This window comes from Pezoporus occidentalis, unplaced genomic scaffold (assembly GCF_034315485.1).
Source record: "Pezoporus occidentalis ecotype Australia unplaced genomic scaffold, CSIRO_AGI_Poc_V1 ctg28, whole genome shotgun sequence".
In the NCBI taxonomy this organism is placed as follows: Eukaryota; Metazoa; Chordata; class Aves; order Psittaciformes; family Psittacidae; genus Pezoporus; species Pezoporus occidentalis.
Genome location: NW_026914718.1, coordinates 1739962 through 1884140, shown reverse-complemented (window position 1 = coordinate 1884140; position 144179 = coordinate 1739962). Strand labels below are relative to the sequence as shown.

At 40.4% G+C, this 144179-nt stretch overlaps 2 protein-coding genes and 1 long non-coding RNA gene across 12 annotated transcripts; 2 read left to right on the top strand and 1 right to left on the bottom strand.

Moving 5' to 3' along the window:
* Positions 1-28889: 28889 nt before the first annotated feature.
* Positions 28890-80293, top strand: CUL1 (cullin 1). Of its 3 annotated transcripts, none has more exons than XM_062625337.1 (22): positions 28890-29011; positions 44468-44756; positions 55188-55362; positions 56552-56719; positions 57778-57828; positions 58780-58870; positions 59584-59747; positions 63507-63669; positions 66493-66623; positions 69927-70034; positions 70122-70228; positions 71392-71440; positions 71719-71850; positions 72385-72502; positions 73471-73547; positions 74274-74405; positions 75680-75772; positions 76951-76998; positions 77092-77174; positions 78121-78226; positions 79102-79215; positions 79728-80293. In XM_062625337.1, exons 2-22 carry the CDS (start codon positions 44617-44619, stop codon positions 79806-79808), a joined length of 2331 nt encoding a protein of 776 aa, XP_062481321.1. In that variant the 5' UTR covers positions 28890-29011; positions 44468-44616; the 3' UTR covers positions 79809-80293. The 3 variants fall into 3 exon arrangements, with proteins under 3 accessions (XP_062481321.1, XP_062481323.1, XP_062481322.1); XM_062625339.1 differs by lacking the exon at positions 28890-29011 and adding an exon at positions 33230-33252; XM_062625338.1 differs by lacking the exon at positions 28890-29011 and adding an exon at positions 38077-38207.
* Positions 31223-32254, top strand: LOC134167083 (uncharacterized). The gene is made up of 2 exons (XR_009966065.1): positions 31223-31867; positions 31902-32254. It is a non-coding gene; the product is annotated as an uncharacterized LOC134167083 (long non-coding RNA).
* A 1414-nt stretch (positions 80294-81707) lies between the features above and the next one.
* EZH2 (enhancer of zeste 2 polycomb repressive complex 2 subunit) lies at positions 81708-134086 on the bottom strand. Of its 8 annotated transcripts, none has more exons than XM_062625341.1 (20): positions 133739-134086; positions 110931-111054; positions 110303-110431; positions 107241-107357; positions 105788-105926; positions 103336-103467; positions 102665-102767; positions 101878-102041; positions 95533-95624; positions 93962-94202; positions 93382-93551; positions 92918-93012; positions 87265-87305; positions 86057-86182; positions 85377-85555; positions 84465-84560; positions 83796-83877; positions 82940-83020; positions 82745-82829; positions 81708-82043 (listed from the first exon to the last, which is right to left on the bottom strand). In XM_062625341.1, the coding sequence occupies exons 1-20, from the start codon at positions 133771-133773 to the stop codon at positions 81983-81985; spliced, it is 2292 nt and encodes a 763-aa protein (XP_062481325.1). In that variant the 5' UTR covers positions 133774-134086; the 3' UTR covers positions 81708-81982. The 8 variants fall into 8 exon arrangements, with proteins under 8 accessions (XP_062481325.1, XP_062481327.1, XP_062481324.1 ...); XM_062625343.1 differs by having other exon boundaries at positions 103324-103467; positions 110330-110431; positions 133739-134085; XM_062625340.1 differs by having other exon boundaries at positions 103324-103467; positions 133739-134084.
* Between the last annotated feature and the right edge of the window lie 10093 nt (positions 134087-144179).

Sequence of the window (144179 nt, the reverse complement as noted above, 5' to 3'; positions counted from 1 at the left end):
CTTTTCCCCTCAGATAAAATCTTCTGAGGGCATCATTTGGCATTTTGTAAGCACCGTTCACAGCAGCACAGAGCAGGCCAGAGGCCACCAGCATTTATGGATGAAGTTGCCACCATGTTATCTCCCAGTCCCAAAGACATTGAATATCTGAGTCACAGATCTGGAAGCCTGCAGCAGTGGGGAAGAAGAGGAGGGGCCTCACAAGGAAGCAAACCACCCTCTGAACCATCTACAAATGACAAAGGAACCCTCCACCACTACCCTGCGCACACACTGATTGAGCTGCTGGCTGCTTATCACAACATGCACCTTTTGATTGCTTTTAGCTCTCCTGAGGGTGTAAAAGCTTTACGTGCTTGTTTTGGCTCTGAAAGACATCCTTCCTGTCTCATTGCAGGGGCTGTTGTCTCTAACTTTGTCAGACCAATGACCCAGGGTAAATCAATGGTATGGCTGCCTCAGCTTGCCCTAATGGGGGCCACAGAGGTGATATACAGATTAAGTGTCTTTAGAAATGGCCTAATGGTCCACTGAAAATAACATCAATGATCTAACACTATCGTGTGCTGTCTTACAAATACACAGAAATCACCACTATCACTGCTTGACCTGAATGCATCAGACTGGTATTTCCTGAGCCATCCGAGAGCAAGCTATTACTGCAAGGTGACCAGGGCATGCTGGCCAGCTGCAGGAGAGTCCTCATTTTTACCTCTGTCAATGCTTTTGTGCCACAAAAAAAAACATGTAGCACTCAAAACTAGCAAGCTGGTGAGGCATTAGGTTGGAAGAGAAGGTCTGGATGGGAGACTGACAGAAGGTATGAGGAACAGTAACTTTCAGGGGAGCAATACAGACTGATAAGCAAACAGCAGGTGTATCACTAAAGAAGGAGATCCCAAGACAAGTCAGAAAAGAAGAGAGGTATTCAGAGATGGAAATTACAAGGTGCTTACAATATGCACATGACTTTTAGGAAAGGCTGTCAGACTTTATGGCATTATTAATGTTTAACATCATTTAATTTCTTGTAAGACTAGGTTATTTGTATTTCTAAACAATGTATAACCACCTTAACTGTTTTCATCAAGCCCAAAGTCCCTTTTCAGTCGTAAAATACCTCTGTTAAATAGTATACCCATCAGGTTGAACTCCTTCAACTGGATAAAACATAACCAGGACCATAATCCAATCTTAGTTGCTTTTATACAATGCTTTCCTGCCAATTGCCATTTTAGATTTTTCTGTGAGACCAGGGAGTTACGTTATGTTAAGCTTCAAGAGGATGAGTTCTGTTGCTCTAGAAACCTAAATGAGAAGTGAAGTACAAGCAAAGCAAAAACATCCAAGACAGCTGATATAAATGAGTGCAAGTGGAATATGAAGACTTAAGCTTTTGGGGATCCTATGGGAAATAAAAATGCTCCCAGCAAGTGAGCAAGAGCAAACAGTAACAACTTGATGGGAAACATTCTCCCCCTCATATCACCAATGAAAGTTTCTGAAATCATAAATCCACAAAAAAATGTGGCTTCACAGTTGATTTTCTGCTACTTCCAGCTCTCCTCTTCCTCTCCTTATCCTTTCTATTCTCCTTTTTACCCGCAGGGCAGTATGTGCAGACATACCAAAGGCAGCTATTTGCATAGATACACTGGTTAACAGCAGCAGTCAAGTCAGGGCACATCCACATGATGTTTTGCAGGGATTTGGGAAATTGCCCATCCATCCTAAACTCCAGAACTGACCCAGAGGAGCCATCACCAGCCTAGGTGATGACCCCAGCATGACATGGAATATTCAGTCTTGAATGTGCCTGTACAAACCACCCAAGCCTGTGTTGCCAAGTGTTTGTGTTCAAAGCATCAGCCACAGTCAGGTCCAGCATAGGCCCAAGCTCCTTTCCTTTGCTTTCTTCTTTTCTTGTGTTCAGCCCTACACCTTTTAATACACTGTTATATTACGAAGTTCTAAAGGAATATCAAGTTCATCTTATCCTCCCCCTTGCAGAAAGAAACGCTACCAAGCATTTGTAGTGCTGCCTTATCCCCCATCCCACCCTGCTCCTGCATCCAGCACAGGGAAGTCTGAGTTTTGAATCCATCTCACTAAGCAGGTCACCAAACACAAAATCAGAGACTCATAGAATGGTTTGGTTTGGAAGGGACCTTAAAGCTCATTCAGTTCCAACCCCTGGCATGGGCAGGGACACCTTCCACTAGACCAGGTTGCTCCAAGCCCCATCCAACCTGGCCTTGAACACTGTCAGGGATGCAGCAGCCACAGCTTCTCTGTACAACCTGTGCCAGCGCTTCACCATCCTCATAGTGAAGACCTTCTTCCTGATGTCGAACCTAAATCTTCCTCTGTCAGTTTAAAGCCATTGACCCTTGCCCTGTCAATACCTGCCCTTGTAAAAGCCCCTCTCCAGACTTCTCATAGGCCCCTTTAGGCACCAGAAGCTTCTTTAGGGTCTACCCGGAGACTTCCCTTCTCCAGGCTGAACAGCCCCAACTCTCAGCCTGTCTCCATAGGAGAGGTGCTTCAGCTCTCGCAGCATCTATTATTTTTTCTCTCCAGTAATCAGAGAAAGATAAGTAAAATTAAACAGCAAGCAAATCCCCAAATACTCTGGTGGCTATGGAAAGGAGATGATATATTTTATGTTCTTGGCATGCATAATACTACAAAGTAGTCTTCATTCACCTTTAAATGAACCTCGTTTTACCCTAGCAATGTTAGAGAGTGAAGCAACCATGGCAGGTGAAAGCCAGAGCAGGCAACTTGTGAGAGCCAGAGCATTATTTAACTAAATGGTGTGGAAATGCACTAACAGCTCCTCACTTCCGTATGTAATGGGATTTCTCAAAGGACTGGTTGAACTGGTTGCAAGGGCAACTTTACATAAGAAGAGCAGGGAGAACCGATTATGTCAATGCCAAAAATTTGTCCAAAAGTGTGGATTTATCCTGTGTTTGACCATGTAAAATGAGCGCCTTTCCAGCAACTGTTCTGCTCCTAGAGCACATCTATTGCTTTTAATGGCAAAGTTAAGCTAGGCAGAAACTTTCTCCTGTGGCTCCTCAGAAAATTTGCAAGCAATTGCCCAAGTGCAGGTTCAGCCAGGGTGTGTGCAATCTTAACACAGACAGCAAAGGTGTTTGGGCATAGCTGACGGCTTATTTTGGTCTAGAGCATGGCCATTAACAACAAAAAGCATGATAAGAATGTAGACAGAGTTCAGCGTCCCTAGCTAAGTATACAGGACTGAGAGTTAATGAAAGCACATCTTCACACATGGTGAAAGGTAAATACATAGCAGCCTCTATAAAGGCATTGTAATAATTAAATAACTATGATAATGTAATAATTTTAGAGTGTATCAAAGCTTTACAGCCATCCTGAACTTGCATTACAAGTAGCATCACCTGAGTCCAGGGTTAGCTCACCTGGGACTCAGGGAAACATACATAGAAGTGGGAAGGATTCAAGATTAAACTCAAAGCCTGCATCTGTACAGATACTTTCATTGTTTTTCCTTTTAATCTGTAATGTAGCTATTCTGCGATATCAAATTTCCCTGAAAGTCTGTAAATGATTTCAAATTATGCAAGTTTAGACTGCATTTGTGGGAAGCTCATAAGATATTGTTCCCATCTCATGAACTAAATATTTTGCTGTGCTTTGTGGCTGTAGTCAAAGAATGACTTATTGAGCAGTTATCAGGGGTGAATGACCTTTTTGTGATTTACCACACTATAACTTAGAAACTGCAGCTCCTGTTAAATTCCATTATTTCCCCTGCAGCTTTTATCTAAAAATGGCTTTAAAGGTCTTGTGCTTACATTCAAATGACTTTCCCTCTGCCCTGGAAGAATTTAGAGAATTTAAAGGATGGAGGTTAAATGCTCATTGGGGATTAAAAAAAAAGCTTTAAAAACATTAAAAGCAAGCAGCATAAACTACAGATGAACAGCTAATAAGATTAAGAAAAAGATACCTGGTTTAGCTTTTACATAGGCACCTGGTCATCCCTGAGTACCTTTAACTGCATTTGAGGCGGGCTTTCTTTTTCCAGTTATATTGCTAATACAGACAAGTGAGATTAGCACTGAAGTTTAGTTAGAAGTAGTTTTTTATTATTACTGAAAGTATTAGCGAAAGAAATTTTCCTGCTGTTGTTCATTACAAATTCACTGCTTAATTACTGCTTATTTGCACCAAAAGCTTTAAGCAGTCTGTGGAAACTTAGAAACATTGCTAGGAATATACAGACTTGGACAGAAGTGATATGTCCACTGGGTAAATAACAACCATTTCTATGATTAAAAATCTTTATATGTACTTATACACATATATATATGTACACACACCCACATACATATACATATATAATGACACATCATGAAATTATGTAACATTATCACATTGTATATAGCGTATTGTCTATTATAGATTATAGATCATTCTGTATTATTTCTAGATATATTCTCTTTCAGTATTTCCTTAACAGTTGACCATATTAGAAATGTCCCAAAATCTATAGAATCTACTTTTTTTCATTGTGCTTCCTTCAAAACGCCCCTTCTTTTACTGGGCCAGTCTTTATGAGAATTGAAGTGCTTTTCTGTCCAGGCTGAATCGACATCAGAAAAGGCACAGGGAACACAAGCACTGTCATGACATATGCAGTGGGAGCCTTCACACAAAACTCATTCCCTCAATACTTTATAGTGGGAATGGGCTGTGGGCAAAAGGGAAATAAAAGATTCTGAAGACAAGTTCTAAAGCATAAAAGTAACCTGGTTTCTGCCTTTCAAGAACTGCAGGGATGTCGTGTCCTGATTGTATCAACGGGCTGTGAGTGCTTCTTCTCTAAGCTGTTCTGTTTCATGTAAACTATTCCTTTGGGGCTGAAAAGATGGGCAGGTGTAGAAGGAATTTGGTTGTTACTGTTCGAACCATTCAAAGAAATTTCAGCAAAGTTTGTGAACAATGTGCATCTTCTCTTTGACATTCACTTAAATTTCATACACAATGCATGTGAGAACCCCCTGGGCAAATACCAGCCACAATGCGATGGCTGTTTGTCTAACGTGTAGTAGGCTTAATAAATCACATTAGCCCACAGTTGATGATAAAATGCTACTGAAAGCAAGCAAGCAGTTGGACAGTGTTTTTACAAAAGCTGTGCTAGTTTAGACAGGAGCACTCCTGGCAATTAGATGAGTTAAACTAATCTACAGCATGACTAATCTCTACCTATGCCCAAGATGTGACCCGTGAGGTTGTCTCATCAGCTTCCACTACTAAATTGTACAGCCTCTTATACTGCAACATCACGGAGCTGCTTGGCAGCATATCTGGGTTGAAATCCCATCGGAAGTCAAAAAAAGGCCTGTGTATGTGGTCTGGAGGACTAGATATGCTAGACATGCCTAGACGCACTGAATCCTCCCAGCAGAGTACAACTGAGAGAGGCATTGCAAAATCCATGTATTCTCTAGTTAATCTGTTAAACTTGGAAGCTAGGTAAAATACTCTCTTGCTAGGTCGTGTCCTAACTACAGAGAGCTGAAGAAGGCAGGGTGCATAGGGAGTGGATATTACAATAGAGATCTCAAAGGAAAGCCATCATAATTGTGACATATGACCAAAGCAGAGGATTCATGTCCATTTCCATTCTGTAAAATGGCTTAAGTATTTCAGCTAAACCTAAAATGATCTCTCCCTGTAAATGATTATGTATGTGTGTATTCTATGATTCTATGTTGTTGTGTACTTGTGTGTGTGTGTATATGCATGTGAACACATGTGCACGTGTGCACATACATATATAAAAACACATGTGTACAAAATTTGGTCAAAGAAAGAAAGGACAATTTTAATCAATAAGCAGCTGATCTCCTAGCCAAAAGCTATCCACCACCCTCACCAGCAATGCAAAAAAAACTTTTTGGGACACTGATCTATAGACTGTAATATTCCCATTACAGACCATCAAAACCAGCTTTTGCCCTGACAGAAGTGAGAAAGAGGGCAAGTCTTGCCCGGTTTCAAAAGATTACCCATGGACTTTTGGTTTTCTTAGCACAGTGATGTTTTATTTTTGAAGTTGTTAGGAATATCTTAAGCAAGTACTTTGCATCAGTCCCATTGACTCATTCAACCAGACTATACTTAAGCTGCTGCTGATCCAATCTTTTTCCCATTATATAGCCAGCTACATACATGCACAGTGTGACCAGAAAGAGCTTTCATTGTACTCAAACTGGAGCATACTCGTTCCTTTAAGCATCTTCTCTTGCACTCAGCGTATCAAGGAGTGGACTTACCTGACTTGTGTAATAGACTGGATGAATAAGCTCTAGTATTTGCTAGGCAAATGTATTTCAAAGTCTTTGTATGAGAAAGATTAAAAAAAATCTTATCTTATTAGAGAGCTTGGGAATTGGGTAGGGTGTTTTCTTCCCTTTTTGGACTAAATCTTGCCCAATTTGGTTGCAAAAAAATAATCAAATCACCTGTCCCTGAGCTGGTCCTGCTGTCATGTACTTTGCTGGAGCTGAGGACTGGCTGGAGGAGTTCAGGTTTGATTTATCCCTTGCCAGCACAGTATTTGTTGCTGTGATGTGAGACCAGCAATCACAACCCACCCCACATTGCCAGGCATGATAGCATCCCCGGCATCTGCCCTGCCTGGGACACTTGGGTCATTACAAAATACTCCTGCCAGAAAAAACAAGCACCCTAAGACAGGTATCAAATTTATCCTCATAGCTGATGGATCACATATAGCTTATTCTAATAATTTTCTGTTACTAAATCACTGCAAGTACAGCAATCACTGTAAAAGTTAAAACCAGGCCAATATCTTGCAGGTGAATAATTCAGTTTCTTTAAGCATCTTTTGTAATATCTTCTAAGCACTGATTTTCTAAGAATTGATTTAAAGTAATCCCAAGCAGTAAATTTGCTCTTCACTGCTGAGTGAGTCTGATTAGAAGGCTGGTTCAAATTAAGAGGGCGTTATTCTGACATGTTAAGTCTTTTATTCACTCTTACCATCCCAGTCCTCCAGAACAGCTTAATCAGCTCAGACTGTACCTGCTTCTACTGTCCACTCTACTTCTGCTATGGCCTAACAAGCATGCAATCAGTGAGCAGCAAGATTAAGACCTTGCAGGTGAACTCCCTTGTCTCTCACCATCCTCCTCCTCAGGTATGCTTCACACAGCTCCCTGCTGAACCCTGGAAAGGACACTTCTCCAGAAGCTGCAACATCAAAGGAAGGTGAATCCTTCCTGCTTCTATACTGGTTTCTTTTCTCTCTTTTCTGCTCTTTCCAGCCACCCTTATCCAGGCAGCCATTCTGCTGATGTCAGGGACCACTGCCCAAAGAGCTGCCGAGCAGCAGGGAAGTGAGAAGATTCAGCATCTGCTTTTGGCTACAGCCAATGCCAACCACCCCACAACTCTACGCCTCGCTTCTGCCATTCAGAAATAGGCATAGTCTTCTCACTGTATTTTTGAGAACTGGGAAGGAATTTGTAGGAGTTATTGGTGCCAGTGACAGGCAATGCCGAAAGAGGTCATTCATTGTGTATGCATAGATCTAATCTAGCTCTCAGATGATACGGAGCTGAACTGAAAACAGGCCCAGCCACATCCTTACTGGCCTCTGCCATGCCTCTTTAGCTTCTATAATGATACCTCTGCAGGAATGCAAGCTGAAACAGAGCTTACAATGGAGACAGACAATGAAAATTTGGGCATGCTGCTTTCAAATTTATTTGCCTGTTTGTATTTTGTAAAGCTATCCATCGTGCCACTGCACTAGATGGAATTAAAAAACCCAAAACAGACCTACGATTAATGAAGAGAGGTGAAGGCTGGAATTCCCAGATTTGAATGACTGCTCTCCCAAGTTTCCTATGCGACTTTTAGCAAGATCTTGCAGAACATTTCAAAACTGATTGCCTCAATTTAGCTACTCTAACAAAGTTGGTCTGTTTGCCAGAGCCACTGAGTTTGGTTGCTGCATTTAAGCTCTGCAAAGACTGTGAGTTCTCAGCATCACTGAAAATCAGGCAGCTGTTTTTCTTTCAGGTTCCTAAATTCAGGTAGAGGTAAGTACAATTAGAAATTCAGCTTTATAAACGTTGCTCTCTGTTTCAATGAAATTTGCCATGAGAGATCTCATATAGGCATACAGGGCCTAAATGAATATCAAAAATAAGTCAGGAATAGGATTTTTGTGTGTTTGTATATCCATAAAATGCAGCTATTGGTATTAACCTGACTTGCCAAAGGCATCAATAAGCACATCCATTACATTTTGTATAATGTTTATCTTCCAGTTAAGGTTCTCCAAGATCAGAGAATTTCTGATCAACTGAAACTATCCTCTGGGCCTAGCCTTCACACCAATGATACTTTCTCTTTTTCATGTTCCAAGGATTGTTTTTCAGACTTCAAAGTTACCCTGAACATCTTCTGCCATGTTCTGAGTGGTATTATTCATGATTCTCAAAGGGAAAACTCATGGGATAAAACAGACAGAAGGCAGAGGTAAAGGAAATTAAGGAGGGTATGAAGCAGAAAAAAGCAAGACACTGGTAACTGGAAAAGAAAAATATGAGTGAGCAAAAGTGCAAAAGACTAATGCCAAATGCCATAAAAGAAAGAAAATATCAGAGAGGAAATGTTCAGAATTAAAAGCATCCAGAAAATCAATGAGAAATGTTCAGCAACAGTTTTGGTGGGTTTGTGTTGTTTATTTCTAATAGGAGATGTTACCTGACTTTTAAAAAGCTTAGGATTAAAAACTGTGAAAAAACCTCCAACATTGGAGACCATGAAAAAGAAAAAAAGATTATTAATGAAAGCTGAAAGAAAATGGAGGAGGAAAAAGAAAACATACGGCAACTTTCCTTGCTTTTTTAGTGATAGAAATAAAAGGGTTGAGGAAGTTACAAATAAAGACATTAGCCTTTATTTAAAAAGGGCATGATTACTACATAACTTATGTGTAATGGCTTTTGGACTCCTCAGGTTTTTATAACTAAAATCCTCACTAATCAGTATCTGTGAAGTTTATGATATTATAAAGTAACTGCAGCAGAATTTGTGATTATTGTGTAACAATAATTGAGCACCTTTTTAACATGTTTTTTAAAAAGTGCAGAAACATAATAGTAATATTTATTAAATTTTAAGCAATTATATTAGTGTCTAGCTATAATATTAATATTTAATATAATATTAATGCAGAAACTATAGGGATGCTGGAGAGGGACTCTTCATTACAGACTGTAGTGATAGGACAAGGAGTAACGGGTTAGAACTTAAACAGGGAAAGTTTAGATTAGATATAAGAAGGAAATTCTTTCCTGTTAGGGTGGTGAGGCACTGGAATGGGTTGCCCAGGGAGGTTGTGAATGCTCCATCCCTGGCAGCGTTCAAGACCAGGTTGGACGAGGCCTTGGGTGATATGATTTAGCGTAAGGTGTCCCTGCCCATGGCAGGGGGGCTGGAACTAAATGATCTTAAGGTCCTTTCCAACCCTAACTATTCTATGATTCTATGATTTTTCTGAGGTAAGATTTTTTCAGTTTCTTCTGTTTCAAAAAGAATTCCTTCCCTGGACAGATTTCCTATCTGTGTAGATGTCACTGTTTTCTTGTCTGACTGTGCTAGACCCACCAATATAGACAGAGCTCATAACCAAGTGCAGAAGACTTCAAGCTGCTCATGAGAAGTAGTCATAGCTTCACAGCCCAACAGTATCTATCCTGTTCAGTAGAGGAACTGCCTCCCCATTTCTGGTGTTGATCCTGTTTCCTAGAAATGCGGTAGGAGTGCTGCAGGGCTTGTGCAGGTTCATTACTGGACAGGACATTTCATTTCAGCAGCATGAAGGCAAGGTGCCTCATCCAAGCTATTTCTCAATACTCCATCTGCATTCAACTTCCACTGGCAGTTGTTCCTCTTAAACTCCCAGTAATGCTGGCTAAAATAGGGGCCAGAAAACTCAGCTCACTGGCAGCTGCAGAATGGAGGACGACTTCAATAGACAAAGTTGCCGAGTCCCCCCCAAACACACTTCTGCACCTAGTGCTCTCTGTGCAGCCTGCAGTGTTTGAATTCATAAATATTTGCTTTGCATCAACATTTAAACACAGAAGTAACAAGCAGACGCTGCTGCAATATTTGGTATTATAAAAGCCTTTGATTTTAAATACCAGCTCCCTAGCCATCCGTCCGGCTGGGAGTGTGCTATGGCCCAGGAGAGGAGACAATTGTGTGTTACTTCAACATGTACTGTTCTATGCACTGCTTCCATCTACCAGTACATCACTTGTTAATGAACACAATGCATTTCTCCTCTGACTCACTGTATTTTTCCAAATCTTTTCAGTACTGAAGGTTTGCCTTCATTTTTTTCCCATGAGCAAATCCTGTAGAGCTAGTAAAGAAATGAGTGAGAGGGAGGGAATCAGCCCATGCAGGCTTTTGAAAGCAGATTTATTAATTTCAACTTGCAAATCAAAATTCCAGTAGTATTTTCAACAACATGTCCATACGTAACTTCTGTGTAAAGCAAGAGGGCCTAGGAACCTGTGAGCTTTGGGAAATCTCCCTGTGTACTCGCCTTCATCTTTAGATATAAAATTTAGGATACTTCAGACTTCCAGGGCCTCTTGCAGTTTCACGTACACAAATAGTACCTCCCTACAACACGGATGAACTGTGAGGAGAACTGCATGAAATTACCACTGAGAGGTCCTTAGATTCTCTCTTGTGAGGGTCTTATAAACACAAGTGTTGACATGCCTTGTTAGTTGCAATTGGTGTAGTATTCCTGCTGCTGATCTAGTTTGGTACGTTGGTGGCTTCAATCTGACCATCTGACTGCTTTCTGTTAGACAACATTTTTGTAAAGACTTTTGGTATATTATACTACATAGAAATTCAGACAGCACCTGCTACAGGCACTACGCATTTGACTCCTTCCTTGATCAATTTTTCTCTGGCACACATCCCTAAGAGAAGCCAAGTCTTTTCAATCCATCATCAGCTGCTTTAAAATTGCTTCATAGGAGTTTCCACCTTCCACTAATGACACTGAGAACTGAAGAGAAAAGGCAACTGCTGTAAGAAGCACACTGCAGCAAAAGACTATGGTTGTCATAAAGTCATGGAAAAATAGTCTTACAAAGCTTCTTTGCTTTTTTTCAAAGGATCAAATTTTCAAACCTGGAGCCATAAATATGAGGCACTTCAGTGAAGTGCATTCAGTGTAAATACCTACAGCACACATGGAAACTTGTGTTTCTCAGCACCTCTAAAATTGAATCTACCTGTAATGTGGCTGAACAAATACAGAGCGATACACCTAACCCAGCTCTGAAAAGTTATGCGGTACTGTACAGTACATTCCCATGTTAAAAGCAGGCCATTTCAAAACCCTCTAGCTGTACTGAAATAGAAGCTACGCTTGTTAAGACCCCATTATTGAAAGATTCCTTTCCACTTCTCCTCATCCCTCAACTAATCCTCTATCTTTGGAAGCACAGACATAATCCACTGTGGACACCATTGACTACCACTGGAGAAACACTGAAACGACTTGGAGCAACAGGTAATGAACACTTTGATGAAAATATCCTGACAACCATCTCATGGAAGTGAAAGAGAGGGCAGGAGCTCTGGTTCTTCCCCATGTCCTCCCCAACACATGCACATCGCTTGCCGCCTTACGGCACGTGTGGGCTACGCTACCTGCTGCAGCCTGAGCTCAGCATCTAACCATCATTTCCTTCCATCCCAGCACCATCACATTATAGCATAGTTTTTATTCAGCAAGAATTAGAGATGCATGCCTGGTGCCTGCAATGTTGGAAGGTAGCAACATCAAGAATGGCAAACAAAAACAACAGCCACCACACGTCCTCGAAGAATATCACACAAGCCTTCTGACCAGGCTCCACAGTGTGAAGCATCTAGCATCTCTAATTCAATTCACTTATAATGCTTTGTAAAAATAGCTATCCAAACTTAATAGGGGAAAATAGGTAGGGGTCTTTAACTCCTACTTTCAATTGAAGTTGCACAGTCTTAACAAGAAGGAATGAGACTAAGGTGGCACAGGGCTCCTTAAATCCATAAAAATTGAGAGGTCATTACAAAATGGGAATGACTTGACTACATGACCTTTAAAAGGGAGGTGAGAACTGCTTTGAGAAAAAAAACCCTGATCTAGGAATCACTCTGTTGGAAGTTAGTGTTTTTACTGTTTATTTAATGATGAGTAAACTGAGAACAGATCACAGTTCTGAACTAAGGGAGGTTTTAATGGTAGTGACTGAGTCACTTAAAGAGCAGATGAAAATTTCTGGCTTGTTAGAGATCAGTTCAACAAACATTAATTTCCAGTTACTGCTCACAGTGTTAGTTTTTAACTAAAAATGGTTGAATTTTGAAACTCAGAGCAATACCTAACTATACATCAGAAAAATAAAGTGTGGGAACATAGGTTCACAACCAAGAAATGTCTCTATGAATACTTTCTTCAGCTGGACTATCAATGGCCTTTCTGGAAACTTCTGGAGTAGGGTTTACTCTATCAGTAAGCAAAGAGCAGTAGTTTTCTGCTGCTGAAAAGAAATCTCAGTTGCATTTCCAGTATTAAATAATGATACTCAGGATGTTTTATATCAAACAGGAAGTTTTTCATGTTTATGTCAAGAAGGAGCAGCATTTAGCATCTCAAGCAAGCATGTTCACACCAGCTGACCAGTTTGTGTGTGCAGAACCTCTTTTGTGGTGAAGCCTGGCTACAGTGATGCATCAGTTATTGTCAGACACCAACGAGGCTGATGTTAAGTATAAGGCAAAACCAAGACTGTCCATGTGGAAAATTAAGTTGCACTTAGCATTTTATTCACTTACATGTTCTAAAGTGTGCCGAACCTTCCATTTTGGACTACCCATTGGACACGGGCTTTCATCTGCTTTATTTCAAGTGCTTTCCTGAACATGACAAGGTCAAAAAATAGCCTGAGCAGTAAGTCCAGCACGCATTGTCCAGACCATGCTGACAATCATTAGTCTGTTTTACCATGTCATCTTGCATGGTGTAGAAACAAAAGGAACAATCAACATCATATTCATTAGTAGGAATGTATGAAAAATAAGATGTGTTCAGTCCAGCACCTGGTCTAGACACAACCTGTAAGGTTGTGAATTAACCATTCACAGTGTGTACTATGAGGGTGTGCAACGCATCTGTGTGATTTACTGACCTTAGTCTCATCACAATTACTTTCAAACATTTATGTATGTTTTTCCTTAGGGATTAGTTGCCTTGGGAATAGCTTGTATTATTTAATATTATTTTCCCTACTGGCATAGCATGATCTTGACAGATAGCCTTAAATGGTGCAGAGATGGAGGTAATGTACTTTTTCACTACCACTCTGATTTAACTAAATTGCCACAATATCAAGCATAAGTAATCCTTCCCAAGCATACAGCCAAGCCCACATCAAATGCTCAAAGTTTATGCTATTTTGTGTCTTCAGCAGACAAAAATAAAGAACTAAAAACTTACCTGCATGGTGCCAAGGGGTACATAACGTGGCATAGCACTTAACCACGCTACGGCATCTGGGCCCAAACACTACATGTAGCTCTTGACAAATCATTTAGTTTTGTTGTCTTGCTGTATTGTATAACTAGAGTCCATTTAGTTCATATAGATAGGGGCACTAATAACAACAGTTAAGTGGGAATACCTTGTTTCCAGAAATCAGTGTATGAAACCAGAGGAAAATGAACACATTTTCAGCTTTTGGGGGTATTTTTATGGGTTTATTTTTGAAAGGGGCACACATGGTTTGGTAATGTCTTTCAGCAGATGGCATTCTAAGCTGTCCCAGACTGTAATAAAGCTTAGTGCCATCACAATGTCTATAACAAACTTCAAAGAGTGGAGGCACTGTTCCCTGTAATTATTGTTCAAGTGGCTTTTTGGAGTACTAGGTTTTTCACATCCTAATATCATTATTATTAATTTTATGCAGTCTTTTGTTTAGGGGAAAGATAAAAGTATTTGTTATCCAGCAAAGTAGGCTAGTGTGCAATAATATGTGGGAGACCCACTCTAAATTGTTGAACAAAAAAAGCCAGCATAATAACAAATAACTAAAAGCAGCAGTCACAATGTACTTGGATTATTTTAACAACAGCAATTTTAATTCCTTCATAATTGACTTGTAAATTAGACTCCTTTTTAAGAAAAAAATGTACATCATCTGTACATCACAGATGATGTACATCACATACATACACATATGTACATCACAGAGAACTAGTGTAACTAGTGCAAAGCTGATTACTTACTCTGCTGAGTGTAAGTCTACCACTTTTTCCTCACAATGGTGTGAAGGCAGTTGTTACTAGCCAACAAAATAGGTCTCCTAGCTATAAAAATTCATGATGTTTTCTTAGACATCTGGGATAGGAACATTAAGGTGTTCTGGCAACCTTCTCATTATGCAAATAACTAAAACCTATCTGATCCAGACAGAAATCACATAAACTCTATTTTTGGACATATACTGACTATTTTTTACACTACCTCAAAATAGCAAATTAACTCAAGCCTTTGGCTGTAGTAGACCTTAAGAATCTAGAGACCAAGTATCATAGTGTAAAGTACTGGGTCCCAGCTATACCACTTTATAACACCTAGTCTAGCAACATCCTGGTTTCTGCTGATACCAAAGAAGCACTTTTGCTACCATATTCTTCACAAACAGTTCATACCATCATCGAAGTAGAGTTTTTCCAGTCTCCACAACAGTCAAGAAACCAAACAGTGGCACAGAGAAGCTGTGAGCCACTACCCCCTAGAAGCCACTCACCCCATCCCTGTCAGTATTTAAGAGGTTTTTGGACAATGCCCTCAATAATATGCCTCAACTTTTGGTCAGCTGTGGTCAACCATTTTCAAGGACAGAAATCAAAAAGGTTAGAAGTGGGGAAAGCATTTCATTTTTATGCAATCTTATGTCATTTTATATTAGATTATAATTTTTCTGAATCTGTTTCATAGCAAATGCTCACAAGCATTCACTCAATGCACATGCATGGTGTGCCTTGAAAATACTTGTCTGGAAAAATGGAATGTGTCCCTGCAGCATGGCACACAAGAAAGGTGCCATCACAGGTGAAAACTAACTTTCTTCTATCCCCTCCTAACCACCACTGACACTTGCTCCAAGATCCCTTCAGCACTATAATGAGGTCTTCTTGATGCAAACCAGAATGGATATGACCTTTAATGTGGGGAGGAACTGTGTGTGAAGCTGGACAGTAAGGTGTTTCTGCAGCTGCTGTAGCTATAGACATGGAGCGGGTTTACGCAGTGGAAAAGCCTAGAGAACAAGTGTGGGGCTGAACTGTGCAGACTGGGACCCGCAGTTAGCCTGCTTTTGTGTAGGAGCTGCTGTTCCTCAAGTGTGACACCGCTCTTGTTGGTCATCCAAGGGAGGAACCAAGCAGTGAGTGGAGGCAGGAAGCAGGGAAGGCACAGGCTCTTAGGAGACATCACAATCTCCTGACTCCAATGGGAATCAAGAGAAATGGAAGGTAGAATTTGGCAGAGGGAAGGGATGTAAAAATGGTTCCTGCCTGTGTCACCCAGGCCAAACAACAGCAGTAAGCATGGGGACCATCTGTCTTGTTTTGGAAATTGGTATTCCATTTCTATTCTATTCCATTCCATTCTATGCCCCTCTATTCAATCCATTCCACTCCACAATTCTACATTCTAATCCGTTCTAACCCATTCCATTACCTACACTCACCCTGAGCTGGATAAGGAGAATGTTATTTCCCTGCAATGATGGGGACGTTTCAGCTCCAAAAACACTTTTAAGGTCACAAATCACAAAGCTTAAAAGTGTATTCTACGATTTTATTTTTGTTTGGATTCTTATTTTTTTTGCTACTTTATGTAATTTTATTTTATTTTATCAAGTTTTGCTCTCATTTCCAGTACATTCATTTCCATTATGTTACTTTCTCTTACTGTCCTTTCTTCCGTTACTTTTATTTCCTTTCCCTCACTTTCATTTCTGTTTCACTACTCTCCGTTCTTCCATTTTATTTTCCTTTCCATTACATTCCTTTCTGTTGTGTTACGTTACTTTCAGTAATGTTCCTTCCTTTTCCATTACTTTCTGTTCCTTTCTGTTACATTATTTCCTGCTACGTTCATTTCCTTTCTGTTCTGTTCCATTATGTTCTTCTTCTTGCTGTTGTGTTACCCTCCTTTCATTTCTGTTCCATTGCAAAACATCTTTCCTTCCTGTTATGTTACTTTCCTTTCTGGTACTCACTTTCCTTTCTGTTACTTAACTTTCTTCCATTACCTTTCTTTCGTTTATGTTCCTTTCTTTTCTGTTTTGGTCCTCTCCCTTCTGTTGCATTATTTTCCTTCCTGATACATTCCTTTACATTCCATTCCATTACTTTCAGTTATGTTAGTTTGCTTTCCTTTACATTCTTTTCCTTTCCTTCCTATTCCATTACTTTCCATTCCATTGCTTTGTGTTACTCGCCTTTCCGTTATCTTGCTTTCCTTTCCATTCCATTTCTTTCCGTTACATTCCTTTGTGTTACTCGCCTTTCCGTTATCTTGCTTTCCTTTCCATTCTATTTCTTTCCATTACATTCCTTTCCTTCCTATTCCATTCCATTCCTTCCTGTTAGGTGGCTTTCCTTTCAGTTACATTACTTTCTGTTATGTTCCTTTCCTTTTGCATTGTCATTCTGCCATTCCATTCCATTCCGTTCCGTTCCGTTCCGTTCCATTCCATTCCATTCCATTCCATCCTATTCCATTCCATCCCATTCCATTTCAATACATTCCGTTCCATTCCATTGCTCTCCTTTCCGGTACATTCCTTTCCATTAATTTACTTTCTGTTGTTGTCCTTTCTTCCATTACCTTAATTTTACTTTTCGTCACTCTCATTTCTGTTTCATTACTCTACTTTTTTCCATGTTATTTTCCTGTCTGCTATGTTCCTTTTTGCTGCATTACTTTACTTTCAGTAATGCTTCTTTCCTTTCCTTCCCATTCCATTACTTTCTGTTCCTGTTACATGGAACATCCTGTTCCATTATGTTCCTTTCCTTTTGTGTTGTCATTCTTCCATTCTGTTCTGTTCCATTCCATTCCATTCCGTTCCGTTCCGTTCCGTTCCATGGAACATCCTGTTCCATTATGTTCCTTTCCTTTTGTGTTGTCATTCTTCCATTCTGTTATTTTCCTGTTCCATTCCATTCCATTCCGTTCCTGTTACATGGAACATCCCGTTCCATTATGTTCCTTTCCTTTTGTGTTGTCATTCTTCATTCCATTCCATTCCATTCCATTCCATCCTGTTCCATTCCATCCCATTCCATTTCAATACATTCCGTTCCATTCCATTGCTCTCCTTTCCGGTACATTCCTTTCCATTAATTTACTTTCTGTTGTTGTCCTTTCTTCCATTACCTTAATTTTACTTTTCGTCACTCTCATTTCTGTTTCATTACTCTACTTTTTTCCATGTTATTTTCCTGTCTGCTATGTTCCTTTTTGCTGCATTACTTTACTTTCAGTAATGCTTCTTTCCTTTCCTTCCCATTCCATTACTTTCTGTTCCTGTTACATGGAACATCCTGTTCCATTATGTTCCTTTCCTTTTGTGTTGTCATTCTTCCATTCTGTTCTGTTCCGTTCCATTCCATTCCATTCCATTCCGTTCCGTTCCGTTCTCTTCCGTTCCATTCCATTCCATTCCATTCCATCCTGTTCCATTCCATCCCATTCCATTTCAATACATTCCGTTCCATTCCATTGCTCTCCTTTCCGGTACATTCCTTTCCATTAATTTACTTTCTGTTGCTGTCCTTTCTTCCATTACCTTAATTTTACTTTCCGTCACTCTCATTTCTGTTTCATTACTCTACTTTTTTCCATGTTATTTTCCTGTCTGCTATGTTCCTTTTTGCTGCATTACTTTACTTTCAGTAATGCTTCTTTCCTTTCCTTCCCATTCCATTACTTTCTGTTCCTGTTACATGGAACATCCTGTTCCATTATGTTCCTTTCCTTTTGTGTTGTCATTCTTCCATTCTGTTCTGTTCCGTTCCATTCCATTCCATTCCGTTCCGTTCCGTTCTGTTCCATTCCGTTCCATTCCATTCTCCTCCTTTCTGGTACATTCCTTTCCATTATGTTACTTTCTTTTATTATCCTTTCTTCTGTTACTTTAATTTCCTTTCCCTTACTCTCATTTCCATTACATTACCCTCCTTTCTGCTACTTTGTTTTCCTTTCCACTATGTTCCTTTCCATCGTTCACAATATCATGAAGAAAGAAGAAGAGATGTGGACCATGCAGTATTTCTCAAAGCATGACACCTATCAATGACAAGCACACTTTTGACTTCCAACACTGCTCCGCTACTGCGCTTCCTGGCCAGAGATGAACAAAAAGTGCTCTCGTGCATGCCTGGCGCGTTGTTGCACACAGGGAGAGCTGGAAAGTGGCAGCTGCTGATGGGCAGCAAGGCTGGAGCCCTTCCAAGCACAGGCTGCTGTGCACAAGCAAGAACCCCCAGGGAATGGAACCAAGGGAAGAGCAGAGCTCACTCCCGTTCCAAGCTTGCACTGAGCAATGGAGCCAGAGAGAGCCAGGGCACAAGCTGTGCCCTGGAGGTGTGAGAGCAGTGAGTGAGAGCCAAGCCCAAAGGACCCTGACAAGGAGCTGTGCTCAATGCAACAGAGGACAAGCAGCAACCCCCAAGGGCTAACCTGGGAGTCACAAAAGCTTCCTCTCCCCAGATGTGGGGCACCAGGGGCACCCACGTGGAGCAGGAGCAGCAGCCTTTGGGCCACCATAGCCCAGAGGAGCCCTGTCAAGGGGCTGGCTCACTGCTGCAGAGGAAGGCAAAAAACCCCCAAGGACACCTGCAGGCCCCCATGGGGGAAAAAAAGCCTTTCCCCCCCAGCTGCAGGACACAAGGCGCCACCTTCGTGGTGCATGAGCAGCCAGAATGGACCAGAGGAGCCCTAACAAGTGGTCTTGCTCGATGCTCAGAGGAAGGCAAAAAACCCCCGGGCCCAGTGCCAATCTGCCCGGGGGAAAATTCCTTCCTGACCCCAACACTGGCGATCGGCTATCCCTGAGCATGTGAGCAAGACCTGCTCCTGGCCCCAGAGGCTGATCACACCTCCCAGAAGACCCCCAAGCCTTATTCTTCCTCAACCCAGAACCACCTCAGCAGTTCCTGAGAGTGGTCAAAAGCCCCTGGCCTGATAGACCCTGTGGGCAAGAAACCCCCCTCCCTATGCCTGGCAGGGCACCAGTGGTTGCTCCGAAGCGCTGGGATCCCTGGATCTCTGCATCTCATTGCTTATGGCTGCTGTTCCTGGCTCTGCAGGGGATGAGGATGATGAGCTCTGCAGTGCTCCTCAAGGTGGCATTCCTATGGTCTGGCCACAGCTATCCAGCTGAAAAGAACTGCTATCCCTCCTGTGAGCTAAGAAGCTGGTCCTGCCAGGAGCTGGCCTCCAGCAGCCTAGACCAGGCATTGGTCTTCCTTCCTCAAGGCCCCTCCAAGTAACTCCACCAGCTCCTCAAGGACTTCCTCTCGGATGTCCTTGGGCTGCCCTGGGCCATCTCTGCCAGGGGACACAGGAGGCTGCTCCCTTTTATTCTGTTCCGGGGCATTGTGACTGCTGTGTTGCTAGGTGATGTCACAATGACATGGGGCTGATGGGGGCCCCCCCATGCCCAGCCACACCTGCTGCCCCTCAGCCCAGCAGCCTTCAGAGGAAGCCCTTGGGGAGCTGGCCCCATGGCAGCGCCTGTGCCCAGGAGGCCCAGAGGCTGTCCCAGCCCTTGGTAGCCATGCTCTGGGCACAGCTGCTGGGCCTCAATGTAAAACAACCTGTATATTCAGACTACAGAAAGGACATTTGTACCACAGACATTCCTTTGAAAATGGGGATGCTGAAGTGAAAGAAAGGCTTCTGGTTCCCTCTGCATTAACTGTGCAGAGACGTAGAGAGCATTAGAGAAGAGAGTCAGCAGCCCTGCAGAGAAGGACTTGGGGGTGTTGGTCGATGAGAAAATGAACATGAGCCGGCTTCAGTGTGCACTCGCAGCCCAGAAAGCCAACCGTATCCTGGGCTGCATCAAAAGGAGCGTGACCAGCAGGTCAAAGGAGGTGATCCTGCCCCTCTACTCTGCTCTTGTGAGACCTCACCTGGAGTATTGTGTGCAGTTCTGGTGTCCTCAGCATAAAAAGGACATGGAACTGTTGGAAGAAGTCCAGAGGAGGCCACAAGGATGATCAGGGGACTGGAGCACCTCCTGTATGAGGAAGTTAGAGAAGTCTGCATGAAGACCTCATAGCAGCCTTCCAGTATCTGAAGGGGGGACCTATGAGGATGCTGGGTATGGGCTCTTCATTAGGAACTGTAGTGACAGGACAAGGGGTAACGGGTTAAAACTTAAACAGGGGAAGTTTAGATTGGATATAAGGAAGAAATTCTTTACTGTTAGGGTGGTGAGGCACTGGAATGGGTTGCCCAGGGAAGTTGTGAATGCTCCATCCCTAGCTGTGTTCAAGACCAGGTTGGACAAGGCCTTGGGTGAGATGGTTTAGTGTGAGGTGTCCCTGCCCCCCCTGGCAGGGGAGTTGGAACCAGATGATCTTAAGGTCCTTTCCAACCCTAACTACTCTATGATTCTATGTAGGATTTCCTCACTATTCCTTACCAATGCACAACAGCACATTTGCCACTACCCCGCTATGGTGAGGTCATCTTGGAAAGAAGTCCTGAATTCTTTTATGTTCTTAACTGTTTCCCGTTCTCAGCCATCTTTTTCCTTGCACTTTGTAGCTCTTTTCCGCCTTTGGCCTTCATCCTTCCTATGATGAACGTGATGGCAGCCCTCTCAGCCTTTGTCTTGCTTGTGCTCGTAATCTTATTCTGCAGTCCCTCCATGGCCCTAATCAGCTGCTTACTCTCTGTTTGCCTTCACCCCAGACAGAATTTATCTTTCTTGAACCTGGGAATGAGAATGTCCTTAGTGGTACAGGTGAGTTCTCACCAGGGCTTTGCACAAGGCTTGCCTTACCTATGGAAAGGCTTGTGGGACTTCAGAAATCTCTTTTGCATTCCTTACAGAGGGTATTTAGGAGTCTGCTGGTGTTTATTAACGTTAGTGTCTAGTTTGGGGGTTCACATGTTGTACTACTACTATTGATCTTGAATGCAACACTTCACTGATTGCTGCTTAGTTTCATGTTATTGACAGACCAATAAAGTACTTGGGTCCCAATTTGGTTTGAGCCACATGGACTGAACAGGCTTTCCCCGCAACACTCAGGAAAAGCAAGCAACTGATTCAGTTGTGTTAGACCGGTTTAAAAAACCTCAAATACCACTGAAGGAAAGGGTACTGTATAGAGGGTAGAAATAGAGAGACTGATGACAAATAACCCCAGCAAGTTTGTCCACATCCTTGTAATGCAGGACTCTTGGTCTCTCTCCCACAGGGCTTATTTCTTGAGTAGTTGATCAGGGAAAAAAGGGAAAGTCACTGAGTTTGTTACTGGGGATGTTGATGTAGGTTGCAGAAGACAGCCCCAGCTGGGTTCTTATCTGAAATGAGGAAATGTTTGAGTCTGTCTGAACAAACTGTTCTTTTAGGCAAAACACCATAATTCACATCAACAGTACAAGATGCTACTGCCTCTGCCCACTCCTGATACAAAATGAGCGTAATCACCTCTTAGAAACAACCAGCAAAAAATAATACATACACATGTGCACATACATATCTGTATCTATACATATGTCTGTATCTATACCTGTTTCCTGTGCAAATAAACCCTCACATCACAGCAGTACTGGGAAGTCCAATGGAGGGCATGTGTTGGGGACACCAGTTAGAAATGGCAGAGCTGCAGGCAGGGCAATGGGACACAAGCTGGAGAGAATTGCAGCACCAACATTCCTGAAAGAGCTGTTCATAGCAAAGGCAGGAAACAGGAGAAGCCATGAATGGACAGCTTGTGCTGAGCTAGTACCAAAAAGGGAAGGGTGGGCTTAAGAAGTAAAGGATCAAGAAATAGTGACCTTCCTAGCTGGGAGAAGAGCTGGGCTGTGGGGAAAAGGAGATGGATTGAAACCTCTTCTCTCTGTTAGAGAAACACATTGTGTTCTTGGTAAAGGGCAAGGCTGGCAAGTTTTGCCTTCCCGGGCAAAGGATCAGTGTCCTTCGGCACTGCCTGTCATGTCCATTCACGGTGCCAATGTCAGCCCCGTTACCAATGCTCTCCTTACAGAAAGAGCACTCTTTAAGCCTGTAACATCACAGGAGCTGCTGGAGCTCCTGCCCCTGTCAGTTACCCACAGACACAAATATCAAATTTCTGCAGCATGGACCACACTCCAGAGAGCTTTTCAGGTATCATCTGTTTTCCTGTCTACATAAACCACCTCTCTCCTCACCATGCCTGCAATATCTGTGCTACACTGACGCCATGCACTGATATATGCAGATAATGCATCAAATTACTACAAATCATCCCTTTGTGATTGTTATAATTCATTGGGTTTACCTGTTAAACTGGCGAGAAGTTGGGATACAAATATTTCCCCTGCCTATCATTCTTCTGCCAAAAACACTCTACAGCAAGACCTAAACCCTACGCTTTAAGCATATAAACTCTGAAGTATCATGGTACTCAAGGAAAATCACAAGCTTATCAGCATTAAAATATATTACGAACAATCTTATAGGATGTTCCTTATTAGACTTTCCTGCTTGTAGGAATTCTGTGTACAGTGGCTAAACCCACTATTAATTAGAGAGAAACTACTTCCCCTACAAGAGAAGGTGATCTGTGAAGCATTTAAGAGGGATCAAAGCAAGAAAAGTGAGATTTGGAAGGTCTGAAGTTTTAGCCTGAGGAAGCATGCAGGAAGGATAAACTCTTGTTTTGAATTTGCTGAGCCTGAAAAGCTGAGCTGTGATTTGCAGGAGTGTGCTCCCGTGAGACCTCTCTTCCTTGCTCTCCTTCCTTCATGTAGCAGTAATGTAGAAGTAATTTCACAAGTTAAGCCTGAAAAGCAGAGTTCCCATACGAACAATGCTCATGCAGAACAGCTATTTGCTTCACTAAACATGTTGTGTCTGTGAACAGCTGCCTCTATAAACATCACCACAAAATATCAAACCACTGCAGAAAACCAACAAACAAAAGGAATCCATCTTTTACTAGGTATCAGTGAAGCTCATAGTTCTGCTTTACAAAAATGAGAAGCATAACCAAAGTTGGTTTTCAGTCTGTAAAAACTCCTACAAAGAAAGAGCTCTAACAAGTTAAACCAATTCTGAGTCTTGGGTTCTCAGGCGTGAGAGAAACCTTCAGTGCAGTGAAGAGAATGGAAAAAGGAATAGCAGTGGCTCAGTGCATGATTTTCCACAGTACCCAGTAGAGGCATTAGCAGAAAGAGACCACTTCAGATTGAAAGCATTTAATCTAGAAATTATTGAGAAATAGAAAAAAAAATAATTGCCACCATCTTCTTCTCATTACTAATTTCCAGAGCAGACATGTGGATGTGCAAATATGCTCTGTTCTGAAATTTAAAATACCTTAAAGTTGGGAACAAAGTGATTTGCTCATCTTCCATCCAAAGATATATAATTCATCTTTGCTCTGGATGGACAATGGTGCTTCATTTACAATTCTGTGATACTACATATCACATAAAGTCTCCACATCCTACCTTGGGATTTGATTAGCAGCGGTCAGGCAGTTGGACTAGATGATCATTGTAGGCCCCTTGTAACTCTCTTCTCATGCTGGAATTTGCTCAGCTGCAAACCTGAAGCAATCAATCATTCAGGTGATAGATACCTGGAAGAGAAGAGCAAAATCAGAAGTCTTGAGGAGAGCTACTGTCCTGTGCCATTCTCGATGATACAGCCATCAAGAGCGCTTGACACATTTAACACTGGCCTGTGGCTATAAAAGGAGCAGGAGATTAACTAAAGGTTACCACATTTGTGCATATTTGTGTGTTTTTATTCAATATATAGCACTGCCTGTCTTCTACAGGCAGAGGCTGGTCTTCTTTATGAAGAACAACGTGATCTCTGCAAAAAACTGTTTACCTTCTGGCAAACATTCATGGCACAAGTAGAGCACTGAAATATCATCTGCCACTGACAGATTTCCTCAGGCACCTTTGAATTTGGAAGCACATGTCATCTCTCTTCTCAGTTTATACAAACATTCATGGTAGACTATGAGCCCAAGACCGGCAATGGTGGCCAAGCCTGAAACTCAAATTTTCCACTCCACAGAAAAGCTGTAGAAACTGGTAGCCTCTTTGCAATATGTTCAAATACTGTACACAACCATAAATCCCTTTCCCAAAGACTTTTGCTTGTATTTCCTATATGTTGGCCTGGAAGCCCCAAGAAGGAACAGGAAGGGTAAAACCATGCCTCACTAGTTCAAGCAACAGAGGTTTCTCAGAGCTAGGGAGCAAACTATGCTCAGCATAAAAGCAGGAATAAGGCCTTAAAATGGGGAACCATCACTTCCGAGTTTAGCCAAATACTCTTGACAGAAACACTGAGGAAAATGGATCTAACAGAAAAAGCAAGAGATGTTCAAAACACCCATGCAACCTTTACTAAATACAGATATTAGGTCTGCAGCACAGTATCTACAGGAACAGCTAGGCATTACTGGCAGTAACTGTATTGCTTCCTTAAGTCTGTGCTGTCAAAGTGATCAGTAATTGGCAGACTTGATGCTACTCATTAAGACCAATACACCAGCACAGAAGTAGCTGATACCATTTAAGCACTTCATCTCAGTTTTGCTTTGTTTCGAGAGTCTCCACCTGACGTTAGTCATGGATATTGAAAGACACAAGAGGAGGATATTTTGTGGTTCTAGAGAGGTAATTCATATGAATAATAAATCTTAGGAATACACAGTCAGTGTGTATTCCTTATATCAGCCTTTATAACACTGCTCTCTCTTAGCAGGACAATCCTAGCTGGTTTTGGCAAATGTATTAGCTGAAAAACAAAAGACAGCTGTAGTTTAGTAATCTCAAAATATTAGTAAATTTGAGCTTATGGGCAGGAGTTCCTGTGTCCTAGCTGAACAGCATAATAGCTCCACTCTCTTTTTCACTTCTGCAATGCACAGTAAGGCTCATACTAGCACAACCAAAGTGCTACATGGGAAGAGTATTCTCCTGATAAGTTAGCAACAGTCTTTACACTAATTTTTAGGACAGGTACAAGTATAGCAGTGACCTCTCTGCTGTTATCTGTCCTCTCATTATATATTCTCTGTGAACAGTAGTAACAATCTCAGTCTCAGAGAACTTTGCATCCAGGCTAGCTACAGGAATTTTCTTTACCTAGTTCTTCAAAACTATTATCTACAAGGTGAAGTCTAATACAGTGGTGTGAGCTTTTGTGGTTTGGATTTTTTTTCTTTTATTTTCTTTGGGGTCAGTATCATAATCAAAGAATAATGTATTTATATTCAAGCTGGCTATAGTTCACATAAGACATCATCATGTGGTGTGTTTGACTGCATTCACTACTTCTGTGTATCCTACAGAGCCAGTAAATTCCAAAAAGCAGGTTTATCATGTTGCTTGGTTAAACCCTTTTGCAGTACTGCTTCTTTCTCTATTGGTTTTTTGTTTTGTTTTGTTTTGCCAGCCTGAGTCACTGGTGCTTTGGCAGTACAACAGAACTCATATTTAATAAGAATGTGGCAAAAAGCTCATTATCTACCCTTACTAGCCTGTCTTCCAGTATTAAGGGTGTGATAAAATTACTGTTTTCAGATGATCACTGTAGACATAACTAGCAGGGAAAGTATCCCTCCCCATCCAGCCAGCCTCCTTATAGTAGTAATATACTAGCAGCTACTGCACCTCTGTGTCTTTGAATGACTCAGGCTTTTCCTTTTTGCAAATGAGCTTCCTACTTGCATTGACAGCAAACATTGTCATGATAATTTTCTTGCTTGATGTCTGCTGATTCATTGCTGATGCAACAAGTGTGAAACCTGCAAGTTTCTTCCAACCCAGGCCCCTCTCAGCAGCACTACAAACTCACTTCAGCAAAAACAGAGTGGATTTCTCTCATGAAGTCTGTCCTTGAAATTTTGGCTGCCCCAATCTCTAGGAGAAGCTTCTCTCCTTTCATACAAAGTACATCGATTCCATTGGATACTTTAAAATGCATTAGTCATCCTGCTATGGGTAATTTGGTAATATTTATTTTGGAATTCAATTCTCATAACTCTCCGTGCTTATCCTGATAGTGGAATCCTTTCAATGGGTGTACGAATGAGCCATGTTAAGCACCATGTCTCAATTGTCTAGTGAGGCCTACCTTTTCAGAGTGCTAATGAAGCTATCACCAAATAAAATCAGAGAACTGTGCCTCACCTCTCTAAAGTCTGTGTAAATCATCGTGTAATTCCAGGGGGGGAAAAAACCTCAAACCTTTAACACTCCAAACTGTCAGTCTCAAGCTTGTACTGCAATTAATCATTAACGCAAAAAAAAACCAGTCTAGTGCAAGATGATGCTAATGCAGACCTTCCTTACCCCCATATTTTTTTCCCTTCCTGTCATTTCTCTTCTAGTTTACTTGCTTACCCACGGCTCTATTGTTTGAGGATTTTAGAACAACGATAGCTTTACCTCTGTGTAAATATAACTGCTGTAAAATGTAGCATATTATTTCCAATACCGAAAAATGAGTCCTTACTTTTTACAATCAGTCCACCCTCCTTAGCATTTGGTTGCTGTCTCTCACAGACTATTTTGTTTGCCCTCACTCTCCCAAGTCTTTAACAGACCACGCAGAACTGGCCATGCTGATGCAGCACCCAGCATGACTAACACAAACCCTCCTCTAGGACAACTCATGAACCTTAGCAAGCCAGAAATTTAGTCATGCCTTGGAATGGTATTTGCAAAGTATGTCTACATGTGCAAAATTAATATAAGCATTGCAACACCACCCAGCAGGATGACACAGTGTCCCTGCTGCACAATAAACTAGTTCCTCAGACAGTGCTTCTTGGGTGCTTAGTCAGCACTGTTTCATTAGAACAGCTGTGTCAATGACTTCGCTTGTGTCCACTTCAGTAGGCTGTGCAGTAGTACTAAGGCGCTACTATACAGGGAAATAATTTTTCAAGCACTTACATGACTAAGGCCCATTAGCTTTGAGAAGGCCAATTTTCAAAACTGGTGTACAGCTGGTGGAAACAGGATGCAAGGGAAGCATTTTGCAGAGGGCAGAAATCTGTTTCTTCCTATTGCTTCCCCTGTTTCTCTTGCCTTTCCTCTGAAGCTACTGCATTTTCTGCGTTGAACTGTTTATACTGATGTAAAGGGTTAAGAACCTCTTATGACCTCATTTGAGTTGCTTTAAACGTCTCCTGGTATAATCTGGATCAGAACCTGAATTTTCGGCAGGGAAAACCGGCATGGTTTGTGCGAGCACAGTGCAAAGAACCTCTCAGCACAACATAGTACCAAGGACACACAAACCTCGTTCTTTTCCTTGGCAGCACAGCTCTAGCAATGTTAATTCCACAGTCCTCAGGAATACATATTACAGGATTGACTCCAAAACATTAATTTCCTGAAACCTGTCTTCTTAATTTTGGTATGATTTTGTATCATCGATTTCATACTGTTACAAGGAAAAATTAACTGTCCCACTTGCAGCCTACATAAAGTGATGCAAATATGCTTGGAAGTTCGTATTTTATTACTCTAAATTTACCTACACTAGGTATTTTTGCTTAAAATTGTTCATAGATGGCAAACAGGGTCATGTAAAATTGCTAATCCCTGCATCAGTCAGACCTTCACACGACTTCCCACTAGCTCACAGCTGAACAATAAAGCTTCCTTTCTTTCAATTTCTACTGTGTTCTCTCCACGTGTTGATTTCCAAGTTTTCTTCTTAAGCTGAAATTCACAATTACAGCAAGATTTCCAAGGAGGTCCTTATGACAGTCACACTTTAATCGCCATCAGAGTTTTAAATGTTCACCTCGAGGTAATGGCTCTTGATGTGAGTTATTCAAAGAGCAGCTTGGTTTTAACACTTACTCCACACGGACAAGCTGTTAACATGTAGCTGCGCCATCCACTCAGTCTCCAAGACTGGGTATGGTGTAGCTCAGTCTGCCCAGGACACACCAGAAACTCACATTTTTCATAAGCAGCTGCTTAGTTATGGATGGACGGAAGTCTTAGCACGTCTATTAAGGTGTCCTCCTGACAGAAACCCCAACAGCTCCTGTGGCACTGGTCTAACTTCGGGAGAGGTCACAGCAACGGCCCCGAGGGCAGGGGCCGGACGGGAGAGGAGATGGCCGCTTGACGGTCCCCGGCTGTGAACGGGCCGACCCCCTTGCTCCTCCACTCCCTCCCGGGAGACTGCGCCCAGCAGGCCCTAGGGTAGCCGCAGCCAGGCCCCGCAGCTCTCCTCCTGGGAGGCCGCGGGACGGAGCAGCAGAGAACGCGGCCGGGCCCAGGTCACCCCAATTCACCCTGCCCTGCCGGCGGGGAAAGGCCCCGCGGCGCTGCCGCTCCAGCGCCCTCCCTCCACAGCGTCCATCACTCCTCTCCGGGGGAGCGGGCGGCCCATCCCGCCGCTGCGGCCCCAGAACCCCGAGAGCCCCCAAGACCTTCCCCCCGGAGCCGTGAGCCTGGGCGGAGCGAGGGGTGGCGCCTCGGCGCTCTCCGCGCCGCGCAAGGGGAGGAAGCAGCGGCGGCGGCGGCAGATCCGGGCCTGGCGGAGGCGGAAGGGGCGGGCGGATGCGGCCTGACTCTGCGGGACGCGCGATGCTGGTGAGTGCGGGGAGGCCGCGGCGTTGTGTCGCAGCGAGGCCGTGCTGGGCGCGGGAGGAGGCGGCGGCTCTGCCGGGCCGAGGCCGCGCGGGCCTGGCGGAGGGGGACCGGCACTGAGTCACGCTGTGGGGAGCGGGAGCTGGGCAAGGGGAGGCCGGGCCCGGGCCGCCCGCCCGCCTTTCTTCTCCCGGGCGCGCACCTGGCTCCGGAGGCAGGGAGGCGGCGGGAGCTCTTGTCCGCCCCGCTCGCGGATCCGGCTCCGGGAGCCGCGGGCAGGGCCGGAGCGAGGAGGCCGCTAACTGCGCACTCGGAATGCATCGCCCCCGTTGGGGCGCGGGAGTCCGCCCCGCCGGCTGCCCCGGCCTGCCCGCTCCCTCCGGCCCGGCCCCAGCCCTCCCTTCCGCCTCCCTGCCCTCCCCGTGACCGCGGACCCGCATGGTCGGGCCGCCTCGATGGCTGCTCCTGCCTTTCTCTCTCGGGCCCGGCTTCCCGCAGCCCCCAGCCCTTTCTCAGCGCCCCGGGACTGCCCACCCCAGCTATCCCAGGCCCTGCTCTATGCTGCACATGAGCGTTTGTCCGTGACCTCACCGGGCACTGTTTTAGGGTGTTCACCTGCCTGCTGTCCTCCCTGTCCTTCTCTGTGCTGCCTCCTTTCATCTTCTTCTATCCCAGCTATGCCCAGAGCTCTAGTGACGCTTGGGACTGTTCAGGAGCTGTTTGGCTGTACCTAGAGAAACTCACTGTGTCCCCAGCACCGTTGTGGCTGCTGGAGGATATTCCCCCCAGCTCCTCCTTGTCACTTTCTCCAGGTTTCTCTCACTGTCAGGGACCAGCACCAGGCTTCCTCCTCTTGTTGCCACCTACTGTTGTGGCCTTACCATGGAAGGTGCCTCCTGTAACCTTTTATCTGTCTGTCTTTGTGCATTTACTGCCTCCATCCACATTACTAGACCTGCTTTTGTTGTTGTTTCTTTTTCATTGCAAATAATCACCTCATTTGTTTCCCAGTGAGTTTGCCACTAGGAGCGAACTTTACTTACTGGGATGCTTTCCCATGCTTTCTTATTTTCAAGTTATATTCCATCACTATCATTATTCCCCTATTACCTTCTCCCTTTCAGTTTTCTTCCAGTAACTCTTCCCTTCACCATGTTTTCTTGCCTTCCTGATCTTATTTTCCTGTCATTAAAACTTTCCTTGTGATCTAACCTAATATTCTTTCATTTCCACATACTCCTTTCCTTTGTAAACTCACGTGCTGTCTCCCCCACTTTGTATTTAAATCCTCCAGCTATGCCTTTGAGGAGAAAGGAATCTAACCCTAGTATATCTGTATACTTGTCAGTCCGCACTGAGAGGACACAGATTACTTGCTTGATTTACCTTATTTTGTTTTCATTTGTTTTGTTGCCTTCTTCCTCAGTGACCTTTTCCCACTATATGTGTTCATATGTAATCATATACCTCCCCTTTAATATATGCATACCCTGATGCTAGTCTGGGAAAAAGAAAGGATTTCTGTCTTGGAAATCCTTTGGGCTGGACTAGGAGGAATGGTCCATGGCAATGTAACTGAAATTAGGCCAAATATTGTTTGTAATACCATATTGTGAATTGTTACTTAGTTGATACAGGATGTGTTTGGCATGCATTCTCTTTGGGGGAGTAGTAAGGTACTTCATAGGTACCCAAGTGCATAGCTCTTTACTCCAGAGATGCTCATGAATAACTGCTGTAATGTTGTCTATCAATGGTTAGGTGTGTGTTGGATTGACTTTGTGTCTCTGCTGGTGACCACTAGAAAGAAAACTTTCCCCCTCCTGCTTTGTGACTTCTCCTGCTTCTCAGCATTTGCTGCCCATCTTCTTATTTTATGTCTTAGTTGCTTTGGTTCTTAAGATTGGTTGTATTTCAGGGTCATATCATCACCATATGTTTGAGATGCACTTGAAAACTGGACTTGGTTGTCCCATGAAGGCATGGGGAACACATATGATCTTGGGAGTAATTTATACACTGAACTCTAGAATCCAGGTTCAGTACCTAGCATTGACAGCTGCTTCTTCTCTCGGCTGAGTACACACGAGTCCTTGTAACTTGACAACACTTAAAGCAACTGAACAAGGCTTCTGACATGAATGATCCTTCTGGAAGAGACTTTGCATTGCCTACTCAGGGGTCATGTAGAGAAGTTTCTTAGTTTTGGCACCTTTCTCCTTGCCTGACGAAATAGTTATGCTCACTTAAATAAATAAGTCTTCTTCCACCTTAGTCCTTTATAAACTGGTTTAAACTCACCTTATAATATGGGCCTGTTATGTAGACTTCCAGCGTGGGAAAATTGCATTGCTTTAAATCATTTAATTTAAGCTAGGTTGATGCACACCCTTATTTGGGTATTGATTTGAGGCTGAATTTAGCTTATTCTTAGCTTTGGTGCAAGCTCTTATATTCTAACTGTATTGTTATGAAAACAATACTGAGTTCTTTGAGAGAGTTACCTCAGATATTCAGCTTAAAAAGTGTTTTCTTACAACTTTTATGTTAAGATCTCCAAGTACTGCTTTTCATCTGCTGTGTTTCTCAAGTTGTTCTTAGTTTTGTAGACTCACAATTATTTCGGTAGGGCCCAGCTTAATGATGAGTCACATCCTGGGTGTCAGTGGTTGTGTGAATTGAGTATATCTGGAGTTGTCTTCTTGGCATTAAGTTGTTTTTCCTTAAAAAGAATTCCAAGTGGATGAACCAGCTTTAAAGATGTCCCCCTTGCTCTTGTACCACTTTTAACATCAAAAATTTGTGTCATGGATGTGAAGTGAGGGGTTGTCCTAGTAAGAGGTTGTCAGTGTGTGAGGGGTTGTCCTAGTAAGGGGTTGTCAGTGTGTTGCAGGTGGATCCTGATATCATGTGGAGTACTTTCCAACAAGGATTTTCTAACTCACCAGGGGCAGAATTGAATTGAGGTATAAGGTGGCTGCATCAGTGCTTCTGTTGTACTTCCCATGCCATCCAACAGGGTCTGACTGTGCATCAGGAGAACAGGGTATGTGCCTCACTTGGATGGGAATGCCAGGAGGATGTGCACAGGCAGTCCCAGCAGCTTCCAGGTTGATACAGTCTTCCTGTTGTGCAGAGCTGGAAGAAAGAAGAGTGTGGACTATTTGGTCTTGGAAGTTCTGCATATGCTTTAAGAATGCATAAACTTGCTGTAAATAGACTACTTAGGCCTTAGCATTATAAACTCCCCTAGGGGGAGGGCAAGAAGTGGGGGGAAGTGAGTGAACGAATTGCCTGACTGGGTTTAAACCACGACAACTATTAAAACCTTCTAATTACTATGCTTTTCAGGATAATCTCCATGTAAAGTGATTGTTGGAGCCAACAGTGAGAGGCCTACTAGGTGAAAGATGTAAGCTATGCAGCATGCAAACTTCAACTACTCTGATTTTTCACAGCGACCCTTGCGTTTCCCTTACTTGCTAAAGGAGAACTTTCAGTAAGGAAAACGCAAGAAAATGTAATGGCTGGAAAATTATAGAGAGCTGTTGAGCTTGTCTACATAAGGAACTTGCTATTTTATTGTAAGAGCTGCAGGTTTTTCAGTAGAGGACTACTACAGACTGACTGTTGATGATTTTTACAGCACTGCAGTTCGCACCTGCTGCAGACATGACAGGAGAAGTTGAAGTTAGGAAGAAGGTCTTCACTGTCAGGGTGCTGAGGCACTGGCACACGTTGCCCAGAGAAGTGGTTCCATCCCTGGCAGTGTCCAAGGCTGGGTTGGACAGAGTCTTTGATGGCATGGTCTAGTATGAAGCATCCCTGCCCATGGCAGGGGGTTGGAACTAGATGATCCTCAGGTTCTTTCCAACCCAAACCATTCTGTGATTCTATGAAATTACTTGGTAATAAAACTGTCCTGAGCTGATGTGCTCTGCTTTAGTGCTATAACTTTAATGTAACCTCTTAATTTTTGTAAAAAATTGAAGTGTAGCCTTTAATGTAACAACAGACGTGGTATATTGTCAGGTTTAAATACTTGTTGCATTATCCAGCATGAGTAGTTATGTGAGGTTAGATGAGGGAATAGTTGTAGTACAGCTGCTGGAAAAGCCACTGGTTTGGGAAATAATGTGTATTCCAGTGGGTAATTTTCTGACAGTTTTCTTTTTACCTGCAGAACCTCTGGTGCCTCAACAGCAAGCTGCTCCATATTGCTACCTCGCCTCTTCTTATAAATGGTACAGGTCAAAATGAAATACATTTTATTTACGTATTTTTTTAATACCCCAAACATTTATTCTATTGCACTCTATTTAATATAACATTTTTCAAATCCCTCTTCATCTATGACCCTTGGAAAAAATAAATGAAGACTACTATGAAAACAGAAAAATGCTAATTCTATTTGGCACTTCAGGAAACTGATGTAGAGTAATATGTACATTTTTGCTAGAGTTGGGATCTCTTGTATTTTATCCTCCAGATTGCCCTACCTTCTTTGCCAGTTATATCCAGGACTTGTAAAATTAAGTGTGATCAGCAGTTTGAGGGAGGTGATTCTCCACCTCTATTCTGCTCTCATGAGACTGTGCTTTGGCGTACTGCATCCAGCTCTGAGGCCTCCAACACAAGAAGGACAAGGACTGGTTAGAGCAAGTCCAAGAAGGGCCACAGAAATTATCAGAAGGATGGAATTCCTCTCCTGTGAATAAAGGCAGAGAGATTTAAGGTTGTTCAACCTGGAGAAGGTTTCAGGGAAACCTTATTGGGGCCTTTCAGTAGTTGAAGGGGGCTTATAAGAAAGATACTTTTTTTACCAGGGCATGTGGTAAGAAGACAAGGGGAAATGGCTTTAAACTGACAGAGGGAAGGTTTAGATGAGATATTAGAAAAACATTCTTCACTCTGAGGGTGGTGAGACACTAGCACAGGGTGGCCAGAGAAGCTGTGGCTGCCTCATCCCTAGCAGTGTTCAAGGCCAGGTTGGACGGGGCTTGAAGCAAACTGGTCTAGTGAAAGGTGTCCATGCCCATGGCAGGGGGTTTGAACGAGACAAGCTTTAAGGTCTTTTCCAACCCAAACCATTCTGTGATTCTTGGATAAACTGTAACTTTGTGAAATTCTTCCAAAAGCTCAGGAAAAAACTATGTTATCTCCTTTTCTTCCCCTTTTGATTGTTCTGATTTGGAGTCAATATGGTTCACTGGTAGCTTGGTCTAGCAGGTATGAGGCATTGCTTGACATCAGTACTAAGAATAAAGTATCAAATATATTTTCTGAGGTCTTTGTAGTAGTTATGCACTAAATTCATGTGTCAGTTCAATGCTGTTGACTTGTGTTTTTCTTTAAATTGTAAGTATGTGCACTTTATATAAAATGCTCCCTGTCTTTGGGTTTCATTAGATTTCCTCTAGTTAATGTTGCTGTACGTCTCAAACTTGGTGTTACTGTGGAGGAGAACTGGAAACTTTATTCACACACAGGACAGTGAGGATCATGATGATTGAAAGCCTATGCAATGTGGACAGCTTCTCAGCTTCTCACTCTGCTCTGGTAGTGCACTGATCTTTGGAGACATGTACGTGCTTCTCTTCTCCCATTTTCATGGAGATAGTGGTGGCTTTGCTAATGGGACCAGATGGATTCATTAATACAAGGTAGACAGAAGTTAATTTTCAACATTTAAAGCAGGAGCTACAAAAACTTGGGTTATTAGAGATGCTGTTTCAGCTGTAGCTGAACTTAGAACCTTCTTGTTTGTGTTTTCATTCTGCATCTGGTGTCACTTGGCTTGCTCTGTGCGTTTAAGGTTGGACAATCTTAATGTGGATTAGAGTTCAGAAGGAAGGCTGCTGATGTGACCTTAATTCACCCTGGTTTGCTCTGTAATTTACACTTGATTTCATATGTAAATTTGCAAGCTTCTCTAGTCTCACAGCAGTGGAGACTGTCATCTGGAAGTTTCATCTGAAGTTTCAGAGGGCAAAATTGAAGGGAAAAAAAAGGTTCTATGAAATAGTACTTGTTTTGTTGGCTGCTAGTCTTTCGTGCTTTTCATGGTGGTAATGTCACAGGTGAACGTTCTGCTTGCTTCTGAGTCGCCAAAGGAGAGACTTTTACTGTACAATTGAACATGTGTTTTAAAAAATCCTGCGTTTTCTGAAGAAAACAGAGTGTTTTCTTACTGTGCTTTTTTCAGAGACAATACTGGAAAAGTTTTGCTGTTTCTGATAGTGTGCCTTTTGCTAGAGTGCTATCACTAATAGGAGTAGTATGAAATCAAACTGTATGTGCTTAAGTAATTAAATTGATTTTGTTAGGTTCTAATGCAGGCTTAGCTTTAAAACTTAATGGTGCACACTAAATCAGCACGAAGCAGGATTTAAGTGTGGCTGTTAGGCATGTGAGTCAATTTGAACTTTCACAGAATTAAGTTAAACTGTTCCACTTGCGTACCAGACACAGGTGCTGTCATCGGAGGTCGAAATGGATTAAAAATGTGCTGAAAATTATACTGAATTTATATGGAACTCACTTTTTTGAGGTATGGATTCTTTGCTGTAGGAGTTAGGGCTGTTATAGTTCATTTGAATTGGAAAAATCATGTATGAATCCCTTTCAGTTTAATGAGAAAGTTCTCATTCTTTTTCTTGCTGGCTGTGGAAGCAAGTGTGCTTTGTCAATGTTATGAAACATATAAGAGCTGTACTGCTAACAATGTTTGCAGCATTTATACCACAGTAGGAGTCTGGATTGCTAGCAGATATGTCTGTGCAGTTAATGTAGACCTTAAAAAGAAGACAAGAAAAAAGCTATCATCCCTAGCAGTCTTCAAGCCCAAGTTGGACAGGGCTTTGAGCAGCCTGGTCTAGTGGAAGGTGTCCCTGCCCATGGCAGGGGCTGGAACTGGATGAGCTTCAAGGTCCCTGCCAACCTAAACCATTCTGTGGAATGAATGTAACTGCAACAAGTCCTAGAATCTGTAGACTGTTTTTACTATATGATAGTTGCAGTCCTCATGACTTCTGAATGAAGCATGAAGGTGACTATAGGAGGAAGCTCTTCAGTGCCTAAGCCATGCTCTTGTGGTATATTTGAACATCTGAAAATGTCAGACTGTTTGCAAGACGAATCGGTGTGACTGTAATCTTTATTTATAAGTTGAAGTGGCAAACTGCATTGCCTTGATCAGCTGAGCTCCTGCAAAAGTAACAAGATGGAAGATGCTGTAAAATTAGCAAGCTGTTGGGAAGAGATTCCAGCCAGAATTGTTTTATGCTTCCAAATGTTAGTACTTTTTAAAGGTACTGGTAAGAACAGTCACCTTCCAAACAGCATGGGAAAACTTTTGAAACATTATTGCAGGTGAATGGAAACATAATTACAGGTGTAAATTCCTGTTTGTGTCTAAGAGGTCGGTATGAAACTGTATGTTGTGATACACTAAGTGGTGTTATCATGGAGCGGCATTTGTGTCAGGGTTCAGAGCCTTGCCCTGCAGGTTCTGGCAGAGATCATGCTGTGTCTGAAGTGGACTGGAAAAAAACATACCGAGATTGTCTTGGTGGAGATCAATAGGATCATGTTTTTTTTAGCTTAAGAAGTTGGATTTAGTTAAAGTTTTAATGACTATTAAGCTATTTAAGAAAACAGTTCCATGTAATAATTGTCCTTGCAGGATCAATATGTTTTCTAAACTGGCCCAGAGTATTTCAGAGTTCCCAGAGTCTTCTGTATTTGTTCTTGCTTAATTGCAGTTGATGTGACTTGCCACTGCTGCCTTCTCTTTTGTTCTTTTTTTTCTTTCCTGAGAAAACAAGGTATATTACTCTGTTTGCTGCTTGGCAATGTTGAGTATCTACAGTTACCTTTTCATGGCTTCTCCTCCTTCATTTTCCTTTTCTGCATTTTCCTGTCTAATTCAAGAAATGCATCTTTATGTGATTGTCCTTCAAGGGTTATGTGTTGTTTTTTGTTTTATTTTTAATGCAGGTTTTGTCAATATAGGATATTTACGTATGATTTATTATTCCCAAATAGTGGGAATACTCAAGGCCTTTTGTCTTGTGTAAACCTTTCCTCCTCCTCTTCAATGTGCCCACATCTTGACTTGATGTTTTTTCTGCACAGTGTTACTCTTTTCCTAGTCTACAGCCTTCCTTTTTCCAAATTGTAAGAGCTGAGCATAATCAGTGTTTTAAGAAGCTATCAAGCTGAGTTAAAAAACATTGGAGGGTATGCATCCTCTTTGTAACACAGGAAAACCCGAGACCTCAGGTTAGGAAGGATAGTTCAGTTTAGGAGTAAGTCTGCAAGCTTTGATGTAAGGATTACTTAAACAGCAAAAAAGTGAACTCTCTTATAGGTGTGTAAACAAAACCTTAAGTTTTACCTGTATAGTAGTGTGAAGGGTGTAGTCCCTGATACTGTTTGCAAAGTTGATGTTGATGCAGTAAAATACCATGAAACTTTTCTTGTTGGCAGGAACGTTAACCTTGACCAAAGTTTACTTAAGCTACAAGTGCAGAAGGGAGAGTTTGCCTGTACAGATACATCAGCAAACATTGTGTAGTCTAGACCCAGCCTCTGGTTTTTAGGCAGTATGTATATGGTGGGGTTTTGGGTGCTGTATTAGCTATTGTGTCACTGTAGTGAGATCTTTGTCAAGAATTGCAGGAACCATTTGCTGTAGGAATACAAAAGTAAAGCTGAAACCAAAAGGTAAAGGAAGAATGCAAAAGAACTAGTAAAAAAATAGGCAAAGAGACATGGAAAAGCAGCACATCCAAATTTGCTTGGTGCTGTTCTGAGAAATAGTCATTAATCTTTTAGAAAAACCCTTGTAATTTGGCATCCAAAATTAAAACCATGTCAGTTAAAAACGCTTTTGGTGATCAGGATCGTGCATAATTTAAATAAATAACAAAAGTGTAAACACAGCATTTCCAAGTTACTTCCATGTATTCTGTTTAAATTTGAAAATAAAGGTAAATTTGGGTGTCTTTCTAGCTATGAAGAACACATCCAGGCTTTTGTTTTATTTTCTCAGCTGGCAATTGTGTCACTGGCACATGAAGTAACGTAGGAGCGTGCTTCTTGTAGCACTGTATGTGTTACAGCTCTGATCAATGATATCTAGAGGAGTGGGTGGAGGAAAAAGACTGAAGCCCAGGATGAAGGCATTGTCAGGGAGGTAAAGTATAGCAACTCCTCAAACTTTTATGCCAAATTTACAAAGCTGGATATTGACCTACTGGCAAATTAGGCATGCTTGCCTCTGCTCCAAGCTACCTTTAAATGCTGTGCAGGATGCTTTTACCACCTAAAGACAACTTTTAGAAAGGAGGAGTGTATGTGTATATACATGTGCCTTCTCAGAATGAAATTAACTCTGTTGAGATGAACTAAAGCTTTTCACACTACATGTAACTCAGTGTTCTGTAATAATACAGAGGAACTGAACATTGTAATTTGCATAATTTGTCTCTTAAATATCTTTGTTGACAAGGGAGAAAAGATTCCAGTGTTTCTCTTCTTGTACTGGTATGAGTTATGGAATAACCAATTTTAGCTGTAGGTGTGGTTTGATTTTGCTATGGACAGATCCTCCATATGTTCATTAATTACACATTCGTAGCATGTTAAGTGCTAAGGACATTACACTTGCTTCTAGTCTTGCTTTAGGGATTGGGTCACTTCACATGCATAAACTGTCTGCCTAATTTATAATCTGTATATTTAGTGACCTAAAATACTTCAACAGGGGAAGTTTAGATTGGATATAAGAAGGAAATTCTTTCCTGTTAGGGTGGTGAGGCACTGGAATGGGTTGCCCAGGGAGGTTGTGAATGCTCCATCCCTGGCAGTCTTCAAGACCAGGTTGGACAAGGCCTTGGGTGATATGATTTAGCGTAAGGTGTCCCTGCCCACGGCAGGGGGGTTGGAACTAGATGATCTTAAGGTCCTTTCCAGCCCTAACTATTCTATGATTCTATGGACAGAAGTGTTAGTGCTATAAAATACTGCATGCAGGATGATGGCTCAACTAAGCTATGTTACATTACAGTTTTGAGCTCATAATGGTAACTTCAACTGAAGTCAAGTAAACACAATGCAGATACATGGGTATAAAAAATGTATTTGAAATCAGAAGTTGTGGGTGCAGGTGATTATAGGGACAAAATAGGAATTGCTTCTTGTCTTTTCCATTGCATATAATGGAGGTTGTATCCTTTAGGATTCAAGAGACGTTTTTTAACTTGGTGCAAAGACATTTTTAAATGTCTCCCCCCCCCTCCACCCCTGCCCCGCCGCAGTGCTTATATCGGATTAATCATGTAAACTGTGTCTTACAGGAGCGAGGTATAGTCTCAGCTCTGTACTTTGCATTTACGTGCCTTTTGAGAAGGTGTGTGTTTGCATGGTCAAGATGAATCTCAAGCCTAGTTTGTAGGACTCTGCAAATGATCCATTCTATCTGTGAAGCTGTCTGTGTTTGGTAAGAGAGGATATATGAATGATAAATTGACTTCTTTGGTTAGCAGAGGGGTTTGGTTTATTTGTGATACGTTTTAGTGTACAGAGGTGAAATTCTGACTTTAATACGCACTTGTAAACTTTGGAAACCTTGAAATACCAAAGGTCTTTGAACTTATTTTTAATGACATTCACTGCACGATAGTTTATTAGTGAAGCTTGCTTCTCTTCCCTAAAGTGTTTGGTTTTAGTGTGATTAAATCTGGTCACCTCAGCTCATGCTCTTAGGTGTGATAGTAATGTTCTCCTCATTGTTGAAATCAGACAAAGGATAGAACACTTGGAAATTACTAAGTCTCGACCTTGTTCTTTACTATGTCTTCAGAAAAATGCTGTCAAGGCTCTTTAGTGAGCTGGAAAACCTTGCCCTGGACCTCTGAGTTCTTACTGGGGCAAGAAGCTGACAAATTCAAATTCCATCTGTAACTGTTGAACCAAGCTATCTTGGAATCTGTGATTTGGAAATAAGTGGTGTGGGAGAAGAACAGGTAATGCATAGGTCTTGGAGCTGTGAAGCAGAATGTTATATTGTATGAGGACATAAAAATGGTAGTTACTCTAGCAAATGGATTTGGATGCTGTAAATCCAGTGGCTTTTATTATGTTTTCTAGATGAAAATAGGGTTAACTTTTTCACATTTCTAAAAGAAATATAGTTTTTTATTGGATGATCAGTAAAAACAAACCGACTTGTCAGATGCGACGTGTTTCATTGCAGATGAGGTGCATCATGTTACGTTCCCCCCACTAATGCAAAGGAAGGAATAGAATCTCTCTTTGTCCTTCAAGGCTGTTGTGAAGTTTTGGCATACATTGTGCTTTGAACAATTGGTATGGTCAGAAATGACAGTTTTGATTGACAATGTTTTAACTGCAGTGCTTGAATGCAGGGTTGAAAGATAGGATGGTGTTGAACACTGCCATATGTGTGCATCAAATTGTTTGTTTATCAGCTGGAAACTACAGGGGTGGGGGCTTTTTTGTGTAAATATAGCTAGTCCTGAAGATATAATGAAGTCTGTTCTTTGGTTCAGAGCTGTCATGAACCAGGTCACCAGCAAGCTTGATCTGTTTGGGTCAGAAAGCACAGTGATGGTCAGATCAAGACTGACATGTGCGCAGTCCTGCCAACAGCATTTGGAAGGTGAGAGATCTCACTGATGTAAAGGTTATGACTTAGTAATGTTGAGGTTCTAAGGTTTTAATTTACCTGTAGGAATTCATAGTTCTTGGGAGGGTGCTTTGCTCTTGACAGTTGCATGCAGGCCCAGGCACTAAGTAGTGGTGGACGTCTAAACTCTCTCTTCTCCCTCTCTATAAATGTAGTAATTGGGATGTTGGGTAGAGAGATGCGGTATAACTACTGTGGACCAGATTTGACCCCTCTCTCTGAACATCTAACACCATCATTTACTTTAACCACTAAGTACAAATGCTTGATTTTGTAAATAGGCTTTTGTAGTTAAAGTATTCTTATGTAGTGAAACTTTACTCCTGTTAGGGTAATATATTAATAATTACCTGTATTTTTCTTCCTGCACATGACTGAAACTGAGAAGAAAATATAGTAGTTTATAGCATTATTCAGCTATTGCTTCATTTGCCAACTGTGTTAACTAGTAACTAACTGGAAGAAGTAAATTATTTGAGTCTAGGAAGTTAGTGGCATGCTGCTATCATTCTGTATTCATGTGTTTAATTGTGAAATTCAAATGGGAAGCCAGCTAAGTGATAGTGAGGTAATGTTGTTAAATGGAGTGGAATTTATTGCTTAAAGAATACTTGTGTGTAATGGACTGCATGAGAAAATAAAAATCAAAATTAAGTTCTTCCCGATAGCGTTGTTTTTGATGGCTACATCCTGACTTAAATACAGAAGGTTAATTTAGGGTGAGGCAAGGAAAAGTTAGTACAGTGTGAGTGAGGAACACCTTGAGTTTACAAGATTCTGGGAAAAGGTAGTATTTGTAGATGTGCCAGGGTACATAAGAGCTAGGAGCTGCTTAATTAGAGAAGAAAGTTAAATATTTTCATTGTCATAGAGGAGGAAACTCCACATCTGCTGAGCAGCTGGTGACCATGGGCTTGCAATGGAAAGGTGGCTGCTTCTTGCCAGCACCTGGAGAGATGTCTGAGTAAGGGCCCTGAGGACTGCCTGGGAAGGGACCTTGGCCTGTTTGTGAACTGTTGTAATGGTTATCCTCTGCTAGCTAGCTAGCAAAGGGTTGGCTTTTTGTTATGAACTTTTATACAGCACTGAAGTATTTTGTATTATTTAATGCCAAAATATTTTTACTAAAATTTATTCTGGCTCTAGGCTGCTTGATGTTTGGAGATTAATAGGAGAGTAATGGGCAGGAACACCTTCCGCTAGATCAGGTTGCTCAAAAGCCCTGTTTAACTAGCCTTGAACTAGCCAGGAATGGGGCATCCATAACTGCTTTGATTTGTAACTGTGTTTTCTCTTGCTGCTGTGGAGAATTCAAATAGTACCTGATTTGAGCAACCAAAAAGTTTCTTCTCGTGGACTGTAGACATTGAATTAATTTTCTTGCTGTGTATTGCAGTGCTGACTTAGAATCATAGTCTGAGATCATGGGTGTAATGTGCACAGAGTATTTCCTATAGTAAGAGGTGAATGGCTGCTTGTGGACCTTTGTTCTTTCTGCCTTTCATTGCTCAGTCGTGAAAGTCCATCATTATTAGTCCTGTAGCAGGTTTGATGTCCAGAAACTAAGGAAGTTAAATAGAAACAAGGTCTGATCTGTATTACAATGCAGCATGATGATGCATTATTCCCATGTACCTTAAATAACCAATTTGCTGTAAGTACTGAAACAGAATGGCAAGATTGAATTTTAAGTGTATGTTTTGTGAGGAATATATTGAATTCTGGTATGTATTAATAAGATATATGACTGAATTTGTGGTTTTTCCACCTAGTCTTATAAATAATTGTTGGTTACGTAAAAATGAAAAATAGCTACAGAAGCAGTTTATGCCTGATTGAAATGAGATGGTAGCTGTTGCTCAGCTCGGCATAAAAAGACCTCAGTGTTTTTGTACTTAGAGCCTTAGATTTAAATGCTTATGAGTGATGGATAGTAAAGGGCTATCAGAAAGTGTAACTTCTGTGTTACTGCAATAAGACAGTCATTGACTAAAAAAACCTGAAGAAATGTCTTGATCTGATCTTAGCAGGTCTTTTTAGGGTCAAGGAGAAAAAGCTGAAGGAAGTCTTATAATAAATTGGATAGGGGCCAGAGAGGGTATAACAGAATACTTGATCTTTAAAACAGTGAGAAACCTGGAATGGAACATGCAGTAGCTTTAAAGTGGCTGTGACAAGCCACCTATGACATGCTGTAGATCCTGAAGGAATTATTTTCCACTGCTCAAAGGTCAACAACAAATAATGGGATTTGTCAGGTCTTGGCCTATACTGTCCTTGAAATAAAGGAAGGGTTTATATGGGCCTTTGCCAGCAGCTGTATTCTTGTGTATACAAGCACAGCAAAAAGTCATGCTTCACTGTATTTGGAGTATTTCAGTGAAAGGGCTCTAGGTTACAGAATGTTTTGTCTAGAAAGGACCTGTAAATATAGTCTGGTCCAACCTCTCTGCTTCAGACAGGGACATCTTCTACTAGACCTGGTTGCTCAAAGCCCCATCCATCCTGATCTTGAACACTTCCAGAGATAGGGCAGCCACAACTTCTGTAGGTAACCTGGTCCAGTGTCTCACCACCCTTATTGTAAAATAGGTCGTCTTATATCCAGTCCAAATCTACCCTCTTTCAATTTAAAACCATTGCTTCTTGTCCTGTAACTGCACTCCCTGCTAAAAAGTCCTTCTTCATCTTTTTCGTAAGCTCCCTTTCATGAAAGGCTGCAGTAAGACTAAGTTGGTCCTGACTTACTACAACTCTCTTATTTGTGGGTTAATTTCTTAAATCATGTTACCTCCTTTGTCATTTTTGGGTACCTTCTTTATTTTGTTGCTATGGTGGATAAGACGTTAAAATTGTGAAGTATTTTTAAGGACTGGTGTAAAAATGAATCTTCTCTGCTTTATGTTCTCAGTTGACCTTGCCAGGTGACTGTTTTCCTATGCTGTCATTTCACAAGGCTGATGAACTGATAACCATCTTTTCACTACCTCCCAAACTGTGTCCTTAAGCACTTATGGGAGCAGTGCATTTTCTTAATTTCTTACTCTTTCATTCACCATTCACTCACTCTTAATTTGTGCACTCCATTAGTTGTTCCTTCTTCCCACCAGGAGTGGCTGCGTATTTTCTTGGTGGTAAGATGACATTGAAGGAACTGGTGTTTATTTACTTAGAAAAGAAATTGATACAATCAGATAGGAAAAAATTCCTGCTCCCAAAATACCTTGGAGTTTCAGGTTGTCTGTAGTAGCATCTCAAGTCTGGGAGAGTTATTGATGACTGAAGAAAAATAGTTATTTTAGTGTCGTCGTCTTAATCTTGGATATCCAGCAGGATGCTTGTTAAACGGTGAGTTACCGCAGAACTCGGAGCTGTTTGGAAATACTGGAGTTTCCCTGCTGTATAGGGAGGAAATGTTTCTTAGTAGAATAGAGTCTGCTGCTTGGGAAAATGTTTACTGTTCTATTTTCTTTCTAGCCTTAGGATTTTGTTTTCAGCAACACTGACCTAAGTACCTCCAGGCTTTGGACTGATCTTTGCACTAACAGTCACATTTTGTAGTGCATTGCCGAATTGCAAAATCAGGTTGCCTGGTTCTGGTATTTCAGATCTCATCATGTTTTTTTCTCATCTGTATAAATGAAAATGTTTAAATGAAACAATTATTTTTGTAATCTTTTTCTCTAGTGTGACTGGGTTTGGTCTGTCATTTGGTATAATGTGTATATTTTCTTTTCCTTTTGCAGGTTATCGTCCTGGAAAACATCACTCTTTGTATGTAAAGAATATCTGAGTTACTGCAACTCAGTTTAGAATGTTACTTGACTTGTGATTCTGATGGAGGAATAACCAGATCTCAGGCAGCTGCACTGGAAGACTTTACAGGAAATACAAAATGTCATCGAATAGGAGTCAGAACCCGCATGGACTTAAACAGATTGGTCTTGACCAGATATGGGATGACCTAAGAGCTGGAATTCAACAGGTTTACACCAGACAAAGTATGGCAAAATCCAGATACATGGAACTCTACACGTATCCTAATGCCTAAGCCAATTAGTACTTTCACTGTTAGTAGATTAGAGATAGCTTTTTACTTTTCTAAACTCAGAATTGCTTCATAAGTATTTGACTTAATGGCTTAGAAGAATATGTTTTTATTTTTAAGATTAGACTTTTCTATTTAATCTTACTGGCAAATAAGCTGGAACATTCTGTTGTCTGGAAAACTCTCTTTGTAATTATGGCTACCTCTGAATTTCAGGTTTGATTACTATTATCTTTAACAGAGCTGATGTTTGAAGTGATTTTATTATTAGGTCTAATTTTGAGTCCACAAAACACAAAAATAAACCAGAAATTATTTTCCTTATTATGTTAGTCCCTGGCATTATGCTACAGGTCTTACTGATAATAACCTAGAAATTTTTTCTCTTGCCATCCTTAAGGTAGGATTTTACTCTTGAGTTGGTTTTATAATTTTCCAGCTGGAGTGAAAATGCACCTGGTGGATTCTCTTGAATTTCTAGCTTGCATCAGGAAGATACTGAACTTTTCCAGCCTCTCCCCATTCTAAGAGTTGCTATAATATGCTAAAAAGGGGTTCTCTTCATCCTTTTATGTGCGTGCTGAAGTACTGTTTGTAAGATTGTAGGAACTTGTTTCTGTCAGTTAGTGCATAAGTATCTTTTATAATGATTTGGTGGGCTGTGCCTCTTGCTATGTTATAGCTTCAGTGTTTGACTCCAGGACTTTGGAAAGTGAGAAATCCTTCTTTTATGTTCCACCTGTAAAGTGGCATACTCCCTTGTGTTCCTTCTATTGCTTAGTATGGTGAACACTGCTTAAGAAGATGGTAGTACAACAGTGTGTACAGACATAGGATAGAAGAAATGCTGACTGAATACGTTTCCTATCTTACTTCAGTTCTGTTGTTTTTTCTTTATCGATTTTTAGATTTTTTTTAATAAATGTTACTGTTCTGATACATAATGTCTAATGCTTTGTTGGCACTGATTTGGAATTACATATCAAATTTTAGTCTGAATTTTTTTGAAAGAACAAAGAGGAGCTTTAAGGCTATAGAACAATTAATTCCGTAGTTCTCTGGACTTACTAAGGAGATAGCAAAGTTTGTAATCTCATCTGTGCCTGCAGAATCCATGCTCTTTGGGGTGGGAAAACCCCTAAGCAGTGTGCTGAGTGTTCCTGGGATGCTTAGTGATGGGAAGATGAAATAATTTGCTTTCTTAAGACTTAACGTGACTGATGTCTTGCAGTGCTAGGTTCAGCATTGTTCTTGACTGAATTAAACAAGTCTGCAAAAGTTCAGAGTCTAATAGAAATCTGACATGAAGTAGAAACTCAGAGAGGTTTTATTTTCCTTCTGAGTGCCTTTAATATATTCTTGTTTGAGGCCTGTCAAACAGGGCAACTGAAGACTTAAGTGCTTATTATAATGCTAATGTTAAAACACTTCGGTATGGTGTTTTTCCTCCTTCTGATGTTGTCAAATATTCTTGGAATGAAGCTGTAAAAGAGATATGTTTTCTATTCATTACTCATTTCCTTTGTGTTGCTCCCTCAAGGAGTTGTTTGGTCCAAACCCAAGGATGTTTTTTCTTGCTTTCGTAAGTGAATTAATTAGTAGATAAATTTGGTGGTTGAGTTTCATTTGTAGATTAATAGTCTGATAACTCAGAATATTTGACACTGGTTAGGCTAAATGTTTTTAGTCCACTATGAAGATAACGATGCACTTTGCATCCTATACCAACTGTACATGTTCAGAAATAGTGCTTAAAAGATTGCTCCCCTTTCAGATGCAGTGTCTGTAACATGTTTGCTAAGTCTGTGTGTGCATCAAGTCTAGTAGATTGACAGACTTTTATTTTGTGAAGCTCTGCCTGTCAAACAGCTAGGTTTGCAAAGCAGAGCAGCTGCAGATGAATTTCAGCTACAGATGTAAGTGGTGTGAAGATCAGTCCTGCTTACAAGGATGCTGGATATGACAAAGAGTTTGGAAATCTTGAGCAGTGGTCAGTGTTGCTTCTGAAGTGGGTTCCATTTCATCCCTCTGTAACAGGAGGAAAACCATGCATGCTAGCAAACCTGCCCTTAGTCCTTTATCTAGTAAAGAATTTTCAGTCAAAATTAATGGGAGATGGATAAGTTTTTGTTGTGGTTCTTTCAAGTGAATCTGAGAAAGAACTAGAAGAGTTGTGCAATGCAAATGGTTTGAAACCTCCATCCTGTCTTCGCTCATTTTCTTTGTTCAGAGAGTCTCTTTTTGTGAGACAATAGATTCAGTCTCTGAGTACAGGCCAGAACTTGCACTTAAGGTGTTGTTTTTTCCCTTCAGTCCAGTGGGAGAAGAAAGAGGTTGATTATTCCAGGGGTTTTCTAGATCTGAAAATACTGAAGAGATGACTCCAGAAATCTTGTTTCTTAATGCTGGTTGTCAAGATCCTCATCCCTGCTTTTTCTAGCTCAGATTCATTTGTGCTTCTGATTACAGGGTGAGTTTTTTGATCAGATCATATGATCACCAGATATTTTTCAGTACTGCATATACTTCTGTGATTCATTTTGCCCTGCCACCTATGCCACAGCACCTCACCGGAAGACCTGTCTTTTATGGAAGTTGTGATTTTTTTATTTACCACTCCTTACATGATTATGAAGATCAACATGCTAATGTACTTTAATTACTTTTGGAGGCACGTTCTTTGTGTTTTCCATATAGAAACAGCATTCCTTTAGAATGGTGCCTGCATGATGTGGAAGATGGGGGGGGGGGGGGGGTGTTGTGTGGTTTGTTGTTCTGGGGGGTTTCTCCTCATGTGTGAGATTCTTGAAAATGAAATCTGCATGCTTTTCTGTCACTTACCTAGATATTAAGTAATTTTTTAGTGCTGAAGAGCCTAGTAGCTGAAGAGCTATAGTAACTGAAATAGTACTGAAGAGTTAGTTGTAGCTACCACTTTGTAACTGGCTGTATTGCAGACTATCATAGAATTACATGAAAACATTGACTTCATGCAGAAAAGAGAAATAATCAGTAAGATTAACTAGATTTCCAGGAATGGTGGACATAAAACCGTTACTGATGTGAGGGGAGGGCTTTTTAACCCAGTTTTTGGTTTAGTGGCATTTAGTTTGGAGGTTGTTGTTCACAGGACTAGGTTATAAGTCAGTGTTAGAGCAGTGATGAAGTTGCTCATGAATCACTCCTGAAACTCAGGAGGACAGCAGCAAGTTCTGGTACACTGCACCTGAGATGGTGGTTCACACAGAAATAAATCCCTCTGCTTTATGCAAGGGGGGAAAAAGTTCAATCCACAGTTCTGCAGCAACACAAAAGGATCCCCATTTGTTGCAGTTAGTCAAGGAGTAATGAAATTATAGTATCACTGCATACAGAATCTCTGTGGCATTTAGTGTATTTGGAAGAAACTGCAAGTTAGTCTGTCCAAGAGAGAACTGTGCTTGAGTTCATTAAGTGGTGATCTTCTGGTTTTGGTGTTGGTTGGAGAATTCTCACTTCGTTACTAGAATTATTCTTCCTCATCTTACTCATTGCTATTATTCTTTAGTCTTTATGGCTCTTTAGTCTTTCTATAGTCTTTATGGCTCTTCTTAAAGTCCACTTGGCAATGAGAAAATACTTGCACATGTTGTGCAGGTTTTCTGGGTTTCTTTGGCACAGCATCATGCCCTTTTTTCAAGCTGATCATATGGCGAGTCTGCAATTTCTTTTCCTCAGGCCTCATGGTGTGGGAGGTTGAACTGGAATTTACATACATTTGGATTTAAACACTGCAGTGGAGAGAATGAAACGATTGTGTTACTCCTCTTGTTTTAAGTATCTTAAGCAGATTCTCAGACCAGGTACTAGACTATCAGAAAGCTTTCTTGCACTATATTAAACTAGCAAAGATTTTCATAGTGGCTTACACAAAAAGCTGAATAACTTTTCTGACATTCTTATTTTCTTCCTTCTTGCACAAGTCAACTTACTGATTTCCAGGGAAGCTTAGTGGCGGGTTTGCATTTCGTATGTGTACTTTTTATTTGAAATATCAAAATGACTTTTTTTGGCATAACCTCATGCTTTCACTGTCTTGATTTACATAACATACTCTGAGAAGCACTTCTAAGGATTTTCTTTGACACTGTAGTTAATTTATGCTCATATGCAACAGAACCTTTTTGTCCAGTTTTAATATTTAAAGAAAATTTAATGGGAAAAAGTAGAACTGTTTAAAGATTCCAAGTTCCATTAATTTATAACAAATAAGGTTTTCACCTACATCAGGGTACCTTAAAATCTTTTCATTGAATGGAAGAGTATACAGAACTATAGAAGATGCAGATGCTTTACTAAAAGCATATATGCAATGTCGAGATTGGCTTTTGAAGTCTTTCTGAAGTTGTGTACATAAAATTCATACTGTTGAAATCAGTAGTTCACATAACACATTAGAGTAGTTGTGTTTGGCATAATTGTGATATAGCTCTTTGTAGTTAAAATGCCTGAATTTACAATGACTTAAAATCTGGTCAAGTCTTACAGCTGTAAATTGGATTTTACAAATACATTTCTTATTAGTGTTTCATTATTAGCTGCAGTCGTTATTTTCAAGTGTAACTGCTCTCTTAAGTATTTTCAGGTAAGGTTAGGTACATGTTGGGTTGTTCTGTCGCATCTCATTAGTTTACAGAAAATCTTTTTCCTTGTTTCTGAATTTGCTTGCTGTGATTCAGTTTTGTTAACTTACTTTAACAAAGTGGTAGTTACCAGTTATGCATCAGACCAAATGTAGGTGATTGTACATCACAAAAGGTTACTGTAATCTGTTTTATAAGCTGGGATTTTTTTTTCTGAGATATTAGCAAGTGCTAAAGGAAAAGGTTGTGTTAAACATTAGAGTAGTATGCTTACATGTTAAATATACCAGATGGGATAATCTGTTCATTAAATAGAATGTATAAACACATTGAATGTTTTTTGTACTTGTGAAAAGATTCAGCACCAGTAGCACATGTTGCCCAAGCGAAACCATGAAGCCCTTCTCTTTGCAGCCATTTGCCAAGGTCTTTTGTGGTTGCTTCTATTGCAATCCTCGTCCTAGTGGCTTTCACTGGAATTCCTTTAATTTGGTAGGATTTTAGATCAGCAGATATATATTAAAACTGTGGGGATCTTTTTTCTGATCACATGAATCTGTTGTTACCAGGCAGCATAGGATCTTGTTTGGGTTTTTTTGCTGCTGAACAGATTATTATGCTTTTTTCTGCACACAAAAAGATACTGGAGTCTTAGGGCATTTACTTTTAAAGCCTCAAACTCTTCCACTTTCTCTTGAGATTCCTAAGCTAGCCTTTCACTTTAATGTCAGATTGTTTAAGGTCACTCTGGATACATCAAGGCAACCTCTGCTGTCTGCTAATATTGATCCTACTTACATTCAAGATGATATGTCATAGTGTTTCTCTATGTGGCAGTTAGTGCTTACATAGAACGTGAAGGTAGAAGTAAATGTATTTGTCTACATGATCAAAGGGTACATAATATACTTTACCTTGTCTGGAAAGGTAGGTATAATTGTATGCTTTAGTGTATATTTATAAAAACTGCTAGGTTTGTGTGAGCTAAGTGCAAAATATGTTTATATTAGTGTGATTGATTCCTTTCTTTGTGTTCTTTTCTACAATGATCACTTGCTGTTCTACTTGATTTTTATAGTAACCAAGAATATTCCGTACAAAACCAACCTCTTGTCAATGCAAAGAAATTTAAACTTAAAAGCAACCTCAGGTATCAGGGTTCTTGCACTTCCTATTATAAAGACTGTACACTTTGTATATGTATTTGGCTTTGGCAGTTTGTATTTTCCTTGTAACTGGGGGATTCTCTGTGATTCTGTTGAGTTTATGGCATGAAGAGGGAAGCAGAAGTTATCTGTTAGTCTTCTGGTGGCTTTTTGCTGGTAGTTTCTCTGATCCCAGACTTGTAGAGGCATGTCTGAGCTCAGTTATGTATGGATTTTCATAGCATCTGTGTGGCTTATTCAGTAATAGCTCCTTCAGTCTCTGCTTCAGCGACTAAAATGGGGATGGTTTAACAGTGCAGCTGCACTTAATCGAAAGACATAGATGTGTAATTGACCTTGGGGTAAAGTGTATTGAAATGCAAAAGGAGAATGTGTGGGGTTGGGGACAGGGTCTTAATTTCTTTGTTTTCTTGGTACTGCTTTGTGTGAGTAAGCCCTTCTTTACTGGATGTGGGACCAAACGGACTTAAATAGGCTCTGGCTTATACCTCCCTGAAAAGAATGAAGGTTTCTGCAGTGTTTGTTTTACTGCTGTTCCTCACCAAGCTGAAGTAAGGGTTTGAAGCACTTGTTCTGAAAGTGATTGCTTTTGAGCAACCTTATAATATCAAAAGCTTGCACAGAATCTCTTCGTCTGTTTGGCCTATGTCACATAGGCATGTCTGTTTCTTAGCTGCTTTATTGTAAGTTGTATCGTCTGTAGTGGTTTACAAGAATATGAAACTTCCATGATATTTCCTAGCAATTTCCCTATCAGTATTTCAGTAACTGTGGTGTTCTTGCATGCCTTTGGCGTAATCTAGGAAAATAGAATTTTGTGACAAAAGTGGAACTAACCTCAGCTTGTTGCTATAGGCCAGCTCTTGAGGCGACAGAGCACTCAGCATAGAGTTAATTACTGCTTGTGACCTGGGAAACAGCAAATCTGGGCCCCAGAATGATCTTTAATAAGAGACTAGAAGTAATGAGAGTAACTGCCCTATAGTTTTGTGGTACAATGTATTAAATCTGCTTTCCTTTCTGTTCCTTTTAATTTTACGCATCTGTTCTTCAGGCAGCCTTACTCCAGTTATGTTAATTTTCCATAGCAGAATGGAAGAACTGTAAGGACTTTGTGCTGCCAAAAGGAGAATCGGTTATTACCTCTGCAGAACTGTTTTCTTTATTAAAAAAAATCAAGATTAGGGACTTAGAATCATAGAATAGTTAGGGTTGGAAAGGACCTTAAGATCATCCAGTTCCAACCCCCCTGCCATGAGCAGGGACACCTCACACTAAACCATTTCACCCAAGGCCTCGTCCAACCTGGTCTTGAACACTGCCAGGGATGGAGCATTCACAACCTCCCTGGGCAACCTATTCCAGTGCCTCACCACCCTAACAGGAAAGAATTTCCTCCTTATATCCAATCTAAACTTCCCCTGTTTAAGTTTTAACCCGTTACCCCTTGTCCTGTCACTACAGTCCCTAATGAAGAGTCCCTCCCCAGCATCCGTATAGGCCCCCTTTAGATACTGGAAGGCTGCTATGAGGTCTCCACGCAGCCTTCTCTTCTCCAGGCTGAACAGCCCCAACTTCCTCAGCCTGTCTTCATACAGGAGGTGCTCCAGTCCCCTGATCATCCTCGCCGCCCTCCTCTGGACTTGTTCCAACAGTTCCATGTCCTTTTTATGTTGAGGACACCAGAACTGCACACAATACTCCAGGGGAGCTCTCACAAGAGCAGAGTAGAGGGGCAGGATCACCTCCTTTGACCAACTTATATGGAACTGAGTCATTTGCACCTATTGGTGTAAAACCTGCTAGTTTTCCCATAGTATGTTGAATTAAACTGGTGTATGTCTCACAGAATTTCTATTTGTAGTTGCTTCTGGAGGTATTTTGGTACTCTGCTGGGGCAGAGGGTAGCTTACAGGTGACTCTGGTGTGCTTAACATTGTGTTTTGATGGCATCCTTGCTCAGGAAGTATATGCACTACTACTGAAAGAGCCTGTTTCTCTTCCCGTGTGTGGACATAGAAGTTCAGATCTGATCAGCACAGGAACAACAGTTGTAGCAGCAGTCACTCCCCCAGTCCAGATCACTGTTACCTGCATGACCTCCTATGCCACTGTGGCAAATAAGCCCTCCAGGTGGGTTGTATGTCAGGAGCATTTCCTTCAGTGGAGACTGTCTCCTACAAGGCCGTAAAGATATGTATATGGCTTCCAGCATATGAAGCAGTTGAGGGGATTATTTTGCCTTCTGCAACCAAGAATTCTTTTCACAGCATTCCTCTTGTGATTCTCGGGTGGACTGACATGCACTGTCATAAGCAGCGCAAGTTTGATTTTGCTTTGAGTATGTCACTCTTTCTGTCAGTGCTTGGCTTTAGCAGATGGGGACACAGATTGTAAACAAAGTGTGAGGGAGCATTCTTTTATGTATAATATGTCAGTTATATACACTTGCAAACTGCCTTCTGCACAGGCAAACTTCAGTTTGACTTGCCTAGAATGACTAAACTGGAGCATTTCAGATGCACTGTCTTATAGGCACTTTGGCTAGCAAGACTCAAGCCAGAATAACAGGTAAAGATGGGCATTACTGGCATATTTTTACTCCAGCTCTGTGTTGATTACTGTCAGGCATGGACAGAAGGTCTCAGTCTTTTTCAAGTGTTTACTTCACAAGGAATACTGTTTTTCATAGTAACATATATGGGGTTAGAAAAAGGCTTATGTCTTCTAACCTTGATCTTTTATTTTTCTGAAGGCTGTTGTGATTATTCATGGGGAAGAACAGGAAGAATATTTTCATCAGGGAGTAATCACAAAACCAGCATGAATTACCCATCATCTGGACAGTCCTTCTGTTTTTAGGCTTGGCCAAAGACACTTGGGATGGGAGAATATCGGGGAAGAGGGAGGCAAGACGCCAACAGGGTATTTATGAATCAGCCCTCATTTCCTTGCATCGCGATGGTGAGACTTTTCATACACAATTTGGAGGACCTTATATTAACTGTTATTATATTAACATGTTATATTAAACTGTTAGGTAAGCCTTGCTTTTCTTGTTTGTGAAAAACAAGTAAGTTGTATATCTAGAGAAAAATTGTTATCCTGTGTGAGGTTCCTCGCTTGAACAGGGAATTCTGAAACCAAAGTGAAGATGGTAAAATTAGGAACAGTGCTAGGAAAGCTGAGCAAACAAATGACTGGGAACTGGAAGAAATCATTAATGTCCAGGAAATAAGTGACTGAGAGAGATGAGAGGGGCTGATAAAGGTTCAGTTGCTAAGCACAAATGAAAGTTTTTTGTTATTGGTTGATATCATGGGAAATGTAATTATTTGGCACCTGGATGGGGTAACAAGTAAGAAATGTATGCTTTCAAAAAGGGTTAATGTTGGGCAAAGTTTGTTCATAATGATTGTAATGCATCGTATATTTGGGAGTTGGAAATCCCTTGGTATTTAATTGTGCTGATGCCTTCCATTATATTGTGCTGGTCTTTCTGAAGGGAAGGATAAAAAGCAAATCTCAGCAATGTATTAATTACCTAATACATGACACAGCATGGAGGAAACCTGTCTAGTGGTTAAAGCTTGGCACATAATTTAAAACACAAGCTAAAACCCAGTTAGATCTTCTGGATTGCTTAATATGCAACATTCTCTAACAAGGGATGTGACTCAAAAGCCTGTCCTCAGACTGTCAGTGAGTGCTCAGTAGCTTTGTTCCTATTGTCCATTTGCCAGGTGAGTCATGAGGGTGACTTTTCAGATCTGAGTCCTCAGCAAGTGGAATTTGAGTGCTACCAAGCTAGTTTATTTTCCTTGTTTGTGGATTGCCGTTTCTTTTAGGATGCTTTTTTGTTTTTAAAAGTGTTTCAAGCAGTGTGACTTCCGCTTTGGAAGAACTCTGAATATTTTGGATCAGAAAACAATGTTTTCTTCAACTGTTACATTAGCAGATACAGCAAGTATTGTAGGCTGTGTTAGTATGAGGGCAGAAGTTATTACTGCCTCCTCATATGTAAATGTTGGGTTTATAGTTGTAGCCAAAGACTGGATTTCAGTGAATCTCATCTTGCTGTTTGTGTTTATTTGAGCGTGTGTCTCACCATTACTGCTTTCTAGGTTTGTCCCCTGTCTGCTGGTGTTAACTGGCCAAATATTTTGTCAAGGATTGTGTTTGAAAGAACACAAAAGTACTATCCTGTGTTTTCAGCTACTGAATGTTGCTTGAGGCTAGTGTTGAAATGTCTTCCTGTTCAAATGAAAGCATATGTATATGTAGAAGGCCAATATAATAAATCAAAGAAATTCCCTTTAAACCTTGAAAATAGTCTTACCAGGAAATTCCACTGGTTTGTTTTGGTCTTGTTAAGCAAGTGTCAGGTAAATTTAATGTTGGTGTCAGTATTTACAGGGCACTCAGTCTGACACATACCTGCTGCAGATAATTCTGCAGAAAATGACTTCATTTTCTTAGCTTTGGTTTGATTTTACGTGGACTGCTGAATCTTGTATTGTGTTTGTCATTTACAGTCATATAAAAATAGCTTATTGAAATTAACACTGGCTTTATTTGTACTTCTAATGTCCCTTGCTGGCACATACCTATTCCTTGACTTTCCTGTCAGTCATGTTTATAACTACTGTACTAGCGTACACCAGTCTAATCAAGCACGGGGAGCTGGAGTACCTCCTTCTAAATCGAAAAAGGGCCAGACACCTGGAGGTGCCCAGTTTGTTGGCTTGGAATTGTACAAACGGCTAAAAGAATTTCTGAAGAACTACTTGACAAATCTCCTTAAGGTAAGATGGAGCCAATGTGCGTTTGTAGTAGTCATCTGGGTTGACTGAACAAAGCTTGTGCGAACAAAACTAGAGGTGTATGCAGCCGCTGGAAGTAAATGGAATGACTTTAAAATCTGCTTTTGTCTCCATTAGCCATTGGAATGTGTTGTAGGCTTTACTTTGGGCATAGATCGGTTGCTATCTGTCTCGTACCTGTGAGCTGCTTTTCCTCTTCAAGCCAAAACAGTGTTTCTGTCTTTTATAGAAGTAATGTTATATGCCATCTTTAGCTGTCCTGTATCTTGAACAAGAATGGCTAGACTTGTAACCGATTAACCAGCATATTAGTAATGCTGAACAAATGGTTGCCTGTAATGTTGAAAATGCCTGATGGTAGCCAGTAATTTGATTTAATAAATAGACTACTAATAGAGCTGAATGCTAGGCTGCTGTGTAAGAGAACGGTTTCTAGTTATTTTTGGAAAGGAACCATGCTTTAAACTTTTGGGGTTTTAGTTTTGAGCAATAATAAAAGAATTCTTGGCGTCCTGTCAAGTCTGCTGTGTAATTAACTTATGAAGCTGCCTAAAGGTATTAACAGTCTTATCCAGAATGCACTGTGGTTTCATACCCTTGTCCATTCAGGCTGTAGTGCTCCAGTTTGGAAATGGGCTTGAACTTCATGTGTTACAACCTTCTCTTCTTTTTCTGTAACAAGAGCAAACGTGATGCCATATCCATTTCCATGAGTATGGGGTACTGTTTTCTACCTGACAGGATCCCAGAGAAGACCCCGTCCAGACTTGCTTCTTTCAGCTCCCCAGGTAGCAGCAGTGGGAGCAGGCAATGTATTTTAGGGAGATTGTCATGTTGAACACATTGCCATTGCACTGGCATGTTCTGCTGAGCTCACTTACCCATGTGGCTGGCTGTTTCTCATGTGGTGCCCTCTTACTACCCCACAGGAGGGATGGGACTGCTTCTGGAGCTTTTTCTATGCCATGTAGTGGTTCTTTTATCAGTATTTTAATTTCTAAATCTCATACTGGCCTTGTCTTATTAATGTAGAAGTGAATGTATTAGCAGTATGTTTCCTATAAATGTATTGCGTGGTGTAGATTTATTACACAGTTAGGCTGTACACTCTTAGATTACCTTGGTTGTACCTTAAAATCACCCCAGAGTACTGGCAAACTTGTTATTTCAGGATGGTGAAGATTTGATGGATGAGAGTGTGCTGAAATTCTACACCCAACAGTGGGAAGATTACAGGTTTTCAAGCAAAGTCTTGAATGGGATATGTGCCTACCTCAATCGACATTGGGTTCGTCGTGAGTGCGATGAAGGTCGTAAAGGAATATATGAAATTTATTCAGTAAGTAGCTTTTTGAAGTAAGTGATTTATCCATTCCATCTGTCATGTTTGCATTATTGGCCTTCAGATTGCTTCTTGAAACTTGTAGGAAGTTCACAGAAGTTTTGAAGAAGTGGGAAAAGTAGAAGACTCCCCCCTTCCCCTACTCCCACCCCACTATATCTGTAAAAATTCCACAGGTCTAAAGCTGTGAGGTGTTCAATCTGCTTTGTACATATTGGGGCTACCAGTATTAGACTGTCAAGGGATGTCTGGTTCTGTGTATTTGCTGCTTATACTGTTGTCTGTGTGCATCAGAGTGGCCTTGTCATTCCATTTAGAACTCAGTCAAGTGGTTCAAATATAGAATGGAGAAGTAAATTGCAATTTTTTTTCCCCTGTTGACTTCAATACATCCCTACTAATTTTATAGCATCCAAGCTGCTAAGATTCAGTCAACATTTGGTTTGTAATGCAAGTTATTTTGGTACAGTTCTGAAAGATTGATATGTGATCTTGATATTTTTTTTGTTATGTAAAGTAATATAAATGGGAAGAACACAACAGAAGTTCTGTATCTTAGATCACTGGAAGTACTTGGGTTTATTTTTTTTAAATGAAGGATCATTACTGTCCTTGCCGGTGGAGCATTAAGGAAGTGATGTGTTATTTTACTGTTTCACTAAAATAACTTTGCATATGGTAGAAAACCAGTTGGTATTCTTGCTTCTCTCCCTCTTAACTTCACTAGCCTGATTCTAAGGGACTTTGTTAGCCTGAACATCACCAGCAAAAAAGGCTGTATGTTGTCAGGGTGGCCTGCAGGGTTTGTTAGTTTTCAGAGTTGGCGGTGGATCGCTGTCAGAAAAGGGGATATCTTAGGTAGAGTTAGAAATAAAGCAAATGGTAGTTTTATTGTCTTGATGCATAAGAAATGTGTGTGCCAAAATATAATAATAATTAAAAGCAGTTCCAATTATTTAGCGTACCGTATCAGCTTTCCTTAAGGAGTTATCCTGCATTGTATATGTACAAATACTTTCTTACTTCATCTTTCATCTCCCTTCCTTTGCTTCTAGCTTGCCTTGGTGACCTGGAGGGACTGCTTATTCAGGCCATTAAATAAGCAGGTATATATGTGTGATATCTATGGTGTTATTTTATAGGGTTGTTATATATTGTTAGTAGCTGTTCCAACGAGAATTTGAAGGGAAGGTGGGGGAGAAGGGGTGGACTCAGAAAATAGAAGGGAGCCTTACGCTCTTCTCCTTTGGTGTTAAAAAGATGAATATTTGAAGCCTTTCTTTGCGTGTGTGGTTGAACCTTGATACCAAGAGTGTTCTGTTACCTCTTTGCTGAGAGGACTCTTGGGGCTCATGTTAAATAACATAACTTCAGCTGTTTCCAAGCCAGGCAGGCTGATGGTCATGTCTAATGGTTTGAGAGTCAAGATTGTGTGAGAACAGTGACAGGCCTGGGATTTCGATCTTTTTAATGTTACTGTGAATCTTCACATTTACATTGATACCTGGACCATTCAGTTCACATATTTTTACTTAGTGAATCAGCACAATATAAAACAAGACAGTCCATCACAACAGAATGTTATATTCATGTATGTTGATTTTTGCTCTTACTGACCAGTGCTTTGTGATGGCAAGACTGTATTATATTATGAAAATATTAGCTAGATTTCACTTTAGAAGAACAGTAGTTGCAGCACATTATTTACCAGCAGATAGCTTGCTTTATGGTGGGTTAGTTCAGTTCTTCCTGCAAAGTTTTCCTGTTATTTCAGGTATAAAACAAAGGGGAGGTTGGTTTAGAAGGTGCTTTTTGAAATTGAAACAAAAACCCCAAGCATTTTCGTACCCTTTTACAGCTCACCACTAATTAGACTGTAATTATGTTGTAGAACTTAAAAGTGTAGCATACTCTGTGATGTCTGTTCAGGTGTACTTTAAATTTAGTTCTCAAGGGGCTTGACTTGAATATAGCCGTACACTCCTCATTAAATTCTATGCTTTACCTACCAGCTGCTTTCTCCCTGCTTGACTTACTTTTAATCCATGTTTTCTAAGGTAACAAATGCTGTGTTGAAATTGATTGAAAAGGAAAGAAATGGTGAAACTATCAATACAAGGCTGATCAGCGGAGTTGTACAATCTTATGGTAAATGAGATTTCTTGAAGGTTTTCTTACTCTCTTAAAAACAAATAAATGCATATTCCCAATCAGAGCCCAGAAGTAGCATCCCACCCCCTTGGATGTCTGGTAGAGATTTTAATAGTGAAATAAATGTAGGTATTTATGGTTTAACTTAGTGCTTGTAGAGACCCTTGACACAATTACAGTTGATTGTACCATACTTGCAAAACTTGAAAGTGCAGCTGATAGGCAAGAGTGTTAGTTGCTTACAAATTGGTTATTAGGAGCTAAATCTGGAAGGGGGGAAGCATAATAGTTTAAAAGAGCATAGTGGGACAGGTTTTTTCCATTTGCATGAAATGGAGAGCTCTGCCATGCAGATTAATGCCTAGTTTAATTGATAAAAAAAAAACATGTATATATATGCAGTCTGGAACTCTAAGAGATAAAAATGGAAGGGGAATTTGGACTAGCTTTTGAGATAGTGAAGTTATCCAGATCCTATCATCCATTTAGTAATGCATCAGCAAGTGCAGTTTACAGAAGTAATGTGTTGTTCTACTTTTTTTTAAGTGCAAAATAAATCCATACTTTTAAAAGGTACAGAAAGTGGTGCTCTTACTGTCCCAATTGATTCCCTCATGTAAGTTAGGAGGGAATGTGTTTATTTGCAAGAGACTGCTTCATTCTTTTAGACAATTTTGTCATTACTTGCTCTTTTTTTTTGTGTTTTTTAGTGGAGCTGGGGCTGAATGAAGATGATGCATTTGCAAAAGGACCTACACTAACAGTCTATAAAGAATCCTTTGAATCTCAGTTTCTTGCTGACACAGAGAGATTTTATACACGAGAAAGTACTGAATTCTTGCAACAGAACCCAGTCACAGAGTACATGAAGAAGGTAATTTATTTAATAAGCTGTGTGATTATTTCTGGATACAGATGTTTATTTAGAGGTAAAGTAACAGAAATCCTTGGCTTTTATTATCATTTTCTTAAACTGATGATTATTTTGCAGAAGCAGTTAGCTCTCTTTCCCCTTTGGGGATCTGCTTTTGTTTATCAGGTCTGAGTTTGTCTCCTTAAGTGTATTTCAGTAAGTACAGTGAAAGTTCTGAACATTCTTAATGGGCAAAATAGAAGAGAATGATAAAATAAATTCACAATTTGGTAGGCCTCAAGACACCGAAACAGTCATTCTGCTTTAGACCTACAAGTTACTGTTCCTATACAAGGAACTCTGTGTTGGGACGTTTATTGAAATCTCTTCCTGAGCAAGCCAGCCGAGGAAGTAGATGATGAATTAACTTTAATTCTCTTAGAATATTTCAGTATAGTGAACACTACACAATACTTTTACTTAACAGAGGATAGATTTAAATTGTTACTGATTTGGGGGATCCCAGAAAGGGCAATTAAGAGCAGGCTGGATAAACATTGACTGTGTCTAGCCTGGTTATTGGGTCAGTTGTACTTAATGTGAAATAGATGGGTCATCTTCCATCTTGGACAAGTGCTGCTTTATATATTTTCTCAGCACGTTTCCTGACTATGAATTGCTACTTGGTTGGTCTTTTTTCCCCATATAACTAAGAAAAAGAAAAGCTAAAAAATCATCTTTTTGCGTATGTAATATCCAGATGCACATCCCTCCCTGCACTATCTTTGTGGGGTATTTTTGTGTAAATCTGCCATAGAACACATCGTGTCTGAGCCTTGGCATTAAGGTCAATGATTTACCCTCCCCAAAAGTGTTCGTAAGTCCCAGAAGTCCTGCTTTTAGTGCACTGGGATAGTTGCCCAGTAGTTCCCAGACTTACCTATGTTTGTTTTTCTGACGTTGAATTCATTATTTTTGCTACTTCCCTTTCAATTTCCTGTCTGACTTTCATCCTAAAACAGAGTGTGGGAATTTGTCATTCATAACCTGAATGACTGGCTCATCCAGGCTTTCTTGGTACGGCCCAGTGAAAAGCTGTCTGAAGGTCATTGCTATTTCAGGAACTAGAGATTAGTGGCAAACAGAAAGAACCTATTAGTACCCCAAACAATCTTCAAGACTTCAAACACCCACAAAAGAGCAACTTGCTTTGCTTGAAGCTGATGTCAAAAGCTGAAAGTGTGTATAAAGCTAGCATAAGGTAGGGGAAGTCTTCAGCAAGAAACTGTGTAGCCTTAAGTCTCTGCTCAAATTAATACACTAGAGATGTAAACAAGCTGTTTGGGCTGTCTTGGCATCTCCTTACAGTTAATCTGCATACATTGAAATCAAACTGAACAAGAAACTGTTTTCATTACTCATTTCCTGGGATTTAACTGATGAAATGGAAAAAGACATGTATTAGACTCTACAGTAAATAATCATCAGAGCCTGCAAAACGATACAAACTAAGGGATGTGGCCTAAGGGAATGAGAAATGTACAAATTGAAGCTAAAAGTTAGTTCATTGGAACAGGTTGTCTGCTCTCTCTAGTCTGCATGTTTTGCTGGAGAGATCATGAGAGGTCATGCAAGTTTTCAGACCTATTAATCTAGAATTCAGATGGGTTTCTTTCAGTTTTATCTGACTTCATTATGCATAAGGAATTCTTAACATTTTTTACATAAACATGACAAAGCAGTTTTGTAAACTTAATGTTTTTTTGATTGGGTATTGTAATCTTGCTTACCACTTAAATGCCTGGGACAGAGTAGTACTCTCCATAATTATTACTCAGATATTGCTGGAATTAGGGTTCTTTTCTGCTATGAAATGCGTTAAATGAGACTGATGTGAAAAGCTGCAAGTTGTCCAGCAGTCAGGTGGCGTATTAGCAGTAAGAAGGTCTTAAAAGTCATCTGCTGGAAGTCTGAACTAAAAACACAGTAATCTGCTATTAGTACGCTTGCTTGACTTTCTCCCTGAAGCACTGTGAATTGAGTTCTAATTGGGGATAAACAGCATTGCAAAAGAAAAAGAGAAACCTGTTGGAGTACCTTAGTGCACACCAGCATAATGTCAGTGTTACCATGATACGGTAGAACTCTGGTTGTTTCTTGTGGAATACTCAATGACTTAATTAGGATACATGTATGTAGTTATACAGGCAGACTTACTGAGTTCAGAAGGATTATGAATTTTTCTTCTCAGGCCAGAACTCATGAGTAAAGCTGGCACGGCCTGATGTGCTGTAGGGAATAAAGGTCAGTATTTCTTAAGCCTGTCCCTTGAAATAAAGTCTCAAACTGAACTTTTGATCTTTATAGTTAAAGCTGGCAAAGATACCGTTGTGTGAACTAATTGTTTTTCCCCTTGTTTCTGAAATACGACTCTAAAAGGAAAATGGAATTACAAGAACACAAGAGAGAGAGTATAAGAAAATTTAAAGTCAGAGTGGATATTTGTTTTCATAAACAATGGCAGCATTTCCTGCACTACAGAAATGCATAAGATACATGAACATAATGAACATAAGTAGCCCTGCTAGTCTGATTGCAGTTTCCAGTGTTAATCAGACAGACTTGCTGCCATTTGCTGTCACTAGGAAGCTGATTATTATTCCTTACTTGTAAGAAAGAGGCAAGTGCTCTGAAGCTTGAGGTTATATCCCTTCCCAAACAGTTGACTTCTTTATTCTTATTTTTTTCCATATAAACCTGTACTGGTCTGACTCTAGGAGAGAGTAATCCAGGACTGTATCACAAGAGCTAAGTGCAAAATGATTACAGAAATGAGTGAAGCTGACAGTGACAGAGATTATTTAAAGCCATCTGTGTATGATGCAGTGTACTTGCAGTGAAATTGTTTTGTTGTTGTTGTTGTCCATAATATGATCTTTCATGCTTAGCTGGTATTCCAAAACACCAGGAAAATGCATTAACTTAATTTCCTTCTCTTGGTGATGTTATTAATTTAAATAACTTGGAGCTTTAATAATGTAAATAAGGGGACATGTGTACTTCATCCCTGATGATGTGCTGCAATTACAGATGGCTTGTAGAGTGAATCTTTAACACCTTTGCAAACAAAATAGAGGTAATTGTTATATAAACACCTTCAGGTTTGCATTTTGGCGTAAGTACTGTTACTCGAGTGATGTCTAGGATTTTGGTTTGCCAGGTAGGCACACTTACATTGCATTTTATGTGCCAAATTAAATGCCAGTAGAATTTAAATGATTGTAGATTATTAGGAAGCTTTCCTATGTAAGAATGTAGATGATAACATTCAAATTAATTTGTCATGGGCATACTGTTAAATTGCTTAAATAAATAAGGTTTCCTGCCTTTTAGTTTTGTGGGGGCATGGAATATATTCATGTTTGTCTTAAACAAAACTGCCTCTTTAGCTGGAGAGCTTGCTGGTGCTAAAACTGCAGCTTCTCGTGTCTTCAGCTTTCTCTTCTTCTGACAGCATCTTTCCAGCTTCTTATTCAGAAGCAATGGGAAAACAGTCTTGCTGTGATTCTCCCCCTATTCAAGCAGTATATAGTATTATCATCAACATAAACATCAATTCCATGCATATGTTATGATTTCCAGAAAAAATAATTGCTTAAGTAGGTGGACACTGCATTAGTGAGAGGTTTGGGTTTTTTGGCGGTGTTTTTCTAGATGAATTCTGTTTGATTTCTGTTCTGCCTTCCATACACGTTTCATGTTTGTATCTCTGTTCTTCAGGCTGAAGCTCGCCTTCTTGAGGAACAGCGTAGAGTTCAGGTCTATCTCCATGAGAGCACGCAGGATGAGTTGGCACGAAAATGTGAACAAGTGCTTATTGAAAAGCACCTGGAGATATTTCATACAGAGTTCCAGAATTTGTTGGATGCAGACAAAAATGAAGGTAAGGAGATGCAAACACTGGGTTTAGGCTTAGAGCTCCTCCCTGATGATTTGTGAATAATGTAAATTCTTGTGATTGCTGAATGTGATTTGTTCAGGCACTAGATTAAGAGAGAAGACAGACACTAAACTAGGGGATGAGCAGCTTTTGATTAAATTGGGATGGCTGAGGGTATTGCCTCAAGAAGCCTATTCTGATTCCAGATATTAAGGCAAAACAGCACTAATTCTGATTTCTTTTAACATGGCTGGAAGAGCTTCAAGAGCACTTGAGCCATCCTTCCAGCAGGAGCTGAAGCTCATATGAAAGAGATGCGAGAAGAAAAACAGACCAAGAGTCTCACCAGCTGTTTCAGCTTAATTCATGGACCTTTTAGTTTTTTAAAATTGAGGTTGTCCGGAAGTATTTATAGGAAATGTTAAAAGAGGAATGGAAGCAAATGCGGAGCTTCTAAAATATGGTTTCTATATTTATATAAGATACATAAAACCACATATAAAGCACAAGGAAAGAGTAGAAATTATTAATAGATGAGATAATTTTTAGCTGTGAAAATGAGTTTCAAGTGCCAATAGTGGATCAAGTTTATACCTTCAATAGAGAACACGGAATGAATACGTATTTTAGAGGAACCACTGAAGAAGTCAAGCTTATCAAAGCGTTTATGTATCTTTAAGGAATTGACAGGTATGTTTTATGAGTTTCTTCAGGAGGTAATGCTTAAGTAAGTCGAAACTGGCAGCAGATAATTCCTATGCATCATGCAGATGAATAAGATGAATGGTGTTTCTGATTTTTTCCAGTTGGGGAATTAATTAAATCTCTATAGGAAGTCAAGGCAATAACTGTAATACTGCTTTAGGGAAAGTGACAGAATTGAAGAGATACTGTGATGTAAGGTACTATTGATGTTGTCGTGGTTTAAACCCAGTCAGGCAACTCATTCACTCACTACCCCCCCCCCCCCCTTCTTTCCCTCCCCCTACTCCTGGAGGAACGGAGAGGAGAATCAAAAGAATGCAACTCCGACAGGCTGGGATAAGAACAGTTTAGTAACTAAGGTATAACACAAATCACTACTGCTACCACCAATAATAACAATGGTAAAGGAAATAACAAGGGAAGAGAATACAACACCTCACCACCAGCCAACCGATAACTTGCCCCCCCCAGCCCGACCAAGCACCGACCCATACCTCCTCCAACCCTGCAGTCCCAGCCCTTCCGGCTAACTCCCAGTTACATCCTGGGCATGACGTGCTGTGGTATGGAATACCTCTTTGGTCAGTTTGGGTCAGGTGTCCTGTCTCTGCTTCCTCCTGGCTTCCCCTCCTCCCTGGCAGAGCATGAGGCTCACAAAGTCCTTGGCCAAACCAAAACATCCTTGTTATCAGCTCTGTTCCCAAGTCAAAAGTCAAAACACAGCACTGCTCCAGCTACCAAGAAGGAGAAAAATGACTGCTGCTGCTGAACCCAGGACAGATGTTCATTTGAGAGCTGTGAATTGCAACTATGCCTCTGTCTCTCTATATATCAGCATTACAATAGCAACTATGAATTAGCTACTGTAATCATCTTGTTGATAACTAGGAGATGCTTCAAAATAGTAAAGGGCAATTGTGCATGATTAGGAGGTCAGAAGTTACCTGTTTCAAATGTAAATAGAAGGTTATTTTATCCTGCACAACTAGAGGTTGCTTCTGTTTGTAAATAAACGTATTTACTCTGTAATTGGAAGAGATTTTGATGCAGATGGGTGTTGACTAGTAATATGACTTTATAAATGTCTTCTGACAATGGAAATAGCAATAGCACAAACTAGAAAATCATTTTTGGACTCCGGAGGCCTTCCCAGGTTTTTCTTTTTCCTCTTACTTTTTGAAGCTTGTAGGCTATGTGAGCCTTTAATACAGTCACTTACCACAGTGGTGCAATTCCTTAAGTCTGTCAGGGTAGAAAGGAAAAGTAGTACCTTGTGTCTTGGGCACTGCCTTGTTACACACCTTTGGTTTTACCTTCATTTGGGTTATTTCTAAGATTAATTAGGCGTTAAAAAAACAGGAGCTCTTCACTGAGAAAGTACAAAGTATCTGTCCTGCTGAGCATTAATAATATAACCCAAAACCCTCTTCAGTATGAGCCTTTTCACAATTACTAATTGATTTGGGGGAGTCTTGGCTCAAAACTGCTGTGATTTTAACACGCAGCTTTGACATCTCTGTAGTGACATCCAATTTGTTTTTACCTTTGTTAGTTCTGTTCCTTGGTAATGCTTTTCAGAACCTTTTCTTTCCTTGGGAAGTGTTAATACACAAAAGGCTAAAGGTGGTGGTGGATCTCTGCTAAGTGGCCTGTTCAGAATAACCAGGGGAATAGTGTACTCTTAGCACAGCCAGCAGTAACACTAACGGTAGTCCTAATTCATGGCAACACTTCAAACTTTATCTGAGTAAGTTGGGGTTAACTCCATTCTTAAAATCATTGCACCTCCTTAAATTTGTGAAAACTAAATCAGAAGTAGCTCTATTTCTATAATTAAATCAGGTTTTTTCTTCTGAAGTTTTGTGTAGCATTGTGAAGGTCAAACAGGTCATAATACTGAACAGGTTTTCTCTTTAACTAGTCTTACCTTTCCATGTTGGTGCAGGGATTTTCTATACTGTATGATTTTTTTTCTGTAGCTTTCTCTGCCATTTTAAAGGAGCAATTGCACGTACAGTTTCGTTGATAATGGATGTTTTAATTCCTATTGGCAACCTGTAAATAAGAAATTGGAGTCATAGCTAGTACAAATGGGAGATGTTGGCTTTCCTTATTTTGCAGACTTGGGTCGCATGTATAACCTTGTATCTCGAATCCAGGATGGCCTCGGAGAGCTGAAAAAACTTCTGGAAACCCACATTCATAATCAGGGTCTAGCTGCAATTGAGAAATGTGGAGAAGCTGCTCTAAATGCAAGTACACCGTCAGAATAAGTCTGTGTGGGGTTGCTGCTGAGGAGGGTGAATGCTTCCTGATACAATTTCCGATCTGCTTATGTTTTCCCTCTCGCTGATTTAATTTGTGAGGACTGAACAGTTATCAAATGTTGATAATAGGCTTAAAGCAACAGTCACATCACTGTGTCACCGGTCTTCAGGCTGTGGGTTTGTGTTCTTGGTTTGGTTTTGTTCTTGGTGGGTTTTGTGGGGAGCCCTTCAGAGCTTTTGTTCTGCCACCCCTTTTTCCCCTCCTCTGGGCGGGATGGGGAGAAGAATCGAAAGCATGTAAAACCCGTGGGTTGAGATGAGAAGAGTTTCCTAACTAAAGTACAGCATACTGCTACTGATGATGATAATGATAAGGGAAACAACGAGGGAAGAGAATATAAAACTAAAAGTAGGCAAGAAAAAAAAAGCCACAAGTGTTGCACACTGCAATTGCTCACCACCCGCTCACCAATACCCAGCCCAATCCGAGCAGTGATCGCTCCCTTCTAGGTGACTCCTCCCTTTTTGTATTCCGGGCATGGCGTGCTGTGGTATGGAATACCCCTTTGGTCAGTTTGGGTCAGGCGTCCTGTCTCTGCTTCCTCCTGGCTTCTTGTGCCCACCCTCACTGGCAGAGCATGAGACTGAGAAGTCCTTGATTGGGGTAAGTGCTAATGGCAAGAGCTAAACCATCAGTTATCAGCACTGTTCTGAGACTGAAGTCCAAACAGCACTGCACCAGCTGCTGGGAAGAAGAAAAATTACAGCTGAAACCATGGCACATCATCTTTTAGGCCTATGACTGCGATGGGACTGTGCAGGGCAAGTTTCTGTTGGTTTTAGGATTTTGGTGAATGGTTTTATTTTATTTGTAAAAGCATGAAAAATGCAAGAGGAAGACAAGTGCCTGCAGTGATAGGACAAGGGAGAATGGTTTTAAACTGACAGAGGGGAGACTGAGATTAGGTATAAGGAAGAAATTCTTTAATATGAGGGTGCTGAGGCGCTGGCACAGGATGCCCAGAGAAGCTGTGGCTGACCCATCCCTGGCAGTGTTCAAGATCAGGTTGGACGGGGCTTGGAGCAACCTGGTCTGGTGGAAGGTGTCCCTGCCTGTGGCAGGGGGTTGGAACTGGATGGGCTTTAAGGTCCCTTCCAACCCAAAGCATTCTGTGATTCTATGGTGAATTCTGCCTAACTTCATTTATGTGTACTGTATCTAAACAGGCACAGCTACAGGTTGGGCAGAGAAGAGATTCAGAGCAGCCCTGTGGAGAAGGACTTGGGGGTGTTGCTCGATGAGAAAATGAACATGAGCCGGCTGCAGTGTGCGCTCACAGCCCAGAAAGCAACCGTATCCTGGGCTGCATCAAAAGGAGCGTGACCAGCAGGTCGGAGGAGGTGATCCTGCCCCTCTACTCTGCTCTCGTGAGACCTCACCTGGAGTATTGTGTGCAGTTCTGGTGTCCTCAACACAAAAAGGACATGGAACTGTTGGAAGAAGTCCAGAGGAGGCCACGAGGATGATCAGGGGCCTGGAGCACCTCCTGTATGAAGACAGGCTGAGGAAGTTGGGGCTGTTCAGCCTGGAGAAGAGAAGCTGCATGGAGACCTCATAGCAGCTTTCCAGTATCTGAAGGGGGCCTATAGGGATGCTGGGGAGGGACTCTTCATTAGGGACTGTAGTGACAGGACAAGGGGTAATGGGTTAAAACTTAAACAGGGGAAGTTTAGATTGGATATAAGAAGGAAATTCTTTCCTGTTAGGGTGGTGAGGCACTGGAATGGGTTGCCCAGGGAGGTTGTGAATGCTCCATCCCTGGCAGTGTTCAAGGCCAGGCTGGACGAGGCCTTGGGTGAAATGGTTTAGTGTGAGGTGTCCCTGCCCATGGCAGGGGGGTTGGAACTGGGTGATCTTAAGGTCCTTTCCAACCCTGACTATTCTGTGATTCTGTGATAATCAGCTGAGCAAATGCTTCTCAATTTCTCTGTAGTCAGTGGAGAGAAATAGTCACACCAGCTTGACTCATCTGACCTATTTTAGACTTCTACTGCAGAATGAGTTGTGCTCTTGTCTTCATTAACTATATTAAGGCTGTGTTCAGTCAGAAGATTACTGCTTCTTTTGCTTTTGGTTATTTTTTTAAGTCCTTGTGATCAGTAAACACCTTTCCTGAATGTCCTTCAAGTCCACTTGAATTTCTTGTCTGGGAGCTTGTTTTTTATCTCAAGCACAGCATTAGATCAGTGCTCCACTTAGCCTATGTCTGTCTTCAGTGGCATCAGGCAATGTTTTCCAGGATCCTGATAAAACCCTGCCCCCAAACTCTTGCTGTTTGTTGCCAGCATGCAGAGCTCTCTCAATAGGAATGTTACATGTTACTTTCATGCCCAGTCATTTTAGTTTTCATTTATGAACCTGTTGTCTGTGAGTTTGTCTAATCCAAACTTGAATCTGCTGGTATTATCTGCTTCCAACAGCCTATCTCCTGTGGCAGACATCCACTGCCTTATAAAAGATGTTCTTTACCATATGTCTTAAACTTGCTTCCTGTCACTTATCAAGTGCCCTATAGTTGTAAAACTGCTTTTAGTGATTGTTCATCTTTTCAGTTATCCTCCTCATTTTGTAAACCTTTCAAACTTCTGATCCCCGAATTGAAGACTTGTAGCCAAAAACTATAGTAGCTGTTGTAGAGTAGCTGCCTTATCTGTCTGGTGCTTTAGTTGCCACCAGTCCCTACTCTCCATCTCTACTCTATCTTTGTTGGGATGCAGAGATCAGTAACTACACATAGGACTCAATCTGTGAGTGCCATAAACTTGATGCTTATCGGCAGTTGGCTGCCACTGGCTGTTGAGCAGATAATCATTTAGAATTGTCACCAATGACTGAGGTCTCTGTGCCAAGTTGTACATATTTGGGATATACCTGTTGTGTTCTTACTATGGGGGTTTAAGGGTATCTGCTATAGCAGCTGCCACTTTGATTGTCCACTTCTCTCAGGTCTCATTTGAATTATGCTTACATCTTTGACGGTGTTTGCAATGTTTTGTCTTCTTTTGTACTGCATAACATAGTACACACTGTGCACTGTGGTTGCTGTAAGTGAAAGCTGGTGCTAATGTAAGTCAGTCCTGGACCTAAACTAGTCTGGATACTGTTTTACCTTTAAGATATTTCTTTGCCTATAAAGATTTGCTTAAGCCAGTGAGGAGCTCTGTTGAGGAGGAAGTAGAATGCAGAAGGTCAACAGGTTGCAAAAAGCCAATCTCTCTTTATTGCAGGATCCAAAAATGTATGTACAGACAGTGTTGGATGTCCATAAGAAGTACAATGCTTTAGTCATGTCCGCGTTCAACAATGATGCTGGCTTTGTGGCTGCACTCGACAAAGTAAGTGCGTGTAGTGGCATATGGTGAGCTCTTATTTCTATTCAGTGTTTTGTCTCCCAGAATTTCACTGTCTTTTGTGATTTATAGGCCTGTGGTCGATTTATAAATAATAATGCCGTGACAAAAATGGCTCAATCATCCAGTAAATCCCCAGAGCTACTGGCACGATACTGTGACTCTTTACTAAAGAAAAGGTACGTCCTCAAAGACAAAATATTGCTTCAGGTTTCTTTTGTTTTGAAGGGGTTTAGCATGTGAAGTCTTAGGTTGTGTTGTCAGAAACAGAACTTAATGGTTCAAGACAGATTAATTATACCAACTTCTGAATACATGAATTTCAATGGGACTGTTCCTAAAGGATATAGAGAGTTTACTTCTTTCTTTTTTTTAAGAAGAGGGGAGAAATAAATATACAAGACCTTTCCTTTCTTATAGGAAACTGAGTTTGTTGGGGCTTTTTTCTTTCTTAATAAAACAGAAGGGGTTCTTAAGGTTTTTGGTTTTCCCTAAAAAATGTGAGTTGTGTTCTGTGTTGTAAAGAGGAGATGCATGCTCCCTTTTTCCATTAAAACGCTTGCTTTCCTCTCTATGTTCTTCCATCTGGGCAGAAATTGAGGAGGACAAAAAATGCTTTCTAATCTCTTGTGGTTCATAATCTAATTAAGGTATTTGGCTTCAAGTGGTTTAGCAGCTCATATTTTGAGTTGGGATCAGTTCAGTTCATACTGGATTGGTGTCAGTTTTGTCACTGGCAACTTACCTGGCTTTGGTTTTTTTGGGAGGAAGAAAACCGCCACCAAACAGCCCAAAACAGAACAACTTGCTCGCTTTTCCCCATCCCCTCCCTCCTTCAGCAAAGGATTTCTTTTCTATTTATAAATAGTAGCTCTCTGCAGGGTAGATCTTGGCTGTGCCTGATGGACAGGCGTGATACAGAGGAAACCAAACGCAGTGCCACATGAGTTCTTACTGCTGTGTAGCAGTCAAGACCCAGCTCTCTGAGCTGTGTTCTTTTCACTGTACTATCTAAGAAATGAAGCTAGCATTTAGCAGCAGAAAGAGAGGGATCCATCTATAAGCCCATAAATCCTGAGAAGTATCAGGCTGTTTGGAGGTCCCAAGTGATTCGTGTTCCACAAATTTAAGCCTATTGCTTAGAAATCACTTGCTTCAGAGTCGCTTACATGTGGATTTGTGAAGAGTTCATTTTGTTAACACTGTTTCTCTCTGAAGAGTCTTTGATCCCAGAGCTACTCAATCTGTGTTCCTTTTATTTATGAAATTTCCATATACTTCCATACGTGGTTTTAATTCTGTAGTTTTGAGACTCATTGAAAATGCACATCTTTAATTGCAGCTCAAAGAACCCAGAAGAAGCAGAACTGGAAGATACACTCAATCAAGTGGTAAGATGTCTGTAAATCCAGCTCTCTTCTGTGTAAGCTGTGAGAATTGGGCAATACTTGATTGTCATAGAAGTCAGATGAGAGAAAACCTTTTATTTTGTATGTTTGATTGCCTTGCTTAATATTTCGTCTGTACATACTAAACTTCATCTAGGTGTGGCTTGTTGGTAGAAAGTAGATTTAAAGTGGCTACATGGAATTTATGCTTTTGCTTCATGTTAAATAAATAGATAATACGGATAATGTTTTTTCCTTACAAGCTATTTTGTCTTTTCCAGATGGTTGTCTTCAAGTACATTGAGGATAAAGATGTGTTTCAAAAGTTCTATGCTAAAATGCTGGCGAAAAGACTTGTACATCAGAACAGCGCCAGTGATGATGCTGAGGCAAGCATGATCTCTAAACTAAAAGTGAGTATTCCGTGTCTGTCCCATGATTACAGGTCATCAGGCTGCCTTAGAAAGCACGGATGTATGTCCTTTCATGTTTTAAGTGTAATAGAAAAATATACAACCGAGGTCTCCTCCCTGCCCTCTTCCCTTTTCTTTACCTCCTGGAAGCTTATAGTGCATGTCTGTCCAATGGATTTAAGATTGAGTTAAGCCTAATTATTCTTATCCAAATGAATGACATGGATATAATTGTCCAAGGGAATGACTGCTGAAGAGTTGCTTAATTTCATTAACCCTTGTTCATTCAGGGTCAAGCAGAATATGATCTAATACTCTTCTAGTAGTCTGTTTCATTGCTTCCTTTGTAAAGAAAACTTTCTTCACTTTCTGATGATGGTTAAAGAGTGCGTCTGGTTTGGATCAGCACTTTGAGTAAGGCCAATACTGAACTTTGTACATCTTCTTTTAAGAAAATAGGTCTGATACTTTGTTATTGTGTTCTCCAATGTCAAAAATGTGTGTCGCTGATGTACCTGTGCTTTTAAAATACAGCAAGCTTGTGGTTTTGAGTATACCTCCAAGCTGCAGCGGATGTTCCAAGATATTGGTGTAAGCAAGGACTTGAATGAGCAGTTTAAAAAGCACCTGACCAATTCAGAACCATTAGATTGTAAGTAATACCTTTACCTAACTTACTGTTGAGTAGTTCAGCTTCTTCTTATGTCTGCAGAGCTCACTGTAGGAGGGAAATACTTGATTGAGACATCACCTCCCCAGAAGTCAGTGTTATTTTGGCCATGATATCTAGGATTTTTAAATCAGTCTTTTAGGTTTGTACTTTGTCTTCTATAGTAGCACTTTATATCTTCTGTATGGGTAGTCTCCTCCTGATTTCACAGCTCTTGTTTTGGGATGTAACTAAATGAAGTTGAATCCCGTCTTTCCTTTTTCCTTCTTTATTTCTTCCTGTTTTGTTTTTGATTAGAAAAGATGTTTTTCTTCAAACATTTTTGAGCACAATATGGCTGAATGTCATACTTGTGTAAAAAGCAGTAAGGCAAAAGGAGATTGCTTGGTAGGTTGTTAAACAGCTCAGTTACTTACAGGCATCCAAGTATACAGATGTATGCTTACAGACGTATATTTGTCACCAAAGCACACTGAAACAAGTTCTTTAAAGAACTGTTGGGTTACATTTAGAGTTGTGCATTGTCAGGCTTAAATTGTACTTAGTTTTTGCTTTAAATGTGAAATGTTTGCTCTTGCAGTTGTGTGCTGTGGAGTGGGGAGTTTGAGTTACACATAAAAATGAATGCTTACAATGCATGTTAAAAGTGAAATCCATTGTGGGGATAGAAGCAGACTAATAACCTCTGCAAATGAGAGAAAGTGGAGTGACTGTCACCGTAAATCTAAAGCTCTCCAAGTACAGTGATTTCTTACATGAATTCCTTTGGTTTGTGGTCTGAATAAAAAATATGTAGCTTAGTATTTTTCACCATGTCAGTTTGAGCAAAAGGCTCAAAAAAACCCCCACAGGCCCCACTTCTTGTGTGAGAGTGGGGCCTGTGTGTTTGATGAGACGGGTAGGAGCAAAGGCGGTAATGCCAGAGCTCAGCCTCTTCACCTCTCTTGCAGTGGATTTCAGCATCCAGGTGCTGAGTTCTGGATCGTGGCCATTCCAGCAGTCCTGCACGTTTGCTCTGCCGTCTGAGGTGAGGTGCTTGCGCTTGGTTCATCCAAACACAGAATCTTTGTGTGAGAAACCTGTTTCAGGAGGTTGTTGTCTCCTCCTGCTCTGGTGTGTGTCACAGAGGGCTGGAGGTGTCTCTGGTGTTTGGCTGGAGGATATTCAGAACAAGCTGATTGAGTAAGGTAGTAGGAGGGAGCTGTGTGCAGTGTTTTCTCTTGTGGGAAGACCCTGCTTAATGCGTCTTTCTTCGAAACTTCCAACAGGAGCTGAAGACAATCTTTGTTGGTGTGTGTTTCTGCATATAATTTTATTGCCATTGCTTTGGCTTTGTCCAGTAAAACCTTTAGATATTACAGTCATCAGTTCTTTGTTGAGTGCTTAATCCAGAACAAGCAATTCATGAATACATAACGTGAGAAATATGTTTAACTGCTGTACTTGGGGGATGAAGGTGGTGGAAAGAAATCTCCTTTCTACCCTTGCTTAATGTATTGCAAAAGGGAGAATGGAACTTAATACTTGTTGAGGTTTGTATGGTTAATGACACTTCAAGAGGAAGCTCCTAACACAGGAAAACCTTCATCCAGTCTGAAGAATCTGAATGCTCTGGGTTTCTGTTTGTCTCATTCTGACAACATGGCAGTGAAGGGTGATGAGATTTGAGTCTCCTTTGTTGCAGAGCACGCTCTAGTGATGGTAGATGAAGGTAAATAATGTAATTTCTTTATTTGCTGTTGTTTTTATACAGTTAGAACGGAGCTATCAGAGATTTACTGCATTTTATGCCAGTCGTCACAGTGGAAGGAAATTAACGTGGTTGTATCAGCTGTCCAAAGGGGAGTTGGTTACCAACTGTTTCAAAAACAGATACACGTTACAGGTAAGGATAACCTTGTGCCAATAGCACTCCGTGGTGATTGCAGTCAGAGGGCTGGGTGCAGCTGATCATTAAGAGACATGCGTTCATGCTCTGCTCCAGTGGAGATAGTTGTCTTTCCTTACCTTAAAGGACCATCATGCAGATAAATGTGTTTAAAATGAAGAGTGTAGGGGTTGAAGGAGTGGAGCCTGTGTGAATACCTGTGCTTGCACACAAACTCATGGGTAGTGCGGTGAATTTGTATGTCAGAATATTCATTAGCAGTATGTAATGATGCATCTCAATAAGTATTTTAAATCACTCAGTTCCTTAATTGGGGATGTGGGGAGCGTATGTTTGTATGCATATACACACACATACATGTTTAGCTACTATGTACGATGCTCACATGCATTCATTAGCTTTATTCCTGTGAATAATGCTACTGCCCTTAAATAAAGCAGAGCAAAGGTGCAAGACCTGCTGGCTACAGAGCCACGTATTACTGAGGTGAACATAAATGCCAGCCCTCCCCAGATGGTGGTTGGCGTTATGATTAACAGAGCCTTTATTCTGTGCTTTATTTATTGATACTTCAGATCTGTTTAAAAGCAAATTGACTTATTAAATGGAATACATTACTTGTGGTTTTAAATGGGTGTTGAACTGTGTTGTGTGAGAGAACTGCAGCCTCTCTGCATAAAATCTCAGGCTCTTTACACCTCCCTGTCTGCTTTCGCTGACAAAGTCGACTGAAGAGGGGAGTTCACAGCAGTGAGAAGAAACAATATAACCTCAGACTCTGAGCTTGTCATCAGCATATGTTAACCCTCTGGTGATAGGTGTGAATAAGCTGCTGATACAAGCCTTGTTTATAAACTTGGTTTCATTATTCTGCTGGAGCTGGGAGGGTTGTGGGGATGAATTCAGTGTTCGCTGGAGCTTTTAATGAAGATGAAATGGGTAGGAGCCAGGGACTGACAGAGGAAAATAATTAAAAGTTATATTAACAAATAGATAAGGCTTTGACACCGCAATAGAAGATTTGATGAAGTGTCTGCAGCCACTTAAATGATCATAATCTCAGGGCTTATGTTTAGATAACGCTGGAAGGTAGAGGTCTGGTTGTATGAGCAACAGTAGAGTTTTCTGTATTGTAATGATGAGCAGGAGTTGGTTACTCTGTTGTCCAGATATTCCCGTATATGTGTGTGACTGGTGAGTTTCAGGCTGTTCAGATGCAGTTCATTCTCATTTTCTGATTTCCCTCCTCTCCCCTTCATTCTCTTTTTTAGGCATCCACATTCCAGATGGCGATTTTACTGCAGTACAACACAGAAGATGCCTACACCGTGCAGCAGCTGACAGACAGTACCCAAATAAAAATGGTAGTGACTTTGCACATTTTATCCCACTTGTGAACAAGTCTGTGGGTCTTCAGGGCTCTTCCTGCTATTGTAAGAAATTGGGATTAGACATGGCACAGGGTGCCCAGAGAAGTGATGAATGCTCCATCCCTGGCAGTGTTCAAGGCCAGGCTGGACAGAGCTTTGGGCAGCATGGTCTAGTGTGAGGCATCCCTGCCCATGGCAGGGGATTGGAAACGGATGATCTCAGGACTCTTCCCAATCCAAACCATTCTGAGATTCTATGCCTGAAGCCAGAATTGTTTTCTGTCCTGGAGACAGATGTGCTCTGCTCTTGGCCAATTTGCTTTGCTGTAACTGCCTAGTCTTCTGATGAATCTTAGTGTGTATATACTCCTCCTCGTGACTGGAGTGAATTGTCCAGCTTCCTACTGAGCTCTGGTAGGATGCTTTCAGTATCCCACAGTGTACCTTGTAATATTAAAAGACAGCATTTAAGGAAAAGCAGCATTTTCCCCTGAATGAATGATCTGTGCATCTGTTCTGCTTTGCATCTCAAGGCCTACCTACATGGCCATAGTGAAATCTGCAGCTTTATTGGCTCACTCTCTTGTGGAAAAGGTTCCCTCATTTCTTTCCAAGTGGATTTGATGGCCGTAGTTTATTTGGCACCTGTGTCCTTTACTACTAGGTTTGCATCTTGTGTGAAGTGAGGCAACTTCTAGTCAGTGCGATCTTTAGTTTTAGGAATGTCTGTCTAGAAAGTTATGGCTGCTGCTGGTTCACAGCAAACCCAGGGCTTTTATGGGGTTATCATTTATAATAGATGCTTGTTTGCAGATATTTGCTTATTTCTTTTGCCCCAGTTACGGTTGGACCATAATAAATCTGGCTCCTAAATCAGTAACTGGAAAGATCTGTTGTTTGGCATCAGTCTTTCTAAAGCACTTGATGTTATTTCACTGACTGCAAGGGGGATACATCCTGACACCTGGACGGGACCATATTACATTTTACTTCTTCTCTTTACTTTACTTACTGTACTTTACTTCACTTTACTTACATTTCGACTGCTTCTTCTCACTCATTTTACAGTGTTCTATGCTTGCTAGACCTTACTCTAAATATATGTGTTCTTGTTGAAGTATTGTAAGTTAAAGGTGCTGTCTGCACTGCTAATGCTCTCTGTAATTTTGTAGGATATCTTGGCACAAGTTCTACAGATACTCTTGAAATCCAAATTGCTTGTAAGTACTCCTGCTTTTTTATGGCTGCTTAACACTCAGCAACACGTATCGAGGGATGTGTATTTATTGGTTTGTTTTATTCATTCCTTGCAGGTTTTGGAAGATGAAAATGCAAATGTTGATGAGGTGGAGTTAAAACCAGATACCTTAATAAAACTGTATCTTGGTTATAAAAAGTAAGGAAAAACTTCAGCAGCATCCATCATTTGTGTGTAATGGGGAGCATCCTCCTCTGCTTTCAATTTGGGTAAAACCTAAAATACGTGGGATGAAAGTTCCAGGGTTCAAGTGATAATTCACATATAGACCCAACATTACCAGCCTGGGGGGGGTGGGTAAGGTTTCAGCTGTCTTTGACTTTGTCATGAAGTCTCTCAAAGCCTGGATGTCCTTCTTGTGCCTCAATTCTTGTCTAATTCTTGTCTAATTTATCTCTGGTAAGAAATGGTGCTGGTTTGTACCAAGGTGCATGACTTGCATGCACTCAGCAAAAGACATTATGGTTTGTAAGGTTACAGTAGTGTACAGTGCCCAACAAAGGTCAAAGTCTTAAGTGCTTGTCCACTAGAGGGAACAGGAGATCAGCAGGTTCAGTTTAGAACTTCAGAGTGAGCAGTGGTTGGGGAACTTAACAACCCTCAATTATCAGGAGGTTTTCTTACCTACTTTAACCAGTGTTCTCTCAATGTGTGTTTTCAGCTCTTCACAGTACTGTGGTGACTTCTTACCATGCTTACCAGAGCATAGACATAAACACACACACATTCAGTGAGGAGTTCAGTACTTCCTGAGGATAAGATCTGAGCAAAAGGAACATTTTAAACCCTTTCCTTGTACCTCACTCTTTATCTGTTTTCTTCCCTCCTTGACCAATAATTAAAGGTTAGGAAATTCCTGGTCAGTTGTGTTAAGGCAGTGATGGAAGCAGCTCAGGGTCACTGTACTGCATGGCTCGGTGGTTCCCAATTTACGGCACACAAGACTACACTAGAGTAACAGATCCCCTCTCCACTCCAGCATTCCCCATGCCCTGGCTTTTTCTGGAGTTGGGTTTTGCTCAGGGTTTGTTTGGTTTCTAAACAGGCTCATTGTTTTATTGACCTCTGGTGTTTTCCTTTACAGCAAGAAATTAAGGGTAAACATCAACGTGCCAATGAAGACTGAACAGAAGCAGGAGCAAGAAACTACACACAAAAACATAGAGGAAGATAGGAAACTACTGATTCAGGTAACTTGCATTGGAGGATGCTCCCATGCTGTGAACTTCAGAATTACAGTGTTGTGATCCTTTAATGAAATTCATTGTGGGGTTTTCTTGAGTTCTATTAAGAGACAACGGGCCATTGCATTGCACTGCGTCAGAGCTAAAACTGTATTTACTGTGCTCTTAAGGGTGACTGCAGTCTGTCATAGAAAACCATAGTATCACAGACTGGTTTGGGGACTCTAAAGCTCATCCAGTACCAACCTCTGCCACGGGCAGGGACACCTTCCACTAGAGCAGGTTGCTCCAAGCCCTGTCCAACCTGGCATTTCCAAAATGTGGAAGGCATGGTAGGACACTGTTCTTCATGTTTGCTTATATCATGTTGATGAGGGTTTGGGTTCTGTGGATGCAGACACCCCCTGACATCCGCGCAGGGTGAAAACCAGGTAGCATGGATTTAACCGTGTGTTTTCTATCAGTTCATCTGGGCTCCACTTGAGAAGCAAAGGGGTGGGGGAAGGAAATACAAATGTGCTACTTAAGAGTGTCACAGTAAGGTTATATATATAAAGTAAGGCTTTCTGTTACCTAAGTGTGGTTTCATGTAGCTCTTGGTACCAGTTGGTACTATTGTTATGACTGACCATAAGCATAGTTTGTAACATTCGTATGTCAAAACCACTTCTGCTGACTGTATGCTGTGTAGAATCTGAGTGCTTAAAGTCTGTGTGAGTAGTGGACATCTGTAGGCATGCTTCTCCCCCTCTGTGCTCAGGTTTGCTGTGATGATGCTTCTTGTGCTAGCAGACATGATCTGCTGGGGAAGTAAAAATGGCTTTATCCAGCAGCAGGACAAGTAGTTTGCTCCTAAGCACCTTTCCATCTTTGCTGTGCAGGCTGCTATTGTGAGAATCATGAAAATGAGGAAGGTTCTAAAACACCAGCAACTCCTTGGAGAAGTGCTAACGCAGCTGTCCTCGAGGTTCAAGCCACGAGTTCCAGTAATTAAGGTGAGAACCACAGCTCTAAACCCGTGTTCCAGAAGGTGAGGAGGACATAGACTGAATACATGCTGCTGAATTAAAAAGGAAAGCCAAGGAGATGGGGTGGGTAGAGACAGATTTTTGGAGCTGTAAATAAGTAGGAAATATTTCAACCAGAAATAGGGTGTTTATAAAATGCGTGTTTTGTACTGTTGGCAGTGGTAAAATAGCAGCTTGATTGCATCTTTCCACATCAGTGCCAGCTTACAGTCTTCGCTCCAGGCTTACCTCTTTTTCCTGCTTTCCCAGTTGTGGGAGTTCCACTGCTGGTGACCCAGCTCAATAGAAAGTTTCGTGCTCTCTCCTAAAACAAAGAGGATTAGTGAAGTCCTCTGCTTGATGTGGTCAGAGTTGCCCTGGTTTGTGCCCTTTGCCTACTCCCCTCCTTCACTTGGCAGGAAGCTCGGTGGCCAAAATCACTCGCAGGTTGTAGCAACCATAGAGGGGTGTCCCACCACTTGCGTTTGTTCCTCCCACAGAAATGCATCGACATCCTGATCGAGAAGGAGTACTTGGAACGTGTAGATGGTGAGAAGGACACCTACAGTTACTTGGCTTAACGTTTTTATTAGCAATTACTTGACTGTGTGACACTCGGCAAATAGGTATGTGATGGAAAGAACGAAAGCAACGGAACTTCATAGCAGCCACCCTGCTGCCATTTGGACCTCCCTTTTTAATACCTGAGACCAGGACTCCCATCAGCCAGTCTCAGCTTTACATCAGAACTGCTCAGGATTGATACATTTCAAGTATGTAAATATGGACACCAATGCCATTTAACCTAATTTAAGAACAGAAAGGAATCAAACCCTTCTCCTTTAAGGGTTGCATGCTACTGCATTTAAATCAATACATTGGCTATAGGATAAACAGCTGCCATCCCAGGCAGCACTTAGAAATGTTGGCAGCACTTTGAGAGCGAGTCTGAATGGACCCATGTGTAATCTGCTATGAAAACCCATTTGTATAGTGTGTTTCATTTTTTAATGTGTGATAAATAAAAAACAAAACAAAAAATTAAAAGATTTCTGTACAAGTTGCATTTGGTTTTAAGTTTCATGATTTATCTTTCTAAATGTAAATAAAAGGTATAATGGTTATGAAAGCTGTAGAAATTCGTTTCACTTCTCCTCCTTTGCCAGGGCTTCTGGCGATTTAAGCACACTTTGTTCTTTTAAGCAGTGAATTGTCATCTACCATCAAATGTGTTATTTCTTTTTTGAGAGGAAATAGCTTTGAGCAGAAAAGAAAGTTGTGATGATTTCACAGGGTATGCAAAATAGAAAACACTTAAGCACTTAGAATATACACAGCAGTACTTGCTGATCTGATAGTGGAGGGGTTTCTAATGTTGTTTAATATACTGTGAAGGGCATCGCTTCTGCCTCAGTGCTGCCCTGTATGAAGAAGGTTTTGGCTACCCCTTTCTTTGACTAGGACAGAAAATTGAGTGTTCCTGAACATTAATGACCATGAAATGCAGCCTGTGATGAGAATTAAAATAGCTTGGAGTGTTACTGCACCTGTATTGAGGGACCAGACTTCATTCTTCTCACACTGTTGCGTGTTCATTTGTGCATGTGAAATTTGGCTTTCGCCGCTGCCATCCTCACAGGTCTCCCTTTTGGTAACTTAAAGAACCAAATTTTTGCAGCCAAACCCTTCTTTTCCCCCCTTAGAATGTGGGTTCTACTCAGTGTTTGTTCTGGCATGAAGGGAGCCGGGTTTTGTGTCAATTCTCATTTTTCTCTGAGGGGAATTGAACTTTTCATGGTTACAATGGAGCTGTGACCTACAAGGCTGTGGGTTAAGAAAATAAAATAATGGAGCAGTATTAGATGTGATCCAAATGGATTTGGAAAATGGGAGATGAGTCTCAGCCCCACTTGAGCTTTTGCATGCTTGCTGTCCCTATTCAGAAAGAACTTCTTAAAATTGCCCTGAGGACTGCAGCTTGGGTAATAGAAGCCTCTTGATGTTCCTTTTTCAAATTGCATCTTGGAATTTGGAAGACTGGAGCTTGTGCTGCTGTTTGTGCTGGCTTTACAACGCTGTTTTGTGTGGTTTGCGTAGCCTCTTCAGGCAGAAAGCTTTGAGTTAGTAGGTTGTAGCAGGGTATAAGAGTGGTGGGGTGAAAAGAAACAGGCTGAATGATTCAAGGCTCAAAGCCCAGCCTTAGCCCTTCACTGGTTAAAGCAGTTTCTCTGTACATGGTGTATGAGGTAAGGACTGATGCGGCTTAGCAAAAGCAGAGAAAAACTTTTAAACACTGATATTGTGACAAGAGTTTGGTTGATGATCATCCTCACTGATGTCTCCTGCACTGTCTTTCTTCATATTAATCAAGGAGCATTAACAGAATAGACAAGCATGTACTTGCCTTTGCTCAGAAGCTGAAGGGCAGAATTCCCGTTGCTTCCTCAACTGGCTGACACAAAATTCCAACACAGTTCCAGTAAAAATGAAGAAGTTCAAGTATCCTTTATTCAAGGTTGAAAAATGTACCACACCACGTTATTGCAAAAGTTCATAGGTACAAAACACTTTGCAGCTGGTGAGAAGGCAATAAAAAGTTGGGGTTGGTTTGAAATTTGTTACTATAAATTACAGTTACAGTACTCTGCAAATACAGAATTGCAAATTGCATTTTTGTTTTTACTAAAATTGCCCACAGTACTAGAAATTCCTGAAGATAAGGCAGCTGTTTGTTTAAAAGAAGAGGTAGCTGGTGTCAAGGGATTTCCATTTCTCTTTCAATGCCCACATACTTAAGGGCATCAGCTTGGCTATATCTGAAATTAAAGAAAATAAAACCAAAAATCAAGCCCGGTAACACAGAACATTTTCACTTTGTTCTGACACAAAAAAGCAGCACCGGAGCCCGGTCACAAGCTGGGGCCCTTAATCCTTGCATGCATTAGCTGATGCAGAATAACACTGACACTACTCCAGAAACTGCTTTTAGAGCAGTTTGACCAAGAGGAAACATCACAGTGGAATCTCACAATGCTGAAGTTCTTTTTGGCTAGTGGAAAGCAGCTGCATTTCTCAAGGTTGACTGACTTACACAGTGTCATGACTGGACAGCTTAGCTTTCTTCAAGGGAGATGACTTCAGAGGAAATTACAAACACAACCCTAACAAGCACTTCTCTAATAACACAAGAATACTTCTTCCCATTTCTGAACACCAGCGGGTACCTAGGGCACCCAGCCTGATGAAGGCTGTTGTGCAGGTTTGTCCTTGTTTGTCACTAAACTTTGCTCTATACAAGCTGCTGTTCCAAGTTTGCAAAGCTCTTAACCAGCTGCTTTCTCAAGTCATTCTTACTATACTATCTCATATTAATATCTGTGCAAGGGGACTGGTTCTCTGCTGTTGAGACCTGATGCTGTAAAGGAGGCAGGCACAGTAAGCAGTGATGAGCTGGGCAGAAATACTGAAAGCTAATCCAGCCTATGATAGGAAAAAGTTACAAAATCCATCTACCAACCTGTAGTCAAAGAACAGTTCTTCGCCAGTCTGAATGGCTCTTTTAGCAAATATTCCTATTCTGTGATCACCATTAACCATCATAACTGTAAAAAGAAATTGAAACTTACATTAACACAATAATGGTAAAAATGTGTATTCTCAGTAGCCCACAACATTTCATATGTTGCTAAAAGCAAGCAGATGTACAACTTACCTTTTGCATAGCAGTTGGGATTTACTGAATGGTTTGCAAATCTAATTTTGTTGCCCTTGCGTGTTGCATCAACCACAAAATCTAGGGAGGGAAGAAACAAATGACATCTACACGTTTGTGCTTAATATCTAGAGTGCTAGGATATTAGCAGCTGGAAAAGGTAACTGTTCAGTTACCCACGTGGGAGAGCTGGCACATCATCCTACAACAGCTATATTGTTCTGCAAGACACATACTATTCCTGCTGCCCAACACTGTGCTTTCCATTTATCTCCTGCCACTGTGGCACTACCCGAGTTTCTCATTTGAAGCTCCTCTACTTTATTCCACAAGGACAAGCTCCACACGTATGCTAAGTCAACATTGACATAAAGCAGCTTTTCTTCCTGCTTTCAAGTATGTCCCATGATTTCACACTTAGCACAATCAGTATTTGTCTCTTCAAGTGGCAGTAGCCACATGCCATGTATCCGTGTGGCTTTTATCCTCCCAACATAATTAACTGCTTATTTAATTAACAGTAAAATTATCTTTGACAATGCCCAAGCAAGCCTTTTAAATTCTTTAAGCTACGTAATGCTTGCACATAGTTTTACTTCATTAAATTCTAATTCTACTCCTCTTGTGTAATAGGTTCCATCACTACTACTTAGTGATGTAGCGATGTTTCCTAACATGTAGGAAAAAAAGAAAAGCACTAGCTGTGAGTATTAGGGATCCACACACTGCTAGGAAAAGATGTGGAGAAGAACAAAAAAACTTCTCCATGTTAACCTGCAAAAGAACAGGGCTGACAAAAATGGTGACTGTGCGTATTTGATCTATGCTGCAAGGGGTGTGACTAGCACATACATACCATTATTCAAGTTAAACAGAAAGCTGCACATGTACTTGTCATATACTTTTCCTCTTCTGTCTGCCTCATCCTGAGAAATAATCTGAAAGAAATAGTACTTGTCAAAGAGACCACCTCTTCCCTTCGGTAGGCATAGCAGCTTAAGGTCAAAAACCCAGACATTCCAAAAGGTTTTTATTCTTTGCAACTGAAAATATTCTTAAACATGAAGTACTGTTTTCAGCAAGCACCCTGCACTCACCACTCAACAATGGCTTGCTCTTAGCATGAATAAGCTCTTTCAGAGCAGAAGGAGAGTAAGAGCTGCTTCTCATCTCAAAATCAAAACTGCGAATCCAATTTGGGGGTTTATTACTACAGCATGTGATTTAATGAAAATGCCTGCTGGATTTTAGTACTATACTAAGTGATTTTGCACAGAATTCCAGGCGTGTCTGAACTAAAGTTACATCCAAGACAAAAATGACATTCCAGCCTCTCATTCTCACAAGAACCTATGCCAATTTTTTGGTGACATTCCAATGTTAAGCTCCCAGCTCCAGCAGTAACTGTATATGGAGTCAGCCACATCTCTCTCTAATACCAAGTCAAGAGACTATCTCTTGGTCCCCAGCCAACACACAACTTCACCAATTAAACTCATACATAACCAGTGATCTCTGTTCTTACCTCACCACAGTATTCAGAGATGAATTCATTCTTCTGTACAGGATCTTTGATGAAAATTCCCCAGCCTGCCACATCTGAAGGTGCCAATAGCAAGTGCTGTGGGAGAGAAAACCAACAAATTTAGACGTGCCTGGTTTTTGTCTGGGCTTTTTGTTGTGGGCTTTGGTTTAAAGTATATCACTTTATGAAGTATATGCTGGGGAAGAGAAAACAAATACAAATTCTTCTCATTATCAAACACACACTAAAATTGCAGCTTGTGGATCAGAAATTGTATGTGAAGGAAAAGCCAAGTGAAGTACCCGAAAACTAGTAAAAAGTTTAACCTTGAAATGTAGGTGGTTTATATATAAACACATACACTAAAGACTTTGAACTAGAAATGTCTGCAGACAGGAGCCCACTACTGGCCAATTCAGTATTGGACTGAACTAGTTTGTGAGAAGATGTTCCTCAGGAGAAATAAACCTTGGTTGGTTTATTTAACAGAGGTGAACAGGCTTTTGAGATCTCTCTGGTAGCCTGTTTACAAGTTTGTACATTACAATCCACAAGTGAAAAAAGAAATAGTATCTATGTCTGAGCTGAAATTCCTTACGCTGATCTAAGGAAAGACTGATGAGCTATCATTTTAGAACAGCAGCCTATGCGCAAGCTGCAAGCAAAGCCTGAATGTGTAAGAGGAGATACTCTCTTGCACAGTTACACAAACAACTGACTGACACATGATGAAATGTACAGTAGAGCTTAACAGCAGCACATGAACGAGCTAACATCAGTGACAGCTACCTCCCTTTTCGTTTCCCTTTTCCTATTAGCATGAAGAAATGGAAGAAATCCCATTGTCTGGCATGAAAATATAAAGCCACCTCAAACCCAAAGCAATAGGCAGGTAACTGTACAGCTACGTACCTTTTTGGATCCTCTCTGAATGCTGCAGTTCTTGCAAGAAACATTTTTGCTGTCCCAGTGGTCGGCTGCTCCACATGTTAAACAGAGGTCAGGATCACATTCGCGTACAGCTAGGTAACATGGACACTGCTTAGTGTTGCATTGTGCTTTACAGCGACATCCAGGAAACCTATTTTGGCCTAAAAAAGAATAAATAGAAAACAAAAAGGGCAAGTATGAAAAAATGACATTGTAAAATTAAGAGAGTGCAGATTGAACAGGGTGCCCAGAGAAGTGGTGAATGCTCCATCCCTGGCAGTGTTCAAGGCCAGGTTGAACAGAGCCTTGGGTGACACGGTCTAGTGTGAGGTGTCCCTGCCCATGGCAGGGCGTTGGAACTGGATGATCTTAAGGTCCTTTCCAACCCAAACCAGTCTGGGATGCTATGATTATAACATATCTGAATATTAAAAGAAAACACCCAATAGCCAATGGTACAGGACATTCAGAAGTACTGCAAATACTTTCCTTTCCTGATTTTACTTTAGTCTTCCTCAGTTTTAAGTCCAAAGTCTATTTCTGCCTTCATGCAAATGGCTTTGTGCAAACAAAGTCCATGGTACAGACAGACTTCTAGCACAGAGTTAGATGTTTGAGACAGTGAGAGAAATTTATAGACAGTTTTTAAATGCTTTACTTACATTCTGAGCTGCACTGACAAAACTTCTCACAGAAGTTTTGAGCAATTACACATGGGCATGAGCTATCACAAGGCTGACGGGGATGATCACATGGCTGATAGTTGTAAACATGATTCGATGACCCATCTGAATAAAAATAGCAACATTTTGTAAAGTTGAAAGGTGCAAACAAACCACAGGCAGTTCCCTTCACTCTTGAAAGCAGAAATCCCCTTTTAGTCCTTTAACTAAGAAAGCCCCCAAAATTACCAAAAGAATCCCAAGGCTACAATGAGTAGTGTCAAAAAAACCAACCGCCACCAAACCAGAACTGCAACATCAGTTAGGTGTTTGTCACCATTGGTTGCCTGCTTCCTAGTGCACTTTATTATGCCCATGACTCAGTTGCTTCAAGTGCTCAGAGCCCTGCTTACTGTGGAAAACTGAACACAAAACTACAATGGTACAATTTCCAGTGTTCTGGAGTAACACTGATATTCAGCAAAGTGAATTGGGTCAAATACCCAAAGTAATTTTTACTCCGGAGCAACAGCTGACTTTCAAACAGATACACTGGCAGAACAATATCTGGTCATTATACCACTGTGCTTTCCTAAGTCAGTCTTCCAGTAGAGACAATGCTAGCATCTTACAGGCAAGAAGAGACTACCAGGGACAACTCTAGAGCTTTACCTGTAGAGCAGCTAGGAGAATTTGGTGCTATATATTTGCTGTTAATATTCCTGAGCTAGTGTTGGGTTTGCATGTGTGCATAAGAATGCTCTAGTTGGCAACCAGCAATCAAAAAGCAGACACAAACTGATTGATTGCTGATGTTGCTGTAAGTCCCAACATCTCACCACGATTTTTTCAGATAACTATTTCTGAAATAAACTTTGAAAACCCCCAAATGCTGCTTTTCACTGCAGCTGCTATTGTTAATACTTCAGTGAGAAGTACAGACCGAAGTTCATACTGGAAAGACTGTAAATTCAGCTTCCTTCCCTTTTGATTGAATTCTACAGAGCTTTTCCAAGCCATACCTTTTGTCCCTGCAATATCTGTTACGAGAGCTTACTTTTTTTTTATACCCCCTATAATCCATAGCTCCCCATGTAACATATAAAATGGCTTGAAAACCCAACCCAACCCCCCAAAAACCACAAAACCAAAAAGCAACAATAGGATCTTAAAAGTTCAGGACATAAATTGAATAGAAAGATGCTAACCCTTTTTCAGCTGTATCTTTCTGCAATGAGCAGCCCACAACCTGCAAAAACACAAAACACAAGAAGGTTGACAGGAACTCCTCCTGCAATGGGCTGGGAAAGGTAGCTGTGTCTTGCACCCCACTTGACTTAAAATGGGAAAGTTTCTGGCCACAGGAACATCTGCACAAGTCACAAGTGGTTGCAGCAGATCCTCCCTGTCCCAGTCGCCTGGTGCTGACAAGATCAAGGCTTGGCAGGCTGCTCCCTCCCCCTCCCCACACCATTCCTCTAGTCTCAGGACTATACAGATGAGCAGCCACCACCCAGCCCAGGATAGAGAGATGTTTCAATTCAGATAACCTTGAAGGAAAACCAGTAAAGAGGAGGCTGCTGGAGCTGCTTCTAGCAGGTAAAAGCAGCAGCAAAAGGAAGGACATGGAATCGCAGATATGCAAGGATGTGTTTAGGGGAATGAAGGCCTGTCAGATGCTTCCTTCACAGGACTTGGCCCCAGCACCACCCTGGTTGTCTCCTGCAGATCACAGCCAAGGGTTATGCTTCATCTGCTGAGCAATATGTATATGACTGCAGGAGATCACATCTGTGGCACAGCCACACACAACACTTCTGGTTGGACACACTTTTCCCCAGTTTGTTCTCACTGGTCAATACAGTGCTAAGCCTTTTCCCTTCTCCTTCAAACTGTATGCCTTTCTCTTGCATCCTTACAGTTTTCCTTCAGTGCCCTCTTTCTCTTAGCTCAGCCATGCTCTCTCCCTTTGCAAGAAGTGGTGGTTTTGTTGGGTGGTGGTGGTTTTCGTTGGGTTCCCCTTCCCCCAAGAATAACATGCTTTTGATTATCATAATGTAACTCATTATACTTTAAAGTTCTTGCAAGGTACAATTACCCCTTTCATTTTGTATGCATTTCAGACTGCAAAGTCTTTGGGCAGGAAATGTCTACTATTCCATGAATAGCCCTGTCAGACACAACCGAGCAAAAAGACCTGACTGGACCTTAGGTACCAAAAGAGAAACCAGGCTTAAGTATGGAGAAATCAATGGGTTTAGGTTTTCTTCAATTCTAGGCATTTTAGTTAGCACTTGAATTTCAGTGAACAAACAATCAATGTTTATACTTCTTGGGCTTTCTTACTATGCCCTATAGCAACTCTCCCATAGTCTCATGGGAGAACCCTCATTCCCTGGCCAGATAATCCACAGCTAGCTGCACCTAGACCTCATTTTCTATGCACATTAACTTCACAGTCCAAAATACTCAACACATGTACCCAGAAATCCCCAGCACAGAGCATTTAGAAAGCTATTCTGCCTTTCAGTGAATGCAACACTCTGAAAAAGTATCTCCTGCTGTAAGTACTTAAATAGGATGTTACAGCTGCTAATTCTTCCATAAAAACAAGATATCAATTTCTACTTGGGCTCCCCCCACCACACACAACAGCTTTAGGTAAACAAGATTCTCTATGCAGTTGCCTTTTCAAAGCTCTACTGTTAGACTTAAAGCTAAGTGCTTGACAGCCAACTTTCTTATAAGCCTTGGAAGGCACTCATACAAGTTAGAAACCCACAGAGGCAGACTTGTCCAAGTAACTGAGGTTGAGGGGAAGCAACAAACCCAAAGACTATCAGCATTACAGAGCGCTGCAATAAATAGATGATATTCTTACTAAGTGACTCACTTGAGAAAAAAAGGCTACCAACATACTTAGAGTTTCGAGCTGATGACTCTTGCTAAGATGACAGTTCCCATACAATTGAAAGAAGTGGTGCAATTTTGACTTGAATTACTCTAATGCACATCAAACTACTTTTCCTTTTTGTCTGTCTGGTATTTGGATTATGTACCTTATACTGTATTTTAACAGTTCTTTCATAGAAGCTTGTCTGTCAGCCCAAAATAATAAGGACCTCCTAGCATACCAAACCTTTAAAAGCTTTCTGTCTCTAGACTTCTTAAAACACCATTTAATTAGAAATCAGTATGATTTTTTTCCTTTGGTAAACACTATCTTAATACTTCAAGCATAAAATGCCACTAGCTGACTCGTGGCCACCTGAGACTTTTTGGTTTCCATGGAAAACTATAGGCTGTATGGACAAGATCATGTGAATATAACAAAGATTGCCACCATCAAAGCATTAACCCTAACATCTCATAACGGATAGAAAATCAAATACAACAGTCACAACGGCAAAGGCATCCTTTGTCACCCATTCTTTGGGCGACATGGTCTAGGGTGAAGCATCCCTGCCCATGGAACTAGACTATATTAAGGTCCTTTCCAACCCTAACTATTCTATGATTCTACCAGCATGGCTGCTCTTGTAAGAGATGGGTGTCACAGAAAGAAGAGAACCTAGCAAGGAAGAAGCTGCAGACGTACAGTGTAAGCATGAATTGTGGGGAATGACAAAAGACAGCATGAAGCAAGCTGCTAACATTGACCAATTCAACAGGAGGTTTGCTTAGCACAAACAAATAGTACATCCATTGACTAGTAGCTTTCAAAAACTACCAGGAAGCACTGCAAGTTCCCCCAGCTGGCGCACAAGCTGAAGCCTGAGTGAGTACCATACTAGAAGTGGACTACTTCAGCTATCTGCCCTGTAATCTGCTACCTCAACCAGAAACAAAATGCAAGATCTGGTCCCATGCACAAGGAAGTAAAAGAAAGGGAAAGACAAAATGGACAAAGCTCTCGTGACTTGAAGCACTGTAAAAAACAAGGCAGCAAATTGGAAACTCAGTGGCAGATCTCCAAGCAAGCAGGTGGATGTACATCTGGTTCCTGACATCTGCAGAATAGCCACCTTAGAAAACAAGTGTTTCCAGAAGCATTATGACAGAAGCTGTCAAAAATATTGTTCCTCTGTGCTAACAATCAGTGTTTTTAGGAGGCACTGCTATAAGCTAATCAGGCAGTAGGAATGCATTCTTTGGAAGAAGTAACAATAGCATTTCTTTCTCTGCACATGGATACTCTGCTACCAGAAACAGCACTGAAAACTCAAAATACGTGACCAATGATGTCAATGTATGTTAGTTAATTCTGTGCAGTGTTTGATTTTCTGGCAGCACTCAAAGACTTCTTTTCAGCCTCCCAAATCATCTTATCCAAAGCCTCTTCACCACTCTAAGACTTGGCCTTCCAACCAGGTGGCATAGAGAATATCTGTGCCAATGCCTCAACTGCATGTGCTGCCCGATAACAGTGAGACTTTAAGTATCTATTAAAGGGCACCCTGAACTCTAAGGAAGAGCTATGTGACATATTGAAACTTATGCAGTGCACAGCAGCCCAGCAGAAGGTGGAGGAAAACCAGAAAATGGGAAAAAAGAAATCCTGTCAAATAAATTTGACTAAGTAAGCGAAGAATAGGGGATGAGGGAGGGGAGGAAAACAAAAAACAATCGAGAAGCAGCATTACATGGCCCTACAATCAACAACAGATCCTTACTAACCCAGAGGAAGGACTGCTGGTTTATTAAAGCAAATATAACTCAGCTTCCAGCAATGGAAGAAAACACATACACATAACAGAATGACCATTACTCTTTCTTGGTTCAGATTTTTCTGTTGGCTTCTATATGAAGTACTTGGTCCTCCAGTAAAGCAGAGTTTTTACAAACTGCCAGGTCCAATGCATGGGATGTGCTCTGACACTTACTGGCTCTGCAGAAAACAAGTGTCTTCTCTCATCAATTGGCCTTATTGTGGCTATCTAACAAAACGGACACTGGAAGGGGGAAAAGAATATCTTTTACTACCCGAGAGGGCTGTGGCCTTGCCAACTAGTTGCTCAGTATGCCTATACAGGCACCAAGATCAGATGGGAAGAAGTCTTATGAGAAAATTTGGTATCAAATCAGTTACAAGAGGCCATTAAAAGCAGCTTTCTTACTCTAGGAGTAAGTAAAGTCAACTAAAAGAAACTTAAGAAACAGAGAAAGACTTCCAGATGGTTTTCCCAATTGCTAGTTGTGTGCCACCTTTAGAGTGCTCAGATTACAGTAGTATGCAGATGGGGTAATGATTTTCCTTTGTCAAAGACTACTGCACACAGAAGAACAGAGACAGCTGGATTGCCACATAGTCTGGAAAAATCAATGGATTTATCTCCTTCCTTCAATGAGATTTAAAAGAATTGTCACTTCAAAAACTAAATTGCTAGCATAAAAGTTTTTATACTGTTAACTAATAACAAAACACCACCAAGAAATCCCACGTAATGGTATCTGGTTTCACTTATTTGGGGAAAAATCCTAAACAACATACCCCCTAAAAGTCTCAAAACTCCTTCAAAACAGTGTCAACACGGTAACCATACAATCTATTTCATCTTAAAATACATTTGAGCCTTTTAGTAGCTCTTTTCAAATAGATGTAGTGGCACCATTTTGATAGCAAACTCTGTCAATCTGAAAGAAAACTAATTCCCAAAGTTGCACTATGGCTAATATAACTCCAAATTTAAACAGCCAAGCCCACCAAATGCCCATAAACTTGAAAACTATGCCAACAGCATTAAATAGATAGCTTTTGGTATGAATAAGATCTCTTCCAGATGCTCACTGAATCTTTTCCTAACTTGTATCAGTTGCCTCCCTGCTACAAAGCAGAAACATGCTACTCCACGTCAACAGTACCTCTGAGCCAGTAGCAGGGATTTACCTAAACCTGGAAATACTAAATATACTTAGGCAAGCTAAGAGATAAAAACTGGAAGAAGAACTGGAACAACAAACTTGGGGGAAGTAAGGGAAGTTAAAAGGAGAAATAGGAAACTTTATGGAAAAAAAGTGTACTTATTGCTCACAGAAAGAAATGCTCTTGCTAATTTTCAGTCAGCTTTTTATCTCCTATGTTTTTATCCCCAGGAATAAAACTATGCAACGTAGAGCTGCATTTTTCAAACCTCAGGATTCTCAAAGAAAAAATGGCTTTCACTGACAGACAGCAGCCACTGAGTTCACGATTTCAACAGAAATTGTTTCAGATGGTCTTTGTGGCTCAAGCAAAAGGCCTGGTTTTGTTCTTCATTGCAGCTTCACTTCGAATAACTTGTTAACCTGGTCCTTTAAAGTTCTAGTTGATTACAAAACTGAGGTGCTACCAAGGAATAGTATCTCTTAAAAGAAAAAGGCAATCCTCTAGTTTGCTAAAACGCTTTTGCTTACTGACCATCTGAATCATAATGGAAGACGCTTCACCATAAAAACCCCATAAGCTTTAATCTAGGAAATACCATATAATCATTATTGAATCCCGTTATAACAATTCTAAAACACATGATTTATTGCTGCAAACAAAATTATACCACAATATCCTGAATGTTATAACAAGCTGTGTAGAGAATTTCCAATTTAACTTAGTTCGACTACTTGCAGCAATACACCTAGAAGAACCTGGCTGTAAAAGAGGTTAAAAAAGAAGGGAGACGGTAAGAGAAGTGGAAGGTTACACTTGCCAATGCAGTAAGACTTTTGTCTGAAACCAAAACACCACTTTGCTCTAATGCTGCAAATTTTGGTTTTGGAAGCAAAAGGTGAAGAATTGCATGACTTTTTCCTCCAAAATACTTTCGGTTCTGATCCCCTGTATCTCAAATTTATTGTTATGCTAAGGTTATTTAGTAACAGATTTACCTGTGTTTCCTTTTCTTCTTTCTGGGAGGAGTATCAACATCTTCAGCAGGGACTGGAGCAATAATACTAGATTCCTTTACTCTAAACTCATACACCTAACAAGAGATACCATAATACATCCACGATAAATCTCTCACTGGTAGAAAGTTGCTCATTTTCCAAGTTAGTATGATTTCCTCCAACCAACAACTTACAGATTATATCCAGTCATAGTCTCTTTTCAAGACATTTAAAGTTGATTGTCATTTAACAACAGTCTAATTTAAGCCTCCTGTAAATTTAATTTTAAAATAGTTTTAAAACTAACTTTTATCTACTTGTGGCATGAATTCTGGATCATAGCATTCTTGGGAAAACCAAGAAAATTCATTAATTTTCTCTTTTAGTAATCAATACTAGTATTTCTGTACTTCAGTTTTAAAAGTAAAGTGCTATCATCCTTAGTAAGTAGCTTCTCTTCTTACCTGCCTGCACGTTTTGGTCCCAATCAATCTGGCAATTGCACAGAAGTTGTCATAGTAGGTGCCAATAAGAACTCTAAACATTGAGGCTTCTGCACCACTCCATTCCACGTTCTCTGGAGGCTCAATATTTGGCTTCATCTTTATTGGTGTTTGACACCTAGAATTTGCTTCTGTAATAAATAATTGAGAGTACGGGTCAATGGAAGGCTGTGTTCCAAAAATTTTATATCGCCTTTAAAAATGTGTAATAATTAATTGTCCTTAAATATATCCCAGGTTTCTGTTGCTTTTTCCTAATTCAAGTGCCACAACAACACAGCACTTTCCACGTACCCCTTCAAGAAGTTAAAAATTAGGTAACAGTAGCTACTGAAATCACATGATCTCACCTCTATATATAAATTGAGACAATCTAGAAATTTTCTTAGTCTTCTCTTTGATTAAGCTCATGTTATTAGTGTCTTTTGAGTCAGATCCATATATTCCAAACACATGGTTTCTAGGATCACTGGGCTCAACTTGTTTTTAATTCTCTTAAGCACTGCAGCAAACTGAATAAAGAAGCCTTGACTAGCCTTACCAGAGGAACTAGATGTTTCATCTTTCTTTTCTTCTTCTTCTTTATCATTATTTTCTCCTCCAGTTTCAGTTCCAGCTTCTCTATCGCTATCTGTGTCTTTAGATTCCAACACATTTATTGTTGGTGTACTAGGTCTGCTGGTGTTGTTTGGAAGTCTTCCCCTCCGGCGGCCACCGGGGCGCTTCGGTGGTGTCTTTATGCGCTCAGCGGTCAAGGCAGCTGCAAACTCCTTTGCACCTTCCTAAACACAAAACATTACCATTTTCAGTAAAAGAATTATCATAGAATCACAGAATGGTTTGGGTTGGAAAGGACCTTAAGATCATCCAGTTCCAACCCCCTGCCACGGGCAGGGACACCTCACACTAGACCATGGCGCCCAAGGCTCTGTCCCACCTGGCCTTGAACACCGCCAGGGCTGGGGCAGCCACAGCTTCTCTGAGCACCCTGTGCCAGTGCCTCAGCACCCGCACAGTAAAGAACTTCTGCCTTTTATCTAACCTGAACTACCCTGTTTCAGTTTGAACCCATCACCCCTTGCCCTATTGCTACAGTCTCTGGCGAAGAGTCCCTCTCCAGCATCCTTGTAGGCCCCCTTCAGATATTGGAAAGCTGCTGAGGCCTAAAACCTCATAGCAAAAACTGTTTTCAGCTACGTCAGGGATTGAGGGAGATCACATTCTACTTGCATACTATGTAACTTTGCATTATTCTACAAATTAATCACATACACACAAATTCCAGTTAAATGTTCTCTAACCATTAACATAAATACTTCTGATGCCATAATGAAAACAACCCCAACCCTACATTTACAAAGCATTTATGTCAGCATTAGAGTTCCACTTTCATTTTGACTGCCAAGTGAAAAACAATTCAGTAGTAAAGATCTGTTTTTCTAGATGACAAAAAAATAAGAGAATTTGCCACAGAGAATACCCTTCAAAATACAAGAACTCTCCCTTGCACATGGCACTTAAACAATATGCATTTCTGCATTTTTAAAAATGCAGTCACTGGTAATTTGTTTTCAGGTGGAAAAGGGTCTGACAATTCATAGTCAATTTCTAGATTGGAAAATTAGGTGGTTTCTCAAAAAAAATTAGGAGAAGTATGAGAGATTTGAAATTTTATTATTAAGGATTTCACCTTATTAACTTCTATCCTGTTGTTTCTTAAGAGCACAAATACTGGATAGAATATGCCTTCAGCAAACTAAAACACCTTTATCATTTTGAGTTGTAATTTTATGTACGAGAGAGCTAAAAGTCTGCAAGACCCAGACCTTTGACTAAATTGGATACAATAGCAGCAACACATTATTAGGAAGCAAATCTTTCTTCCTTACAATTATCTTAGGCTACATCTAATAGAGCTGAAATTATTGCTACTTAGACTTTCATTTGATGATTGCAAGTTACCTCTTTTCTTGCGCACAAGCTGAAGATAACATACTTGACTGCAAGTGGCACACAAGTACATGCACTATCATAGACTCAGCATGTCCTTACACTAAGTGTAGCTTGCTAGCACTAGCACTTAGTGAATTCTAATATACGAAATTATCTTACCAGATGTTGATAACAATGCGGTCCACAAGGCTTATTATCTAATGCTGTTTCTGTATTCTTTCGTTTATAAGTATTAGGAGTTGCATGGAATGCTGTTGAATCAAAACATCACATTTGTAAGTTTTAATATGAAAATACATTCAATACCTAACCTCAAACAGTACCAAAAATACAAGGTTTGCCAAGACTTTACTAAAAATAGAATAAAAATTGTAAGAAATGGAAAAAAAAACTATAAAATAAACCCATCTAGTGACATTTGACTTACCACTTAAATACAGAGACAGCGCATGGTTAAATTTTGCTTATGCCTGTTTACATCAGTGAACGCAATCATTCCATTTGTTTCATGTATCAAGGAAGACTTGCTATGTCTCTCTTCCCAACAAGCAGAACAGACTTTACTTCCATTACCATGTTAAACAGAATTATTCAGGGCTTCCCCTATTAATGCATGATCCTTTTTCAACCAGTAAGATTAAGGTGTGCAATTTCTATCTTGACAAAAAATCCAACCCCACACACTTTGGAAAGGCAATGGACCTGCTTTTCATTTCTGTTAAGAGAGAAGGACACATAAGCATTTTACTCTAGTAGTGTATCAGCATTACAAATAAGCTGACAGGTGGTAAGAGTTCAGTTCCCATATCCCAGCTGCAGGGTAAGTTAGCATTGCAAAGCACTGTGGATCAGAACAACCACAGTTATGCCTGCAACTTGCAGAGAAGTGTCTGCTCATGTATCTGAGGGACTAAATAGCTCTGTATCAGTTGCAGAACAATGACTTGGAATAGAGCAGAACTGGGCATGAGCACCTTTATAACAGTTTATAACAGAGAGTTTCCTACCCATTCCCTTTGCCAGAGCTCATCTCTACCAGCTCTCTCCCCATGCAATCTCTGCCTCCCCGCAGAATGTTTTCAGAGAGACTGACTTTCCCAGTTCTGCAGGAAGTCTTGGTAACTCCTCTGTATCCCTTACTTAACTGAAGTCTGGAAAACCTGCAGCTAGATTCTCACCAGAATTCATATTCATGGCTGCAGATTTTACCAGGAGCTTTTAGAAATACCATCGCCAGTTTTCTGCAATTCTCTTTTTAACAAGAATTCCTCCATGCTCAAGCCTGCATTTTTTTGGTTTTATATATATTAAATGCATGTATATAAATATACATATGTATGTGTAAAGAAATACTCCCCCCCAACCCAGTGTGTTAAATAGTGTCATACACAACTGCAAGGAACAAAAATAGAGACCATACTCAAGCTAATAAAATAAGAAAGACTACTCAGTTCAAGCTGCTTGTTTTCTAATGCTCCATGAGGACCTACAAAAGACACCCATCTGAAAACACTATTTCCCAGCACTGTAAAAGCACTTCTGCTACAGTTTCACCACAGTTGCAGACAGGCAGCTGTAACCCACAGTTTTTCAACACTCAGTGAATAAAAAGTGTTAATGTTTAATCAGAAAGAATGTTACCCTGTTACCCATATTAATCCATAAGGGCTGTTCCATACCAATATCACACATATTGTTCCTCTTCAATAAGCCACCACCATAGACTTTCCTACTCATCTTGCTGGATTGTACACAAGGCTTCTCTTTGCAAGTCCACTATGCTTTCAAGACTGAACTTTCCAAATGCAGTTCCTTCCCTTTTAAAGAAGGTGGGCAGATCTCACATGTTTTCACAGGCAAAGTTTATAAAGCAAATCTCATTGCAGTGATCTGGCTTCCACACAGCTCCACAAGCACTTGTTGGCACCAGTGGGGAAGGTGACCAACGGTGACGAATACTTCATAAGAGAGCTTCTCTAATGAAACCACTCCATCTTGGAACCATCACTTCATACTCCCCTCCCATAAGGTGGGGAAAGGTGTACTGGAAATCAAATCATAAATTCTATAATGTAATGCCTGTATTAATTAAACAGTATAAAAGTATCACTAATAATATTGCATCACTTTCTCCAGAGAAATACACTACACTCTGTGAATCTGGAATCACAAAAAAGTTTCAATTTACCATATATGGACATACAGATATGTAAAAATTATTTGCAAGCAAGTATAGGAATATAATTTATGCATATTGTTGCTACTCTTTCTTCCCCCACATTCCAGCTTTTACGTGATACATCACTCCTCATGCATTTCAATATGCTCATGCATTTTGTAGGTAAAATATGCTAAATAACAAAGAAAGCTTGCAATTTAATGCAAAGATATTCCACCTTTTTCCAGCTTTTAAGAAAAAAATGAGATGATGGGAGCCCCTCCACTCAAACGTGCCAGGGGAAAACACCCACACATTTCAACACTGCACCTTTAGACCTGCACAATATACTGTTTAGTTCATTCAGGGCTTTACACTCTCTTCAACCGCAAGGAAAATCATTTTGCAACGAGGCAAGAGAACAGGAAGAGATTTGCAAGCCATGACCCACATCAGACTGCTGCAATGTGCAGAAATCAAACCTATTCTTTTCACGTGTATTTTGCAGATGCAAAGGTTTCTCTCAGGAGTTCATTTGTGCTAGGTCCTTAAATGAGTGTTTAAAAAAAAAAAACTGTTTTCCTTTAGACAATGAAGAAACGTTTAGTTTGTAACACAGTGAAACAAATCAATGTTTGACTTTTTAAATCAGCAAGACCTCAAAAATACACTATCTCATACACTTAATATTAAAATATATCTTGTATTCCACTACATCAAAAAAGAACATAGTCTAAGTACTGACAGCTACAGCCGGAATCTACCTTACTGTTGTGAGATATTTTCTGGGAGGCTTCTTAGAATGAAAGGACCCAGAACTCTTTGTAAAGCTGCACTACGAGTCTTGCAAATATCAGTAGGTTTTGTTAGTTTGGTGGGGGTTTTTTTAAAATCAAAGACTACTTTGCAGACTTTCCTAAATAACTGAACTCCATATTTCTTCAATAACTTCCTTAAGAAAGTCATTCTAAAACTGCTTCACTAAGCATGTTTTCTGTCTTCGAGAGTTATTACCTGTCTCATTCCCAAAGGGGTCAATTCTGGTATTTTTCATAACGTGAAAGTACACAGGCAAGAGCTTAGCCTGAAATGTACATTTGCTTCACAGTCAAGCTATTTGGGAAATTCTCCCTACCTGATATTTTTCCTTCTTCTAAATTCTTTGTTAGTCCAGACATTTAGGCATAATTCCTTGCTGTCAGCAAATGAAGTCGGTACACAAGTTTTTTCAGTAATGTCATCACCTGCACATAAAGGGATTGCCAGGTCGTCAAGGGGACTTGACACGTTAAAAGTCTAATGATAACTTTTCCAATATTTAACCCAAATGCTCTAGAACAAAGATTGGAAACTCCATACAATAAGGCTAGTAACAAAAACGGAGTCTAAGAGGGGGGCAATTATAGAAATCAAACCCAGACCTAATAGAATTCCTGGGTTGGTTTTGGTTTTTTAATTCTCTGCCTTCTCCAGAGAAATCTAGCTTTCAAAGTACAAATCTGATCACTACAGCCCACCACATTCCCAAAGTAATTCATCAAAAAGAGCATCTGCAGAAGCCAGGACATCACTCTTTAGCTCTTGGTGATTGGAAGAAGAAGAACATAGGAACAACTGATTAGGGTGCTAGTAGAAATTTTTCTTTTTAAAGAAGCTAAATATTGAAGTTGTTACAGAAACACCGAAAACTGCTGATGAAGCCTTCCAATCACCAGAGCAGGCTTTTTTTGATGGTTACTTATTCCCAGCAAAGCATCTGATGGATTTGACCAACAGCCTTAAGTTTTCACAGCAAGCAAAGAGGTCTTACAACTGGCACTCTCAGTTTTTAACAGAAAGATCCCTAGCTCTAGACAGACACACAGACAGACAGACACACAAAGACAGGAAGCAATTCTCTCCCTTTGTTGTTACAAAAACAAAAAGCAGAAGGAAGCAATGGGTCCAAAGCAGTGATCAGGCACTGTAGTGGTGGGATTTGGGTATGTCTCCAGGGATTGGTGACTGAAGCATCGGTTTTCTACATTCAGGGTCCAGGCAGGAGGCAACATAGTGACTGTGTAAATCAAGCGCCAGGAGATGTCTTTGCAATGATCAAGTATCACATACATTTTTATCAGTGACAATGCAAGTGCTGCATAAGCTGTCATGAAGAGCATTATCATAACCAGTAGTTTCATACTGACACAAAGGTACACCTTGAATGCTTCCACAGTGGAAATGTTATTCTTCCTTCTTTCTGCTATGACCCTGAAAACCTGAAGAGATATCTTAAGGTTTAGGCCTTTTTAAGTACGAGGCATGGTTTAAAATGAAGCCTTGGACACACACCCCTTGGAAAGAATACTAACCTAAGGGACTTATCAAAAAATCACCAGCAACAAGAACTTAGGCAGTCTTTTAGCATAAACACTTTGTCTTCAATCTGAAGATTATGAACACAGAACTGAAAGGACGCTGCTAGTGGGAGAACTGAGGTCCTTCAGCACATCAGTGACATGACTCTGGACTTAGTCATTGGCTGAATCTGGCAGTTAAGAACATACCAAAATGAACAACACTATGAACCTGTCCTTCACAGCACTAGAACAAAAGAAGTCTCAGAGTTGGGGCCTCGAAACTGTGGACTCAAATCTGTAATACAGATTTTTCATGCCTACTCCAGAGTAGTAGGCATGAAAAAGTGGTCTGTGGATACTTTCAGTTCTACTTCCAACAATCTGCAAAAATTACTATGAAAGGCAAATATACATAAACTATGGAAGTAATCAAATATATGTGTACTTTAGAGAAGCCCGTATCTTCACTGGAAAACTCATACAAGTTTATAAAATTAATGAGAAAAATGGCCTAAAACCACCACTGCAGCAGTACCTAAAGTCGTCTTGGGTGCTACTAGAAGTTTGTTCTCGCTATGTCTGGACAATGCTCTCTGAAGGACTTAAAATCCAAAATCCTTTTAAAGTCATCAAACTAGACTGGCATTCAGTCACACTGCTAGACTACTGAGAGTGTCAAGAATATCTGTCAAGTCAGATGAATGGATTTGCCAAGAGGCAGCATATAGCTTCACTTCCCTGTCCTATCAACCAAGGCTACACACAGCATTTCTTAGATTGAATCATCCAGGCAACTAAGGTACTTCTAAACAAAACCTCCAGCTTCACAGAACTCACTGTGTTGAAGCTGGCTGAACAAGGCAGCAGCTATACCTCCAGAAGCTCATTGTTCTTAAACTTCAATCAGAAGTAAGAGCATCTTTCTTTGCATTTCAAGCAAGGCCTGCTTGCAAGGAGAAAATGAAACTAACAGACCTAACTCCAAAATCCACGAATACTAAAGAAACTAGGAACAGGAAAAGCTTCCCTCCACCCCACCTGCTGCAAACAATTCCAGTTCCTCCTCAAACTGAAAGGCAACTAAGGGATACCAAAAACCAGCACTGTGGAGAGCCTTCAGTGTGAAGTACAAATACAGGCATGTGTGCTAGATGAGGAGCTGCTAACAACACAGAGATTTCCAAACAAACACACATGCACACTCACAGTGGAACATGCAAATGAACAGTTGAGTTCAGTCAAAAGAGAAAATTAAGTTGGAAGAGAGGGCATCACAGTATTTAACTACAAGTCAAACCACTTCATATTTGACTGTTAGGTTCCCCTTTAGATTTGACCCCATTCTCAGAGAAAGAATTGTCTCAAGTAGTACTTCAGAAGTTCTTTTATTCTTCACACTTTGCAAATCTTAACATCATTGCTAACCCTCTTGTTAAATCCTTCCCCCAAAAGAATGGGACAACACAAGAGTAATTCAATGGAAAGGATATCACAATTTCTAAATTCAACTGTCTGAAACAATTCTTCAAATCACCATGTATAAGTAAAGTGGCTAGAAAATAACCCCAGAGAATACAAGATAAGACTGTCCATGCCTATTCATTCTCCCTGCTGGAAAATTAAAGAAGTCTGATGAACAACCAGGTATTTTTATGGAGAAATATAATTTATTCTCCATGCACAAACAGGAAATGGTAGAAAACAATGTAGTTTTCTTGAGGACTAAAAGAGAAGCAATGTTACAGGTTGGTCCAAGCTCTAAGTCTATACAAACCGCTAAGTGCAAAAAGGGCAACAAACCACCCCAAGCAGCTGCATTCAGTTTTTTGAGGTCTAGTTTTCACTGCTAAATTATGTCAACATGAACAAGTTGTTTTCATAAACTTTAGTGGTATTATTACAATTTTTTCCTTCTTTCCTTCCTTCTGTATTGCATCTTATGGTACTTTTAAGTTTCCCAACCTGCAAAAATTAAGAGCTATACAAGTGCACTATAACTGTACTTACGGTGCAAGAAGCAATCATATTTAAAACAGCGTCTACAGAAGAGGGTGTGAAAAGAGTGCAGGCTTTGCTCCCTCTGAACAGATTTAGCATTTGGTCCATCTATGTTTGGTGTGCATTCAGGAGGAAGTGCTCCAGGAAGCTGCTGCTCAGTAAGTTCTTTGTACCTTGAAAGAAAGGAAGAAATTGTATTTATTCAGTATAATGAAAAAGAAGTAATTTTTGATTCCAGTACCACTCTGCGTTTTCAGTGGCAAATTAGAAGAAATTTAAGAAGTATGTCCCAGCTAGAAAGGTCAATCTGTCAGTGACATGACAAGTTATTAATTTTACATTCATTAACATAAATATAAAATTGGCTAGAAAAGAATGCATTCACTTCCTGGACCACCATTTCCTCATATATATTACTCATTAACTCCAAAAAGATGACTTTTCTCTTCTTTTAAGAAAAGCTTTTATTTTACCACTTCAAAAAAATGTATTATGAAAAACATGCAAGCACCCACTTTTCAACAGTTTGAAAGCAAGGCTAAGAAACACCTCTGTGTTGTTAGACTTGGTGGGAACAGCCAATTCCAGTCAAGTATCACTTGCGAAGTTGCACAATGGCCACAGAAACTAGCTGCAAGAGGGGCCATTCCTAATCAACAAAGCTGTTAGCTGATTTTGAATGAAGTCCATTAAATATTGGTTAATTTAATTCCAATTAATCAGTATTTAATGAAGTCAAGGAATCTTTTGTTTCATAAAGTAGCACAGCAACATGTCTTAAGAAATACTTTCTTACTTCTCCTTCAATTCTTCTGCTGTACCCTTGTCTGGAAACATTGAGGAAATGGCTTCAAATATCTTGTCAGAAGGAAATCTCCGAGGTGGGTGGCTTTCTTTCTCTGTCAAAGAAGCAAACAAATTTGGAAAACAGAAAGGTTATATTTCTGCTCCTTTGCTACCTCTAGGAGGTGTTCAGAGAAAGGGGAACTTCGCCAAAATCCTAATAAAAAAAAAAGAAGCAAAAGGTTTTTATTTCTAAATGACCCACAAGTTAAACTACATTAAGTGATCTTTCCTGCTGAAAGAACTCTTTACTAGTAAAATTTGGAGATATCATTATTTCACCAGCAGATGGAGATGGCAATTCAGAACTCTGCCTACTTTAGAATAATGATATTGCATTTTCTGAGGAGTACCAAAGCATTTATTAGGTGGATACTCAACTCATTTTTGGTGCATTTGGCAGTCTCAATATGCAGATAAACAAAAAGTAGCAAAAGCACCTTCCATAGTATTCTCTGTACAGCTCTTGAACTAAATGACAAGGAAATGATGAAGAAAATAGTGCTACTTTAGACCTGAACACTATCAAGTAGAAGGTTTGAATAAATTTATTGAGTGATTAAAAAACAGTGTTTTTTGGTTTTAATTTGTAAAGTCTGCAGACAGACATACCCATCCTGTTACCTTCCCGATCTTTTTGCTTGTCATCTCTTTCATCAGGATTGTCATCTCCATCATCATCATCTTCATCATCACTATATTGACCAAGTGCATTGACCAGCTCAACAAATATTTCATCATTGATAAATCCACATTCTGAAATTCAGCAAAATTGGGAGTGAACAGAAAAGCACAAGGTGTATATGAAGTATTTTTAGTCCTCCCTACACTTGAATTCAATTATGTATATTGAAAACGCTGTAATTGATGAAAAACGATTTTGTGGGTTTCCCCTCTTTGTTTCAGTGTATGAACTGAGAAGAGTTAAAAATACTCAGTATTTATTTCTTAGACTGACAGCTGGGAAGGGGAGAAGGAAACATGTTGAAATTTCTCTGTTCCCGACTCCCTGTGCTTCAGTAAGCATAAAGAAATATCTTCTTTCTAGCTAGACTGTTTCCGAGATGTTATGCCAGAATCCCAGTTCCAACACGGTTGGGTTAAGGCAGCCTGGAAATATATGGAACAGTCTATGAAGCTATACATGGATAGCTAGGGAATCCCCAAAGATATTTTTGGTTGGTAGTTCCATTGCATTCAGTTCCCCACTACACACCCCCTGGCAAGGTGATAAAAAAAGAACACAGTTAAATACAAAAAATTCAAGAGAAAACTGAAAGACATAATGCTGCATGTCTGCTTATTAGCTTATATTCTGCTGTGAAATTCAGAGGGCAGCAGAGACAGACAATAAGGCATTTCTGCAGAGAGAAAAATCATAGTTAGTGTTGACAGACCATTGTTATTTCCAAAAAATAACCGGGAACTATGAGGGAAATGCAGTGCTTATCACCATCCTTTTGAACCCGGATTGGGGTTGGATGTCAAACTATAACTAATAGTTTTATTCCTATGTAGACAATGAAAACAAGCAGGTACTTAATTTGGAAGTTTTAAACAGAACTTTTAATATACATGCACAGGTTAGTATACATTTCTTTCCCAAAAGTGCAATTACAGAGCTAATTTACAATTCTGACTCCTGCGTGGGAATGCCTTTGGATTAGATACCCACAGCATTTACATTCAATGACAGCCACACAATAGTAGTTATTGGGAGACTAAGAAAAAAGTCTTTCTACTTTTGATACATAGTTTTGAAGGATCCATAAGAACAGTAATTGCCATCATTAATATGGGACTCAAAGGCAGTGAAACAAAATCAATTGTAAAGCTAGACTCAATAATAAATCAATAGTAGAAGACATTTACTAGTCATGTCACCATTTTGACATAACCAGTTCTGACAGGGATGTCAGCAATCAGTAAATCTGTAAAAATATCCAAAGGCAAAACCCCATGAAACATTTCATGTTCCTCATAAAATTTAAAGGCAGCAGCTGTCCTGAGGACATTAACAAGACTGCTACAGGACTGAGTAGTATTTATTATTGAACCTCAGGCTTAACCTTCGTGAGTGGCACACCGTATACTCAAAACCGCAGTTCTCTCAGTCACTCCAGCATTAATAGGAATATAATTAATTTTAAGAAACAATGCCACATTTAGGGAGGAGGAAAGTGGTGGGCAATGTTTCTGTGAAGGAGGAAACGGCAGTCAGAGAAACCTTTACAACTGTTAAGTTCAGGTTTGTATAAGCTAGTTCTGAGCAGGCACATAGAGCAAGTGAAAGGTTGCTACTTCACTTAGACTTTAGCAAACTAACAGGCAAATAAAATCACATGTACTCCAGCTCCCACGCAGAAGAGGTAAACAACACCTAGGAATATATACATATATATAGTGTACCAACAGAAAGACACAACTTTGCTCTATAAACTGACTTATAGAAAAGAAGGTTTTGAAAGGAGGTTTTTAAATAGCTGGTAATTTCCCTAAAGGAATAAAAAAAACCCAAAACCAAAACCCACAAGAGATTATTCTATTAAATCACATTTGCAAATATCACTATCAGAGTTTTGCATACTGCTCCTGCCACGTTCTGCTAGGCAGGATACACATAGAGAAATTACACTATTATATTCTAAAGCTCTGAGCACAAAATTGAAGACCAAGAACTTCTCCAAGTTGCATCTAGGCATTATGATCACAAAATGGTTTTGGCTGGAAAGGACCTTAAGGCTCATCCAGTTCCAACCCCCTGACATGCGCAGGGACACCTTCCACTGGACCATATTGCTCCAAGCCCCGTCTAACCTGGCCTTGAGCACTGCCAGGGACAATGAACCACTGTATAGTTATGGGGAAAAGTTGAAGAGTTTAATTTCCCTGTAGTGCTACTATACCACTTCACAGCCTTATAAAAATGCAAAACTATTTATTTAAATAGGAAGTCTTATATCCAATGTTTATGCAACATAGGGATTCTAGAGATACTACTGTAATAATCAAGCATCAGGCCTTAACAAGCAACACCAACAACAGTTATTTATGTAGGAAGAAGTGATAAGTATACCTGAGTGTTTGGGCTCACCTCTGTCTCCATGCACTTTCCCATCATAGTTCTTGATCAGTTCTTCAATAAAGGTACCATCCTGGTCAAGCACTTCATCTCCCATATACGGAATGTTATGTAAAACAGTTTCATCCTCTACCTAGTAATAACAGAATCAAACCATTTTAAATTGCATTTTCAATTGAGCGTTTCTGCGTTGCTATTTTCACAGTTAACTAACTGGCTTCACTGCTTTAGCATATTTACCATTAAGTCGATAAATAAAACAAGACCTTCATCTTTGTTCAGCAATTTTACATACTAGTGGTGACTAGCTCCAGATACTGAAACTAGTACCTAACATGCAGGTTAGCCGGGTGTTTCCACAAAGCTTCTGCTACTGAACCACACTAAGCTACTTAGCTTTGGGAAGCCTGCATATGATAAGTTCATTCTCCCTGCCCTGGTTCTCTTCCACAGTAATGTGCAATGGAAACCTCCCCTTCATTGCTTTGCCAGAGATAAGAAAAATATGATACAAAAAGGCTCTAAATTCAAGTTGTCTAAACAGCAAGCATAAAAACATGCCTCACAATTTAATCTGAACTCCACTGTCACTTTTTTTTGTGTCTGTATATAGACTAAAAGAATTAATACTCCCATGTTTTATCATTAGAATTTATGGACCTCAATTCTCAGTTGTACCCTCCAATACTGCAGAACCCCCTTCTATTGTTAAGAAAATAAATGTAAATGTTCCTGCTGATCATGATTCTGCAGTAGTGCAAACTATCCAAACATTGATGAAATAAAAGCAAGTAGAAAAATGTGTGGAGGAACTCTGTACATATGCTGATAAAACAGGTTATTTAAATCACTTTGCTATTATCATAATAACCTGTCAGCAAAGGTGATCATATATAAAATGCTGTGACAAAGATTTGTAATAAGCTAAGCTTTTCAAACAAGTCAAATGCCTACATGAGAAATCTAACATTACGGCTTCTACACACAGTGAAGCTAATCAGAAGAAAAGGCTATACTCAGTTGCTATGCAAGAATGACCATTATTGTGGGGAGCCTATTTCAGGATTAAGTTCTCTTTATTCCATAAGAATTACTGTTCTGCTGCAGGTTGATTGCATAAACACATGCATTTCGCACAGAAAACATTTCTCATTACACTAATTGTATGCTTCTAAATACATCTACATTTGTTAACTGCCACAAAGAACTGGTCAGATGAATTCAATAAACTTAGGGTGCTTGTTACAGCAAGGTTTTAGACATTATTCAGTTCACTGAGAACTGAATTTGCCATCTAAGTTACTTGGTTTTGTTATTGTATTGAGGGCCCTATTTCTAATTACTACTGCCTATTACCAATACAGAAAAGAAGGAGCTTAACTAGCAACAGATTTTTGCTGGTTTATTTCTTCTATACATTTCTCCTCCCAGAACTTTATAAACTTACCATAAAATTCTGTTGAAGGGGAGACCAAGAATACATTATAGGCACAGAAGCAACAGCATTGAGAGTCTTCAATGGGATGACTTGTTTTGGAAAATCTATATCGCTGGTAACAGAGCACTGAAAAAAAAAAAGAGGGTGAAGTTACACTTACATAGCAACAATAGAAACTGAAAGAAACAGAAAAATAATATCACAGTACACCGCTCTATATTGTACAAAATTCAAAGTGTTTGTCAAAATCAGCCATATCAGCCTTTGAAAAATGCATCAGAGTTTTAGGGTATAACAGTAAGAATAGATTTAGCAGGAAAAGAGACGCAATAATTATTTCTGTGTCAATACCTTTGTTAATAGATCACAGGTTTTTTTTCCCCACTTACTAATAAGTGGCTGTGATAATGTTTTATTCAGAGCATTCAACCTGCAATACAAATTATCTTTGGTTTCTTCAAACAGATTTAGCACCTGTTGCTGCTAATACTCTCACCAATGTTAAGAGTATTTACTCAAGCCACCAGAGAAGCAACTGAATTCCCCTGGCTCCAGAACAATACACTGCAGAAATCACTTATTATTTATGGGCTTAAAAAATTTAAATTTTACTTTAACGCTAGCAAGATTTCTATGGAAATAAAGTCTCCATGTCTTAACACCTGCCCTGTTTCCCCATTATGCCTGTTTATCTTAACATCAAGCGTTCGATTATGCTCACCGTTTACCAAGGAAAAATGAAAATTAACTCTTAATATGCAACTCTGGATATGCCAATGATTTTTTTCAGCTCTAGGACTTGACTTTTATTTAGATTCAGAGGTTGTATAGCCTCCAAAAGATAAACATGTCATAGAAACACAGACAGCTTCTAGGTTATTCTTGCATCTATTCAACAGCTAACAGATACAGATCAACTTTTCTCAAGTACTTGGACAGCAGTATGGAGAACTCTGCAAGAAAAGTTACAAACAAAAGCAGACAAGAACATACAAAGCTAGAGAAAGTACAACAAAGAGGATTTGGAGGTAGGTAAACAAAGTTTAGAACAGCTATCATAGCTACCTGAAAGGAAAAAAGGAAGTGGAGACAAAAGATCTTTCTCCTTTCCAGAAGGGAAAGATGAACAGAGCTTCACATTTCTAAAGAAATACACAAAGTAATGTAACAAACAGTATACAGAGACAGTACCCCGGTAGAATGACACAAGCCAGATTTATTTCTTTTTTAATCTGCAGCACATGAAATTAGATTTTTGCTGTGGATACCAATACTCAAGATACTGTCCTATGCTAGTGCTTTATTTCCATTTCAGGTTAATGTTTAATTTTTTAGCTAGCAGCCATCTAGCATAATTTTCATGTATTTTTAAAAGGAAAATACAAACTAAAACAATTATTGCTTTTATCTTTGGAACTGGAAGTCTCAGCCTGACAAATGACCTATGTCAAAATGATTGTTTGGTAGCAAGCCTCAGTCACATTGCCCCATTGTTTTGGGATAGAATTCAGCTTAATGCTTATGAGGTTAGCACAGAACATGTTATGGTGTCTGGCTGATGCTGACTGGACTATCCACTGGCAAAAACCTATGTCACCAGTGATGTCCTGCAGGCATCACCAAACACATGGAGGCTCTCACAAAACCTTTCTATCAGGTCACTAAACTTCTAGCCAGTGGCCTCTGCAACTCTGAAGAAATTCAGCATATTAAGAAAAAAGATTATTAAAGGAATTTTTTTAATCCCCCACCATTTTTTATTCTTTTTTTGTCTCACTTCTCTCACTATAAATTATGGCAATCCTAAATCAAGCAGTGGAGTTCCAATTCGTGAGACAGAGCCTGGATGTGAATGCAGTAATTAGCGTGCTCTAGCAATTCAGGCAGGAAATCAATTCAGGCAGGAAATTAACATAAAATAATAGTGAATCAAGCTAAACAACAAAGAAAATAAAGAGGAATGGTAAGGAATGATCATCCAGTAACACACACCAAAAAAAAAAGTGAAAACTGGATATATACCCTATATACACCTGATATATACCCTCAATTGTCAGACATTCTGATCCTATAGTGTTATATAATAGGTAAGCTGTACATGACTAGTTGCATATTCAATCATGTTTAAAAGAAAACACTTCAGCGAAGGTCATTGCCTGTTTGCATTTAATCACGCATGCACACAAATGCACCTCTGTGACACACACACGCCCTCAGTTCCTCAATAAAACTTTCGGAAAATCTGACAAATTTCCTTGAAGAGAAAGTGGTTTGGTTTAGGTTTATGAGGGTTTTTTTTTTACCCTGTTCACAGTAAAATCTTTTCATTCTCATCCTATTGAACTAAGTTAGCTTTTCAGATTATTACACATGAAACATCAAACCAGCTTAGTTTGGAGAAGTGCCTAAAGAGCAGCTGAGAAATTAATGAGAAATTAACCTGGGCTGAACACAAAGTTGCAGTACACTTAAACCACTGCTCGGGCTACCAACATGAAAGCCAGTTTACGTGCTCAAACTGCATCACCATAATGGAAGTGGATTTCATAAATCTGATGCCCAGTCTGCTTGTGCAACACAAGGGTGCATCAACTCAACTAACTACTTTCAGAACCTCTGTGGTTAAATTACTTTAATAAAAAGAAGATTTTGTCATGTGGGTATGTTTCACAGCTTTCATGTGTTTTAGCTCAATAAGAACTAAACTAAATACTCATTTGTTCTATTGGGGGTCAACTCCAATATGAGCAAGATTAAACTCCCAGTATCAGTAAGGCAATTAATCAGTTTGATTAAAGGATGCTGCAGTAAGATCTGAGCATTACCAGAAATAAAGAAGTTTCACTTGTGTGTATTAATCCAAGCTAGGTAACCTACTACATATTTATTGCTTTCCAGGAGTCATATGATTGAAGTAAATAACAAATTCTTTAAGAGACTCATACAAAAAATATTTAGCTGCCAAGTCATGCCATGCTGGAAAACATAATAAAGAGGCAACTTTCCAGTAATAAACCAAAAACGTGTTAACAACCTTGTAAGTGGGATTACCACAACACATGTTAACCAACCTCCCTGGTCCCGCGCAATGAGCTCACAGAAGTCATGATGTGAACAGGCTGTATCCTACGTTGTTTCCATTCTTGATTTAAGATTTCTGTTCTTTCCAGGATCTTCTGACGATTAGAATTAAACATACTCTAAAAATTAATCACAATTGTAAACGTTACAAGTAAATCAAAGACTCCAAATTCAGCTGCTAGCATCTTAAGGAATTATAACATTTACTAAAACAATGAATAAAACTAGATAGGATGCAAAAAGTGGCCAAAACTCAAGATGTCCAAATTTCATTGAAATGCCACCATCCCTATCTTTGACTCAACCCATGTTTTCATGTTAGAGACCTACAGGTTTAGCATGGAATTAAATTCAAAATGGAATTAGAAAGAATATGTGGATAAAGAAGTTGCCGTACTTGCTCTCCACCATCTTTTCTGACACTTAGCATGCCTGATTCCATCACATATGAATGTATCATACCTGTTTATAAGATCAGAGTTAAAACAAGCTTTCAGAATGTTAACAAATTATCTAGCAAAACTGTTAGTGTAGGTGTTAACTGCAGGACAACTCAAACTTCAAAAGATCAGGTTTTGTATCATTTTTCAAGCAAACAGAGCCAAAAGGTGACAATACCTTTACTTCATCTGCACGTCGGAACCTCTTGAGCTGCCTCAGTCTCATGTATTCTGATTTCACACGTTTTCGCCAACAAATTGGTCCTTTCTCAGATTTTTTTCCGGTTTGACCCATGATTATCCTGCAAAAGGCAATGTGATGTTAACCTTACTGTCTCTGACACCACTGCTTACTGAGCAGGTTAGAGTGAAGTTAGGTAGGATAGAGAAATTCATGTAATACCTTTCATACTGAATTCCTTTAATTCCTTTCACTAAAACACTTGCAATCCAACCCCAATCCAAAGAAAATAAGTAATATATACTTGAGTCATAGACACCAGGATTTTAATTACAAATCAGTGAGACCCTTCATATTTGCTTTAAGCACTTCTAATGCCTCTATACAGAAAGATACCTAATTGATCTAAAAAGGACTCTTCATCAAGGGCTGTAACATTAGGACAAGAGGTGATGAGTTCAAACTGAAACAGGGGAAGTTCACATTAGATATAAGGAAGAAGTTCTTCCCTGTGAGGGTGGTGAGGCACTGGCACAGGCTGCCCAAAGAAGCAGTAAATGCTCCATTCCTGGCAGCGTTCAAGGTCAGGTTGGACAGAACCTTGGGTGATATGCTCTAGTGCGAGATGTCCCCACCCATGGCAGGGAGTGAGGTTGATCTTGGAGGTGATCTTGAGGTTCTTTCCAACCCAAACCAGTCTATGATTCTATAAATTTAGATTACCACTGCAAAGATACACACTGGAATCCTTGCAGTCTCATAAATCAAATTCTGTACAGTTCTGCTTCTGGTAGACAAACCTTCCCCTCCTTGCAGAAGGGGTCTTCTTCAGCAAGATATCAACTCCTTGAATAGACTTCTGGAGTTGATTTCAAAGGCAGAGAGGTACCCCAAAGTACAGTCCTCCTATCCAACCACTCAAGTGTCAGAAAGTTCTAGAATCCAGATAAAAAGAGTTTTGAATAAGCCAGAATAAGACAACTTGCTCTTTTCCCAAGTATCCTACAAAACCCCAAACTGTGCAGTTGACTGCACACAGAACACTGATACCAGCTTTTACTGATCACCCTCTTAGTACCAAGTGCTTCATTTTAATGTTACAGGACTGTTGGCAACATGGCTGTATTTTTACATTATAATCCAAATGTATTGCTAGAATATGCCAATCTGCGCAGCATTTTTCAAGCTCCATGACCGTATGCTGTGACTATGCTGGCAGTGACTATTTTGACAGCATCCTGAAACAAAACCACAACATCCAAGACTGGCTTCCTCTCAAGAGCTGTACTATAACAATCCACAGTATTTCACTGAATAGCTCAAAATAGCATTCACGATAGCCATTGTGGACTGAAAGGCTGAAATGCTGAATCGCCCAAGGTTAATACATTCTCAAACAATCATAATCGATTTGAGCACAGAAACACAGAATCAACCAGGTTGGAAAAGAGCTTTAAGATCACCAAATCCAACTCTTACCCCACACAACTGCCAACTCCACCACTAAAGCATGTCACTGAGGGCCTTGTCTACATGGTTTGTGAACACTTCCAGGGATGATGATTCCAGCACTGCCCTGGGCAGCCTGTTCCAATGCCTGAGCACCCTTTCAGTGAAGAAATTTTCCTAATATCCAATCTAAACCTCCCCTGGCACAATTTGGGGCTGTTCCCTCTTGTCCTGTAAGTTGTCACTTGGGAGAAGAGACCAGCCACCTTCTGGTTCCATCTTGTTTTCAGGTAATTGTAGAGAGGAATAAGGTCTCCCCTGAGCCTTCTCTTCTCCAGACTAAACCCCCCAGCTCCCTCAGCTGTTCCTTATCAGACTGGTGCTCAAGACTCTTCACCAGCTCCAATGCCCTTCTCTGGACCTGCTCCAGCACCTCAATGTCTCTCTCGCAGTGAGGGGCCCAGAACTGAACACAGTATTTGAGGTGCAGCCTCGCCAGTGCCCAGTATATAAGGATGATTGCTTTCTTGGCCCTGCTGACCACACTAGTGCTGATATAGGCCAGGATGCCATTGGCCTTCTTGGCTGCCTGGGCACAAGCTGGCTTATGTTCAGCTAGCTGTTGACCAGCAACCCCAGGTTCTTTTCAACCAAGCAGCTTTCCAGCCACTCTTCCCCAAGCCTGAAGCATTGCATGGGGTTGTTGTGGCCCAAATGCAGGACCCAGCACTTGCCTTGTTGAACCTCATACAATTGGGCACAGCCCATTGATCCAACCTGTACAGATTCCTCAAAGAGTTACACACCTTCTAATCATCAAGGTAGGTAAAGACAAACTAAGGTGTCTTCTTCAGGCTGGAGTCAAATGCCCAGTGCTTTCTCCCCTGCCCCTCACCACAGCTACCCAGCAGCCATGTGTACAGTTTTATCCAAGTTATTGAAAGCTCTTTGCTGCTGTAGGCAGAGCTCTATTTTCAGCAGTTTTGTAGAAGTCAAATTTGCGTTCTATCAGACTTTATGTTGATGCGGGGGGGGAATCAATTATAAACCTGTTTATTCTCCATACATGTTCATTTACACTGAACAAAACGTAATAGTCTGTGAGAGCCTGACACCCATTTTTATGCAAGGCATTAAACAGTATTTTGTAAGAAAAACTGTTGGGTTTTTAGATTTGAAATGAGAATGAATTAACAAACAAATGGCAGAACTGCCACCCCAAATGATGGCAAATACCCTTCAAGGAAAAAAAGTATAAAAATAAGCTTCACCTAATGCCTTAAGCACATAACTAGGCAGAGGGGAGGGACAAAGAACAATCAGAGGGAGGTAAATCTAGAGCAGTATTAAAACACAATTGCTCTGCTTCCATGCCTCAAGGCAGCAAGTTGAACCAACCTCTGTCTCATTTGCCACAGCACCAGTGGTTACAAGAGATAAAAAATATAGATTAAAAATATCCTCCACCATTCATGTTGGAGCACACAGTGAAGACAATTGCTGAATCAAAGTACACTACAGTATTGATTAGAGAACAGCATCAAAGCATTATGTAGTGCAGGAAATGCATATTATATTATATTATATGCTAACCTAAGCAAAGCAAAAATATGGAAAAACATCCCAGTTACTGGACATAAATTGGAAATCGAGTAAGTATCATTAAATAACAGAAAGACAGAATTTCTGTTTAAGTAATACAAAACAGAACATCAAAATCACTTCAGTTATGGTCCAGCCAAAAGACACGGACAAAGTACCAATGAACGCAAAAGATAAACGAAAGCTCAGCTGACACTACTGAATCCCATAAAAACAAAGTATAGATTATGTTACTTACTCCAATACAGCATCAACCATAGCCCCTCTTATTCTAGTTTCCTGAAGAATAACAAATGACTCAGGCATAAAAAAAAAAAGCTTTCTTAACCAAAATTAAATTGCCAGATAAGCCCTGCTCATCAAAATCAGGTCCATGTGGAAATCATACATAATTAGATTAAAACCAACAAAACAAACAGAATTCCCATCTTTCTTTCATACAACTGAAATGCAGTTCCCAGAAGACCCCGCAAGCAAGGATTTAAGACCTGAAACATATCCACATTAAACAAACAAATCCAACCTATTCCATTTTTCAGTAATGAACATCATTGTTACCTGCTGTATTAAAATGATGAGTAAAATAATATCTCACAAGAAGGTAAAAACTTTTTTTTAAAACAACATAACTTATGCACAGTCAGGTCATTTATCTAAAAACAAATGGGACTTACAAGAACACTTTCCTCTTGTGCTAGTTTCAAACTGCTATCTGGGGCACAACATAAACAACAATTTAACCTTCAAGGCACCAAGTAACGAAACACAGAGAATTAAAAGATGCATTGTTGTTTTTAGCAAGTTATAGCAAGAAAAAGTTCTTCTAGGTAAAGTAATAATGTTAATGAGCAACAGTCAGTGGGATACACATAGTACATTAAGTCAAATTTTGTATAAAATTAGAAATGGCCTCTTACATGCCAAGTCCGTATTAAGAGAAAGCACTGAGTGGGAAGGAAATATATGTGTGTATTAGTTAAAGAAAAATTACAGATAAGGAAAAACCAAAGTGTCCTGGATGCATGTTTGTAAAACATTAATAAATTTCAGGGATTTTTCAAGATTAATGAATTCTGAATCTGAGCAGCAGATTTTTAAACCTAATGATCCATATTTGTATGTTTAGGACAGTTTGGGTTGGAAGGGACCTTAAAGCTCATCCAATTCCAACCCCCTGCCACGGACAGGGACGCCTTCCAATAGACCTGGTTGCTCCAAGCCCCATCCAGCCTGGCCTAGAACACTGCTAGGGGTGGGACAGCCACAGCTTCTCTGGGCAACCTGTGCCAGGGCCTCAGCACCCTCACAGGGAAGAACTTCTGCCTTATATCTCATCTCAATGTCCTCTCTGTCTTATGCAAGACATTAAACAATATTTTGTAAGAAAAACTTTGGGCTTTTAGATTTGAAATGAGAATCTAATGCCATTCCCCCCTTGCCCTGTCACTACAGGTCATTGCAAAAGCCCCTCTCCAGATTTGTAGGCAACAACACCAAAGGAGAATTACACTATTATTAACACATGTACTGTGGTAAGAGGCAATTGTTTTTCTGTCCTTAATCTCAGAAGGGGGGGGAACAAGCAAACACAAGACAGAAGGGGGGTGGTGGGGAAGGTGGCAGGAAGAGAACAGCATATTCCTAGCAGGCAGAGTTAATTCTCACAGTGCAATCGATCTCTAATCTTCACATTAGGACTACAGAAATTGTCAGTGGCATTTGGCTAATGTCGTCAATTCAAAGGTTGCCTCCAAAACTATACATTTAAGAAACTAAACCTGAGAAAATAGGATAAGAAGTTTCCCAGACAAGGACAGCTCATGCTGGTCAGGGCTGGGAGAGCCAAAACAAAAAGGACTCAGAAAGATTACTCCTACAGAAGGGTGCTGGACACTATCTCCATCCCTGAAAGTAAAGGCAGTTTGGAGAATTAAGACTTCAGGGAAACAGCAACAAAAACTAATCTCTGGGGGTAAATTCAGGATTGTAGATGCTGTCTCCAACCTACTATTGATCCACCTGCACTAGTACCTAGGTGTAAGAACAATTTTTCCCAAATCACTTTCTTCCATCATTTCTGCTGTTCATATTTGCAAGTACTCTGAGCTGTAACAGACTACACAGGTTGTTACAAGAAAACCCTATCTATTTGCCTTAAAAGATGTTTTATGCGGTTTGCAGCTAGGATTGCAGAGCTAGTGAATGTTAAGATCAATTTCTCAGAACTAGTTAACTTCCCATATAAAGTTTCAGAATATTCCCTACAGCAGCATAAGTGGCACAAGCTAAATCCCATCTGTCTAAGAATACTTTATGGCCTGTCTTAAGAAGACAGGCATAACATCATGCAGTTTCTATTTAATAAATAAAAACATGATACTGGATTGTCTTAGTGCAATGATTTGATTCTGAGAGCCCCCAGGCCATCTCCCACTTCCCTGTCCCCATTTCCCCTTCTGAATACTGTTAGCTGATTCTATTGTTTTAACATCTTTTTCTTTCCCATTTTTTCATCCTCTTCAGATGAAGGGCCTACAGACACTAACTGCTAAAGATCTCAATCCCAAGAACTTTTACCCAAAAGAAAGAAACTATGTAGCAGCCAACTCAGCTATTTATGTGCAGATTATCTCATCTCCAAAATAGATACAAGAAAGCAAGCATAACTCTAAAGCAGTTACTCTGTTTCCAGCAAGAGCTCATCTCCCAGAGTGCAGAATGATTTCCTCAGCTAACCCTGTCAGGCCTTACCTGGCATAACACTAATAAGGGAAACCTCATCATAACTCTCCTTGCGGAAGAGGAAACACTGGAAGTAAGGTGAGACATCCCAAGAGATGCTAGTGTCAACCTGGTACAGCCACAGGCAGTCTCGTTCCAAACTGGGCAATCACCCTGGTGCCAGGGCAAGCAAGGAGATGCATGTGTCACACTTAAATGCAAAGGCTTAGTACCCTGGGTCCAAAGCTGCTCTTAACCCAGCCAGCCCACACTAATGAGAGATCAGTGTAATCTAAACAGACCACCATCAAGGATAACAAAAACAAAACCAACACTTCTTCTTGAGCAATAAGGTGCTTGAACTACGGTACTGGGAATGAGACGCACTGAACCCTCCTGAGCAGTGATTTAAAAAGACCCTACAGGAAAATAAAAGCAAATATACAGCTATTCTTTTCATTTTTTTAGTCGTGCTTGCATAGCTGGAAATGAAAAACAACAAAAAATGGCAATGACCTAGAGCAGATACATTTGTGTTCCAAATAAACTGCTGAGCATTTCATAATGATGTACAAGATCTACATTCTTTACAGGAAGTTGTAAAACACTTCATGCCTATAATCTTAAATTAGCCAATGCTTACTTTCAGCAGCCAAAGCATCTATAATACACCTAGAATTCACAAGAGAAAGAAGTGTAGAAAAATTTCAGCCCAAATTGTTTCTGTTTTGCCTACAGAGCATAGAAAGCGCCTTATTTAAAGACAATGTCCTATTTTTCTTCGATCATTTTTGGCAATATCCATCAGTGACAGACAAGCACACAGATAATTCTCTAAATTAGGCAGTCTATTCAAGCAGTCATACTGCTGTCAAAGACTATATTTAAGCGCCTCTGGCTACAGTGCCAAATTTCAGGGGGGAAAAAAATCTAATGAAAATTTTCATGCTGAAAAGCATGGGAGAACAAATGAGGGGCTCTGCCCTTTTAAAAGGATGCTATTAGTTTCGAGTTGTGCTTAATGTTACACAATATTTTAAACTAACAATGTTATATTACCTTCCCTCTACTCAGGATTTGTTTGGAAATATTCCTTAACTAAAATATACTGTGTGCAGTGTAACTTCTCAGTTCTTTTACTGTGAATTAATCTATGCTCAAAAGGTTATTTAGATCTTTTAAATTTATGCATACACTGGTACAATACTGCACTTCAGAGCACTCTTGACCAACAGTTCCAATGAAGGGGCAGGGTAGGGGAGGATAGGGAGGGGGAGGATGCGGGATAATATAAAACCCAACAGGGAAACCACATGTGACACCTGATGCAAACTGAGCAATAAAATCATGGGGCTTGCTGCCTGGAGTAATGAAAGAGTAACAAAGGAATAAAATAACTCAGATGGGGCAGGTAGCTGGGAAGTACTACTTCTACCTCCCATAAAGCCAAACACGAATGCTTTCACATTCACTTCTCAGAACCTTGATTTCTAAAACCATGTGTTTAACTGCATGACCCTGCTCCATGAACTACACCATGCTGTTTCTCAACCTCTTCTACCTCACTGTGAACAGTGATGCGCTTCCACCAAGTTCTCTGAATGCACTGGTAAGCTCAAAACACGCATCTGAGCTGGCTTTATGAACTGTCATTTCAGAGATCATACTTATTCATTTAGATTCAATACTATAAGATACTTGCCTGTGTAATTTCTTCAGCAGTGATGGCATCTCACAATCATCTCACCTTTCCCAACTCTTTATTCTCACCTCAACACTGCCTATAAACTGGATTAAACTGACTAACGATAAATAAAAGCTCTCTTTGTGATTGTTTTCTGAAACACAGATCAGCTTGATGATCCCATCCACAACTGTGGCTTCCTGTGCACAACCATAAAGCAGAAAGGATTTGTTAGGCACTCAGACCAATGGCGTGGCTCTCACCACAAACAGGCACTGGCTTTATACATCAGTTTGCCCTGGAGTGGCAAACATGCTCTTTAGCTGGAAGCTGTTATCAGATGCAGACAGCACACAGGTCTCTTAGACTCAGCATACGCAATCTTACTAATGGAGAAATTATTATCTATTAAACCCTATCTGAAGCCATCATTGAACTTCTTGAAGCATCTACAAAACTTGTGGTTTAGTTTCAAACAAGAAAAACCAAAACAAACCCCACAAAACAACAGCAATAACAAATCAAATCACCCACCACCACACCCTTCTAAGCTTCTTCTCACACTAAAAGAATTGTTTTGATCAGGCAGCAGAATTTAGGACAACTTTCATGTTCAACTCAAAAAGCAGAATTTTGGCAACAGAAGAGATTAACACGATCTTCCCATAAGCCTGCAAAAAATTCAATACTTGCTAGAAAACAAACAAACAAGGAAGATAATGCATTGATTTATTTTTTTTTATTAAGCTTAGACACAAAGTTGTCAACTTTCCAAAACCTCATGAAAAAAATAAATCAAATTATCTTATGTTACACGATTTTACATAGCACGATACAATGAAATGACTGTTCAACTGCAGCTACAGATTTTTCATCTATGCTACACTACAATATATTACTTGGAAACTCCTGGAAACACACTTTACTTCATGCACCCTAAATGCAAACCAAGACAATATTCTCTATAAATCTATCCTAAACCTTTCTGGAGGAATCAGTTTCAAATAGACTTTTATTACAATTCTCAAGCACCTGAAAATAAACTATCAATAAACATATTGCCAGCCTTCAAAACAACTGACTCCAATGTTAACCATAAAGCAATGTTGTAATCTGTCAGACCTGTCTCCTCCATTTATACCAACCTTTTCTTAGCAGCACAGAAAGACTCATGAAAACACTATGGTCAAGAAACAATACTACTCACTTGGGCTAAGTAAGAAAAGTTATTTACTGCTGCGATTTCAGAGCTGCTATTTCCACATCAAATTATGCAAGCTGCAGGGGCAGGGGAAGAATGACACTCCCAGCACCTCAAAGCACTTTTTACCTGGGCCATCAGCAGACACACTAAAAATACACCTAGAAGTTTTGTGGTTGCTTGCTTGCTTGCTACTCTCTGGATTTTCTAAAGCAAGACAACACATGGTTTTCTTCCTAACTTATCTATGTAAAATAGCACATTCTCATTTCCATGGGAAGAAAAATATTCCCAAGGCCACTGACAGCTTGGGTATTTCAGACACCAAACCAGACCAATTAACAACAAATCTCTAGCTCTGAAATACACCACCACAGGAAAGATCAACATAGTTCATTAGTAACGTTTTATTACAAAACCAGCTACAGCATATTGAGTCTTTTACAGAACTAGTCATAGAGAAATAGATGGGAGTAAACTGAACTGTGTTTTTTACTATTCTACATTATAGAAATGTTGTATTTTAAGTTTATAGTGCAGTTCAACCTATTTTTAATCAAAAAATACCTTATCACTTTTTTAAAATTAGCATCATGTTGTTATTCCATATGCTGAAGTACTGTATCATTAAAGGATATTTAAATTTAGAGAGAGAACTTGCAGCAAATGCTACCATCAGTTTGACTACCTTCCTCAAATGCTATTTAGTGTCAGTTTTGCCTGGAAAAGATATCATCTGTCTGCTGTATCAGTGGCCCCTGATCACTCACTTCTGCCTCTATTCAGCCTTCTCTGCTATGAGGGCTTAAGTGTTATGATTCTGTTAATCAAAATAGGTCAGAAAAAAAAAATAAAGTCTGTCTGAACAGCCCAGAAAATAAACACACTTAGTTTTTAAATACAAGTTTTCAACAAAATCAGCTCCACAAGCTGGTTTGCTCAGCAGCTGCATGAATCCTTGAACCAACACAAGTAAATGGGGCGCAATACTGGGGCAGGAAAAAGAGGCAAAGAACTGAAACTGAAGAGGGCAGCAGTTTAGGCTTCAACCGAAGTGTTTGTCAAGGCACATTGCCTCCCTGCCACTCCATTTTGCAAGCACGGAAAAGTTATTCTTAACAACCAGAAACAAGAAATATTTATTAAGCCATCAGTGCCAGCTGTGTCACCCTTCAGGCAGATAAATGCCAACAGGCTTCTACTGGCCCACAAAAGTTTAACCTCCAATGGGCTCTGTTTGGCAGTATCTAAAAGAAACTCATTTAAACAGGTAACTCCAGTCCATCTGTCCTTCCTCACTGTGACAAGTTTCAGCCATTGTGGATCATGTAGGCTAATACAACACTCACAATCAACTCCACTGAGATCCCATGTTCTGCAAGATGCTCTTGATTGCTCAAGAGATGGAAACTGTTATACAAGCTATTGACAAAGACAAAACTATCAGTTTTAACAAACATGATGTAAGGAAGGGAATCATGAACAGCCCCAGACATACCAATGCCATAACCCCAAACCAAGAAGTAATGTCTGTGTGTGAAAACAAATGTCCCAAGTCTCAGAATACTTCCTTTTCCTCCAGTCAGCAGAAAAATCCTGGCTTGCAAGTAGAATTAAAAGCCTGTGTTTTAATTGAAAGACATTTTACTCTCAACCCTAACACCAATACAGACTGATGATGGCTGTAGGCTTTCCAGGTAATATAGCGGTGCCAAAAGCAGAAGGTCTGCTGCTATGAATAGGCATGTTCTTATTATGAGCAATTAAGCTCCTATTATTGTGATACAGTTAGTTACTCACAATTACTATTTGCAACACTAAAATACATTTCACTTAGTACAATCCCTTCAAAGGTAGTTGTCTGTCACTACAATATTGCGGGGGGGGGGTGGGGGGTAATGTACTCTTTCCTTGTGACATAACCCATGGTTACTACTTTATTACCATTTACAAAACACAATTTAACTTTGAAGAACAACTTAACCAAAGCTAAGCAGCACATTCACTTACCTATTTGCTTTTGGAAGCTGATGACAAATACATCCTCTTAATGCACTTCTCAGCTAGGACTGGAAAAGGAAGCGGGATCTTAAAATGGCATTCGTTTCCTCCCTTCATTGTCTGTCTACAATACTTCAGCGTCTCGGAATTTACACAGCAAATACGATAAATTTGATTAAGGTGATCAGTTACCTCAAATCAGATCTCTTCAGCACTCAAAAGCGGCAGTTTTTCATAACTGCTCCAAACTGCTCATGCTGGCCAGATAAGCACTCAATCTGGCAGGAAAGAAGAGGAACCATGCAACCAGGGACAAGAGAAAGGAGCAAAGACTCTCCCTGTCAATGTCAGCACATTGTTAGGGCCTATTATCCACCTGCCTTAGACTACAACACTTCCATACCAAGTAAAACATGCTATTCACACCATGTAATTTTTTTCTTTACACGACTCTGCACAATCAGCAAACCAGTTAATGTGGCAAACTACTTCTGTGCCAGTAGCTCTCAAGAAACACATTTCCTGCTATCTCTAGATCTAGAGCTTAAGATTGCTCTGAAAAGATGTAGTGAGTAGCAAAACAACAGCAGCAACCATTTGTAACCTGCCTACATTAGTTGCCAGCGCAAGATAAATATAGAAGAGGTCTGTAGCAAAGGAAGAGTGTAGGTTTCTACAATTCAGTTCTGCCTCATACATCCCACTAGAGATATTCACAACAGCACATATTCAGACCATTAGTTAACAACAGTTATTTTCAATTTGCTATTATTTGTACAAGTCTAAGGCTTCTTATTTAAGAATATTACATGTAGGCTCCCTAACTCCTAAACACTCTAAAACATGGTTTTGTCTGTTTCTGGGCCTTATCAAAATTGGACAAATCACTCCAAGAATTTTAACTAATACATAAAAGAATTAATTCCCTGAACAGCGTATTTTCTTACACAAATCAGAGCGAAACCCAGACAATCACAGAAGCTGTGCATTACTCTAGATCTTCTGATGAGACCAAGACAGCAGGGGATTTCACTTCTTCATAGGGAGGAAACTCTTCAACAGTGAGTACAGTCCAGTATAGGAATGCATGAAGCCAAGAGGTGCTGGAATCTCCATTGTTCAAAACATTTTAAAAGTGGTCTGGAAAAGATAACTTCAATGTTGGCCTTGCCCAAGTGGGAGACTGGAGCAGATGACCCCTAGATGTACCTTGCAACCCAAACTATTCAAGAAGACAACATAACTCTGAACTGGGCCTGCCATCTCAAAACCAGGGGTCGTGCTATTTTTAAAGCTGCTGCTATGGAGTTTGCTTGCCTTTTAAATTCCAGTTTAATATTTCAGAAGATGAAAACCATCGCCACTGCATTCCAAAATTCTTGGTATTTCAATCAGCTACACGTACAATTTGGAAAACACCACTATTATTGAGAGCAATAGATTGTGAATTTAAATGCCTAAGAGCTTAATCAGCCCCAACTCTTCAGTTTTGTGTGTAAGCAATGATTTTTCTAATCTGTAGAAGTATTCATGTTACAGGCTCCTTTAACAAATCCATCAACTAGTTAGTTCACACACTCCTTCCCACTACTATTCCATGTGTTTATTCATCTGAAGGAGGCCTCTGTACAGTTGGAACGGTACAGTTGTATGGTACAGTTGGAGCCTTCAGTTCTACCTCTTAGCATAATTAAAGACAGATCAGAAAGCTCTTCACTAATGAAGTGTGTTGTCTAACCAGAGTGCTACATACTCTCCATAAAGTTACAACTACTTTTAAAATAACAATAATAAAAAACCGCCATAAAAGCGGTCTTCTTTCAGATTAGTTGTCATCTTATCCTAATAGGTTTCTGCTTCTCCTATAGCCCAACCTTTGTGCCTTTGAAGTGTCACTCTCTTCAGACCTTTTATTCTCTGTTGCTTCAGTAACTACAGCCTTACCTTGTGCTTGGTGTACTTAAGATCAGGAGCCTGACCTCTATCCTGGAAGGTTAAATTGTTGTTTGATTTGGGGTATTGGTTTGGTTTATTGTTTGTTTGGTTTTCCCCAAAGAAAAATGTCACTTTTATTTTTTCATTTTTAAATAAACTTGAACACATTCTAGAAAAAAATAAGTCAAGCAGAACACATGTTCACAATAAGCAACTACTCTCTGACCTGCTTCCCTGCAACTCAGATGTGCCTCCTCAATTATTCCTTCCCAAGCACAATGTTTTCTGGACCTTGTTATTATCCCAGCAGCTCCTTAAATTAATAGCTCAGAATGGATGCTTCAGGATATGCAAGATGACAGAGATCCTTTTCTGTATCTTTTGAGTAAGAATTTCAGCTTCTTTCAAAAGAGGCTGAAAGAAAAAAATGTAAAATCACCATGTAGTGACAAATTGCCATTTGGTCACCACATGCTGCCTTGATCAGGATGTCCATCATAAATAAAATAACTGTACATACCCTTTTCTTACAGCTGTGTGAGCAGCTATTGGTGAAGTGTACAGTTTCATGATACACTTAATCCAGCCAAACTCCTTACTTGTAGTAGCACTACTATCAAACTACCTTACTAACTGTAATGACTATATTTTTACTCACAGTGTTATTCCCTAAATTAAAACTAGCTGCAGTGGTTACTAAATTATTATGACATAAGCAATACCTTTACACTGATTAGCTCAGGTACATCAGAATTTCCTCCAAATGACTGATTTTTTTAGCTTTCCTGTAATAACAAGGCTGATGCATCCCTCTGCATACATACTCTGCAGTAACTTCTGATATAAATAGCAAACATAAATCAAATATGACATGGTTTAGAGATCACCAAGTTATATATGCTTTCTGTAACAGATTAACAGATTCCTTAAGATTGTAAGTCCTCTGGCATTATGAAAAGCTGCAGTGTGAACTCCAAATAATAATCAGGGAAGTCCTGACAAACAAAACCAATTCATCCTGTCAACTGGCAGGACCAAGAAAAGAGGCCCTATCCACCTCCTGACTTCTGCTTGCCTTGATCACAACATCTGCCTTCTTTCATCTATTACTGTTTCTAGTCTGTTTTTACAGTTAAATCAATCTATTCAGACACGGTTTCTTGTTTATTTCCCACATATATCAGACAAAAACTGCTTGGAGGACCAGATGGCTTTGACCTCTACTTTATGCCGATATTGCTACAAAAACAAGGACTTTTACCTACCACTTGTTCCTGCACTTGTGCTATCATTTGCCTCCTGAGAGCACAAGCACTTTTGCAGCCAGAAACTGACAGAAGCAAGGAAGTCCTCTGGCTGAAAATACTTGTTACTTTTGACTTAAGTGACCATCCAGCCACTCTGTCCCCATCTAAAGACACTGTGAACTATGGCCTTAGGCATTCAATTTTCAGCTCCTTGTGAGAGCAGTAAATGCCAAAGCCTGCAGATCAATTTCTGAATGTGCTTAATCCATACTGAAACTCATACCACTTATTATTTGAAATGCTCACCTCGCAGAGTAAACCCAAGCAGTTCAGTTACTAACACACAAGACAGGCAGAAAACAAGCAAACTCTAGGGTTTACAGAGCTCACATTTTCCTCAATCACACTCCCCACCTGATTAAAAAATAAAATACAATGAGAAAATAAATTGCACACCCCCACCCCCCAAGTATTTTATTTCTTGCTTTCTCCTCTAACAGTTCATTCATATAGGTAGTTTAACATTATGCTGCTTGAATATTCTTTTCAGGAGTTTGTACCACCACTATAAACTAAGCAGGACAAGGAGGAAAGAAAGAATGAAGAGTCAAGCAGCTCTTGGGATGCTAAAGAGAAGGAAACTTTCCTTCACTCCACTCCTCTTTCCTTCCTGGAAAAAACATGAGGAATCTTAATTTATGTTCTTACTGGTTCTACATTAGAATACTTTATTTTTATGGGTTAGAAAACTACCAAAGCAAAGCAACTACTAGGTATTCAACATCTCTTACCTTATCAGCCAGCATGTTAAAAACTTTTCAGCTCAGTTTATAAATAGCTCAAACCTTTCAGAAGGGCTTCAGAAAATATATCCAAAATTTTCTTAATATCCACATGATTTTAACCAATCTGCTTCCAAGATTTAAGGAATAAGATAAAAAAAAGGGGAGAATGCAGTCTTTACAAAATCCCCTGACCATTTTAAAAGTTTTTGGCACTACCTGTAGATTAATTAAACATGAACTACCTGAGCAAAATCCAGCAACAGAACTGCTCTAGAAAACAAGCTTATTTCATATTGTCTACCAGCCATAAAAAAAAAGAGGAGGGCATCAGTCTGATAATTTTTTTCTCTAATAGTACACTGCCTTTGGATTTACTCTGACATTATCTCATCTTGTGGGAGTCCTTTATTTAGAATATTTATTTGTCAAGAAACAATGGCATAGCTACTTCTCAGAGTTTAATAATAGGAAAGTAAGATTTCAATACAAATAATTAGATTTCCAACACTTTTCCCCAAACAAATACAAGAGTAAAACAAAAGAAGTAATCCAGCATAATTTGTTTTCAGACAGCCCTTAAAAGAAAGAGAAACCTTTACTAGTGGTCAATCAGTCTGCATATGTAAGCCTGCAACTTTCAAAGGTATTCTCTTGAGAAATTAAGTTCTTTTTCTGTATCCCCCTACAGTTTCACGATTCAGAGAAACCAAATCAGACATGAACTAACTACTAAATACTACGCAAGGCATAAGAGTAACCATTTCAAAGAGAATTCTTCTAAGTTCCTTATATTATTGCTTTGCTCCAGAATATTTTAATATTCAATACTTTTAGAAAAATACTGTTTTGGAAATAAAAATTACAAGTTCAAGTACTCATCCATTTGGGTGGGAGGAAAGGGAAAGACAGAAGGGGGAGATCATGACCAAGTATTCTCTGTTAAAGATCAAACCAATATTAGCACTACGTGAAATCAACTTCAGTTTGGGCACCATCAACACAACACTGTGCATTAAGTAACGCAGCTATTTACTTTTTACTTAGATAGCTGCATGCATAAATACTTTTAACTATATTTGCACACACAAACAGGACTATTTGGACTAAAAAACAAATAAAACCTTTTAAATCTCCAAACAGCAGGCCAGTAACAAAAAGTTTAAAGCCCAGTTTTGACCATGCTTTTTACAAGTCACTGTTAAACCCAGTCTATATTTCTTTCGTGGGACCAAGCCTGGTTATTTGTCGGGAGAAAGCAAATTTTTGTGCATAACACTTGAACTTCACCTTTGAGTAGTTCAGATGTGTACCTCAATTTCTCCCTTCACAGTCATTCACAGACACCCAGAAGAGTTTTATGACTCCCACACACATTCCAAATAACCCCTGTTGCCCAACACCTCCATCTCCTAAAATTCAGCTTTTTGATATCCTGGATAAATCTGGCAGGAAAAGTAACACTTGCTGGGAACACTTTAGGCATGTCTCCACAGGCAAAATAATTTAGGGTGTGAATTTGAAGTGCACTCACTATTCCACCCGAACTTGTTTTGTGGACACACCTTTTTTACTCTAAAAACTCTAAAATAGCCACAGGTTCTTCAGCTCAATCCACACACAGAGAAGCGACCCCCACTCCAAAAAACCCTGCCACACAACAGCGAAGTGGTTTGACAGCTATTCCACCCTTCTTTCCCTGCACAAATAGCCTGAACTTTGAAAGATATTAATTACATTTCCACGTATGCAGTATTTACTGTAAAAAAGTCTGGCAAAATTTGAAGCTGAGCTGGTATTTGCCAATTGTCTGAAAAACTCTCAAAATGAACTTCAAATGATGAAAGCATAGGAGTTACTTATGCTACTCTCATTTTAGAGTCCTCAAAATAACTACGTCTAATGTATGGCATCCCTACCCAAGACAAAATGTTGCTTATAAAGGAAAAATAAAAGATAACAGTAGCTTAATTTGATGGAAGAAATAAACAAGAAGTTTATCTTATAAAAAAGCCAAAACAACCAACCCACCCCTCAAAAAAAAAAAAAATCCAGTGAAAAAATAAAAGCAAACAATTCTCTTAGGCTGTGGAAGAGAACTACGAATAGCAAGGCTTGGGCACCAGTTATGTCTCCCCAGTTTGAAAGCAATGATGAACTGAACACCAGCAATGGTTAAACTATTTTAAGAATAAAAGAACTTATGTCAATCTCTTCCAATAGTTAAACAGCAGATTCAACTTTGTATTAAGCACGTAAGCAATAAATACACACTAGAAACATGTCAAACTAGTGGACATATAACTGGGAGATGATTAAAAAAAAAGACAATAGTAACTTAATGGCTTCAATCTATTTGCCATGGTATAGTTTCACAGGTAATCAAGCATCTGTAATACACATCTGCCCAAGTTCTGACAGAGGCAGCAAACTGAATTTCATCTCTAGAATTTTTCATCTTACGAGTGAAAAACTAAATCAGACAGCTACACACCAAAAATATAAAGCTTGCCAGATCCACTCACGCTCAGAAACATGGAAAGGAAACCAGCTCACATTAAAAATAAAATAAAATAAAAATAAATATGAGTCTTAAGGTTTGAGTTCCCTTCCTTTCAAATACTTTGTTCTTTAAATTACATCTGATTGGGATTTAAACCAAGCATGCAGGCTGTGAAAAAGAGAACGTATGGCAGGAAAAACTGAACCAACCACGTAAAAAGCAGAATGGGAAGGAGCCAGATACAACAAAAACTGACAAGGGAAACAGGCCTGGTTCTAGATTAAAAAGTAATTTTAAAGTATAAAGAAATCATACGCTCCTGTAAAGCTTTATTTTCAGTTCACATCCTTGAAAATCCAGGATGTGGACTGTATTTTGTACTACTTTGTGTAATTATATATACAACATCAGTCATATATAAAAAAAGAAAACTAATAGCAAATGCTGAAGCTCCTCTTCAATTGTGTATCAAGGAAATCATTCTTTGCACACAGTAATGCACCAGTTTTACCTCATTCTTTAATGAGGTCCTATATATGCAAATGAGAAGCTTTGGAAGCACTACATAACATTTTCAAGCAAATGACAATATCGTTATGATCCACTCACATCGTTACGCTGTTATTTTTATCTACAGCATTCAGAACGTGCACACTATCTAGATTTCCAAATGATCTTCTCACCTTAAAAGTACTACTGCTTTTACCATTAGAAAGGAAGCATAGCATGTGTTATAAACTGTTCCAAGACAACAGTATTACTCACAAATTGAGTGGAAGCACAAATGCTGAAAAACCCTATATGCACACTTTGTCAGGTAGTCAAAAGATTCCTAAAATAAGGACACGACCCACATTCATCTGGGGGGGGGGGGGGGGGGGGGGGGGTTTGGTTTGTGTTTACATTTTTTTTTCTGGAGGCAGCAGAGACATTAACAGACATCCTCTTCCACCTTTTTTTTTTTTTTTTACATGAAAACCAATTTGCAAGACTGTGCTAAAATTACTAGTTATATATTGAAGAATAATTCCTCTTTTACTATGTTAAAAAGAAGCTTGATTTAATCAATGCTCTATGCAAATTATACTTTTCACTCTTAAGAGTTGTCTTTACCCAAGCTTACCAGTGTTATTTTATCCTTTTAATTCAGAAAACATATTTAGACCATAATATCACAGATTTCTCCCTTCCGCTGACAATCCAAACCTCAAGCCCACAGTCTGACACATCTTAATGGAAATCTAGGCACACAACTAGAAAAAAAGCCTTTAACAATCAAACTACCTACTATGATCAGCTACAGAAAGCAGCACTGTCACTACTGGTTTAGTAAACTTCACTGTTTCTTGCTTGGAGCTCAATAGAAACTACTCCCTCCTCCAACAGATTTCACTCTTCAGTTTCACCTCATCCATAAACAGACATACACAGCATCATCCCAGAGACTTTAACTGGTCTCCACAAGAACAGACAGAATACCTGCCTAGTAATTCTGTACATTGTTTTCCTTTCAATCTTTAGCTCAACAAAACTCTTGGGTATATACTCAGAGCTAACAAACAAACCCAAGCACTCTGCTAACTTGTAACCAATGTTTTTATCAATCCCCTGGGAAGCACCTCTCCCTGTTTTGCATCCGTTTTATACAAGGTTTTTCTTTGTCTCACCTTTCTTCCTCCCAGACCCTGCCACTTAACTGAAGTTCTAACCTAAACTATGTCAGTACTGCAGTAACTCGCCCATTTAAAGATCGACTTAGCCACTCTAGAACAGCTGTGCAAGTCATATATAGACGCTAAATGTATAGATACATGTATAAATACTTTTATAAATACAGACAGCATAGATGCTGTCTTCAGACATTTCAAAGGGCCCAGCACTTCTTTCCATGGACCTTACTGACAGCAGGAACAGAAGGCTGGTAGCATCTTTAACATTAAAATAAACCTCCAATTACTCTGCTACATCTTCTGTCAACAGAGGGCTTGCTTCCTAATACAAGTATTATTCAAACACCTCAGCAAAGCATTAAGAAATACATTTACAGTTTGCAGTCCATTTTCTCCATGTTTTTAAAAATCTGATAAACTGAATTTTGCTTGGAAAGTTCATCCTGTGAAGATGACCTACTTGACTCGGTAAAATCCCTTGCATAACAAAGGCCAGGTCCTGCTCCTGAGCTTTTCAGCATCTTTGCTGGGGAAAACTTCATACCACCCCCACCATTAAGTTTCACAGACACTTCTCAAGTCAGCTAAGATGCATCTATAAACACTAACTGCAGAGCTACAGAACTTTCAGATTATAGCCAACACTTAAAGTTTCCCACAGCCCTTTTGCTCACATACAATAAAAAGCAAACACTTATTAAATCCACCTTCTGTCAGTACTACAGCCATTTTTAAAAAGAACTCTCTTCAATCACATGAAAGTAGTACAGTCACCTAAAATCATTCCATTTCAACATTATAGCTGTGAACGCGTACATGATACACACAGCAAGAGGCTGAATCTTCTTGCGAATGGTAACAAGAACAGATTTTCTTGTCTAATTTCAAAAGCAATTTTGGAGTGCACCAACTTTCTGGGAGCATTGCTGGAGTGCACTGGATGTCAGATGTAGCTTATTCTGACATGAACTGCTTTACACAAAGTGGCAGTTAGCTTGCACTCTATGTATAATGCAGTTAATGCAGTCAATAATGCTCTACAGAAATTCCTTTCTTGCTAAGCCCAAATTTCTTTGGAGGTAAGCAGAAGTACAGGAGTATATTTACATTTCACCTAGGAATGTTGCAATGTTACAGAAGAAACAAAAATCCATTTGAATGCACATCTGCAACAAAATCACCCTATTTCAGCTGTGGCAATTCCAGCAGGAGAGTTAAAAATATAGAGAAAGGGGGAAAAAATTGAGCTTGAAATTCAAGTCTGTGGCCTAAATTTACACACTACCACATTAGCTTGTTTCAAACTGAGCAAAGACATTTTATGACCTTTTGATGATGTGGATTTTCAGTGTCAGGGTGGAATCACATATTAAAAAACTAACATTTATTTTTTTCAACAATTTGTGTCCTAAGCTAGAAACTCGAATTCTTCCAAAGTTCCAGATTAAAAGAAGTGTTGGCATCTCACGGAATATTTTGCTGTCACATATTTCTCCAGAGGTTGGTTAATTGTTACTTTCATTCCTCGTGTAGACAGAGGAAGGAAAAAACATAATTTATTTTTCCTCTCTTTTTTATTTTTGGTAAAGGAAACCCCAGAAGAAATGTAACATTTTTGATGTAACAATCTTGATAAAGCACTGGTTCTCAAAGTTAAAAAGCACTCGACATGTCACCCTAAACTTTTGAGTCCTATCTCCTAAAATCATAGAAGCAAATTTCTGAAAGACTCTGTAGATCTTTAACAATCTCAATTTAATAATCTAAAGTGAGAGTAGTTATAATACGCTATGTACAAGTAATACTCACCCTTATGAAGATGCTTTATTGTTAACCACAAATAAACATTCCCCAGACTCTCAATTTGATATAGACACTACGGACAAACAAAGAACGACCTTTTAATTTCTATAAATCACATAGAACCTGAATGTGCCAGCCCCTAAAAAAAAACCATAAAATAAAATTAACCTGTCTATGAAGATTACACTGAAAATCCTGGTAAAATTCTTCACTGAAATCTGTATTAGTAAGAATAAACCCATAATAGCTGAAACTACAGTTGCTAGACTTAAACAAAGATGAACCTATCCTCCAACAATTAAACAACCTTGTTCAAACTGTTACAGGCTTCTTTTCAGAAAGATCAAGAATCTGAACTTCCAGCTCTACATTTAATAAAAAAAAACACGCAAACTTTTCTCTAGCCCCAATAAAACAAAGGTAGCACTTCTTAAGTTAGAAATATGTATCTTGAGGAATGTACAAGTTTAGTACCCCATTCCTGCTGCATCTGTGTACCGACTGCTTTTCTTTTGTCTGCTAATCACTAATTCCAAATTACCACGAATACCTGCTAATGTCAAATCTAATGTTGTAACCACAACACGCCGATTTTTTTCGGCTTTATCTAGTCACACATCTGTTGCTCTAGGACAGCTCTGCTCAGTGCTCTCCTTCACACCTCCCCAGATACCCTAGTTTTAGAAAGCGTTCTGACCCGTGCTTGGCAACATCAGATCCAAACCCCGCGATTTTCAGCTCCCTATGAACTTTTCTTGCGGCGCTCTGGAAGATGAGGATCGCACGGTGCCCTGCGAATCCTTAAGATAGGAAGTTCGCCGGAGCCACTACCAGACTGATTTACCGCCTCGCCCTCAAACTCCCTCCCTAAAACGGGACCCTCCAAGGAAAGGAGGGGACCCCGCCGGACGCCGATCCCCAAACCAGCACCGGCTTCCAGGGCACTGGAGTGCGGGCGGGCGGCCCGGGGCGCGCTCAGCCTCCCCGCCCGGCTTACCCCGCCGAATGCCGGCTTCCGGGAGGCTGAGAGCACCCGAGCCCGGAGTGGACCTGTCCGAGCTCCCTCCCTGGAGCCCGCCTCGGCGGCGGGGAGCTTTGTGCCGTTCGCACCACCGGGGCGAGTCCTTACCCGGCGTACGTTAGGCGCACATGTACCTCCGCTCTGCCCCTTCAACCACACGGCGCCTGAAGCCGCCGCATGCGGTCGGCAGGAACGGGGAGGAAGGGAAGGAAACCGCCGGGTCTTCCCTGTTCTCCCTCCACCCTTCACCCCTGGAAGGAGGGGGCAGGACGAGCTCACCCCCAGCCGGGCGGGGGTCGGCACGGGAGCGGCCGGCCGGGCTGCACGGAGCCAACTTAGACAAAGGGCACTTCAGACTCCATGTCTCCGCTCCAGCTGTCACCGGCCGGGAGCGCGCCTGTGTCGCCGCCGCCGCACCCCCCTCACCCTTCCCCGCCACCGCCCCCCAGGAGAAGAAGGGAAGGGGGCCGGGAGAGGCGGCTGCTCCCCGGGAGCCGTCGCCCCCCTTCTCCCCCTCCCCCCTATTATAAAGCACCGGTTATAAATAACCGCTCCCGGCGCCAACGCCTCGAACCCGCGCGGTGCCGGCTTCTCACTCACCCGCCGGCCCGGCCTCCCGCCGCCGCCCCGCCGCGGCCGCCGCCAGCTCCGCTCCGCTCGCCCGCCCGTTCTCCCTCCCCCTCGCCAAACGCGGCGGCCCAATCCGGGCGAGCGCCGAGCGCCGCCTGCCGGATTCACCCCGCACACGCACCCTGAGCCAATCAGCAGTTGGAACCTTCCGCCGCCTCCCGTTGTGCAGGGGTTGGAGGGGGGCCGGGGGGGGTGAGGATTGGCGGGCGGCGGGAGGGGCCGTGCGGCTGCCGAGTTTGAATCAGTTCGAAAGTGGGAGCTGTAACGGTTTTAACGGTCCCGCCGCGCGCGGGAGCGGGCAGCCCTGAGGGAGAGGGCGGGAGGGACGGATGGAGGGACAGGGGGAGGGCGCTCCCCTCAGCCACCGCTCTGCTGCTCCCCGCCTGTTGCTCCCCCGCCGGCTCGCCCCTCCGCCCGCCCTCACGGCGCCACATCGAAAGGGTCTTGGCCGGCTCCAGGCCGGGCCGCTCCCCGGACCCCGCGGCTGTCGGCGGGCTGAGGCACTCGCGGAGCTCCGCGATGCGCCCTCGTGTCGCGTCGTTTGACCTTCGCTTACCCAAACTTCAGCGGCGAGGGCCCTTCTTCGTGCATCGCGCCGCTCCCCTTGGCTTTTCTCTGCCTCGCCGCTCCGCATCTAGAGCGGCTTCTCGGCTGTCAGAGCCCTGCCCTACCCTGTGGTGGGAGCGGTGATAAATCACAGCAGCAGCACGGTGCCCGCTCCACATCGCGGTGCTTCTTACGTGCTGTCTCCAGCCTCGGAGGTTGCTATCGTTTTCCCTCGTTTATAATCTGTGAGCCTTGCTCATCAATCTTGTTGCTGAGGTTGTGTTTGAGGATTCCTGCTCCTGCTGTCATCTCGCTCTTCTGTCACTTCAGCCTTTCTTAAGCCTATCTGAAAAATAAAATGGCAAAGATAACTTTCCTAACGGGTACTTTTGCTTTCCCTTGTGACCATATCCTTTTCCCGCACACCCCAAATGCGAGCTGCAGCCTTGCTTCCGCAGTATTCCCGTCATCCTTCTTCACCAAATACCATCTCCCTTCTTCCTTATGAATACCTGGGTGCATCTTGAGTGTCAAAACGCCAACACGAGCAGTGGCTGCTGTAATGAAGCCCTGAGTGGTTAAAGTTTCTTGCAGGGGAAATAAATCACAAGCGCAACCTGATTCTCAAATCATGCATTTGGCTTATATGTCAAATGAGGCTGTGTTCTCCTTAAAGGTGATGTGCTTGTGTGCTTTCCATGTGTAAGTACTTAACGTTTACAGACTTCATCGCATATTAAATTTGCAATAAGATCTTCAGAGTCAGCATTCCTACAGTGTATGCTCTTGATTTACCTCATGGCTTTGAAAAGAGGTTTCTGCAAGTAACTTATACTTTAATCTCTGGTGTTTTGTGAATTAAGAGCCCAAACATGTGTGGCAGAAAATATTCCCTCTTACGGTCACGCATCATAGTGCAATAGATTGTCATAATCTGCCTCCAGTTCTAGCACAGTGGCTGACAACTGGAAGGAGTATCTTAAAACGATCACATTTGCAATATGTTAGTCATTTCTGGAAATTCAGCTATTTCAATCTATTCTGCCCCAAGATGGCTGCCACCACCAAAATGGCTACCCAGCCCCTTCACAACTTAGGGTTTGTCATTTAGTCTGATTCTTAGAGTTGCACTCCGTGGGACCTGGTTTTAGTCAGCAAGTAGAAATGCTAAATAAGCACAGGGTAGCTTCACACGAAGGGCACAACAAGCCACGAGGCGGAAAAACCTGTGCTGTCTGAGACCTAAGCACAGCTTGCTTTGTTTTGTCTCTTGCACACAAGATTATTCATCTGTTATACCTGAAACTACTGCTAGATTTTCTAATTTAACTAGAAAATTAACCACGTTTCAGATGGAGTTACTCTTTCCCCTTTGCTCTGTAGCAAAACAGCTTTTCTACCAAGGCTTCGCTGTAGGATGTTAAAGTGATGAACTCCACAGCAAAGAACCTCATTAGGTGCCAATTTTCTGATCAGTTGTTCAGGTTGTCTTATACAACCAGGAGAGTTTTAGCAGCTGGTTTTTGCTGTACACGACAGTGTAATGTTACAACGAGCACTGTCCGGACTTCGTTTTCACAGTAAATCAACCAAATGGTTTTTATTATTTCTGCTGTGTTTCTGTGATTAAAGAACACCTATTTGGACAAGGATCTGCTTTGTGCAGAGACATTCAGATCTTTAGGCAGAAACGGGACAAGATGTGAAAGAATTACGAAATCTGGTATTGTGAGGGGTCGTTCTGAAAGGAGTGAATTCTCAACGGCAGCATGTAATAGTGCTTTTGAGAAAAGTAGCTATCATCAAAGAAATATACGTGTTACATGACAAATTAAAATTAGACTCTGGAAAAATGTATCAGATTTGGTTTAGACCCCCTGGAAGTGTTGAAAGCTTTTGCCTTTTTTACTAGCTAACACATTGTGGAAGAGCTTTTTCCATGTTCCCAGCACATGAATGAAAGGTGTATGTTCGTATTGTATGTGTTACTAAAACAGTGGAACAAGGCTTTGTCGCATGCTAGATCATTGACATCAATTAGCTATAAAAGTAATTGTTTAACAGCATCCTAACTGTGATTTCTTACAATGGGGTGTACTTCTGTGCCTCTTTTCACCCATTCAAAAGAGTGGCATTTGAACACAGTAAAAAACCTCAGATACAGTGCTACAAAGCAAAACAAATTACTGAATGGGTACTTTAAAAGGTTTGTGACATCTCAGATAAGGTGGGGCTTCCAAAGCACAGATTATCTATTATGCATTATTGTCCTAGATTATCCATTATGCATTATTATCCTAATGATTTTCTTGCAGTCAGAATCATGTGGTATTTCTTCTAGCTGGCTGGGGGAACCAAGCAAGACCAATCAGGGAACTGCCTTAGCCTGAAATAAGCACAAAAGTTGGCCAGTTTTCCTCTTGTTCACCTGGCTTTGTCTAGGACAAGCACAGGTAGGCTGAGGTCACCATTAGCAGCCTGGAGCAGGCATGCAGGTATCTACATCTGTAATTCTTGTAGATAAGCCTTGTATCTTGCTGATCACAGCCTTGCTTTCCTTTGTGCTCCAAATGGCATTGGAACAAATACGTGTGCAGCTTTTGGGTGGGTCTCCTGTGTGGTCTGCTGGACACGTATTAGTCACACCTCGAGAGATTCAGTCTGGTTGCTTTTGAGCCGAGTTGCTCTGTGGTGGAGAGAGGAGGAGGAAGATGCACACTCTGTCCTTGTTATACCTACCCCTGCAAGCAAAGCATGTAGCACTGCAAATAACACTCCATCCAGCAGGCCACTTATGATCGTGGTCTTTGTTTCTTCAGGGTTTTTTTGTATTTATTTTATTTACTTTAGAAAGGCATCCTGTATCTGCTTTTGGCAGATGGACCTTCCAGATGCTACTCATTTGATTCCTAACACTCATCCCTATTTGTCCTGATAGCCTGGCTTGTTGTGTGGCTTAAATTCTGCATTTTAGTCCCTGTGAACTTGGTAGGATTTTATAAGATGTTTGTATACATGGAAATGTATGTACAGCCTAAACCAGCAGATCTGTAATAGCTTTAAACTGTTACACACTGCAATGATTACATAGAAGCCAGCACATAGCCTCTTTAAAGAGCTGGCCTCTTGTTACATTATTATTAAAAAAGCAGTTCTTTCGTGTTAACTTTTTAAAACCAGTTAATGACTGTGTTTTGTAGCAGGCTGTTTTGAGATCAGCTATGCTTTAAAACATTTTTCCATTAATACTTCAATGATACTTAGAGGCCAATTTCCCTGACAGAAGTGCAACCTTACGTCCTGTTTTGCAAACCTTTTCTGGCCAATTTTCTTTTTTTTTCCATTGGCTATATGGTTCTCTGTAGAAGTGAATTTAATAATCAGATCATGTAACTTTAGACACGGTGGCCACTGGGCTAGAGGAAGAGAACAAGGAGCCAGCTCATTGCATGATGTAACACGTGCACAGTGGTTTTCAGACCTGCCAGCTCTCACATATTGTGCTCGAGACTCCTGCTCTGCCCTCCCCTGCTTGTCTCCCACTCATAACCAAAGAAGGGTGGGAGGTGTGTGCGGCCAGGGTGCAAACCTTGTATACAGTGGCAAGTGTAGGTGTATAACACCAGAGCACCATGACAAGTAAATAGGCTGCATCCATGAAAAGGAGAATAACAGTAAGTACATTGCTAAATGGGATTGCAGGAAAATGCACAGATTTATGTGCCTTTTAGAGGCTGTCTGCATCTGGTGCTGTGAATGGTAACACATGCAGCTGGTTCTTAGCTCTGCAAAAGCATCAGGCTTATTCCTGCAAGGAATGGAAAGCTACCTGACCTTTCACTAAATGTTGCCTCGTGTATCATGATGAAGGTGTATAATACACTAAGTATAAATGCTTACAGCATGCTGGGCCACCTCAGCTCTACCGAGTTTGAGGAGATTTTGTTGAGGAAAGGGGATGCAGACAAACAAATGTGGAAGTGAGAGGCAAACAATTCAAACTACGGCACTGTATCAAATACAGGATAGTATCTTTTTGGCTGAGGAGAAATGTTGCCAAAGGGAAAATTCTAGTGGTGTTTTTGTACAACAACAGAAGCGATGTAAGTGATTTTCCATTAATTTTTTTTTTAACACACAAAGATAAAGCTTCTTGCATGTCATCATCCATTTCAATTTGTGAAAGAGATTATTTGACTTTGCCTGGCTTCAATTAGAAATTAATATGACTTTAAAAACTATCAATAGGTAATGATTTCACTTAAGATAATCTACTTCTGTGTATTTTATGGTCACAGAAGCTGCTTAAGTTGTGTAAGAAAAACATTTTCCCATCCTTGTCTGCTTGTTTTTCCATTTTCTTTTCATTCTTTACCCGACCTACATTTGCTGTTATATTCAAACCACTTAAAGGACTAAATGTTCTCATGTAGCAAACTTGTCATGAAAGCATATGCTTGAGAACTTAAGTCCCAGGGCCCTGTTCCCATTTCCAGGTGCGTTTCTCAGAGTAGCTGTCTGATACTGCTGGGTGTGCCACTCACAAGGGAGGATTCTGCTGCAAATTGGGATGTTCAAGTGGGCATTCAATGAGCATTGATGGATGGTCTCCCATCAGGCCCAATCCAAGATTAAAAGCCTGTTTGAGTACTGTATTTCTAAGGTGTCAAAATTCTTCAGTGGCAGCGGCTAAGTTACCCTAGCAGATGGACAGAGTTCACTGACAAGAGCCAAATCATCTTGTTTGGCTGCAGAAGGTACTTCTTCAGACTGGAAAGCACAATATACAGTACACATATGCAGTAAGAAGTCAGACTGTTTGCAAAAGTAAATGCAGCTATGAAATCTCTTTCCTTCTCCTCATCATTTCACCTCTCAGAAGTATTACCTCCACATATAACCATCCACCTGTGTGTGAATTTGCCATGCCTCCGTTTGTAGCATCACCTACTACTCCTCATTCCCTCTTTGATACTTATGGAATGCCTACTTTCAGCTAGCTCTTCCTTTGTAGAGGTCTAGTCCTTTCCTGTTGCCAAATTATCTAATCCTAACATCTAAAATACTGGGAGGTATTTGCAGTTGCACTGAGCCTACCTACCTTTTCTGAATACGAGATAATAATGCATACTATATTATGTGCATATGTATATACACATGATCTGACATACTCCAGGTTGGTGAATTCAAAATGGTAAAAATGAAAATACTGTTTTGCAACATAAACTTGATTAAACTGGGAAAATATCCTGTTCTTTTCACCTTCACGAGTGAAGAAAGACTGGGAATACCTACACTTGGAAAGTGAATTTAATAATCTGTTCAATCTTGCCAGGACTAGCAAACTATATTGTCAAAAAAAGTCAATTTAAGAAGATGTATGGTAAAGACTTTACAGTGAAAGTAAGAAGATAATGATACTCATCCACCCATTAAATAAACTCCATCTAATGCAAGTCATAAAAATAAGATGTTCTTCACAAAGGTTTATGGAAATGCACAAAGTACAAAATGTGTGTCCTATTTGAATATGTTTCTGGGTTGTAGTAGTGTTTCTCATGATTCAGGAGCCTTTTCAAATGATAGTTTATTCCCAGTTTCATCCCTTGGGCATGGGCTGCAGAAAGGTTTTGTTAAATGCAGGACTAAACCAAGTTGCTGCCCTGTTCCTTTTCCTTCTTTGCATGTTTGTGGAGACTTGTAGTGAGCTGAGGTGCTGGTCCCTACTGACAGAAGGCAAGCCTTCAGCACCCCTGGCTTTTTGTTTTCCAGTCTTAGCCCTCAATAAAGACATTCACAAATAAATGCAAATTCTGTAAAAGGATTACTCAGCCCCATTCACTGCTCAGACATTGTGTCAATGAGTTTACTTCCTGGCTGTAAGGATTTCTAATTATTTGGCAGTCTTTCTGCCAAATACACCGTTCTGTATCATACATATATCTCTGAAGATCAAAATGGTAAAAGCAAGAATCCCTCTCTGCTGGCCTGAGAAAGCCATTACTGGGAAAATAATGTTCCATTTCTAAAGTCAGAGTACGATAAGAGTTTTTTTTGTGCTCTATGACAGAAGGGAGCACCATTGCAGTGATTTGTGTGTGTTACAAATACAGGCAGACCTGCACATTAAAATCTGTTATGCAGTGATGCAAGACTTGCAAGAGATGGCAGACAACATTACATTTTAGGTGTCAACTGAATACGCCGGTCAGGTGCCTAATGAAAAGAATCACTGATATGATTTTATATCAAACTTGTATCATAGAATAAGAAAGGTCATTGGTTTAACGATAATAAAATGTTATGTATCACCTTCCTCCCTGAAGACTTCACGCTGGGTGTAAAACACACAGTTATAGAAATTGAGGAAACTGGACTTCAGCCAAGAAAATCTGGAAATAAATGAGTGTCTGAACAGAATGATGCTGAGAAATACTCCATGAAGGATGGATTGCTGGCAACTACATAAGTGTTAACACCTTGTCTATAATTTAAGAGCAAAAGGGCACATTTTGCTCTCAATAATGCTTACTTAAATAAATAATACCAACTGCAGAATCCCATTTTTCGCTCCCAAAGAAAGCAAGGTAAAAAGGAGGAAAAGAGAAGGCTAGGCAAGGCCTGAGCAGCACTGAATTTCTATTTAAGACCTTAAAATGCTTCCAAGTCACACTGAGGGATTGTTTAATGAAGTTTCCTATCTGTCAGACTGAGGATGTATTTCTGGTTTTCCCCATCTATGTGGGTCTTAAGTGAATTTTAATTGACATTACTCACGGGAAAGTGAGAAGAGATTCTAAGGATGAAAGTACGAAGGACTGAGTCAACCGAGTGAGTAAAACAGTGACTAAGTAATTAAGTGACTAAGGGAGCTGGGCATTGTTTGCTTTTGTGCTCTTTTCTATGCAGGAGTGAATGGCAGGGCTATTACATGTGTGTGAATGAGTGGGGTCAGGGTTGCCGAACAATCCATACATTTGTGTGGTCTTTCCCATCGTTGGATTAGACTAATGAGCCAAGTGTTTGGAATATTAATACATGTAGACTAGAGCTAAACTTGTTATGTGGTTTAGAGGCAAATGAAAAAATAGGAATAATAACGTGCCAAAGGCTATTTCTGGTTGCCTATGGGTAACTCTGCATTGGATAACCGGCTGTTCCACGGCAGGTTGCTTTCAGCCCATTGGTGTCAGGGAGCAGAAAGGTGCACTATTACTGCTTCCAGTGTGATAAGTGACATTACCAAATCTGTTTGTAGTTTATTGCAGATCTAATTGTGTAATATAAACTGAAGCATTATCTGACAATGAAATGATTTTCTGTCTTGTTACACTTTCACAAAGGAACAGATTTGGCTATCCTTATGTCAACTATTTTGCTTCCAAAGTAGTTAACAAGGCTAGCAATAATTTTGGCACCCTAAAAGCTTATTCCTCCAAACAGCATAAACAGAAGCAGAAAAAAAAAACCCTTGATCTGTCACATATAAATCATGTTCTATTGTCACTTTTCATTTCATAGCTTCAAGCAATTAAGAGAATAGGAGTCAATATTAAGCTGCTAAAATCCAATCAGATCATAGGTGGATATAAAGAAATAGTCTAGAATCTTGGAAAACTTAGAGGTTTTCCTCCTCATGGATTTGTTGGCTTTTTTCCTGAAGACTCTTTATATCCTGCTCTTTTTCTAAAAAAAAAAAACAAAATAAGAATTAATAATTGTAACTTCCAGTAGTAGAAAAGGTAGATGAAAATATATCAAGCATCAGTAGTTACCAGCATTAGTAGTTATCAGCAACTTGAATGTCTTGACCTGAGCTGGGAAATGTTTTTAATTACTGTAAGTTATTCCGAGTTTGAAAATTGAGGTTATGGGAAACATATGTATATTACATAATTAATCCTACAGCTTTTCAGGCTTTTTCTTGCCTGTCAGCTGATAGTGCCAATAGAGGATATTTCCTGATCCCAAGCCAAAATCTGCCCTCTCCTCTGCACTGCACTCTCTTGAAAGGTTTCAGTAAATTGAGCAGCTGGCAGTGTTTCTTCATATATCTTATGGTCAAACCCCAAGGTTTGGGATGGCAGTCATCCAGGGAAGGACATGATTTGGCAAACAAACTGATTTAACAAAATGCTGATGTTCAGTGTATGCTGCCATCTTCCCAACTGTATTTGATCTTGATGTGGATGCCTTAATCTATGTGACTAGCTTTAAAGAGTTTAACAAGTTGGGGATTTTTTGTGGGCTTGCCTATCCAAAAGAACTATCTGAATTTATGAGCAAAATTAGTACGTGTGAGTCCAATGCCAGATGTAAAAATTTGTGACTTCTGCTCTGATGCAAGTCACATAGGTGTGTTCTAGTTATTCAGGCACTGGTAATACTAGGGTGGATTACATTCAGGTCTCATGACAAAAAATGATCAAGCCCAGAGATAAACCAAGGCAAAAAATATTGAAAAAGCTTTAAATGGCACTATAGTTTTCTAGAAAATTGAGAATTTTCAATTTGTGTTTTAAACTGACTGGTAAACAGCAAAAGTCTTCTAAACTGATCTCTTCAATCAAAACTCAAGTGTTCCTATCCAAAGCTACCTTTAGCAGCCAGTTTACTAAGAGCTGAAAATTGGCCAATGTTCTTCTGAGCCACTGAGTCTCCAATTTACCAATTCTAAACAGTGCTACTGAACAGAGAAGGCTGAAAAACATTTCTATGAGATGGACTGAGTTTCAAAGAGGAGGGTTTGGAGGTTGCTTCAGGTTAGGTTTAGTTGCTGGGATCTTGAGGTGGGGGTAGATGGTCTGAAGAGGGGAACAGATGTGATTCACTATTGCTTTGATTTGCTTTGTGGCTTTTTACCACTGCACTTCCATGTGCCTAATTCTCACATTTTCAAAATGGATGAATGAATATTTCTAAAGTATTTTTGATGCCTAAAGAAAAGGAGGCTTTAGCATCTCAGGATGTCATTAATACAGTGAGAACTTGCCATAGTAAGTTGTCACTGACGTTTGTATTTGTGACATTTTAAAATGATTTTCAAAGTACATTTTGTATGGGAAGATTTGAATGCGATATTGAAATACAGTATCAGAAGATAAGTAGGGGTTAAATCATGTCATATTTGTTTTGGGTGGCCAAACACACACAGAGAGAAACCTTGCTCACAGCTGGATCAACTTTTCAGATAAGAAAGGGCAATGTGCCATGTTAGTTACACCATACAGCAAGCAAATGCTTGTCTGCATGTAATTCTTGCAGATCTTCAAAAGGTCACACAGTCTGGCTGTGGCTCGACATCTACCATGGATCGTGGAGCTTAACTGAAGAGCATCCTCTGCATGCAGCTGTCAGACCAGACCATGCTCTGTTTCTTAAACTAGACTAATAGACAAATCAAAATCTGAATGATAAATTTTGTATCTGATCTCCAGCCTTTTAGCATGCCTGCACAAAAGCAGAACCTCGTCAGTTGTGCACAGGCTTGTTCCACACTCTGGAAGGGCTGCACTTCTGCACCTTCTCAGCCCAGGCTTCACATAACTGATTCTGAATTCTCCTTGTTCTTCCTCGGAGCATGGAAGTCAAATGCGTCAGCCTTACACATCACGTGCTCTTTGATAGTGTCTCTTCTGCAGAGTGTCTCTCACAGGTTGAGCAGTTCACATTAGTGTGAAGATAGAGAGGATTAATAATAAGGAACTGATGCCATTTGACAGCTGCTCATTGACACACATTAGGAGTATCCAAATTTATTTCACCAGCATTTGCTGCCTTTCTCTGTGTACAGACTCAAGGAAGCAGGAAAATGCTACAGAAGCTGCATCTTGAAAACCAGTTTGCGCAATGCTGTGGGAATGTCCAGTCTGAACAGCTTCAGGTTCGTGCTTTGAGTAAATTTTACACATTCTCAGAGCTGTAGTTCAATTATTTATAGTACATACAGTGTTTTCCTGAGAAACTCTATGAAGGAGGTAAAGAGAAACTTTATTAATCCCGAGATTCAAGCTGTATCTGAAGGACTGTGTCACTTCAGAGGGCTCTTCTAAACTGCACAGTTGAGAAACAACTATGCCTGTGTGCCTTACCCCGCATCCAGAGAACACCACATCAAAAGCACCAAATCAGCTTCATTAGACTACATAAACAGGAGGCCTTTTTTCATTTGCTCTGCTCTAAAAAAGAACCAAACACCAAACTTAGGAAATGAAATGCAAAAATAAATAAATGGAACCCTCCATTCATACACACATACAGATACTCTGTTAAAATGTAAGAAGTCAGGAAACGCAGAAGGTAATGTCCTTCTGTCAGCTCTGAATGGAGACAGTCTTTCTCGTCCTGTTTGCCTTGTTACATTTATTCAGATTTATGGCCCCTCTCACACTGCAGCAGCTTCCCAGTTTATGAGAATAAGAGACTAACATCTGGAACAAACCAACTAAACT

Coding starts and splice junctions, on each gene's coding strand:
- CUL1 (XM_062625337.1), top strand. CDS start 44,617: ATGTCATCGAATAGGAGTCAGAACCCGCATGGACTTAAACAGATTGGT. Junction 70,035..70,121: donor TTGTGGCTGCACTCGACAAA/GTAAGTGCGTGT, acceptor TGTGATTTATAG/GCCTGTGGTCGATTTATAAA. Junction 77,175..78,120: donor CTGTATCTTGGTTATAAAAA/GTAAGGAAAAAC, acceptor TTTCCTTTACAG/CAAGAAATTAAGGGTAAACA.
- EZH2 (XM_062625340.1), bottom strand. CDS start 133,773: ATGCACGAAGAAGGGCCCTCGCCGCTGAAGTTTGG. Junction 83,878..84,464: donor TCTCTGAATACTGTGGTGAG/GTAAGAACAGAG, acceptor TATTTCTTTCAG/ATTATTTCTCAGGATGAGGC. Junction 82,830..82,939: donor TCCCAACTGCTATGCAAAAG/GTAAGTTGTACA, acceptor TTCTTTTTACAG/TTATGATGGTTAATGGTGAT.